Source organism: Dama dama, chromosome 17 (assembly GCF_033118175.1).
Source record: "Dama dama isolate Ldn47 chromosome 17, ASM3311817v1, whole genome shotgun sequence".
NCBI classification, from domain to species: Eukaryota; Metazoa; Chordata; class Mammalia; order Artiodactyla; family Cervidae; genus Dama; species Dama dama.
In genome coordinates this window covers 13,245,007-13,389,185 of record NC_083697.1, presented here as the reverse complement: position 1 = coordinate 13,389,185, position 144,179 = coordinate 13,245,007, and positions in this window count along the sequence as shown.

The window sequence follows — 144,179 nt, the reverse complement described above, 5'->3', positions numbered from 1 at the left end:
ACTTTTTTCTTCAATGTTCTGCAGAGGAAGTAAGCAGATTCTCACAGATTGAATGTTTAAATGTGTCTTCAAAACATGCATGGGAAAAAGAAAGTGTAACGGTCACATTTTTGGCAGCAAAATACTTAAATAGCACTTGTTGTTAAGCCCACTAAGAGACACCCCCATCCTAAATTACTCAAGATAAAACTATATTCTTATGAAAAAAGAACAAAACAGGAAGGTAAGATAAGTGTCTCTGAGACATGTCAGGTCCTGATGTGTATTCACAAATATCAATCAGTTTATGATTTAGACTTTTAAATTACAGAAGGAAATTTGTTTGAGAGCTTTCTTTGTTATATTTGGAATACTTAAGAGTAGTTTTAGAATATAGTTAGAATAGGTTTATGTTGTTTGGGAAAAATAAATGGTAATGGTCTGCAAAGCTGCCCTGTCACCAGCTGGGTCTCAGAAACAGTGCTCTGCCTTCACCAAGCTTTCTGTACTTTGTGCTAAGTAGGCACTAAGGGTGGACAGTGAGAGACGGAAGGAAGAGAATGCACCAACTTCTCTTATTTCAGTCCTCTTATCACCCATCAGCCACTTCGAATTGGGAGGTTACTACATAAGCATCTATCTTCCTAATTTCTCTTGAAAAATTGGAAAATCTCACCATATTGAGCCTGAAAACCAGGAGCATCAGCTAAGTCAGCCAAGCTGAGAAGCAGTTGATCCCATAAGTAGTCCATCTGCTCTTGATTTTTTCCACAGTCCTTACCATTCCCTAATATCCCACCTGTAAAAGCAAATATTGGTTGCTCTTGATGAGTACAAATAGCGAAAATTGGAGTCACTGTGAAGTTATGATCAAAAGCCAGTAAAAATATGAGGGAATGCAGGAACCAAGAGACTTTTGTTAAAATGACAAGCATTTGATTGAGGTGGATGAAAAGGGATCTAAAACGAATGCGGATTCTAATTGATTAGCATTTATATTAATTGGTTGCTGCTGCTAAGTCACTTCAGTCATGTCTGACTCTTGTGCGACCCCATAGACAGCAACCTGCTAGGCTCCCCCGTCCCTGGGATTCTCCAGGTAAGAATACTAGAGTTGGGTTGCCGTTTCCTTCTCCAATATTAACTGGAACTGATGATATTGTTGAGAAAGTTGGCTAGAGCCAGGTTGCTAATTACAAATAGCAACTGCCCAAATCACATGATAGATATTGGTTTATGGAAAGATGTTAGCGTTAGATTGTCCCAAGCTCCATAGCTATCCTCAGATTGTGGTGAAAGAAAGTGAAACTGAGTTGCTCAGTTGTGTCTGACTCTTTGTGGCCCCATGGACTGTAGCCTGCCAGGCTCTTCTGTCCATGGAATTCTCCAGGCAAGAATACTGGATTGGGTTGCCATTCCCTTCTCCAGTGGATCTTCCTGACCCAGGGATTGAACCCCACCCAGGGATTGAACCCGGGTCTCCTGCATTGCAGGCAGATTCTTTATCATCTGAGCCACTGGGAAAGTCCAGGGAAATCACAATGTGGTATGTGCCTTTAGTTTTGTAATTACATTTTGGCTGCTTCAGATCTGTATTAGGCCAATATTCGGATTATACAGTCACAGTCAGAATCTCCCATGGTATCTATTTCTTGAAAATTAATTAGCTGGACTTCCCAGATTGCGAAGTGGTAAAGAATCTTTATGCTAGTGCAGGAGATGAAAGAGATGTGGGTTTGATCCCTGGATCAGGAAGATCCCCTAGAGTAGGAAATGGCAACCCGCTCCAGTATTCTTGCCTAGAAAATTCCATGGACAGAGGCGCCTGGCAGGCTATAGTCCAGGGGGTCGGAAAGAGTTGAAAATGACTATGAGTGTGCACGCACACACACACAATTAGCTACTTTCAGTTTAACTCTGGCTGATGAATGAGATACCCTTTATTAGGGACAGTTTGCGAAATAGGAATTCCAGTTGTCATGTTGAGTATTGTTTGATTACTCAGTGATAACTCCTACACCCCCTCCTTCTTCCCCCTAATAGGGATTTTTGTTCATATAATTTAACCTCTTTAATACAGCCATGCTGCTGCTGCATCGCTTCAGTCGTGTCTAACTCTGTGCGACCGCATAGACTGCAGCCCACCAGGCTCCCCCGTCCCTGGGATTCTCCAGGTAAGAACACTGGAGTGGGTTGCCATTTCCTTCTCCTAATACAGCCATATGCGTTCCTAATCCGACTGTGATAATCTCATTCTTCTCGGCTGTTCATATTTTAGTAATAGGTATGATGCTTTTCTGGTTAGTGCAAGGAGTGAAATCTTCTGGGGAACTTTGGGAAAATTTTTGTCACAATTAAAAAGAGACACACAAAAATGTTGTTTTCACTTGATGTTCTTTTGTCTGATTATGATATAAGGTAGTTAGCCTAAGGACAAGCCCATATCCTGAAGAATGCATTGTGGAATGATAGAAAGATCCTTAGTCCTTCATGATGTTATTGAGGCATTGAATTAAGCAATCCTGAAGCTGCCTCACCTGAGAAGGTCTTATATAAAATAATAAATTTCATAAGCCTTCAGCTAGTTAGGCCAGGATTTTCTGTTTCTTGTAGGTGAAATCTTCCTATTGAATATACTGGGGGGAATTTTCATTAGTGAGTGATTTACGGTTAGAGGGTTTGTCAGATTAAGTAGAAAGGTCTTTATCTCAGCCTGTCTTAGAAAACAGATTATCCTAGGAAGGAGAGAGAGAACTGAATGATGGGAGAAAGATAAAAGAGAGTCAATGAGGTATAAATAAAAGTATATATGAAAATGTGGCAGTAGCCTAGACCAGGAGTCAGAACATACTCTGACAAATTTAAAAATTTTAGATACAAATATTCCCTCTAAGATTGTTCAGCTAGTTCAAGTGGATTGTGCTCCTGATAAGTTTTGAGTACTTCCATGTTTCTTAAATTGCTGATCCTAAATTATTAATGTTATGTTAATTCAACCAAGTTCTCTTATCTAACCATCACTAGTGACAGGTTTTTATTGAACTTAACGTCACTAAAATTTAAACATTAATTAGAGATTTTTATGAAATAAGTTTCTTTTATGAAACTGATTTGTTTAAAATCTCAATATTTCATCAGGTTTGCATATCAAATAGTCTTGAGCCCAGACTGCATACTTATTATTAGAAATGTTTGATATGGTTGGTTCAAATTTAGGGCCAAAGAGTTCTTTATCTGATCAATTTCTTATTCCTTCAGAGGCAGGTATGCGTGTACACACACATATATAAATTCTATTGATAGATAGATAGGTAGATAGATAGAGCTGTATGTCTCTTCTTAGCTCAGCTTCTCTGTGCTATATTCTATTCTGCTTATGAAAAAAGACGTAGTACGCCATCACATCATTTGATAAAAACTTCACATCACAAGTGAGAAATTATATGGGAGGAGGAGAAATGTATTCTAGGATAAGTTAAATAAATAACAGGTAACTTCACTAAAGTCACATGTGCTGGAAAATATATATACGTATATTTAGGATCTTGGGGGAATTAGTGAGGGGAGGGGCTAAGTATTGGCTCAGCAGTAGCCTAGAACAAGACTGCAGACTGTGGCCGGTGGGCCAGACCCAGCCTGCTGCCTGTTTATGTGGTACATAAACTAAAAAAGGGTTTAATTGTGACATAAGAAAATCATATGAAATTAAAATTCCAGTTTCCGTAAATAATTTATTGGTATAGAACCATGCCCATTTGTTTACATATTGTTTACAGCTACTCTCCAACTAGGAAGGCAGAGTTGAACAAGTGCAACACAGATGCAATGCTTCAGAGATTAAGATATTTACTATTTGTATGTTTACAAAAGTCTGCCGATCTCTAGCCTCAACCAGTGCATCTCAGCCTTTAATGTGCATTGAATCACTTGGGGATCCTGTGTAAATATAGAGATTCTGATTCACAAGGTGTGGGGATCCTGAGTGTCCACATATCTGATGTGCCAAGAATCATACTTGAAGTTACAAAGACCTGGTGCAGAATCAGCAAATTTGTTCTTTAAAGGGCCAGATAATAACTATTTCAGGATCTGAAATAGTTTTTCCTTTTTTCTTTTTTTACAACTACTAAATCTTCAGGGGAAAGTACACGTAGACTACATGCAAAAGATCAGGGGTGACTATGTTCCAATAAATGATTATTTACAAAAGCAAGCTTTGGATTGTACTTGGACAACAAGCTCATTTTGCCAATTACTGGCCTAGAGTGTTAATATCTGGTGTCCATTAAGAAATAGGCATTGCCCTACTCTTAACTTGCTTCCTAGTTCCATTACACACACCAGTAATAATGCTGATGAAGATAACAGTTAACTTTTATTGGGTGATTATTATATGCCAGGCTCTATATTAAGGACTCTGAACTTTCTCTTATTTAACCCTCACAACAAATCCTAGGAAGCAGAGACTCATTATTTTGGCTTACAAATGAAGAAACTGAGCTTCAGAAAAAAAAGTAATTTGCTCAAAGCTGCCACAGCAAACTAATAGTGGGCCTGGGATAAAACGTAACCCATGATTATTACATGGCTGTTGGATTATTGGATTACTGAATGGAACATGTATGCTCATAGAAGTTCTGCAGGCCAACAAACTGGACTGTCAGTACACTGGCATCTTTCTTTGGGGATCTTGTGCTCATAGACCTGAATAATAAAAAGATTAGACATCTCTTCCGAGTCAGCAGTAAAGGTAGGTGTCAGAAACCTGGGTGTTTGGCTCAGGGAGGGCAGAACTTTCTGTTTTATGACAGACGTAGCACCTTCACTGCACGGTCTTGAAGTTAAGGCTGAGAGGCCTCAGAAACCACACTTCCATAGTCTTGGGTTTTTGATGCTCTAAAAATTAAATTAATTTACTTTATAATAATGTGTTATTTTAGGTACCACATAGCATGGCCTTCTGTCATCTTTGTGTACTTTGGAATTTTCAATTATACAGTGAATGTTCTTTCTAATGACTGTGACTTAAATTACAGTTCACTTTCCAAATTCCTCTAGACTTTTTTCCTTTTTCTTAGCTACAGTTTCTAAAGTAGAGAAGTACACCTTGATTCTGGTCTAGAATTTAAGATTAGTTTTATCTGTCTGTATAATGTTATACTCATTTGAAAAGACCCTGATGCTGAGACAGATTGAAGGTGGGAGCAGAAGGGAATGACAGAGGATGAGATGGTTGGATGGCATCACTGACTCAATGGACATGAGTTTGAGTAAGTTCTAGGAGTTGGTGATGGACAGGGAAGCCTGGCGTGCTGTGGTCCATGGGGTCACAAAGAGTCGGACACAACTGAGCGACTGAACTGAACTGAACTGAATACCGTTATTTCTGTGTAAATTAGTATTTTAGGCATAGGGTGCATATCAGCATAACACTATAGTAGATTAATAGACCACTGAGAGCAAATGTATTGTAAATAAAAATGCTTTGAGGAAAATTTTCTGGAGTCCCAGACACAATATTTTTACATTACAGATAACATGTAAAGATGAATAATTGTGTCAGTTTTGTGAATCATCTATTGAAAAACTTTATATCACTGCCATGATGATTAGTAATTATTTGTACTTTATGAGCAGTTAATGTGGGTTACAGGGCAAGGAGGAATGTAGCTAAGTTTTCAAAATCCTAAGAATCTATCATCTTAAATTTTTATGTGGGGAAGGGAAGGAAATATGGCACTAAACTATGAAATCACACAGAATCATAGATTCTTAGAGCTAGAACTTTTGATGATCTAATATAGCCATCTACATACCCTTACTTTTCTATGTAAGTCCAAACTGATTAAGTGAAATTCTTAAAGGCATTTGTTTCTCCAACACAAATATATTGGACTTTCTTCCCTGCATCTGGGAATATGTGTTATTTTCCTAGATCTGTCATAACAAACTACCACAAACTGGGTGGCTTAAAATAGCAGATACTTATTGTCTCACAGTTCTGGAGGCTAGAAATCTGAGATCAGAGTGTTGGCTAGCTGAAGGCCCTTAGGAGGAATCCTTCCCTGTCTTTCCTAGCTTCTGGTGAAGGCCAGCAATCCTTGTCATTCTTTGCCTATTGATGTATCACCCCAGTCTCTGCTTCCACCTTCACTTGGTGTGTTCTTTTTCTTTTCTTTAAAAAAATGTGTTTATTTATTTGGCTTAGTTGTAGCACACGGGGTCTTCATTGTGGCATGCGTGATCTGTCGTTGTGGCATGGGCCTAGTTGCCCTGTGGCATGTGTAAATTAATATTTTAGGTGTAGGGCACATATCAGCATAACACTATTTATATTAATATGTCACTAAGAGCAAATGTGTTGTAAATAAAAAATGCTTTGAGAAAACATTTTCTGGAATCTCAGACACAATATCCTCAGATTATAGATAACATGTAAAGATGAATAATTGTGTCATTTTTATGAATCATCTGTTGAAAAACTTTATATCACTGCCTTGATGATTAATAATAATTATCACTTTATGAGCAAGCAGTGTAAGTTACAGTGCTAGAAGTCCCCATATGTTATTTTCTCTGTCTCTTTGTCTTCACATTGCTGCCTTCTTCTAAGAACACCAGTCATACTGGATTGGAGCTAATCATACTCCAGTATGACTTCATCTTAACTAATTATATTTACAATAACCCTATTTCCAAATAAAGCCACCTTTTGAGGTACTGGGTATTAAGACTTAAATATATCTTTTTGTGGGGGACACAGTTCAACCATTAATACAAAGATGCAAAATTATTATTGTTCTTTCCCATGCAGATCTTACAGTGTGGGGAAGAAGGTATATATAGATCAAGAGGATGCATGTTTTAATAGGGCGGTATGCACAAAATGTTGTAAGATTACCACAGTGGGAGCAACTACCTTTTTCTAAGTGAAACGGTAGAGGAAGGCTTTCAAAGAGAGTTGCCATTTGAATCAGGCTTTGAGGGACAGCTAGGAATTCACTGACAAAAAGATGCCAGGTGGGAGGGACACATCAGGCAAATACATGGCTTTGAGTAAAGGCATGGAAATGAGAGTGAGTAAAGTGTGTGTTTGCTGTGGTTAGTACTAGCTACTCTTTATTGAGTAATTGTGTTGTTGAATATTAACAACAGTCCCTTAATACTCATTTTGCAGATGGGAAAACTGAAATTTAGAGAAAGTAAGCACTTAATTTTAGTTCACATGTCTAGAAGATGTCTACTGGGATTAGAACTGGGACAGTCTCATCACACAATCTGTTTTAGCCATTGTGGTAAAAATTAAAGTTCAAGGTATTTAGGAGTGCATAAGTGATGGTAAAAGGTAAGGCTGAAGAAATAGGTTAAAGATAAATTGTGAAGAAATTGTTTCATCACTTGATTTATCTAACAGAAATTTACTTTATTTAATAGAGTTTGAACTTTAAGTACAGTAGGCAGTTGAACAATTGCCAGAGCTTTAAGGAAGGTATAAATAGCCAGATTCCTGAAGGGTAGTGGGTGGTTGGGGGAGAGGAAGATTGGAGGGCCCAGAGGCTTGAGAGGAAGCTACAGTGGCCAGCCATGTTAGAAATAATGAAGACTGAAACTAGACAGAGATAATGGGGTGAGAGTAGGTGGTAACTGACAAGAGAGACTTGACAGTTAAGACCAGTCACATGTTAATGCTAAAATACGGGTACTCAATTGCATCGCCTTTCTTGCTCTTTTGATTCTAGTGTTGGAAGTAGAAATGTTTCAACTCAACTGATTAAAGCAATAATTTCCACCCATAACCTAACATTGGAAAGAGTCTAGTATGTCTGAATGCTGTTTAATTATTAATGCTAAAGCTAATTAAACAGTTATAGAAGACATTTTTTTTTCAAATTCCAAAGACTGAGTTAATATATTTAAAAGCCAACTTCATAAAAGTGACAGAAAATATTTTGCCAGAAATGCCTTGATGCTATTTCATATATCTTTATTAAGTTATAACTCCTTTGAGTTGAATTCACCTGAGTGTTACTCTGGGTATAGCCACACTTTGATAGCTCAATTTATTCTACTAGAGCTATTATTTTTAAAGATCTGCTGTTTCTTAACAGTTTTAAAGCTGCCCAAACAATAACAACTATCCAACAGGATATTTTTGGATGTTTCAGAAGAAGAAATTTACAACAGGAAAATTTGTTAAAATAAGCTGCATTTCCCTTAGGTGAATTTCTTATATTTTGAGGAATTACTTGATGCAGGTGTCTGGTGCCACCACAAGCCACACCTGTGACTTGCCTCTCTTTAGTGATGTTTGGCCAGTCTGTGTGTACTTAGCAGCCTTCTCCTAGCACTGCCCAGGGCCACGTGATACAGCTGCCATCAGTCAGACAAAAGCAAACATAAGCAATGTTTGTGAATCTTTTTTATATTTTTAGTCCTTAACTTGAAAGTATAATACCATGTATTTGGGGGAAACTGAGACATAAGCTAACATATTCCTATACACACTATGTCTCACTAAGTGAAAGCCTAATAAGTAATGAAAAGAATGCTAAGATTCCTATTTGAATTGGTTTTATATTACACAGTGGAAACTGAAGTTACCTGAAAATGATAGGCATTATTAATCTAGTATTTTCCCAGGTGCAAAACCAAACATGCATTGTGTGGAAAGTGTATGTCTTCTTGTGATGGAATCTCAGCTTGGTATCTTGCATCATTGCTAAATAAAAAGAATTGTTGGAATGATAATTTATAATGTTGAGATTAAATTAGAATTCAGTGTTGTTAAGATTTGAAAGAAAGAGCGATTAAGCGGCTTAAAGTTTTTGTATTTCATCACTTCTGAGAGACCATTCTTTTTATAAATTAGTGTTTGGTATAACATCATCCCAAAGGACAGGGAGATGGAGAACAGGAAGAATTCTTCTTTGTTTAGTGCAAAGGCACTCCCAAAGAATAAACATTAAAGATAAATAGTACTACAAAATGCTGATGGTGCAGACTCACTTGGCTAAGCAGTGCAAGCATGTTAATATTGTGATTTTTTGACTACTGTTAAAATACATAATACAACAGGAGGAAAAACCCCTGACCTTATTCTCAGTGTCCAAGCTATGGCTGCTAACGTGAAGAAAGGCTCTGCATCATATAATGTTCCGATGGACTCACTGTAACTTAGGTCTGTGGGGGTTTCTAGAACTAACATGTCTGCATCAGAATGTAAGATCAGCTAGGAGGAGCTTCTTCCTTTGCTTAACAAAGTTCCTAGAATCTGACAGGGAACCAGCCTGGAATCAGGTGGCTAAATGGGGCCTGTGATGGTTTTTTCATAGTAAAGAGTTTAATTATGCAGAGAATGATCATATAAAGGTGTAGTCCACATGAATATGCTGCTTACCCAGAGATTCCTAGCAGTTTAACAATGGGTCTAGATAGGGAGCTGGACCTAGAGTCCAGAACTAAAGGGAGAGGAGACATAGGGTAAAGCACTTTCAGAGACCATCACCTCTCACATCCTGGAGAAAGTGACAGACAAGTTTGCTTCTGCTTGGCCCATTGAGAGATTCACTTGATTTGCTTTCAGTTTGGGCTAGATCCCCTCATACCTGGACACTCTTGGGTTTTAGTGATATAAAACAGAGCCTCAAATCATTTAGAATCAAGAGCATATGTGCAGGGAACACATTTGCGTTTCAGACCCCTGTGGTCAGCTGTCATTCACTCAGAATCCAGCCGTGGTACATGACACATGACCCTTACAGATGATTAAAAAGTGGTGGACACAGCTGGGTTCACACCAACTGGCTCATATTCTGTCCCAATGGATTCTTAAATGATTATACATTGATCAAGTTCATGAACATCACTGGTGCACAGAAAGCAGTAACATTTCTGGTATCTTGTATGCTCTAAGAAAAAGTCATTTGCCATTTATAATGTTTCAGAGTTAAAGTCATTGAAGTAATATTTGTTAAAAATTAAAGAAAATTAATAGTGTTATGGGGGCTTCTCAGGTAGCTCAGTGCTCAAGAATCTGCCTCCCAATGCAGGAGACATAGGTTCGATCCCTGAGTTAGGAAAATCCCCTAGAGTAGGAAATGACAAGCCACTCCAGTATTCTTGCCTGTAAAATCTCATGGACAGAGGAGTCTGGCAGGCTACAGTCCATGGGGTCACAAAGAATTGGACATGACTTAGCGACTAAACAACAGCAGTAGTGTTATAGTATCTATGATTTCACAATACTCAGTTTATTTTAAAAGAAATGAATTTAGAGACAATTTGTAAATAATGGCTATATGAATCAGAGGAGAGGTGAGGGTTCACTGATCTGGAGGTCTTGCCCTGCTTCACCTAGGAAGCTGTTCTTATGTGTTATGTGAAGAATAGATACCAGTGCTCTGCAGGGCTTGAGTCTGAATCTGATGCCATAAACTCAGTTCTGAGCTTAGATCATTTGTTTAAAGCAGTTATCTCAAATAAGACAAAAAGACACTAGAACAGTTGGTTAAAGTTTCTGAAAACCACAGAACAAGACAATTCATTGAGCAGAATAAATAGTGGGGATTTGGAATGATCTTTCTGCATCTGTAACAATGGGTAGGGGGAAAGAGAATTACCCATTTTCCAGCTGTTCGGGATGAAACAACATTTTCTAGGATTCACATTTCATATCAGAGTTGTTTAACCGGCAAAGTGCTGAAGTGATTAAATATGGAACCGTGAAGCTAAAGCTCAAGAAGACTGGTCAGTAACATTTCTGGAATGAGCCTTTGGCTGTAGTAGCTATTTCTGCTCTGTTGGTCAGTGATGAAATGTACCATAATCAGTGTGCTAAATTATCCAGAGGAAGGTTTACTTTGGTGGTTTTGAGGTATCTTCTTTCAGAATTTTGATGTGGCAGCATATCCCTTAACAGCTCATTTCCTGAGGGATACTGAGCAAGAGCCAAATCCAGGAAAAAAAGGAAAGTTTAAACTCTTTCACCTCCCTGTGAACCCTGTCCTTGTTTAAACATATAAGACACTCTCATAATCTGGTTTATACTGAACACTGCCGCAAAGGTGCTGAGTATTTTTTATGCAGAGATCCAGGGCCTACTTTTCAGCAGAAAAATAAGAGAAGATGCCTTGAGCAGCATTGTGCTTTCCTCAGATGTGAAGCTAAAGCCAAAATGAATAAAACAACCTTATTTTTTTCTATAAAAATTTAGTTGGAGAAAATTTAGTTTATGTGCAGACATATTTAGTATCTTTTTATTATCCATTAGGAATTTATAAGAGCTCATGTCTCAATCATTATATTATGGTGTATCTTCAGATCTCAGTTTGGTCTTTACTCCATCCAGGAAGTCCTTCCTGACTATAGCTGTCTCCAAATAATATTGGCCCTGGGAAGCTGTCTCCTCCTCTTCTCCTCAGGGCATTTTACATTTACTCCAATTTCTATTGATTTGATGGCAGTTATCCTGTGAACACACAGATCTGGACTTAGAGAGTTCACTTTAATGAAGATTTTTTTCACTCAATGTGTATTACAATACTACAAGATCCATAGTTGGTTGAATCCTTGGTTGATTGAATCTGGATGTGGAACCATGGATATGGATGGCTGATGATAAAAAGTAGTGGACACAGCTGGTTATAAATGAAGAAGTTATAAATGAATTTTTGACTGCTCAGGGGTTGGAGGGGTTTTGAAGGCCCAAACTCAGTGTTGTTCAAGGGTCAGCTGTATTGTCTTCTGACTTTTTCTCTTTCTTCGACAGAATCATGCCAAATGGCTAATAATGTAAATGCTATTTTTTTTTTTTACATACAGAGTTACTCATAAGATAAATGTATTCTGAGGAAGTCAAATTGCAGAATCAATAAATCCTCAAAACAGGGGAGGGACAGCAGGAGGGGACTGGAGATAGATCATGGAGACTCACTAACTGTTTCTGAATAAAGTGTATGTATTTCTTTGAAAGACATTACTACAAGCTTTAAAATAAATAGAATTATTTATAGGTAAGTCTGATCTACTATGATTTGATTGGCCCGTATTCTTTAAATTTTATAGTACTGATTCCTGAAATTCTAAAACAATTGGTTAAAAAAGTATAAAGTATTTTAGAGAGATCTTTGGTCAAAGCTGAATTATATAATAGGTTTTATTTTCTTTGGTATTTTATGAAAAAGAGTCAAAGAATAGCTCTGACCAGTGGTTTACTGGTAAATGTTTACTAACCAGCTCTCAGGTTTGGGGGTGCTGGGGTGAGTCCTGATTCATAGAATTTGACAATTAACATGGTGTAAATACTCCCACATGGACAATTTAAAACTACCAAGGGGCTCTCGATCGGCTCTAAAACCTCCTGCAAGTTTAATAATTGGCTTGTAAAGATAGGGTTGCCAGCTCTAGTATACTGGCTAAAGCTCAGAGCTTAAGAGGTTATCAAACTGGTTACCAAGTGTGAATATGGAATCTTAAACACTCTGCCTTATGACCCTCCAAATACTTGTAGAGGAAGGGAAAACATAATAGGGATAAGAATGGGATAGTTTCACTTGTGCACAGAGAATGTCACCTGCCATGTCAGTAAACACAGGATGTTGGGGCTCTCTGGCCATCAACCACTGCCGCCGCCCTGACTGAAGAGATTCAAGATGGAAAACAAAAAACAAAAACAGATACTGGCCCCAGATAGTGAAGGTGCACATCAAAGGAAAGATTTCAGTGAACCCAGACTCTTACATCTTCCCATATACAGGAAATTCATTGACTTGAGATGTCTGGTTTTCTTTAATTAACAGCAACCTTTTGATGTTCTGAGTTTTTGTTGCAAAAACTCCTATGTATCCTGGCTCCCTCCTTACCTCTTCAGAGCAGTCCTTTAGAGCCAAGAGGCTGACCCCTGGGCTTAAGTTTAGAAATTCCACTGAATAAAACATAATTCTCAGCCCTTGGGTTGTGCATTTTTTTCAGTTGATGCACTATATTTTCTGTATGTAGATTTTTATATCAAGTATGCCAAAAAGTATATTAACTCGAGTGAAGAGTTCCTTAAGACTTTGAAATAAATATTAAATGTGCCTTTAAAATATAAAGATTTTGGTATTACTTATAGCATGTTATTGAAAGTATAATTTCAATAAATGGCCATGGATAAGCAATTTCCTGCTAGTCACTAAACTTCTTCCTTTATTACTTTTTAATTTCTATCCCTCTGTTGTTTCCTCTTTGGCATCCTTTTCTCTTGAATCAGTCTCTCTGCATCAATGCCAATTTACTTCACCAAAACAAATACCCTTAGGAAAGCTCTTTGTCAGCTAGACATTTTATAGTGTGTAACTAAAATAGTTTTTTTTCCTCCTGCAGCACCACTCTTTAAATGAAAAGAACATTATAGGGATATTGCCAATCCTGTGCCAGAGTTTTGAAAAATAACCTCTGAATAATCTCACCCTACCTAGATGTGTTAGTCATTTAAGGAAAAGAGATTTAAATATTTAATCTGCCAGAATTGAAAGTTGTTAGTAAAAGTGTTTTAACTTTATTCATTCCTCTCAGCAGCTCAGGTCTGAGACTTTGAAGATCTATGTTGACTCAATTCACTGCCTCCTGAGTTTTTTTTCAACTGGCACCTGATAAGGAGTACCCTCACGATAAATGTACTCTAACGTGGTCCTTCTTGTTGTTGTTCAGTCGCTCAGTCGTGTCCTACTCTTTGTGACCCCATGAACTGTAGCCCGCCAGGCTCCTGTGTCCATGAAATTCTCCAGGCAAGAATATACTGGAGTGGATTGCCATTTCCTTCTCCAGAGGATCTTCCCAACCCAGGGATCAAACCTGCATGGGCAGGTGGATTCTTTAACCACTGAGCCACCAGGGAAGCCCAGTGTAAAGCTACTACTGTTCAAAAACTGTAGCCAGAAGTCCACACAAGGCCAGCTCTGATCCTGCAAGCATCTTTCTGAGCTTGGGAACTTGCTGGGAGCCCAGATTTCTAACCAAAGCCACTAATCAAAACTTATAACGCAGGACTTCCCTGGTGGTCCAGTGGTTACGAATCCACCTGCTGATGCAGGGGACATGGATTTGACCCCTGGTCCAGGAACTAGGATCCCACATGCTGTAGGGCAACTACTGAGCCTGCACACCCTAGAGCCCATGCTCTACAACAAGAGAAGCCCCTGTGATAAGCCTGTGCAGTGCAACCCTGTAGTGAAGACCCCATGCAGTCCCTCCCCCCCCATAAAAAAACTTAGAATGCAACTGTGTCAGACACAGACAATTCCATCAAAAGTGAGATATGCTTATTAAATTCTCATCAAGCCTCTTGCAAACAATTTTATGAAATCTAGCTCTGACCCATAACCTGATTTCCTATAGGAAAAAAAAAAAAAATCCACAAGGTGTATGATTAATCTTTTTTTCTCTACCAGTGTAGGGGTAGGTAGAAAGGCGGACCTTTTCAACACCAAAGAACTCTCAAGTTACTGAAAGATTGGCAATGTTTGATTAACAGACTGTTATGGTTGATCTTCAGAACTAGTTTCCAGCCCAGAGTAATTCCAAATCTTAAAAGTTCAGCAACTTAAAAAAAAATTAATATCGTGGTTAAGTGGCTGATAGTGAGATCTGCTGCTGCTGCTAAGTCGCTCAGTCGTGTCCGACTCTGTGCGACCCCAAAGACGGCAGCCCACCAGGCCACCCTGTCCCTGGGATTCTCCAGGCAAGAACACTGGAGTGGGTTGCCATTTCCTTCTCCAGTGCATGAAAGTGAAAAGTGAAAGTGAAGTGGCTCAGTAGTGTCTGACTCTTACCAACCCCTTGGACTGCAGCCTACCAGGCTCTTCTGTCTATGGGATTTTCCAGGCAAGAGTACTGGAGTGGGGTGCATTGCTTTCTCCGGTTAGTGAGATCAGGCGGAGGCTTTCAGAAAGGGCTTTCTGTAGCACCGCCAGCGAGAGTGGGAACATTAAGAAAAAAGCAAAATGAGATTGTCAGTGCATTGTCAGCTTGACATCAGTCAAGCCAAACCTTCTGATTTTTCCTGAATGCCCAAACGCTTCTACCCCACTGCTCTGAATGGCAGGTGTTCAAAGGCACTGAAGTCCCAGTCTGATGTTCACTGCCATCTTTCCACACCTGACCAGGGGACTGTGAGCATCCAGGGGCAGGGCTAGGGAACCACGTGGTACACATGTGCTCACACAGGTGCATTCATCCTTGGGGACAGGATGCTGTCACATCCCTGGGCCCAGCGGCTGTAGGAGTGCCCAGCACATCACTACTGGAGCTTCAAGTGCAGAACTGGAAACCAAACAAAAATCCACAGAAACATTTCACTCTACACTGTTTTCAGATGTTCGGTGAACTATGAGCACTTGGGTAGAATTGAGATCAGATTTTCAACTAATCAACATGAACTGAGCTATGAATCAATTTCCAACTCAGAGCTGAGAAAGGATTTCTTTGGTCCTTGAAGAGATGCCAAATGTATGACTTTGAAGAAATGATTGTTTTTATTTTAAACACACCACAGCATGTACTTAAGCAAATAAGAGTTCATTTGCCTCCTATTTGGGCTTCCCTGGTGGCTCAGAGGTTAAAGCATCTGCCTGAAATGCGGGAGACCCAGGTTCAATCCCCGGGTCAGGAAGATCCCCTGGAGAAGGAAATGGCAACCCACTCCTGTATTCTTGCCTGGAGAATCCCATGGAGGGGGGAACCTGGTAGGGTACAGTCCATGGGATCCCAAAGAGTTGGACATGACTGAGCTACTTCACTTTCACTTTTCACTTTTGCCTCCTACTTAACCAGGGACTGTGGAGCAGTAAGAAAGGGTGGAAGGAAGCCCCTCCTCCTGGCATTTCAAGGCTGTCCATCTTTTTTCCCTGAGAAGAGCCTGACTGAACCAAAAGCCATAAAGAACTACTTTGTAAGCTCTGAAACCAGGGCTGAACCAATTCCAAAACATGCTCCGAAAACGCGGAGAGGAAGAAGCACTGATTCTGCATGTGGCCAAGTAAGATCATTCACTTGGAGAAGTAAAATTCTGGGATGTTTATTCAACCCAACAGTCTCCTGATGTAAGGGACTATCTTCAGAAATACCTTTATTAACTGAAATTCATCCACGGTTGACAAGGAGGAGGAGGAGGAGGAGGAATTCACCAGCCATTTGGCCATGGATTCCACTGGAAACCCATCTGAGTGACTGAGCTGTCTCAGATGTTTCTGAATTCCCAGCCACAGGGGTTGGAGGGCTGCTGCCATGACAGCTCAGCTGCAGGAATGCTATCAGAAACCACCTTCCACTCTGACGATTCTCACAAAGCAAATGAGCCAGAGCCCAGTTATCTGCACACACACACACACACACACACACACACACACCTCTCTGGATCTATTATTTCCCAACTGCATCATTTTATTTTCTGATAATCCTCTATCAATTCCACTTCATGAAGTTCCTACACCTGTTTTTCCCTGGCACAACATGTAGGTGAACCCCTGAGCAGTTGCATGAATTCAGGATGGTGCTTTATAAACAGTTGCTAGGATCATAAGAAGAAAACTTACGAGTCCCAGCCAGTACTTTCATACTTACCCCTTCCATGTGTGTTTGCTCACTGCTTTTACGTGAAGGGTGAGTAAGAAAGTCAAAATAAGCTGCTTCGATCAGTTTCCAGTCTGAGCATGTGGAAACTGCCAGAAAACCAAGGCTATGAGGCTGGAATTTTGGAAACCAGTGTTTCTATCTTTTCCCTTTGACGGTTACCTGTTTCTTACTCTAAAATATGAATCTAAAGGCATTAGGATGGATGCTATGCCTTCTTACTAACTATTCAATCTCCGAACACATAGCTCCTCATCTCACCCAAACTGTTCCTGACAATCCACATTTTCTAGAAACCAGTGACATGCCAGGAGCAAACTCAGATTCTGAGTCTTTATGTCTATGTCCAAGGACATACCCAGCTAACTCTGGGTCACAGTGGGAGCCAGCATGTTCGGTCCTTGAGTATTAAAAAAAAAAAAAAAAAAAAAGATATGGCCAAGAAATAGATTTACAGAAGGATACATAATGAAATAAACCTGAGTCGTCTTTTGTTTTCTTTTTTAAAGTTCTTATTATTTTTAACTTGCTAAATCTTCTCTCATCTATTCTTATTTGCTCTGACACAGGAGAGGCAAAATAGTGATAATCTAGAATAGGGAAAGCTAGTTCTAAAACAATATTTTATCAGAGAAAACTTAGAAAAATGCCACTTTTCTTTAGAAAGTCTTCAAAAGGTAAAAACAAGTTGAACACACTGATTTTTAAAATTTTATTTTGTAAAGCACTAGAACTCTCCCTTCTCCAAGGAACTTAATACTGGCAGAAAGACTGCCTTTAAACACAGCATGAATGATAATTTTTCTTTTTACCTACAAGGAAATCATTATCCATGTTTTTCTTAATCTTTCTGCTTTGGCTGTTTGTCAGTTGGAAACATTGATAGCTCTCATTAGTGAGTAGGTATTAAAATAGCCCCTTTATTAAAAAGGAAAACAAGCAAATACACATTTTGCAGAGTTCAGCAATACAATGCACTGTTGGGAGTTTTCCATTCACTTATATATTTTTTTCTATGTATATTGAGAGTACTCTGATTCTTCAGGGAACTGTTTATCGTATTACTCTGTTAAACAAAATAAAGCAATTTTCAATCTATAGCCACTTCAGCAGGAAAAGAAGAAAAACAAAACTTATTTCTTGGTGGATGGTTGGAGGAGAGATCATGGTACAACATGAACTTGTTTAAAAGGAAAGAAGGTGGGTTGAGCTGATACAGTGAACCTGAACTAGTGTACACAAGGACAAGTGTTAAATGCTCAATGAGCTTTTCTTCTTTCCTTGAATTGAGAGTATCAGGTTCTTAGAACTGTACCCTCTCCACAGTCTAACCCCTCCCCACCAAAACAAACAGTAAACAAACAAACTACTCATCTAGGGAGATTACTAATCAGGTGGTTAGCAGGTTATTGATGACATATATGATTTTGTCCCTCTTAAATTTTCTTCCCAGATTTCCTTTAGTAGCATCCCTCGTTATTCTGTAAAGTCTTTTGAATTTCTCCTTCATTCTCGAGAGATATCAATTAGAGAAATATTATGTCAGTTGATAAAGGTTTGATCCTTCTCACCCATATCTGTATTATGTAACAGGATTCTTGAAGATGGAAAATCTTCCTTCCTCCCTCAGTAAAGCATCCAAAACCAAAACTACTTGTCTTCCACTTCCCAACCCCCTGCTCACCATGAATGAGATCTCATCCAGCCTTTGCACATTTTGAAAGGAAAAAGCTACTATAATTGAGAATATTCTGTTACAGAAGAGGAATATCTGTTTTCCAGGTTTATCAATAATGGATATTAAATAATAGAGGGGAAAGGTAGTTCTAAGAAGAATAGTAGGATCTTAGAAAACAAAAAAGAAAAACAAATAAATAGTTGCCTTTGTTCTCTGCATCTGCTTATTTTACAGCTCTGCACCTACTTTCATCTCTGCTGCTATTAGGGCTACACAGTTACTTCAGATTCTCTGGAGCCAAGCCTCTAGGCAGATCAGCAGTTAAGCTGTATTGAAAAACCACAGAAAGTGACATAAAAAAACCAAGCCAAACTAAAATTACCCGAACAAAAAACTATTTAATCAAGTGAAATTTTCTTGATTTCTGCTTTTCTGAGTAACTATGTCATTACTTAAACATCTTGCTGCCTTGTTTCATTGGTGTGTGTTTGCATCACCCCATCGACCTTAATCTTCAAATGTAGTGTTTCCTTTCATTTAGAAGGGTTTGAATATTCCCATCCCCTTATTTTCTAACAGATTTGCTGCTGGGAGAGATTAACTGTTGCCCTAGAAACATGCAAAACATCAATTTCCCTGGAACAGTATCTCAGTAATTCCAGCACTTAAATCACAATGTTTAGTTCCAGCTAGTTCAGTAAGTACTTTAAGGTTGATTAAATGACCATTAAAGATCCAAGAGCAACCAGAGTGAAAAATCTCCGAAGAAGCAGATCACCCATGTCGGCAGCTCCTTCCATTCAGAGAAGACCAAGACCATTATTTTTAAGACTGCCTAGAAGACATACAATTGTCATTTACTAATGGCAACTGCAGAATTAGAATTATTCACACTAATCCTATGCTTAACACAGATGTCACGTATACAGATTTTTCCAACACTTTCTAAATGTGTGCTCAGTCACTTCAGTCGTGTCTGACTCTCTGTGACCCCATGGACAACGGCCCACCAGGCTCCTTTGCCCATGGGATTCTCCAGGCAAGAATACTGGAGTGGGTTGCCATTTCCTTCTCCATTTCTAAATGTAACATGTGGTCAAAACATAGATAAGCATCCTTGTGTGTAGGTATGTGTGTGTATGTGTGCTTACTGTATAGAATCTCTCTCTGATTTTTTTTCCCTTCTTACTTTTTGGTGTAACTTGGTTCTCTTCCTTGTTTACCAACTCTCAGGGAGAGATTTGGCAATTTAGTTTATGTCTCTTGAGGAATGCAGAGAGAATAGATAAAGGATTTGAGAGATATCTCTAAACTGTTTTCTATATCTATTGAGATGATCATATGGTTTTTATTCTTCAATTTGTTGATATGGTGTATCATATTGATAGGTAGATATTGAAAAATCCTTTCATTCTTGGGATAAATCCCAGTTGATTATGGTAAATGATCCTTTTGATGTATTGCTGGTTTCAGTTTGCTAAGATTATGTTGAGGATACTTGCATCTATGTTCTTTAGTTATATTGGCCTGTAATTTTCTTTTTTTCTGATATCTGTCTAGTTTTGATATCGAAGTGATGCTGTCATCACAGAATAAATTCAGAAGGATTCCTTTCTCTACAGTTTTTTGGAACACTTTGAGAAGGATGAGTTAACTCTTCTTTGAAGGTTTGATAGAGTTCACCAATGAAGCCATTCAGTCCTGGACTTTTGTTTGTTGGGAATTTAAAAATTTTTTTTTTGTTGTTCATTCTCCAAGTTGTGTCTGACTTTTTGTGACCCCGTGGACTACAGTGTGCCAAGCTTTCCTGTCCTTGCCATCTCCTGGAGTTTGCTCAGATTCATGTCCATTGAGTCAGTGATGCCCTCAAGCCAGCTCATCCTCTCTTGCCCCTTCTCCTGCTGTCCTCAGGGTCTTTTCCAGTCAGTTGGCTCTTTTCATCAGGTGGCCAAAGTATTGGAGCTTCAGCTTCAGCATCAGTCCTTCCAACAATATTCAGGGTTGATTTCCTTTAGGATTGACTGGTTTGCTCTTCTTGCTATCCCAGGGACTCTCAGGAGTCTTCTCCAGCACCACAGTTCAAAAACATCAATTCTTTAGTATTCAGCCTTTCTTTATGTTCCAACTCTAACATCTGTACAACTAGTGGAAAAACCATAGCCCTGACTGTATGGATCTTGTTGGCAAAGTGATGTCTCTGCTTTTTAATATGCTGTTGAGGTTTGTGATACTTTTTTCTTCCAAGGATCAAGCGTCTTTTAATTTCATGGCTGCAGTCACCATTTGCAGTGAATCTAGAGCCCAAGAAAATAAAATCTGTCACTGTTTCCACTTTTCCCCCTTCTGTTTGTCATAAAGTGATGGGACCGGATGTCATGATCTTAGTTTTCTGAACATTGAGCTTTAAGCCAGCTTTCTCACTCTCCTCTTTCACTTTCATCAAGAGGCTCTTTAGTTCCTCTTTATTTTCTGCTATTAGAGTGGTGTTGTCTGCATATCTGAAGTTATTGATATTCTCCCAGCAACCTTGATTCCAGCTTGTAATTCATCCAGCCCAGCATTTCTCATGATGTACTCTGCATATAAGCTAAGTAAGCAGGGTGACAATATACAACTTTGTCACACTCCTGTTCCAATTTTGAACCAATCTGTTCCATGTCCACTTCTAACTGTTGGTTCTTGACCTGCATACAGGTTTCTCAGGAGATAGTTAAGATGGTTTGGTACTCCCATCTCTTTTAGAATTTTCCACAATTTGTTGTGATCCACACAGTCAATGGCTTTAGCATAGTCAGTGAAACAGAAGTAGATGTTTTTCTGGAATTCTCTTGCTTTTTCCATGATCCAACAAATGTTGGCTATTTGGTTTCTGGTTTTTCTGCCTTTTCTAAATCCAGCTTGTACATCTGGAAGTTCACAGTTCACGTAATGTTGAAGCCTAGCTTGAAGGATTTTGAGCATTACCTTTCTAACATGTAAAATTAGTGCAATTGTGAGGTAGTTTGAACATTCTTTGGCATTGCCTGTCTTAGGGATTGGAATGAAAACTCTTTTCAAGTCTTGTGGCCGCTGCTGAGTTTTCCAAATTTGCTGGCAGGTTGAGTGCAGCACTTTAACAGCATCATCTTTTAGGATTTGAAATAGCTCAGCTGGAATTCCATCACCTCCACTAGCTTTGTTCGTTGTAGTGCTTCTTAAGGCCTGCTTGACTTCACAGTCCAGGATGTCTGGCTCTAGGTGAGTGACCACATCATCATGGTTATTTGGGTCACTAGGACCTTTTTTGTATAGTTTGGTGCATTCTTGTCTCTTCTGCTTCTATTAGGGCCTTACTATTTCTGTCCTTTATTGTGCCCATCCTTGTGTGAAATGTTCCCTTTGCATCTCTAATTTTCTTGGAAGAGATCTCTAGTCTTTCCCATTCTATTATCTTCCTCTGTTTCTTTGCATTGTTCACTTAGCAAGGCTTTCTTATGTTTCCTTGCTCTTCTCTGGAACTGTGCATTCAGTTGGGTATATCTTTCCCTTTCTCCTTTGCCTTTTGCTTCTCTTCTTTTCTCAGGTATTCATAAAGCCTCCTTACACAACCACTCTGCTTCCCGCATTTCTTTTTCTTTGCTGTGGTTTTGGTCACTGCCTCCTGTAAAGTGTTAATGAACCTCTGTCCATAATTCTTCAGTCACTCTGTCTACAAAATCTCGTCCCTTGAATCTATTTGTCCACTGTATCATCATAAAGGATTTGACTTAGGTCATACCTGAATGGCCTAGTGGTTTTCCCTACTTTCTTAAATTTAAGCCTGAATTTTGCAATAGGAGCTCATGATCTGAGCCACAGTCAGCTGCAGATCTTGTTTTTGCTGGCTGTAGAGTTTCTCTGTCTTGCTGCAAAGAATATAATTTTTAAATTACTTATTTAATTTCATTAGTGGTAGCTGGTCTGTTCTTATTTTCTATTTTTCACTGGCTCAATCTTCAGAGATTGTACATTTCTAGGAGTTTGTTCATCATCTAGGTATACATCATTTACTGTAGTAGTCTCTTATGATCTTTTGTATTTGTATGGTATTGATTGTAACTTCTCCCTTTTCATTTCAAATTTTATTGATTTGGGCCCTCTCCTGTTCTTTTTTTTTTTCTTTGGTGAGTCTGTCTAAAGGTTTAACAATTTTATTTTTTTCTAGTTTCAGCTCTTGGTTTCCTTGATCTTATATATATAAGATATTATATATATGTATTATATATATAATATATAATTATAAGGTATAATTATATAATTATAAGGTATAATACATATAAGATCTAATGTAATATATAATGTATTATATATAATATAGATTAATATATATAAATTTATTAATATATTGGTTTATACTATATATAATATTATATATTATAAATTATATAAATTATATGTATAATATAATATATATTAATAAGTATAATAATTATTAATATATTATACACTAATGTATTATATATAATAAAATGTATATATTAATATTTGATATTATATAATAATTATATGTTTAATATTATAATTAATATTAATGTATTATATAATTATATATATAATATAATATCAATACTATATTATATAAACACAATATATTATATATTATTAAGTATATATATTAAATTTATAAATAAAATCATATTTAATAACTGAATAATATAAATAATATATAATATATATAATATATTAGAGAAGGCAATGGCAACCCATTCCAGTACTCTTGCCTGGAAAATCCCATGGGCGGAGGAGCCTGGTAGGCTGCAGTCCATGGGGTTGGTAAGAGTCTGACAGGACTGAGTGACTTCACTTTCACGCATTGGAGAAGGAAATGGCAACCCACTCCAGTGTTCTTGCCTGGAGAAACCCACGGACGGGGGAGCCTGGTGGGCTGCCGTCTATGGGGTCGCACAGAGTCAGACACAACTGAAGTGACTTAGCAGCAGCAGCAACAGCAGCATATAACATGTATAATATATATATCATAATAATGTATATTATTATGATATATAATATATCATAATATATATATGATATATATATCATAATATATATAATTAACATATTATAATATACACTATATAAAATATATATATTTATATATGGTATATATTTATTATATGTTATATGATAAATACATATTAATTTATATTTATTCACATATATGTTCTATATGAATATATATATTTATATAATATATAATATAACACATATGTTTATATACATTATATAACTATTTATAATATATAAATATATATTCATATAACATATATCAATATATATAATATAAGCTATATTATATATTAATATATTAATTTCATATACTATATTATAATTAATCAATATAGTTCATGTTAGTAATATATTAATATTATATATAATTAATATATTAATTATACAACTCACATATTTATATATAATTATATGTATAAGAAGATATATAATTATATATATAATTAGTCTCTTTCACTTGTTTCTGCTGTGATTTTTATGATTTCATTTCTTCTACGAACTTTGGATTTGTTAGTTCTTCTTTAACTCCTTTCGGTGTAAGTGTTGATTGCTTACTTGAGGTTTTCCTTGTTTCCCAGGGTAAACTGTCACTGCTCTAAACTTCCCTCTTTGAACTGCTTTTGCTGTGTCCCATAGATTTTGGATCATTGTGCTTTCATATTCATTTGTCTCCAAAAGTACACTATGCTGAGTATATGTACTTGCTTCAGTTTTCATGGGATCTGAATAATAGCAATCATATTTTTCTCGAGGGATTAAGATTACAAAATTGATAAATGGCAGAACTGTGATTAAATGCATACAGTGTTCATTCAGCTCCTTGCCTGAGCATTAAAAAAAAAAAAAAAAATACCCTTAGGAGGAGATAGTTTCCCAGGTCCAACATTATTTGGTTGCATCTGTGGTCAGGGAGGGCTTCCTGGGTAGAGTAATGTCCAGGTTGAGACCTGAAAAATACCATACTATAGTGCTTGAGAGCCTGGGTTCTAGACACAGTGCTGGGGCTGGTATCTCCTAACTTTTAGTTACTAAATCTCCCTAAATTTTAGTTTCCATGTCTGTATAATGGGGAGTATACTACTACATCTGTCTGTTGGTTTTCTGTGAGCATAGGATGAAGTAATCCACATAAAGTGTTTTACACAATGCTGGACATACTGGGCACTCAAAAAGCTTAACGAGGGCTTCCCTGGAGGCTCAGTGATAAAGAATCTGCTTGCCAATGCAAGAGACATGGGTTCAGTCCCTGATCTGGAAAGATCCCACATGCCACAGAGCAGCTAAGCCTGTGTGCCAACACCTATTGAGCTCTTACTCTAGAGCCTGGAAGCCACAACTGCTGAGCTTACGTTCTGCAGCTACTGACAACTGCACACCCTAGAGGCCCAGGCTCCCCAACAAGAGAAGCCACAACAGTGAGGAACCCGAGCATCACAGCTAGAGAGTTGCCCTCACTTGCCACAATTAGAGAAACACCAGTGCAGCAGCAAAGACCTAGTCGTCAATAATAATAATAGCAAGAAAGCTTAACTATGCATATACTTGATTGGTGACAAAGATCAAAATGGAAATCCCATTATCCATTTCTCCAAACTCCACAATATCCCATGAGAGAAGAAGACCTGAATGGTGGTCTCAGGGCTAGGGATGAGAGAGGTTTCTTTGTACTCTACTTTGAATAGCTCAGATGTCATTAAGCCTTGCTTGCCAGAAAAAAATTAGCTAGTCAGCAGGTGTTTATGATGTGATAAAAGAAGCTCAAACAAGACAGAACATAAACTGGACATGGTTCCAGCCCTCCAAAAGCCAAGGATACCAAGAATGGTGGTTCTCACATTTGTTATAGAAATGCACTGTTGGTGGTGAAGTGTGAGATTCTGGGTAGACACTAAAATGAAGTACTTTTAAGATTAAGGCATCCTGGAGATGATGAAACAGTTGTTATGCGAAGCAGACAAGAGGACCTGTTGTGAGTCAGAGAAGCTGTTCTCTGCACCTGGGACATTAAGGTAAGATTTTAGGGATGGGAATTGCAAAGTAAGAAACACAGTGAAAGTTGTTTAAAGTATAGATAGCGATGAGAATGGTCATATGGAATAGAAGTGAAGGGTGAAGAATCTTAAAGTATATGGTTTAAAGTTTATTAGAAAACTGCTAGAGACAAAGAGAAAGATTTTATGGTCTGTGTTTCTCCCCCTCTCATACACGTGCACACACACACTTCCAGGAATATCTCTCTTACCTTCCTTTCCCCACTCCCCTCCCCTTGCTCGACGAACACTTGCGGAGTCTCCAGGTCTCAGCGTTGGGTCTTCCTTCAGAAGGTCACCCCTGGCCATGGGCTGGGTTAGGGCTTTCCCTATGTGCCCTAATGTCCTCTGCTTGTGTCAAGTCTGTTTTCTTTGTCTATTGCTGTTTAACAAATTTTCTACCACAAATGTAGCAGATTGTTTCCTCACAGTTTCTGTGAGTCAGGATCTAAAGCCAAGATCAATATGTTGGCTGGCTATGTCCTCATCTAGGGAGAGTTAGTCTTCCAAGCTCCCTCATGGTGTTGACAGAATTTATTTCCTTGCAGTTGTAGGACTGATCTGTTTTCTTAATAGCTATTGAGTGAACCCACCTCAGAACAGGTACTTGTCATATGGTGCTCTCTCCAACATGACAGTTTGCTTTCTCAAGACCAGCAGGAGACTGTCTCTTCTCCATCATCTAAGACTCAGTCTTATGTAAATCACATGATCACAGGAGTGACTACCCATTGCCTTTGACATATATAATGTATAATTACATATATAATGTAACCTAATCTAGGAAAGGACTTCTCCCTCATTCTCACAAATCTTGCCTATACGTAAGGGAAAGAAATTGTACAAAGCATGCAAACCTGGGCTGGGGGGTCTTGGGGAATCTCAGAATTCTACCTACCAAAACATTCTTTATCAGACTGAATTATAATTACCAGATTACTGAAATTTCAGAGAGACTATATCATGGTGAACCTGGAGCTTCTGCTTTGTATACTGTTTGGCAAATACTGGGCTCTCAATAGATACTTGCTCAGTTATTTAATAAATCTGACAGATCAGTTTAGATAGTTGAGAGTATGAAGGCTTAAAGGGAAAAGATTCTAATAATCTATGCATTTAGTGGAATCATAAGTGAAAAGATGCTATTGAAGGGCAAGGAAGAACAGAGAAATTGTGAACTAAATCCAGAGTCTGCAGAATCTGTGAATGAAGATAGTATCATTACTGTGGTGATGGAAAAACTGGGTCCCGTATTTCTGGAGGTAGTGGTTATGTGACACTCAGCAGTGTTTGATCAGTTATATTGCATTTGGTGTCGAATAAGTAAGAATGAGCTATTCTCAGTAATTGTGCTACAATATGGAAGGCCATCATGTGATTTATTGCTTAAAAGAAAATTGGAGCTTTTCTTCTGATGAAGGCACATGGTTAAATATTAGTGGAGAATGTATCAGACTGAATCAAGTAAATATAGGGAATTTAAAGCAGAGAACTGGTTTACTTAGATGATGGAAAACTTAGAAGCCAAGAAGGGAGAGCAAGGCTAGCTGGAGATCAGTATCAGGAAGCTTCTGCCTTCGAGGTGTGCGAAGGGAGAAGGGGGGTCACAGGAGTTTGGGGGCCAGGGCTACAGAACTGAGGTCATGGAGGAGAGCTGGCTGTCTCTAGAGATGCTGGCTGATTCAGAAAACAGGAGGGATGCCCTGGCTTCTCCCTTCTGCCTACTCTTTAATTTCACCTAGTGTCTCCTGTTAATTGAACCCTGCTGGAGGCAGTTGATGAGGGAACAGAGAAATGCAGGCAGCAGGCTTCAGCCCTCTTCCTCCTGAGTCTCCTAGTTTGGAGATAAGAAAGGGATCTGAAGGCAAACAAGTTCAGAATTAGCATAGGGACAAAACGATGAGGAAAGGAGTCATATGTAGAGATCCATTACACCAACACTTTCTAGCATAAAAATTGCTGACCTTTGGTAATGGCAGTCTGGATGGTAAGATTAATTAAAAAACAACTGAAACCAAGTGAAAAACAAGATTTTTGGTACTTGAAATGGAGTTTGTATAAAGAATTAAATCGAATATTGATTAGAATTTTATTTCATACTTTAAACAGCCTAAACAATTAAATTTAACAGAAAAATTGGAATATATATATATATATGGCTAAGGTGAGATGATTTAAAGAAAGGAAACCCAGAAACTATAAGATGAACAGACGTAATTTATTATGCAAGATATTGTTAAAAGTATGGCAAAATATCATAAATCATAAAGTCAGAATACATATGCTGAATCACAAAAGAATGCCTGTAATAAATAATACAAAACAGTCATTACCTATATTATGCCTTCAAAGTAAAAAAAGCACCCAAATAGAACAGTTAGCAAAGCCATTGGCGATTCACACAGCAGAGTAAGACAGTATGACTCGATTTTTGTAAAGAAAGGTATTACTAGAAAAGAAGACCTCCTTGTCTAATAATGGAGATAAATTTGAAAGGTTGCATATCTGGCTGGTTTCTTGTGTTAGCTATTGGTCGGGAGCAGCAGAGGAGTGTGGGCTGGAGATCAGGTAATGGGGAGATAAAAGAAAAAGGAGTAAATAAGAAAAGTTTGGACAAGACATACAGCATAGATATGGTCCCATTTTCTGTAAGATGATACAAGTATATGGCTATCCCTGTGTGTGTGTATACGATTTCTACCGCCTGCACTCTGATCCGGTCACCATCAGCTCTCACCAGTTCCAGCTACAATCTTCTTTCTGTTTTCCATATTCCACACTTGCCCTCTTACAGTTCATTCTCTGAAGCAGCAGCTGGAGTGGGGTTTTGAAAAATTAGACCATGATCCTCCTCTGATCAGTACCCTCTTGCGGCTTTCCATTGCAGTCAGAGTAGAATTTGGCCCCTGTAGCTTCTCTAACCTCCTGGTGCACTGCTCTCCCCTCCCCTCGGGACAGTCCAGCTGCACTGGTCCTCTGTCTCTCCCCTCGGGACGGTCCAGCCGCACTGGTCCTCTGTCTCTCCCCTCCCCTCGGGACAGTCCAGCCGCACTGGTCCTCTGTCTCTCCCCTCGGGACGGTCCAGCCGCACTGGTCCTCTGTCTCTCCCCTCGGGACGGTCCAGCCACACTGGTCCTCTGTCTCTCCCCTCCCCTCGGGACAGTCCAGCCGCACTGGTCCTCTGTCTCTCCCCTCCCCTCGGGACAGTCCAGCCGCACTGGTCCTCTGTCCTCCCTGTTTCTCAGACACCACCTCACCTCACAGCTTTAATAGCACAGCCATCACTTCCGACCAGCTGTCTCCATCTCCCTGCTCTCACCTCCACACCTCTGTTCAAGTGTCACCATGTCAGAAAGGACTTTTCATGATGGCCTCATCTAAAACAGCATCTTCGCTCTATAAATTAGCACCCTTCTTTGTTTTTCCTCATTGCGCCTGTTACTGTCAGACATGTGACTAGAATAAAAGCACCTTGAGGACAGAGACTGTGAATCATCACATGGCACACAGTAGGCACTCAAAAATTATTTGTTGAGTGAAGGAATAAACAGATAAATGAATGCAGATATTTGGGGAAGGATAGTCAGCAAAACAGGAATAGGTTTCAGCAATAGGTTTGCAAATTAGTTGACCCTGTATTTTCTAGACATGGGCAGAAAGTTGTATATCCATAAATCTAGCTTCCGCATCATATATGTGCACCCTGAATCTGACTGTTTTTTTTTCTCCTTTATTTATTTATTTATTTATTTTTTCAGTGGGTTTTGTCATACATTGATATGAATCAGCCATAGATTTACACGTATTCCCCATCCCGATCTCCCCTCCCACCTCCCTCTCCACCCGATTCCTCTGGGTCTTCGCAGTGCACCAGGCCCGAGCACTTGTCTCATGCATCCCACCTGGGCTGGTGATCTGTTTCACCCTAGATAATATACATGCTGTTCTTTCGAAACATCCCACCCTCACCTTCTCCCACAGAGTTCAAAAGTCTGTTCTGTATTTCTGTGTCTCTTTTTCTGTTCTGCATATAGGGTTATCGTTACCATCTTTCTAAATTCCATATACATGTGTCAGTATGCTGTAATGTTCTTTATCTTTCTGGATTACTTCACTCTGTATAAGGGGCTCCAGCTTCATCCATCTCATTAGAACTGATTCAAATGAATTCTTTTTAATGGCTGAGTAATATTCCATGGTGTATATGTACCACAGCTTCCTTATCCATTCATCTGCTGATGGGCATCAAGGTTGCTTCCATGTCCTGGCTGTTATAAACAGTGCTGCGATGAACATTGGGGTGCACGTGTCTCTTTCAGATCTGGTTTCCTCAGTGTGTATGCCCAGAAGTGGGATTGCTGGGTCATATGGCAGTTCTATTTCCAGTTTTTTAAGAAATCTCCACACTGTTTTCCATAGTGTCTGTAGTAGTTTGCATTCCCACCAACAGTGTAAGAGGGTTCCCTTTTCTCCACACCCTCTCCAGCATTTATTGCTTGTAGACTTTTGGATAGCAACCATCCCGACTGGCGTGTAATGGTACCTCATTGTGGTTTTGATTTGCATTTCTCTGATAATGAGTGAATCTGACTGTTTATTGCAGTGGAGATAAATATGTTTTGTCCATGTCAAAAGACAAATCACTGATGTTTGCTGTAGAACTTAGAAAAAGTGGGCTGATGTTTCGATTTATTAAAACAAGATGGATTAATGACTGAATAGAAAGATGGGTGGTTGCTGTTGCTGTTCAGTCATTCAGTCGTGTCTGACTCTCTGTGACCCCGTGGACTGCAGCACACCAGACTTCCCCATCCCTCAACATCTCCCGGAGCTTGCTCAAACTCATGTCCATTAAATCGGTGATGCTGTCTCGTTCTTTGTCTTCCCCTTCTCCTCCTGCCTTCAGTCTTTGCCAGCATCAGGGTCTTTTCTAATGAGTCGGCTCTTTGCATCAGGTGGCCAAAGTATTGGAATTTCAGCTTCAGTATCAGTCCATCCAATGAATATTCAGGATTGATTTCCTTTAGAATTGACTGGTTTGATCTCCTTGCAGTCCAAGGAACTCTCAAGAGTCTTTCTGCAACACTACATTTCAAAAGCATCAATTCATTGGTTCTTAGCCTTCTTTATGTTCCAGCTCTCACATCACATGACCACTGGAAAAACCACAGCTTTGAACTAGATGGACCTTTGTTGGCAAAGTAATGTCTCTGCTTTTTAATATGCTGTCTAGGTTTGCCATAGCTTTTCTTTCAAGGAGCAAGCGTCTTTTAATTTCATGGCTGCAGTCAACATCTGCAGTGATTTTGGAGCCCAAGAAAATAAAGTCTGCTACTGTTTCCATTGTTTCCCCATCTATTTGCCATGAAGTGATGGGACCGGATGCCATGATCTTTGTTATTTGAATGTTGAGTTTTAAGCCAGCTTTTTCACTGTCCTCTTTCACCATCATCAAGAGACTTTTTAGTTCCTCTTCACTTCCTACCATAAGGGTGATATCATTTGCATATCTGAGATTATGGATGTTTCTCCTGGCAACCTTGATTCCAGCTTGTGCTTCATCCAGCCCAGCGTTTGACATGAAGTACTCCACATATAAGTTAAATAAACAGGGTAACAGTATACAACCTTGATGTACTCCTTTCCCAGTTTGAGCCAGTCTGTTGTTCCATGGCTGGTTCTAACTGTTGCTTCTTGACCTACATACAGATTTCTCAGGAAGTAGGTTAGGTGGCCTGGTATTCCCATCTCTTTAAGAATTTTCCACAGTTTGTCGTGATCCACATAGTCAAAGGCTTTAGAGTAGTCAATGAAGCAGAGATAGATGTTTTTCTGAAACTCTCTTGCTTTTTCTATGATCCAAAGGATGTGGGCAATTTGATCTCTGGTTCCTCTGCCTTTTCTAAATCCAGATTGAACATCTGGAAGTTCTCGGTTCACATACTGTTGAAGCTTAGCTTGGAAAATTTTCAGTATTATTTTGCTAGCATGTGAAATGAGTGCTTTTGTATGGTAGTTTGAACATTCTTTGGCATTGCCCTTCTTTGGGATTGGAATGAAAACATCTTTTAAAGTCCTGTGACCACTGCTGAGTTTTCCAAATTTCCTGGCATACTGAGTGCAGCACTTTCACAGCATCATCTTTTAGGATTTGAAATAGCTCAGCTGGAATTCCATCACCTCCACTAGCTTAGTTCGTAGTGATGCTTCCTAAAGCCCAGACATCTTTACGCTCCAGGATGTCTGGCTCTAGGTGAATGATCACACCATCATGGTTATCTGCATCGTTAAGATCTTTTTGTATGGTTTTTCTTTGTATTCTTGCCACCTCTTAATATTTTCTGCTTCTGTTAGGTCCATACCGTTTCTGTCCTTTATTGAGCCCATCTTTGCATGAAGTGTTCCCTTGGTATCTCTATTTTTCTCACAGAGATCTCTACTCTTTCCTGTTCTATCGTTTCCCCCTATTTTTTGCATTGTTTACTTAGAAAAGCTTTCTTGTCTCTCCTTGCTGTTATTTGGAACTCTGCATTCAGATGGGTGTATCTTTCTTTTTCTCCTTTGCCTTTTGCTTCTCTTCTTTTCTCAGCTATTTGTAACGCCTCCTCAAATAACCATTTTGCCTTTTTGCATTTCTTTTTCTTGGCAATTTCTTTTTTATGTAATAAAACAAGATAGTAAGGTATTAATGGTAGAATCCAGGTGGTTAGTTTATATATTTTCATTCTAACTAAGAGTCTTTCAACTTACAAATATTTGGAAAATTTCACATTAAAATTTTGAAAAATTGGATAAACAATAAATTCAAATAGTATAATATGCAAAACTAATTACTTTTCAATGAGAAAAGAAAAAGGACTTTAGATATTCTGGTGAATGCATTAACAACATTCTTAGATACAGTAAAATATTTTAGCCTTTTTAATGTCTTAGGATTTGTGGTTGTATAAATGACATTTCTCTGATTGGAAAAAAGATCTATTTTGATCATGTGATAGTATGATTTCATCAAACATCTTTTGTACTTTAAGCATTTATAGGAGACGCAATTAGAGGCTGGTCTTTTCCATTAATTAGGGCTTTCAGAAGCTTACAGAAAAACACCCTTCTGTACATGACAAGCCATTGAGAGCTGTTTTGCAGAACTACAATTAGTACTGTTAATAATAGCTTTTCCAGGAAAAGAATTTAATGACTGTGCAGAATCAAAAAATCTAAATATGGTATCATTGTATATTTCACTTCAATGTTTTCTTTGTTTTTCATGAGATAAATAAGCAGAAAAATTTGTCTCAGTGCTAAATATCATTACCTTCTAAACCACTACTCTAAAAACATGTTCATTCATTCCAGTGCCACGCTGCTCCTTACACAGAAGTTGAAGAGAGAAAGGGACAGAATTTTAACTCGTATGTAGGTCTGTCTTTCTTCCTCTTATCCACCCTGATCCTTGTTCCCATCTCCTTGTGGTTCTCAACTTTCTTCTTTCTTTCTGTTTCCCTTCCTCCTTCCCTCCTCTTTGATCTCCTCCTCCTCCTTCTCTCTATCTCTTTCTCTCTCTATCCTCTCCCTTCCTCTTGCTTTAACTGCCAGAGAGAGGGGCCAGGTCATTCCTACACGCTCATTTCGTTTCTCCCCCAAGTGAGATAATATTGTGGTTGAATGCAGGGGAATGTTAAATTCTCCACTTGAGACATATACGCTATACATTTTTATTGTTGCTTATACTTTTCAATTTCTCTCTGTCTCTCTTTTCTCTATTAGGTCTCTATCTGATTTGAAAAGAGATTTAAGTTTTCCACTATAAATGTATTTTAATCAAGTTCTCCTTCCATCATCCCAGATTTTGCTTTATATAATTAGCACCTTTTTTGATTGATGCATTCATACAGTGCATTTTTTTTCACACATTGTATCTTTTATCATGATATAACTTCCCTTCTTATCTAGTTTAGTGTTTTCCCCTGCTTATCAAGTTTAAGACAGTACCTTAAGTTCTGTATTGATATTAATATTTCTATCTCTTTTTCTTTTGCTTGCATTTATCTGATACTTTCTTTCCCATTTCCTTATTTTAAATGTTATTTAAATAAATATTTTAAATAATTTCCACTTATTTTTTATTCTTTTTTAATCCAGCATGACTAAATCTTTTAATGGAAGTGTATGGTCTACTGACATTGAGCATATCATCTGATACATTTTATTTTTGTCCTTAATTTCTCCTCTTATTTTACCTTATTATTTGCAGTTTATTCTTGTTTCTCTGTTTGTTCAGGTTACTATTCGTTCCATTCCTCTTCACCCTTTTAAGCACCACTATTCTGCTGCTCAAAGTCAGACACATATTTCTCTGCTTACTGTTCAAAAATGAGATACCTAGTTTTTTTTTTTTTCCTTCACTTACACATAAGAGGAACTATATTGACTCATAGAGTATAAAAGTCCAAAGGTATAGCAGGATGAAGAAATAAATACTTCACTGGACTCTTGTTTTCTTTCTCTCTCTTTCCTCTCTGCTTTCTCGCTTTCTCTTTTGTTAGCTTTACTGAGGTGTACTTGACAAATAAAGCTGTAATGTATTTAAAGTGTGCCGTGTAATTATTTAATATATGTATACATTGTGAAAGGAGTGTGAAAGTGTTAGTTGCTCTCCATGTCTGACTCTTTGCCACCCCATGGACTGTGGCCCGCCAGGCTCCTCTGTTCTTGGAATTCTCCAGGCAAGAATACTGGAGTGGGTAGCCATTCCCTTCTCCGGGGAATCTTTCCAACCCAGGGATTAAACCCGGGTTTCCTGCATTGCAGGCAGATTCTTTACCATCTGAACCACCAGAGAAAGGAGAGGCCAGCCTTTTTCTACCAAGACATTCCACCTCTCCTAATTATCATCTGGCTCACTCCAATAAGATATGCCTGTTAGCATACTTTCACTTGCTTATCTTCTGTGCAGCATCCCACCAGATGTTTTTATTCCTCAGTATTTTCACCTCAATCTCATCTTAACCACCATCCATAATTTCTAGGTTTTTCTGAGGTAGTTAAACACTTGTAGACTCATTAGACTTTCATTTTAAGAATTCTTATTTAGTACTTTTAAAACTCATTCCTGGACAGTCTACCATTATCTATTTAGATTTAAATACATATTTAGATTGTGTCTGTGTGCTGTACTAAAGTGCTCTTCCATTTTTGTTGTTGTTGTTCAGCTTGTCGTAAATCTCCCCAGCAGCTCTATTTCACTGGGTGCCTATATTCTTTGATATTTCTCTTCCGGGTTGTTGTTGTAACAGGTTGTTATTTTTATTGATGTGGGGCTGGGTACAGATCTTGGAGCGTCAGTGGTTTCATTAGTGATAAGCAAGGTACCCTGTGTCTAAACCACTGGAGAATTGTACAGCGGGTAGATAGCCAGACTCTATTTAGACAACAGAGACAGTCGTTCTACTCACTCTTTCCTACCCTCAGAAATAGGGAAATTTTAGCCTACTCCTTACTCATAGGCATCAGTCAGACTGAGAAATATGAGACGAGGTCAGCCATAGGTGCTGGAAGGTGTACAGAACTCTGAAGCTTTCCCAGCATTCACCAAGTGTGAACTTCTCTTGAGGGCCTCTGAGTTTAGTTTTCAGGCTTATGCTTGCCCCATGTTAGAAAGGCTCCCATATTATTTCCTCTGCGAAGACCTTTTCTGAGCTCAGTGTCTTACTTACGCTCAGTGGCTCACCATTGCCAGCTGCTGCTTGGCTTAACACAGGCAGATGGATTCAAAGTAGGAGTGAATAGAAAATAAGACATTCTGATTTGATCACTGTTTTCCCAGATCCTCTCAGAACAGAATTCTAGTTTTTAAAAAGTCATTTAATTAATTTTATAAATCATTAGAATGTCTTTAAAATGGAGAAGTAAGCAGAAATGAAAAAGAACAGGGTTTGGTCATGGTTAATATATAGATTGTGCCAGGAGTTATTTTTATTGACAGTCCAAAATTCTTCTAGTAACTACTGCCCCTCCCCCTGACTCAGCTCATGTAATTTGAGCCTTGATAAGTTGCACTGTTAGTTAGGAATATTTGTTTTGCAAGTAGCAAAAATCTAATATGACATAAAAACATGGAATTTATTTCCTATTATAATGATCCTGAAGCGAGCAGATTTGGAGGGAGGGTAAGTAGAGATATATCAAACTTCAGATAACTGGTAATTCAGTTATGTCATTAGTGAACTAGTTTTCTTCCTAAGTTCTATTCCTCTGTGGCAAAACTATTTCTTCTCAAGATTGTGAGATGCTTGCCAACAATTCCCAGTGATCCTCATTTCCTTGGTAACATCCAGAAAGATGCAGGACATGCATCTTTCCATTAGCTCTCTGAGAAGAGCATATAAATGTCTCTTCCAGAAGTCCCCAGCAAACATCAGACACACTTCATTGTCCCTATTTGAATCATATTCTACAATGAGCAAAAATCTATACTAGTCACTGGCTTGCACATAGGTGACCACGGCCATGCACTTGTTAACACAGGAGGTAAAGGTCCACCAACACTCTCCTGTCAGGGTCACTAACGATTTCCACTTTGCTAAACCCGTGATCAATTCTCTGCCCTCGTTTATTTGACTTAGTATCATTTGACTCAAATGATTGATCATCCACTCCCTCTTGAAACACTTTCTGCCCTTTGGGTCCATGACTCTACTGTCCAAGTTTTCCTCCTACTTCAGTGACTCTTCCAATTTAGTCTCCTTTGCTGTGTCTTCCTTAAGATCCTAACATCTTATAACCCTGAAACAGTCTTTATACCTATTCTCTTTTCTGTCAACCCTTATTGCTTTCACAGTCTCTTCCAGGTTCACAGCTTTAAATAAGATTTTGCAAACTATGTATAATCAGCATCGTAACCATCTAGGAAAATATACGAGATCAACATCATCATTCTTATCATTTAATGCCAGGTAAATTTTATATAATTTCTCCTGCAGAACTTAATTATAATATGTAGATTACATTATTACCTCCATTTTACAGGTGAGAAAACAGACTGAAGACAATGGAATTAGCTTGGACAATGTCCCAGCGAGAGGAAGTAGAACCAGGCCTTGAACCTGGACAAATGGATTTCAGCGCTGTTCTTAACCACCATGTGTGACCTCCATGGTGTCGACAGCTTCTTGATTTGTAGCACATCTGAAGGCATTCATTTGCTATTCATTCTAGCATGTGACTCAACTGAAGCGACTTAGCATGCACGCAAAATACTTCAAAATTTTCAGCAATGATTGTCCTGTTTCAAGGTGAATTTTAAAGGTCAACCTGCCAGTGATTTCATTTTCTTAAAAAAGGACTGAACTGACATTGAACGCATTAAAAAGAAGCCTAAAACACTTTTTGAAACTTTTCTTTCCATAGTTAGTGCCTCTTTTATTTCTGTCCTTCTTTACCATCTTACTGGAATAATACCTTTATAAAATAAAGCATAAAATTTGATCCAAGAGATGATAAGAAACTACCTTTGTTTCTTTGCCCTTAATTTACTATCTGAATTCCTACTTCCTTATTCTGCTGAATTTACCACTGTATTACTTTTCACCTCATTATTGCCAAGTCTAATGAGCATTTTTCAGTCTCTTACACTGTTTTCCTCTGGCATTTAACTGTGTTGATTATTTCCTCTTTAAAAGTATTTCCTCCCATGAGATGATGATGTCCTCTTCCTGTGACATCATGCTCTTTGGATTTCCTACTATTTCTGTGACATTTTTTTTAGAGCCACACTTATTTGAAGTATGATTAAGTTTGATTTACTTTTTAGTCCTCTTCTCATTATTGTCTCTTCATGGAAAATGTTGTCTATCTCTGTATTTAATTATTATTTAAAAGTGAATAACTCTAAACATATATCTTCAGCCAGAGGTCTAATAATTTCCTTCAGTCAACATACCCAGAATCGAGCCGTGTGTCTTCCCTTTTCCACCTTGAAACTATTGGACTTTTCTTTTCTCTGTCTACACTAGTGATATGTCACCACCACTATCTAAAGTGTAAATTAGATGATTTATCTAATTATTTGGTGCTTCCTAGTTCTCTCACTTTCAGCACCTAAGTGGTCACACATATTGTATGTCAAGTCTGCCTTCTCTAGTGTGTCTCCAGTGGTATTATGTTAGTTCAACTCTAGTCATCTCTAGCAGGTTGTTTTTTGATCCCCCTGATTTCAGACTTGCCCCTGCAGTTGTTTTTCCATACTGCTATCAGGGTGACTTTTCCACATTTTGATCTGACCTTGTCATTCACCAGATGAGTTCCTTCAGTAACTCCCTGATGCTTGGAAGAGGTAGTTCAAGCTCAGCAAAGCCCTTCCTAAATTAGTTCCAATCTATTTCTCCAGCCTCATTTTCTGTCAATTCTGTATTAACTTTTTGCATATTCTGCTTACATTTTTCTTCCATCCTCCATCTCCTCCCCTTCTTTCTTTTTTCTTCTTTTCTTCCCACACTCTTATTTTCTTTTTCTTCCTTCAGTATTAGATTGGCTGTTGTTCTCAGATGATGGTGAAGTTGTTTTATTTTCCTAGACCACCTGAAACATTTTTTCCCCATGTTGTTCATCCTTTGGACTCCTATTCATTCTACTAAGGCCAGTTCATGTACCGTTTAGTCCAATTTCTTGGCAGTGAGCCCATTACTGCCTTATTTGTACTAATTTTGTAATATATGCCTACTTTATTATACATAAAAGCTATCTAGTTACTTGTTTGGATTCTGTGGGTCTCAGAATATTGTCAGTTTCTTAAAGTTAGTAATCTGTTTTTATTATAATTTTATCCCCTCTTACAGTGTTGACCATATAATTTGTTGTTCACTTGATTAGTAGTGTCCAACTCTTTGTGATCCTATGGAGTGCAGCATGCTAGGATTCCCTGTCCTTCCCTGTCCTGTGGAGTTTGCTCAATTCATGTCCATTGAGTAGGTGATGCTATCTAACCATCTCACCCTCTGCCACCCCCTTCTCTTTTTGCCTTCAATCTTTCCCAGCATCAGGGTCTCTTCCAATGAGTCAGTTCTTTGCATCAGGTGGCCAAGTATTGGGGCTTCAGCATCAGTCTTTCCAGTGAACATTCAGGAATGATTTCCTCTAAGATTGACTGGTTTGATCTCCTTGCAGTCCAAGGGACTGTTAATAGTCTTCTCCAGCAAGACAGTTTGAAAATATCAGTTCTTTGGTTCTCAGCCTTTTTTATGGTTCAACTCTCACATCCATACATGACTACTGGAAAAACCATAGATTGGACTGTATGGACTTTGTTGGCAACATGATACCTCTATATTTTTAATACTGTCTAGTTTTGTCATGGCTTTTCTTCCAAGGAGCAAGTGTCTTTAAATTTCATGGCTGCAATCACCATCTGCAGTGGTTTTGGAGCCCAAGAAAATGAAATCTGTCACTGTTTCCATTTTTCCACTATCTATTTGCCATGAAGTGATGGGGCTGGATGCCATAATCTTAGTTTTTTGAATGTTGAGTTTTAAGCCAGCTTTTTCACTCTTCTCTTTCATGCTCATCAGGAGACTTTTTAGTTTCTCTTCATTTTTTTTGCCATTAGAGCAGTATCATCTGCATGTCTGAGGTTGTTGCTATTTCTCCCAGCAATCTTGATTCCAGCCTGACATTTCTCATGATGTACTCTGCATAGAAATTAAATAAGCAGGATGACAATACAGTTTTGTTATGCCTTTCCCAGTTTTGAGCCAGTCTGTTGTGCCATATCCAGTTCTAACTGTTGCTTCTTGACCTGCATGCACATTTCTCAGGAGACAGGTAAGATGGTCTGGTGTTCCCATCTCTTTAAGAATTTTCTAGTTTGTTGTGATCTACCCAGTCAAAGGCTTTAGCATGAAGCAGAAGTAGATGGTTTTTCTGGAATTTCCTTGCTTTCTCTATGATCCAACGAATGTTGGCCATTTGTTCTCTGGTTCCCTGCCTTTTCTAAACCCAGCTTGTACATCTGGAAATTCTAGGTTTACATACTGCTTAAGCCTAACTTGAAGTATTTTGAGCATAATCTTACTAGAATGTGAAGTGAGCACAATCGTCCAGTAGTTTGAACATTCTCCAGGATTGTCCTTCTTTGGGATTGGAAGGAAAACTAATCTTTTTCAGTCCTGTGGCCACTGCTGAGTTTTCCAAATTTGCTGACATACTGAGTGCAGCACTTTAACAGCATCATCTTTTAGATTTGAAACAGCTCAGTTGGAATTCCATCACCACCACTAGCTTGTTCATAGTAACTTGATTTCATAGTCCAGGATGTCTGGCTCTAAGTGAGTGACCACACTACCATCGCTATCTGGGTTGTTAAGACTTTTCTTATAGAGTTCTTCTGTGTATTCTTGTGACCTCTTCTTAATCTCTTCTGCTTTTGTTAGGTCCTTTTTGTTAAGTTCTGTCTTTTATCATGCCCATCCTTGCATGAAACGTTCCCTTGATATATCCAGTTTTCTTGAAGAGATTTCTAGTCTTTACTATTCTATTTTTTCCCTCTATTTCTTTGCATTGTTCATTTAAGAAGGCCTTCTTATTTCTTCTTGCTATTCTCTGGATCTCTACATTCAGTTGGGTATATCTTTCCCTTTCTCCCTTGCCTTTAGCTTCTCTTCTTTCCCTAGCTGTTTGTAAAGCCTCCTCAGACAACCACTTTGCCTTTTTTGCATTTCTTTTCCTTTGGGGTGGTTTTAGTTACACTCCCTGTACCATGGTATGAAACTCCATCCACAGTTCTTCAGGCACTCTGTCTACCATATCTAATCCCTTGAATCTATTCACCACCTCCACTGTATAATCATAAAGAATTTGATTTAGGTCATATGTGAATGGCCTAATGGTTTTCCCTGCTTCCTTCAATTTATCATGAATTTTGCAATGTGGCACTGATGATCTAAGGCACAATCAGCTGCAGGTCTTTTCTTTGCTGACTGTATAGAGTTTCTCCATCTTCAGCTGCAAAGAATATAATCAATCTGATTTCAGTATCGGCAATTTGGTGATTTCCATATATAAAGTTGTCTCTTACGTCATTGGGAAAAAGTTTGCTATGACCGGGGTGTTCTCGTGACAAAATTCTGTTAGTCTTTGCCGTGCTTCATTTTGTAGTCCAAGGCCAAAGTTGCCTGTTATTCCAGATATCTTTTGACTTCCTACTTGTTCATTCCAATCTCCTATGATGAAAATGACATCTTTTTTGTTGTTAGTTCCAGAACGTATTGTAGGTCTTCATGTGATGTATGTGTGTTAGTCCCTCAGTCATGTCTGACAGAACTGGTCAACTTCAGCATCTTCAGCATCAGTGTAAGGCATAGACTTGGATTACTGTGATATTGAATGATTTGCCTTGGAAACAAACCAAGATCATTCTGTTATTTTTGAGACTGCACCAAGTACTACATTTCAGACACTTTTTTTCTGACTGTAAGGACTACTTCATTTCTTCTAAGGGATTCTTGCCTACAGTAGTAGATGTAGTGGTGATCTGAATTAAATTTTTCCATTTTAGTTCACTGATTCCTGAGATGTCAGTGTTCACTCTTGCCATCTCCTGCTTGACCTGCTTGACCATGTACAGTTTACCTTGATTCATGGCTCTTACATTCCAGGTTCCCATACAATGTTGTTCTTACAGCATCAGAGTTTACTTTGACCACCAGACATATCCGTTACTGAGTATCATTTCCCTTCTGGCCCAGCCATTTCATTCTTTCTGGAGCTGTTGGTAATTGCCCTTTGCTCTTCCTCAATAGCTTACTGGACACCTTCTGATATGGGGGTCTTAACTGCTGGTGTCATATCTTTTTGCCTTTTCACACTGTTCATGGTATTCTTGTAGCAAGAATACTGGAATGGATTGCCATTTCGTCCTCCAGTGGACCATGTTTTGTCAGAACTCTTCACTAAGACCTCTTCATCTTGGGTGGCCCTGCATGACATGGCTCATAGCTTCATTGAGTTACTCAAGCCCCTTCACTGTGACAAGGCTGTGATCCATGAAGGGGCACCATGTAATAGAGGGTCAGTATTTGTTGAGCTTGTCTTAATTGAAACCATAAGCTTGGTAATTTCCCAGGATATTAAAAGTATTTCTAGAAATGATATCACACATTTTAATACCACATTACTGTGCATTGTGCATCCCTTTATTAAGCCTAAGTAGTTTTTACCATAAGTTAAGTATGTAAGGAATTGCATTTACTAGTCCATGTCATTAGGTACCATTTAGTATTAAAAACAAAGTATGTGTGTTATTTATGCTAAAAATTCTTAACATTTTCCATATGGAAAAATCATTTCTGTTTTCTCGTGGAAATGACAGTAAAGGCAGTGCCATATGGGATAACATTAATAGCTGAAACCAAATAAATGTGATTACATCATTCTCAAGGAATTCAAGTTTCATATTCTAGAGTCATCTATTTCTACAGTTTCAAGTTTATAGCAAATATAGAAGTAGATTATTTAATAATGACAAAAGAATTAATTCTTATTGTTTGCAGAAAGAGCTCAGCTAAATTTAGCTTTTAAAAACAAATAAGAGCTGCAGAAAAATGAACCTTGCAAATTTGTCTAATTTGTTTTTACAGTTGGGAGATACAAAAAATTAAGGGCTTTTTGATCTTCTCTTCCAGTAATTCTTTTTTGTTTTTGATCATCTCCCTCAAACCTTTAAAAATTGAAAGAAATAGATAGCTATTCTATTAATGAATAAGACATAGCACATGTTAAGTTCCCTCCCTTTAAATATTTGGTTTATGATGGGAAAGACTTATCAAATTAACCCTTATATAACTACTTCTGTCTTACTTCTAAGTGATAAGCAGTTGGCATGTGTTTTTCATTGAGGTGAAAGTGAGGTGAAATTCATGTAACATAAAATTGACCTTGTTTAAAGTGACATTTAGTACATTCATAATATTGTGCCACTGTGACTTCTGTCTGGTTCGAAAATGTTTTTTCATGCCAAAAGAAAACCCTGTGCGTTTACCCCATCCTACCCATATTCTGGTGACTGTCAGTCTGCTTTCTGTTTCTGTGTATTTGTCTATTTTAGATATTCCATTTAAATTTTATTTATTCGTTTTTATGGCTCCTCTGGGTCTTTGCTGTTGCACACAGGCTTTCTCTAGGTGCGATGAGTGGGCCTAGTCTTCACTGTGGTGCACAGGCTTCTCACTGGGGTGGCTTCTCCCATTGTGGAGCACAGGCTCTGGGCCACGCAGGCTCAGTAGCTATAGGCTTAGTTTCTCTGTGGCATGTGGGATCTTCTCAGACCAGGGGTCAAATGTATGTCCCTTCCATTGGCAGGTGAACTCTAATCCACTGTAGCACCAAGGAAGTCCCTACATATTTTTTTTAAATGGAGTTATAATATATATGATACTCTGTGTCTGGTTTCTTCCACCTAGAATGTTTATGAGGTATCTATGTTGCAGCATGTGTCAATACTTCATGCATTTTTAAGGCTGAATAATATTCCACTGAATGAATACACCACAATTTGTTTATCCATAAATCCACATTTGGGTTGTGTCCCTCTTTTAGCTATTGTGAATAGTGCTGCTATGAACATTCATGTACAAGTATTTGTCTGATTACCTATTTTCAGTGGGTTTGGTATATTTTTGACACGGATCTAACAGCAAGTCTCCTGAATTTTGGAAAGCTATTAGCAAATTTGACTGAATATAGAGTTTTCTCATCTTGGAATGTATCTAAAAAAACTGAATTTCAAGGCATTGAGTACTTTTTTTCATGAAATTGCCACTTCTGTTCCTGGAAAAAAGCATATAGTCATGGAGAATTCAGTTAAGTTGTTCATATTTATTGAAATTTGTTGAATTTCTAGAATACGAAATCAGTTTCTAATATATGTCAGTTACTGTATTCACTTGGGAGTACGCAAATAAGTTTCGCTTTCAAGAAGCTTATAGGTAGTGGAACAGATATTCAAATAGCATATAAGAACTCATGGGGATGCTGCTGTGCTCCAGAATTTGTCCAGGATGCTATGGGCGGAAAGAAGTAGCACTTAACCCTGTCTGGACGGGTCTAGTCAGACCTCCTAGAAGTGAACTCTGAACTCCTCCCAAGTATCATGAAGACGAAGTAGCAGTCTTCGAACCAGTCCTGCTTCCATCCCACTCCTTGGAGGTAGATAATGTACCCTTTTGAATGTTTGTATAATTAAAGTATACATTTGGATTGAATGCACACAGAGATAAATATATCTTGAGACAGAATTAAAGTGTACATGCTATTTCGGGACATGCTTTTTGCGTGTAACTGTTGTGGTATCTCTCCTTAGACACATGGATGAGCTTAGACTGAAGATGTATAGGTTAGCCTGGTGAGTAAAAGTGTGAGTTAGAGCAGCATGGGTAAGGCATAAAGATGGGAGAGGGCATGGCGTATTTTAAACCTCTATTTAATCCAGGTTTTCTGTGTAGGAACCTGAAATTAGCATTGAAACCTTATAATGTTGAAATAGAACTGACATGTCTGAACAATCTATAACTAGATTTGAATTAATTTAGGATTCTTTGTAAGCCTTTGCATTTTCGTTTTTATGTTTTCCTTTTATGTTCTTAGCAAAGCCTTATTTAAAAGATTTTATTCAGTTCAGTTCGGTCGCTCAGTCATATCCTACTCTTTGCAACCCCATGAATCACAGCACACCAGGCCTCCCTATCCATCACCAACTCCCGGAGTTTACTCAAAACTCATGTCCATCGAGTCGGTGATGCCATCCAACCATCTCATCCTCTGTCATCCCCTTCTCCTCCTGCTCCCAATCCCTCCCAGCATCAGGGTCTTTTCCAATGAGTCAACTCTTTGCATGAGGTGGCCAAAGTATTGGAGTTTCAGCTTAAGCATCAGTCCTTCCAATGAACACCCAGGACTGATCTCCTTTAGGATGGACTGGTTGGATCTCCTTGCAGTCCAAGGTATTCTCAAGAGTCTTCTCCAACACCACAGTTCAAAAGCATCAATTCTGTGGCGCTCAGCTTTCTTCACAGTCCAACTCTCACATTCATACATGACCACTGGAAAAAACCATAGCTTTGACTAAAAGATTTTATTAGACTGGTGCAAAAGTAACTGCAGTTTTTCACTGTTTAACTTTTCTGTTTCATATTGGAATACATTCTGAAATGTATTATGCTATGATATATGTCATTTTATTTATTTATTTATTTTTATTTAAGTTGGAAACTAATTGCTTTACAGTATTGTGGTGAGTTTTGCCATACATTGATATGAATCAGCCATGGTTTTACATGTGTTCCCCACTCTGAACACCCCTCCCACCTCCTTCTCCATCCCATCCCTCTGGGTCATCCCAGTGCACCAGCCCTGAGCACTTGTCTCGTGTATCCAACCTGGACTGGCGATTTGTTTCACATATGACAATATACATGTTTCAGTGTTACTATCTCAGATCATCCCACTCTCGCCTTCTCCCACAGAGTCCAAAAGACAGTTCTATGCATCTGTGTCTCGCATACAGGGTTATTGTTACCATCTTTCTAAATTCCATATGTATGCGTTAGTATACTGTATTGGTGTTATTCTTTCTGGCTTACTTCACTCTGTATAATAGGCTCCGGTTCATCTTCCTCATTAGAACTGATTCAAATGTATCCTTTTTAATGGCTGAGTAATATTCCGTTCTGTATATGTACCGCTGCTTTCTTATCCATTTGTCTGCTATTGGACATCTAGGTTGCTTCCATGTCCTGGCTATTATAAACAGTGCTGTGATGAACATTGGGGTACACATGTCTCTTTGAATTCTGGTTTCCTCGGTGTGTATGCCCAGCAGTGGGATTGCTGGGTCATATGGCAGTTCTGTTTCCAGTTTTTTAAGGAATCTCCACACTGTTCTCCATAGTGGCTATACTAGTTTGCATTCCCACCAACAGTGTAAGATGGTTCCCTTTTCTCCACATGCTCTCCAGCATTTATTGTTTGTAGACTTTTGGATAGAGGCCATCTGACCAGCGTGAGATGGTACCTCATTGTGGTTTTGATTTGCATTTCTCTGATAATGAGTGATGTTGAGCATCTTTTCATGTGTTTGTTAGCTATCTATACGTCTTCTTTGGAGAAATGTCTGTTTGGTTGTTTGGACCACTTTTAGATTGGGTTGTTTATTTTTCTGGAATTGAGCTGCAGGAGTTACTTGTATATTTTTGAGATTAATTGTCAGTTGCTTCATTTGCTATTATTTTCTCCCATTCTGAAGGCTGTCTTTTCACGTTGCTTATAGTTTCCTTTGTTGTGCAAAAGCTTTTAAGTTTAATTAGGTCCCATTTGTTAATTTTTACTTTTATTTCCATTACTCTGGGAGTTGGGTCATGGAGGATCCTGCTGTGATTTATGTCGAAGAGTGTTTTGCCTGTGTTTTCCTTTAGGAGTTTTATAGTTTCTGGTCATACATTTAGATCTTTAATCCATTTTGAGTTTATTTTTGTGTATGGTGTTAGAAAGTGTTCTAGTTTCATTCTTTTACAAGTGGTTGACCAGTTTTCCCAGCACCACTTGTCAAAGAGATTGTCTTTTCTCCATTGAATATTTTTGCCTCCTTTGTCAAAGATAAGGTGTCCATAGGTGCGTGGGTTTATCTCTGGGCTTTCTATTTTGTTCCATTGATCTATATTTCTGTCTTGTGCCAGTACCATACCATTTTGATGACTGTAGCTTTGTAGCAGAGCTTGAAGTCAGGCAGGTTGATTCTTCCTGTTCCATTCTTCTTTCTCAAGATTGCTTTGGCTATTCGAGGTTTTTTGTATTTCCATACAAATTGTGAAATTATTTGTTCTAGTTCTGTGAAGAATACCATTGGTAGCTTGGTAGGGAGTGCATTGAATCTATAGATTGCTTTGGATGGTATACTCACTTTCATTATATTGATTCTTCCAATCCATGAACATGGTATATTTCTCCATCTATTTGTGTCCTCTTTGATTTCTTTCATCAGTTTTTTATAGTTTTCTATATATAGGTCTTTTGTTTCTTTTGGTAAATATATTCCTAAGTATTTTATTCTTTTTGTTGCAGTGGTGAATGGTATTGTTTCCTTAATTTCTCTTTCTGTTTTTTCATTGTTAGTATATAGGAATGCAAGGGATTTCTGTGTGTGAATTTTATATCCTGCAACTTTACTATATTCATTGATTAGCTCTACTAGTTTTCTGATAGAGTCTTTAGGGTTTTCTAAAGATGATCATGTCATCAGCAAACAGTGAGAGTTTTACTTCTTCTTTTCCAATCTGGATTCCTTTTATTTCTTTTTCTGCTCTGATTGCTGTGGCCAAAACTTCCAAAACTATGTTGAATAGTAGTGGTGAGAGTGGGCACCCTTGCATTGTTCCTGACTTTAGGGGAAATGCTCTGAATTTTTTACCATTGAGGATAATGTTTGCTGTGGGCTTGTCATATATAGCTTTTATTATGTTGAGGTATGTTCCTTCTATTCTTGCTTTCTGGAGAGTTTTTATCATAAATGGATGTTGAATTTTGTCAAAGGCTTTTTCTGCATCTATTGAGATAATCGTATGGTTTTTATCTTTGAATTTGTTAATGTGGTGTATTACATTGATTTGTGGATATTAAAGAATCCTTGCATTCCTGGGATAAAGCCCACTTGATCATTATGTATGATCTTTTTAATATGTTGTTGGGTTCTGTTTGCTAGAATTTTGTTAAGGATTTTTGCATCTATATTCATCAGTGATATTGTCCTGTAGTTTTCTTTTTTTGTGGCATCTTTGTCTGGTTTTGGTATTAGGGTGATGGTGACCTCATAGAATGAGTTTGTAACTTTACCTTCTTTTGCAATTTTCTGGAAGAGTTTGAGTAAGATTGGTATTAGCTCTCCTCTTAATTTTTGGTAGAGTTCAGCTGTGAAGCCATCTGGTCCTGGGCTTTTGTTTGCTGGAAGATTTTTGATTACAGTTTCGATTTCCTTGCTTGTGATGGGTCTGTTAAGATCTTCTATTTCTTCCTGGTTCAGTTTTGGAAAGTTATACTTTTTTAAGAATTTTTCCATTTCTTCCACGTTGTCCATTTTATTGGCATAGAGCTGCTGGTAGTAGTCTCTTATGATCCTGTGTATTTCTGTGCTTTCTGTTGTGATCTCTCCATTTTCATTTCTTCATTTGTTGATTTCATTTCTTCATTTGTTGATTTCATTCTTCTCCCTTTGTTTCTTGATGCAGACAGTCTGGTTAATGGTTTGTCAATTTTATTTATGTTCTCCAGGAATCAGCTTTTAGCTTTGTTGATTTTTGCTATGGTCTCTTTTGTTTCTTTTGCATTTATTTCTGCCCTAATTTTTAAGATTTCTTTCCTTCTCCTAACCTGGGGTTCCTCATTTCTTTCTTCTCTAGTTGCTTTAGGTGTAGAGTTAGGTTATTTATTTGACTTTTTTCTTGTTTCTTGAGGTAAACCTGTATTGCTATGAACCTTCCCCTTAGCACTGCTTTTACAGTGTCCCATAGGTTTGGGGTTGTTGTGTTTTCATTTTCATTCGTTTCTATGCATATTTTGATTTCTTTTTTGATTTCTTCTATGATTTGTTGGTTATTCAGAAGCGTGTTGTTTAGCCTCCATATGTTGGAATTTTTAATAGTTTTTTTCCTGTAATTGAGATCTAATCTTAGTTCATTGTGGTCAGAAAAGATGATTGGAATGATTTCAATTTTTTTCAATTTACCAAGGCTAGATTTATGGCCCAGGATGTGATCTATTCTGGAGAAGGTTCCATGTGCACTTGAGAAAAAGGTGAAATTCATTGTTTTGGGATGAAATGTCCTATTAGATATCAATTAGGTCTAACTTGTCCATTGTATCATTTAAAGTTTGTGTTTCCTTGTTAATTTTCTGTTTAGTTGATCTATCCATAGGTGTGAATGGGGTATTAAAGTCTCCCACTACTATTGTGTTGCTGTTAATTTCCCCTTTCATACTTGTTAGCCTTTGCCTTACATATTGCAGTGCTCCTATGTTGGATGCATATATATTTATAATTGTTATATCTTCTTCTTGGATTGATCCTTTGATCATTATGTAGTGTCCTTCTTCGTCTCTTTTCTCAGCCTTTATTTTAAAATCTATTTTATCTGATATGAGTATTGCTACTCCTGCTTTTTTTGGTCTCCATTTGCATGAAATATCTTTTCCAACCCTTCCCTTTCAGTCTGTATGTGTCCCTTGTTTTGAGGTGGGTCTCTTGTAGACAGCATACATAGGGTCTTGTTTTTGTATCCATTCAGCCAGTCTTTGTCTTTGGTTGGGGCATTCAACCCATTTCCATTTAAGGTAATTATTGATATGTATGGTCCCATTGACATTTACTTTGTTGTTTTGGGTTCGAGTTTATACACCTTTTTCTGTATTTCCTGTCTAGAGAAGATCCTTTAGCATTTGTTGAAGAGCTAGTTTGGTGGTGCTGAATTCTCTCAGCTTTTGCTTGTGTGTAAAGCTTTTGATTTCTTCTTCGTATTTCAATGAGATCCTTGCTGCGTATAGTAATCTGAGTTGTAGATTTTTCCCTTTCATCACTTTAAGTATGTCCTGTCATTCCTTTCTGGCCTGAAGAGTTTCTATTGAAAGATCAGCTGTTATCCTTATGGGGATCCCCTTATGTGTTATTTGTTGTTTTTCCCTTGCTGCTTTTAGTATTTGTTCTTTGTGTTTGATCTTTGTTAATTTGATTAATATGTGTCTTGGGGTATTTCGCCTTGGGTTTATCCTGTTTGGGACTCTCTGGGTTTCCTGGACTTGTGTGACTATTTCCTTCCCCATTTTAGGGAAGTTTTCAACTATTATCTCCTTGAGTGTTTTCTCATGGCCTTTCTTTTTTGTCTTCTTCTTCTGGGACTCCTATGATTCAAATGTTGGGGTGTTTCACATTGTCCCAGAGGTCCCTGGGGTTGTCCTCATTTCTTTTAATTCTTTTTTCCTCTCTGCTTCGTTTATTTCTATTATTCTATCTTCTATCTCAATTATCATATCTTCTGCCTCCGTTATTCTACTGTTGGTTCCCTCCAGAGTGTTTTTGATCTCATTTATTCCATTATTCATTATTGATTGACTCTTTTTTATTTCTTCTAGCTCTTTATTAAACATTTCTTGCATCTTCTCAAACCTTGTTTCCAGGCTTTTTGTCTGTAACTCCATTATGTTTTCAAGATTTTGGATCATTTTTATTATCATTATTCTAAATTCTTTTTCAGGTAGACTTCCTATCTCTTCCTTTTTTGTTTGGTTTGGTGGGCATTTATCATGTTCCTTTACCTGCTGAGTATTTCTCTGCCTTTTCATCTTGTTTAGATTGCTGTGTTTGGAGTGGCTTTTCTGTATTCCGGCAGTTTGTGGTTCCTCTTTATTCTGAAAGGTTCCTCCCTGTAGGTGGGGTTGGACGAGTGGCTTGTGAAGGTTTCCTGGTTAGGGAAGCTTGCCTTAGTGTCCTGGTGGGTGGAGCTGGATTTCTTCTCTCTGGAGTGCAATGAAGTGTCCAGTCATGAGTTTTGAGATGTCTGTGGGTTTGGTGTGACGTTGGGCAGCCTGTATATTGAAGCTCAGGGCTATGTTCCTGCGTTGCTGGAGAATTTGCATGGTATGTCTTTCTCTAGAACTTGTTGGCCCTTGGGTGGTGCTTGGTTTCAGTGTAGGTATGGAGGCTTTTGAAAAGGACTATTAGCTCAGTCAGTAAAGAATCTGCCTACAGTGCAGGAGTTCCGGGTTGGATCCCTGGGTCTGGAAGATCCCTTGGAAAAGGAAATGGCAACTCACTCCAGTATCCTTGCCTGGAAAATCTCATGGACAGAAGAGCCTGGTGGGCTGCAGTCCATGGGGTCACAAAGAGTTGGGCACGACTGGGTGACTAACACTTATGGAGGCTTTTGGATGATCTCTTATCAATTAATGTTCCCTGGAGTCAGGAGTTCTCTGGTGCTCTCAGGTTTTGGGCTTAAGCCGCCTGCGTCTGGGTTTCAGTTTTATTCTTACGTTAGCCTCAAGACTTCTCTATCCATACAGCCCTGATAATAAAACTTCTAGGTTAATGGTGAAAAGATTCTCCACAGTGAGGGACACCCAGAGAGGTTCACGGAGTTACATAGAGAAGAGAAGAGGGAGGAAGGAGATAGAAGTGAGCAGGAGGAGAAAAGGGGGAATCAAAAGGAGAGAGATAGATCTAGGCAGTACTCTGTTCCCTAAGTGTTCTCTGTAGCCCAGAACACTCACAGAAATTCACAGAGTTGGGTTGAGAAGAGAAGGGGGAAGGAGGAGATAGAGGTGACCTGGAAGAGAAAAAGGAGAGTCAAAAGGGGGAGAGAGTTTATGTTGCTATCTCACATTAGCTCCCTCAGATTGCCCTCAGGGCATTCAGGTCTGGTTCTTACCCTAAGCAATGTTGCTGCTCCTCTCCATCCAGCCCCCTCTTGCTGGTGGCGGATGCTAGTGTCTGGGTTACTTTTCTGCTGGGAGTTGCCATTAGGCATGTAGCCTGTGGGTTTTATTTATTTATTTTTCCTCCTGGTTATTTTGCCCTCTGAGCTTTGAAAACTTTCCCCAGACCCGCCGGTGAGAGGTTTCCTGGTGTTTGGAAACTTCTCCTCTATTAAGGCTCCCTTCCTGGGATGGATCTCCATCCCTAATTCTTTTGTCTCTCTTTTTATCTTTTATATTTTGTCCTATCTCCTTTCAGAGACAACGGGCTGCTTTTCTGGGTGCCTGATGTCCTCTGCCAGTGTTCAGAAGTTGTTTTTTGGAGTTTGCTCAGCGTTCAACTATTCTTTTGATGAATTTGTGGGGGAGAAAGTGGTCTCTCCGTCCTATTCCTCTACCATCTTAGGACCACCCCCCATTATACATCATTTTAATGCCCATTTCTCACTTTATGTTTTGTTGCTAATGACTTATTCCTTGCTGTTTATTTTAGACTAAGGGAATTATGTTAGAGAAAATGCAAATTCAAACAATTTTTTATTCGAGTTAAAAATGGGTTGTAAAGCAGCAGTGACAACTCACAACATCAACAATGCATCTGGCCCATGAACTGCTAAGGAACATACAGTGCAGTGGTGGTTCAAGAAGTTTTGCAAAGGAGATGAGAGCCTTGAAGATGAGGATCGTAGTAGTTGACCATTGGAAATTGACAGCTGATCACTGAAGTTTATCCTTTTACAGCTACATGAAAAATTGCTGAAGAACTCAGTGTTGACCATTCTACTATCATTCTGCGTTTGAAGTAAATTGGAAAGGTGAAAAAACTCGATAAGTGCGGGCCTCCTGAGTTGATTGTAAATCAAAAAATTGTCATTTTGAAGTATTGTCATCTTTTATTCAGTGTGATGACAATGAACCATTTCTCAGTTGGATTGTGATGTGTGATAACAAGTGGATTTTGTATGACAACCAGGGATGACCAGCTCAGTGGTTGGACCAAGAAGACGCTCCAAAGCACTACCCAAAGCCAAACTGCACCAAAAAGGATCATGGTCACTGTTTGGTGATCTGCTGCCCTTCCCATCCACTACATCTTTGTGAATCCAGGCAAAACCATTACATTTGAGACATATATTCAGAAAATTGATGAGATGCGCCAAAAACTGCAATACCTGCAGCTGATGTTGGTCAACAGCGAGGGCCAAATTCTTCTTTAAGACAGTGCCTGGCTGCATGTCGCACAACCAAAGCTTCAAAAGTTGAATGAATTGGGCTATGAAGTTTTGCCTCATTTTCCATAGTCATCTGACCTCTCACCAACTGACTAACCACTTCTTCAAGCATCTCAACAAATTTTGCAGGGAAACTGCTTCCATAAGCAGCAGGAGACAGAACACGCTTTCCAAGAATTCATTGAATCCCAAAGCATGGATTTTTACACTGCAGGAGTAAACAAACTTATTTTTTGATGGCAAAAATATGTTGATTTTAATGGTTTCTATACTGATTAATAAAGATGTGTTTGAGCCTAGTTATAATGATTTAAAATTCACAGTTCAAATTTGCAATTACATTGGCACCAACCAAATAAGTTCCACCAGGAAGCAACTATTTCATCTTGTTTGTTTACCCAAGTATAGCATTGAACTGTGTGCTGTTACTCACAACTTTAGTCTTGCTCAGCATTCGTTGTGCTGTGACTATAGTGGAAGCACTGTGGTAAGATGCTGGGGATAAACAGACAAGATTTTCTTTTTATAAGACAGAATCTGTGTCCTACTGGCAATCCACAGTCTAATGGAAGACCTAGAGATATGGATATATAGATGTAGATATTGTACAGGTAATTAAGAAGTATAGGGTTCCCTGGTAAAAAATTGGCTTGCCAATGCAGGAGAGGTAGGTCTGATCCCTGAGTGGGAAAGATCCTGTGGAGAAGGAAATGGCAACCCACTCCAGTATTCTTGCCTGGGAAATATCATGGACAGAGGAGCCTGGCAGGCTACAGTCCTTGGGGTTGCAAAAGAGTTGGACACAAGTTAGTGACTAAACAACATTTAAGAATTATACATCAAGGCCCTTAGCCCTCAGACTGATGAGGTCAGGGAAGGCTTCTTGACATAAATGAATATGAATTATCTAAGATAAGAAGTGTGAGCCAAATATTTCAGGCAAAGGATCAAGCAAAATAAAAATTGCTTGCAATTTCATCATTTTGGAGCCTGATATGAAAGAGTCTCAGAGGTAATCTTCCCAACCCAGGGACTGAACCCGGGTCTCCCACACTGCAGGTGGGTTCTTTACCAGCTAAGCCACTGGGGGAGCCCTTGGAAGAGACAGGTGAGGAAATGGGAGTCCTCACATGTGGTGTCAGAGGGTTTATACTTGATCAGATGCTGGACAATGCCACTGAATGATGTTTAAAGCAGACAGATATGGTCAGGAAGTGTGGATTTGAGGGCAGGTTTACAGTTGGGGAGACCAATTAACAAGTTATTACACTAGTCCAGTCGAGAGATTGTGAAGCCTGAGCAAGAGTCATGATATGAAAGGAACAGGGAGGAGGAAGGGACTGAATTAACAGATTTCTAGAAGTAATATGAGAAGGATTTAATGATAAGAGGAAATAGTGCTGAAAGGAGAAGGAAAACAATGGATGTATGCTAGATCTTTTTCTTTTGGTAAAGGGGGAAATGCCTGTGCCACCAGCTTACAGAGCCAAGAAAAAGTAAGCAAATTTGGGAGGACAAAATGGTTAATCCATTTTTCTCACTAGGAGCATCTGGATCTGCTCCTAATGGACTTAACGGTTCAGAGATTTGAGGAAAAGTTAAAGTTGGGTAAACAGACAGAAATGATCCAAAGGGGCTGATGAAACCATCACTCAGAGAGATTATGTAGGCTAATGAAGAATGATGAGCTGAGAATGGACATATAGGGCAATAGTTAGCTTATGAAAAAGAAAATATAACTATATAGGAATTATATAGTGACTAGAATTTTCAAAATAGAAACAGGTGTGTGTCATGAGGGTCAAGAAGGAGTGTCATGGGAGTTAAGAAGAAGGGCAGTCAAGGGGTGCAAGGACATCCACTTAAAGACTGAAGACTGAAAATGTCCTTTGGAAATTCCTCAGTTGCTGAGAATGCTTATGTGCTATCCAGATAGGCTGAGGCCACCGATAATGATATGATAAAATAATAAATAAGGATAGTGAATATTTATGAGGATTTGCCATACGCCAGGTATAGTTCTAACTATTTTTTGTGATTTATCTCTAAGACTCTTCATTTCTACTTGAGTTCGTTTGAGACCTAGTTCTCCAATCATTCTATGGTCCAAAGTTCTCTATGGTTCAAAGTTACATTCTCATAGTGTTCTTCTTGGAGAAGGAAATGGCAGCCCACTCCACTATTCTTGCCTGGAGAGTTCTGTGGACAGAGGAGCCTGGTGGGCTGCTGTCCATGGGGCTGCACAGAGTCGGACATGACTGAAGCGGCTTAGCATGCATGCATGCATTGGAGAAAGAAATGGTAACCCACTCCAGTATTCTTGCCTGGAGAATCCCAGGGACAGAGGAGCCTGGTGGGCTGCTGTCTATGGGATCGCCTAGAGTTGGACACGACTGAAGCGCCTTAACAGCAGCAGCAGCAGTGTTCTTCTGCTTCTTACACTATTTTATTTCTCTTTTTGAGTTCAGGTTTAGAGGAAATCTCTGGTTCATTGAATAATAAACACACATTGCTTTAGGTTCAAGAAATACAATGATGTACTGCAATTACCTTCAAACTTGACAAGTTCTTCTTTAACTGTCAGAATTTTTACATTCTTTTCTCCAAAAACTTAAGTTCTATTCCATTTATCCCACATCATGTCATCCTAATGTAGTAGATGCTTTTGCTTGAAAATCTTTGATTGATGAGCCCATTATACTTTATATAAAAGATTTTGAGTTGAAGAGTAGTTGATTTACAATGTTGTAATTGTGCCAACATCTGCTGTACAGCAAGGTGACTCAGTTATACATATATGTGAATTCTTTTTAATATTATTTTCCATTATGGTTTACCACAGGATATTCAATATAGTTCCCTGTGCTATCATTAGGATCTTGTTGTTTACCCATTCCAAATATAATAGTTTGAATTTACCAACCTGAAGCTCCCAGTCCATCTGTCTTGCTTGCCACCACCCTGCCCACCCTTGGCAGTGACAGGCATGTTCTTTATGTCTATGAACTGCATCTGTTTTGTAGGTAGGTTCATTTGTGCCATATTTTAGATTCCACATAAAAGTGATATCATATAATGTTTTTGTCTTTCTCTTCTGATTTACTTCCCTTAGTATGATAATCTGTAGTTGCATCTATTTTGCTGCAAATGGCGTTATTTCTCTCTTTTTTTTTAATCATTCAGTAGTATTCTGTTGTATATATGTATTGCATCTTCTTTGTCCATTCATCCGTCAATGGACATTTAGGTTATTTCCACGTTTTGGCTATTGTCAACAGTGCTGCTATGTTTTTGAATTATAATTTAATCTGGATATATTTCCATGAGTGATATTGCTGGATCATACAGTGATTCTGTTTTTAGTTTTCTGTTATTGCTCAGCTGCTAAGTCATCTCTGACTCTTTGCAACCCCGTGAACTGCAGCATGCCAGGCTTCCCTGTCCTTCACTATCTCCCGGAGTTTGCTCAGATTCATGTCCATTGAGTCAGTGATACCATCCAACCACCTCATCCTCTGCTGCCCCCTTCTCCTTTTGCCTTCAATCTTTCCCAGCATCAGGGTCTTTTCCAATGAGTCAGCTCTTTGCATCAGGTGGCCAAAGTATTGGAGCTTCAGCTCCAGCATCAGTCTTTCCAATGAATATTCAGGGTTGACTTCCTTTAGAATTGACTGGTTTGATTTCCTTGCCGTCCACAGGACTGTCAAGAGTCTTCTCCAGCACCACAATTGGAAAGTATAAATTCTTTGGTGCTAAGCTTTCTTCATGGTTCAATTCTCACATCAGTACAGGACTACTGGAAAAACCATAGTTTTGACTACACAGACCTTTGTTGGCAAAGTGGTATCTCTGCATTTGGATATGCTATCTAAGTTTGTCATAGCTTTCCTTCCAAGGAGCAAGCATCTTTTAATTTTGTGGCTGCATTCACTGTCCACAGTGATTTTGGAGCCCAAGAAAATAAAATCTGCCACTGTTTCCATTTTGCCCCCATCTATTTGCCATGAAGTGATGGGACTGGATACCATGATCTTAGGTTTCTGAATGTTGAGTTTTCTAAGGAACCTCCATCCTGTTTTCCATTGTGGCTGTGCCAACTTACATTGTCACCAACAGTGTAGGAGGGTTCCTTTTTCTCCACACTCTCTCCAGCATTATTTGTAGACTTTTTAATGATGGCCATTCTTATCAGTTGGTAAAGAATCTGCCTGCAATGTAGGAGACCTGGGTTCAATTCCTGGGCTGGGAAGATCCCCTGGAGAAGGAAATGGCAACCCACTCCAGTATTCTTGCCTGGAGAATCCCATGGCAGAGGAGCCTGGTAGGCTACAGTCCATGGGGTCACACAGTCAGACATGACTTAGCAACTGAAAGAGAGAGAGATTCTTATCTGTGTGAGGTGAAACCTTATTAAAGTTTTGATTTGCATTTCCCTGATAATTGGTTATATTGAGCATCTTTTCATGTGCCTACTGGCCATCTGTGTGTCTTCTTTGAAGAAATATCTGTTAAGGTCTACTGCCCATTTTTCTATAGGTTTATTTGTTTTGTTATTGAGTTATGAGTTGTGCGTTACTTTTATATTTTGGAGGTTAAACCCTTGTCTGTTGCATCATTTGCAAATATTCTCTCCCATTCTGTAGGTTGTCTTTTCATTTTGCTTATGGTTTCCTTTACAGTAACCAAATAATACTCAAAATTCTCCAAGCTAGCCCTCAACAGTGTGTGAACCAAGAACTTCCAGATGCTCAAGCTGGCTTTAGAAAGGGCAGAGGAACCAGAGATCAAATTGCCAACATCTGCTGGATCATCGAAAAAGCAAGAGAGTTCCAGAAAAACATCTACTTCTGCTTTATTGACAATGCCAAAGCCTTTGACTGTGTGGATCATGACAAACTGTGGGAAATTCTGAAAGAGATGGGAATACCAGACCACCTAACCTGTCTCCTGAGAAATCTGTATGCAGATCAAGAAGCAACAGTTAGAACCAGACATGGAACCAATGGACTGGTTCAAAATTGGGAAAGGAGTATATCAAGGCTGTATATTGTCACCCTGTTTATTTAACTTATATGCAGAGTACATGATGAGAAATGCTGGACTGAATGGGGCACAAGCTGGAATCAAGATTGCTGGGAGAAATGTCAGTAACTTCAGATATGCAGATGACACCGCCCTTTTGGCAGAAAGCAAAGAAGAACTAAAGAACCTCTTGATGAACGTGAAATAGGGGAGTGGAACAGTTGGCTTAAAACTCAACATTCAAAAAACAAAGATCATGGCATCCAGTCCCCTCACTTCATGGCAAATAGACGGGGAAACAGTGACAAACTTTATTTTCTTGGGCTCCAAAATCACTGCAGATGGTGATTTCAGCCATGAAATTAAAAGACTCTTGCTCCTTGGAAGAAAAGCTATGACAAACCTAGACAGCACATTAAAAAGCAGAGACATTACTTTGCCAACAAAGGTCTGTCTAGTCAAGGCTATGTTTTTTTCCAGTAGTCATGTATGAGTGTGAGAGTTGGGCTATAAAGAAAGCTGAGCACCAAAGAAATGATCCTTTTGAACTGTGGTGTTGGAGAAGACTCTTGACAGTCCCTTGGACTACAAGGAGATCCAACCTATCAATCCTAAAGGAAATCTGTCCTGAAAATTCATTGGAAGGACTGATGCTGAAGCTGAAACTCCAATACTTTAGCCACCTGATGTGAAGAACTGGATCACTGGAAAAGACCCTGATGCTGGGAAAGCTTTAAGGTGGGAGGAAAGGGAACGACAGAGGATGAGAATGGTTGAATGGCATCACCGCCTCAGTGAACTTGAGTTTCAGCAAGATCTGATAGTTGATGATGGACAGGGAAGCCTGGTGTGCTACAGTCCATGGGGTCACAGGGAGTTGGACATGACTGAGCAACTGAATTGTTCCTTTACTGTGTAAAAGCTTGTAAGTCTGTTTGTATTCTTGTGCTCAGTCGTGTCTGTCTCTGCGACCACATGGATTGTAGCCTGCCAGGCTCGTCTGTCTGTGGGATTTCTCCAGACAAGAATACTGGAATGGGTTGCCATTTCCTCCTCCAGGGACCTTCCTGACCCAGGGATCGAACTCACATCTCCTGCATCTCCTGTATTGGCAGGCAGATTCTTTACCACGAACTGCGAAGCTCAAGTTTGTTTAGGTCCCATTTGCTTATTTACTTATTATTTCTATTGCCTTGAGAGACTGACCTAAGAAAACATTAATACAATTCATGTCAGAATATTTTGCCTACACTCTCTTCTAGAAGTTTCATGGTGTCATGTCTTATGTTAAAATCTTTAAATTATTTTGAATTTAGTTTTGTGCATGGTGTGAAGGTGTGTTCTAAATTCATTCATTTACATGTGTTTGTTCAACTTTCCCAGCACTACTTGCTGAAGAGACTTTTTCTCATTTTATACTCTTGTCTCCTTTGTTGAATATTAATTGACTGTAAGTGTGTGGGTTTATTTCTGGGCTATCTATTCTGTTTCATTGATCTGTGTGCCTGTTTTTGTACCAGAACCATTCTGTTTTGATTACTGTAGTTTTGTAGTATTGTCTGAAGTCTGTGAGAGGTATGCCTTCTGCTTTTTTTTCCACTTTAGGGTTGCTGTAGCAATTCTGAATCTTTGATGGTCCCATATAAATTTTTTGATTATTTATTCTCATTCTGTAAAAAATGTCATGGGTAATTTGATAGGGATCACAGATTAAATTACAGATTAAATCTGTAAATTGCTTTGGGTAGTATTGTCATTTTGACAATGTTAATTCTTCCAATTAAGAGCATGAGATCTCTTTCCACTTATTGAAATCTGTTTTTATTTTCTTTATTAATGTTTTATAGTTCTCAGCATAAAAGCCTTTCACCTTCTTGGTCAGGTTTATTCCTAGGGTATTGTGTGTGTGTGTGTCCGCAAGTTTAAGTTTTCTTTTTTTTTTAACATTCCCTTTCTAATATTTCATTGTTAGCGTAATAGAATGCAACTGATTTCTGAATGTTAATTTTATATCCTGCTACTTTGCTGAATTTATTTATTAGATCTAGAAGTTTTTGTGTGGAATCCCTAGAGTTTTCTATGGTTAGTATCATGTTGTCTGCATGCGTGGCAGTTTTACCTCTCCCTTCCAGTCTGGTTATGTTTTATACTTTCTTCTTGTCTGGTTGCTGTGACTAGGACTTTCAGTACTGTGTTGAAGAGACGTGGTGAGAGTGGGCATCTTAGTATTTTTCCATATTTTAGTGGGAAGGCTTTTAACTGTTCATTGTTGAGTATTATATTGGTGATCAGCCTATTATACTTTAAAAATATTGTGTCTGTTAAACTGAATATGAACTTTAAAAATCCCTTAGGCCATAAGGCTTGAAACAATAATATTTATGTTCTGGATTATGTTGCATTATAACTATTATTATTACACAATTGGTTAGTGCAACATAATTATATATTTTTTTGATAAGTCATACATAGAACTTGAAATTTTACATAGGTTACGTGGGAACCACTGGAGGCATGGGCAGGTAACAAAATGTGTTATATTTGTGTACTGTCCCTTACTTGCTGAACAGAGAGCATGACAGATCCTGAGACCAGCTACTACTCAATATCTGCTTGTTTGAATTTCTTAGTTTTTCCCACTTATTGGGAGTTTTCCTTAGTCCTCCTTAGGAGAGGTTTTTTTTTTTTTTTTTTTTTTTTTAAGAAAGCATTTAGCCATAATAATTTCACAATACAATGCACTTTAAACACATAGCAACAAAATAAAACAAAATAAGCACCTATAAAGCAGAAGTATCTATTATGTGGTCTACAATAGAAATTTCCTTTTCCCTTTAGGTGTCAAAAATCTTTCATTCTGTTTTGAAGCATTTATCTGGGGAAAACTGAATATTCAGCATATTTTACTAAACTTCCTGTCACTTTTAATATGGATTTAAATATTTTACTAAACATCCTCTCACTGTTAATATGGATTTAAATACTCTTTGAATTATAGGTACTGGATCCACAACATTATGTGTAAATCACTATCCTAGGCACTGTAGTAACCTTTAATCCTGATATCACAGGAGTACTTATACTTTACACTGCCAACTAGATGACTCTTTAAATTTATATTGCCCGCTAAGTTGCTTCAGTTGTGTCCAATTCTTTTTGACCCTGTGGACAGTAGTTCGCCAGGCTCCTCTGTCCATGGGATTCTCCAGGCAAGAATACTGGAGTGGGTTGCCATTTCCTCCTCCAGGGGATCTTCCTGACCTAGGGATCGAACCTGTGTCTCCTGCATTGGCAGGCAGGTTCTTTACCACTAGCACCACCTGGAAATATTTAAAATAGCTTTCAGTAAAACTGTTTAGAATAAACATTAAAACTGATGATGCTGTAGTCAAGGTTAACTCACTTATGCATATTGTGAAAGACTTTTAAAGATGGCCACTGAATATGCTAGAGCAATTAAAGTAGGAAGTTTATACTACTCTTTCCCTCATGAGTTCATTTAAATGAATCCTTACCATTAGTTTTTTCTTTTTTTTAAATAAAGTTGATTTATTGGGTGCAATGAAAAGAAGGAAAAGTAAAAGAGAGCCAGTTTTCCTAATTTTTTACCCCTGGTCCTAGGGAGGGTATTTTCATGAATTAAACTTAATTGACTGAGATAGGTAGGAATGGTGATAGATGCAATACTAGTGTTCGTAGCTGCATCTTTGCCAAAGATCCCTGTTGCAACAAAAGCCAGAAGGGTGAGGTGGATCTGCCGTGTCCCTGAGCAGGTTGGGGGGGTGGGGGGTGCTGCCGGCCATCCGTGGCTCCTTCTTTGCTTCCATAATTGAGAGTGAAGGCCCGCTGCTCCCGGATGGTCTCTCTTTTTCATGGCTGCGTCATTAAAAGAAGGATTTCCGTTTCTCTCAAAACTTACTCTTCCCATTAGTCAGGTTTCTAATACTGTGGCTCAATTGGGAAACAAAGTTTAAAAACTATTGGAATCAAGACATTCTTGCAGTGAGGTCAGCTGTCTTCAGCACAGAGTTGTTACTTTTTTTCTTAGGGGTTTATGAGCATACTTGATCCTTTTGTATACTTAGTTCCCAAAGTGAAATAATTACAAAAGAAATTTTAAGAAGTTTTCTATACACTTATTGTTTTCCTCTTAGTTGCTTTTATCCTGATAGTTATCAGTTGAAACTGCTTGAAATAACATCAGTCAGTATGTAGATCAAAACTGGTAATATCTACATTAAAAGGCAGATGTGTGACAGTATTTTCCTTTGAATTGATGCCAAGAAAGAGGGAACTTGCAAACTTTCTAAGACATCTAAAGCTCAACATTCAGAAAACTGAGATCATGGCACTTCATGGCAAATAGATGGGGAAACAGGGGAAACAGTGGCTGACTTTATTTTTCTGGGCTCCAAAATCACTGCAGATGGTGATTGCAGCCATGAAATTAAAAGATGCTTACTCCTTGGAAGGAAAGTTATGGCCAACCTAGACAGCATATTAAAAGCAGAGACATTATTTTGTCAACAAAGTTCTGTCTAGTCAAGGCTGTGGTTTTTCCAGTAGTCATGAATGTATGTGAGAGTTGGACTATGAAGAAAGCTGAACACTAATATATTGATGCTTTTGAAGTGTGGTGTTGGAGAAGACTCTTGAGAGTCCCTTGGACTGCAAGGAGATCCAACCAGTCCATCCTAAAGGAGATCAGTCCTGGGTGTTCATTGGAAGGACTGATGTTGAAGCTGAAACTCCAATACTTTGACCACCTGATGCTAAGAGCTGACTTATTTGAAAAGACCCTGATGCTGGGAAAGATTGAAGGCAGGAGGAGAAGGGGACAACAGAGGATGAGATAGTCAGATGGCATCACCGACTCAATAGACTTGAGTTTGGGTGAACTCTGGGAGTTGGTGATGGGCAGGGAGGCCTGGCGTGCCACGGTTCATGGGGTTGCAAAGGGTCAGACATGACTGGGGACTGAACTCACCTGAACTGAAAGAGTGTAGTGTATATGAATAAGTTCTAGCTGATGAGATAAAATGGCTTTACAAAAGCCATCTTTACAAGAATCTGGGGCCTGAAACAAATACAGTAAATGACCTTCTACCATGCAGTATATTCATCCACATGAAATCTGGAGTTAAAGCAAAATATAAGAAAAATGAAGAGAGATACTTTAAAGAATATTAACAAATAGCCTGAAGAAGTATCTAAGCTGGTAATTGGATCCAGTCCTGTCAATGCTGATGTTTGCTATGTTTGTGTCTCAGTTCACTTTTGACATCAGCTGGTGAAATCACCTGTTGTTGGTCTTTCCTATTAGCTCCCTCAGTTTCTGATTCTTGGATTCTACTTCCTTCTAATCGCAACAGATCCTTCAGATTATGGGACAGAACAATTTCTCATCTGCACTCTCCTGGAGGTGTGGCCATGGGGTTTAGTTTGTTGCTCCCATAATTTAAATCCCGCAAGAAGGCAGGCAGTCTTGTTCTCTGTAGTTGAATGTTTGGTCTCTTCTGTGGTCTCATCTTGTATGTGACTGATGAGTAGATTGTCCCCATAGATCCAGGATCAGTTAGGGACTTCTTTCCTGCATCTAGCTTGTTATTAGAGATATTCAATTCAATTCAATTTTACAAATATTTACTGAGCTAGATTCAAGACACTATATGGAGTGCCTCAGAGATCTTGAGATGAGTAAAACAAAATCATTGACATCGAAGATTTTTTGCAATTTGGAAAGTGATTTTAATGCACAGTAAAGATAGAAGGTTTAGAAGATGAAAAAAAGTTTAATGGAGTGAGAATGCTGTGTATGAGATTTGTCTACATGAAGAAAGGAGGTAGGGACAGTAATACGTACTTTTGAGTTCCAGTTCCTTTGCTGAATTATCTCATTTAAAGCTAAAACTGTAGCTGTGAAGTAGGAAATATGCACATTTTACAGATTACAAAACAAAGGATTTGAAAAATAATTTTTCTACAATTACACAACTAATGAGTAGAGATTTGAATACCGTGACTCCAAAGCTCACAGATGTTCTTTCTACCATTTTGTTCTGTCTGAAAGTGTCAGGAAGGAAAGAAAACCTTTAAAGGAAGAAGGCACAGGTCTTCTTTGGAGAGGCCACCAGGTTTGACTGGAATATGTAGAAGTTGAGGGAAAGTAGTAGGAAATAAGACTGGAAATATATGTCGGGCCTGTATATTTAGAGGGATCTTAAGTACCAGGGTAAGAGTGCTAATTTGATGGACAGTGATGAGCCACTGAAGGTTTTGGAGCCAGAAGATGAGTTGAGAGCTGAGGGTAAGAAGGAATGGTCTAACAGCAGTGCCAGGGTAGATGGGAGAAGATGCTCTTCCACTCTGTCCCCTGTTATAGAGCTCCAGTTAAAAACAAGAAAGGTATAAACAAAGCAGAGGAAGTGAGGATTGAAGAGAGAGAATGCAAAGCATAGTTTGGAGATAGAATCTACGTGACTTGATGACTTGCCAGAATTTAAGGAGTAAAGTAGAAAGAAGAGCTGAAAATGACTCAGTTATTATAAACTTGAAGGTATGAAGGGGAAAAAAAAAAAAAAAGAATTCCTATTACCTGAAAACCAGAGAAGGATCTCCTCTAAGGGAGAGAGTTGTTAAATTGGTTTAGGATAAATTAAATTTATGGTTCAGATAGGTGAGCTCAGGGATTATAGCTAATAAACAGCTAAGAATGTGAGTCTGAAGCTCCAGAAAGAGGCTCAGGATAGGGAAGTATGTTTAGTCTCTATATGGAAATGATGATCTAGGCTGGAAAGTGGGAGAAGATACTTAGAAAACAGAGAGGAACCTGAAAACTAATGACAACTAGGAAGAAAATGACTGGTAACACCTCAAACAGTAGACATTTTATCAGAATTTTTTTCTTTTAATTTGGTAACACCATGTGACAAGTAGGATTTTAGTTTCCCTGCCTAGGGATCAAACCCATGTGCCCTGATTTGAAAAGTATGAAATCTTAACCACTGGATGGCCAGGGATCCCGGACTTATTACTCCTCATCTAGATCCTGCAAATGTAAAATTTTTCTTTCACACTTATGTATGTCAGCCATTTGATAAAATTATAGATTTCAAAGTATACATTTCAGTTGATACCTCTGCTTCACTATTTAGTCATATTCTGAACCTAATCTTTTGCTATCTGCTTTAATAAAAATTTGTGATGATAAGCATAAAAATGAATCCTTTTGAGAGTAAAGCATGGTTAATATATATTTAATACTGAAGTTCATCAGAGATAATTAGACATATGATTTGATTCCTATCTATTGATTTCAAAGAACTTTAAACTTGTTTCAGCTTCTTCTTAGTTCAGCTCAGTCGCTCAGTCACGTCCGACTCTTTGCGACCCCATGAATCGCAGCACACCAGGCCTCCCTGTCCATCACCAACTCCCAGAGTTTACTTAAACTCACGCCCATCGAGTTGGTGATGCCATCCCGCCATCTCATTCTCTATCATCCCCTTCTCCTCCTGCCCCCAATCCTTCCCAGCATCAGGGTCTTTTCCAATGAGTCAGCTCTTCGCATGAGGTGGCCAAAGTATTGGAGTTTCAGTTTCAGCATCAGTCCTTCCAATGAACACCCAGGACTGATCTCCTTTAGGATGGACTGGTTGGATCTCCTTGCAGTCCAAGGGACTCTCAAGAGTCTTCTCCAACACAACAGCTCAAGAGCATCAATTCTTCGGCGCTCAGCTTTCTTCACAGTCCAACTCTCACAGCCATACATGACCACTAGAAAAACCATAGCCTTAACTAGATGGACCTTTGTTGGCAAAGTAATGTCTCTGCTTTTTAACATGCTGTCTAGGTTGGTCATAACTTTCCTTCCAAGGAGTAAGCATCTTTTAATTTCATGGCTGCAGTCACCATCTGCAGTGATTTTGGATTAGGCTTGAAAAAATTTGTATATATATTTTTTACTCACTAACAGTTGTGAACAAAGTATGGGAAAGAAAGATTTAAAAAGGGAACACTAGGGAGTCATGGTAAAAATGTCATAAGAATAGTAAAAATATAGTTTTTCTGTTTCTCCTTTTCACCCCTTCTTTTAAACATGTATTCTTCTAAATATTAGGACTCAATGACATGTGTTTTAAGAAGCACATGTAAACATCAATTAAACATGTAATTTAGAAATTCTGATTTATATTAAAAGAGGAGTATTTGTTTTATAAGTATGTTTAGCATTGCTAACTCGGTGCGTTTAAGCATTTGTTCACAGATGTTAAATTACTTTATAGAGAGAGACAGGGTGGAGGCTCTTCTGGTCTGCTGGTACAGAGCCTCGTGTTTCTGAAACTGTGCTAACTGTGCCCCGTTAGCCTGTGCATTGTGCGTTTATTGACACGGGAACACCCAGCAATGAGCGGCTTGGAGAGATGGTTAGAACTTGGGCTGAAATAACATTTCAACAAAAGAAGGATACACTTTTAGAGAAGTGTCAAGATAAAGGAAGAGGACATTGAACTTCTTGGGGCAGTTAATTGTGGGAAGGGAAATATATGGGGAAGCTAATGGTAGATTAAGGCTAGTCTTAGCAAGATTTGTTAGGCATGTTCCTCTGGTGCCATCTCTAGGCTGATAAGGGTCAAGAATTGTCTCCAGCGATTAATTGCTCTCCTTTCTAGTAGAGAAAATTTACATTCTGATTTTAGACAAAGGGAGTTGGGGGAGAGAACTTCTCTTGTATCTGCTTTTTCTCTATTGCTTTTAGCTCAAATCTATGCCAAAGTGGCATATTTTGGGAGTGGATATATTCTGCTGCCCTTCACAAGCTTTCAGCTGGAACTTAAAAGTTACTGCTCTGTGTGCGTGCTAAGTTGCTTCAGTTGTGTCTGACTCTTTGAGACCACATGGAATATAGCCCGCCAGGCTCCCCTGTCCATGAGATTCTCCAGGCAAGAATACTGGAGTGGGTTACTGCTAGCTAAACATAAATCATAAAATAAAATGTATCTACAAGTGCATATAGGTTAATGGAAAGTTCAGATTCAATCACATTATTTTTATTTACATTCAGATTCAAGATTACAAAGATTCGTTGTCTTGAGAAGAATCTCCTGGGGTGCTTGGTCATGTAACCCAGATCTCTCCTTGCAGAATCTGACTCAGTGGTCTGGAATGGGATCTTTCATTTTATGTTTTTAACTGGAAGCCCACATCCTTGGTACTCAATTTGGGCCAAGTACCAACAGTATTGGCAGCATAGGGTTTGTTAGAGATATAGACTTTGGGAACCCGTGCTAGGCTTGTTAAATCAGAATTTTCATTTAGTAAGAATTCCAAGCATTCATAGAAGCCTGAGAGATGTCCCTCTGAATCAGTGGTTCTCAAAGAGTAGTTCCAGACCAGCGGCAGCAGCAGCATCAGGGAACTTGTTGAAACTGCAAATTCTCAGGCCCTAACCTAGACCTACGGAATGAGAAACTGGGGGGCTGGAGCCTAGCAATCTGTGAGCCCACCAGGTGATTCTAATGCATGCCAAAGTTTGAGAGTCACTTCTGTACATGATTCTTGTCATTGAGAAAATGAGGACATGTAATCTAATCCTACAAGGCTTGTTTAAGCCAGGAGTCCCAACTTTAAACATTAGAGTTTAAAAAAAACGTCAAGCCACGTGACCACAATTTAGTTAGAATACCTGTGATGTGGATTTTTTAAATGTTCTGATTTTAAGAACAGCTTGGGTTGAGAGATGACTAATTTAATTCATCAACAAATCCAGTAGTCAGTTCTAGAAATAGGCAGGTTGCCAGCATCCTTTCACTTTGTACTGTCTTAGATTTGGAAGTTTTGTCTGATGTGGAGTACCTGTTGAGAGATACATTTCATGACTTTCTCATGCTCCTACACATCAGAAATACAAGGCCATGAGGACTGTTTACCTGGGCCATTTCTTAGGGTTTTATTTTCACGGAGTAATCTTGAGGAATAAAGTAATGTTCCTCTGAAACAAAGAGTAGCATTCCTTAACTCTTGCTATGAAAGGGTGGTTTCTCCAACTGGCTTGCTTAAGGCTCCATCTGAGCCCTCCTCCACATTGCTCTACTGAGACTGGCAAAGCAAGGCAAATGGATGCTTGTGTTGCTTCCTGTGCTATGTGTAGTAAAGTCTTTTATTCCTGACTCAGAAATCCTGTATCTCTACCAATATTTATGAAATCCTTTCAGGTGAACTTACTAACTTGTAACTAGGGTAATATTCCAATCCCAGACCTGAAGTATGCTATATCAATCTATTTCTATTACTCTAGCCTCTTTCAATTAGATCTTGTTCTTTAGACCGTAATCGAGTATTTCTGTCCCAATGAGTCATAGATTTCATTCTAGCCTGTATTTGGGTTTCTTCATCTTGTTATTATTCAGCTTTATCCCACTCAGGATAGTGCCCCTCTTTTGGCAACCTTACTCCAGGTCAACATCTCCCTGGGATACAACTAAGCCTATCTAAGCTCCAGAAGAGGACCAGATTTTAATATGTTAAAGCACGTACATCTCTGTAATAGTAATAATAGCATCATGCATTTGTATAACATGTCATCACTGTCAATGTGCTTTTATAAAAATCATTTTACATAATTTATTTTTATTTTTTATTTAATAACTAGACTAGTACATTGCATGTAGTAGGCATTCATTATTTATTTCTTTAAACAAATGAGTGGACATACTCATAAACTTAAAATAGATGAAGAGAAGAAAACATCCTGTTTGTAGATGTAGGTGATGTACCTTACCTTTCTGATAAAAGTGCCTGAATCATGTTAACCATTCTGATCATCATCTTCCTTGTGATTATCAACATCATCATTTGTATTAAGTAAACTCACACATTGTTTTGGTTTGATAGAATGGTTTATTTTCTTCTCCTTAAAGAACCTTGGTACTAAAAAGACAAATGTATTAGTATATTATCAAGTCAGTTAACAGTCTTTATTGACTTTCTAGTCTAATTCATGTATGGCTTGTTGTCTCATCCTTGTAGAGTGTCTTCTCAGCCTTTTAATTTGGATAGTTAATCTGTCCTATAACTTACTGTGCTGTGCTGTGTCGCTTAGTCATGTCCTACTCTTTTTGGCCCCATGGACTGTAGCCCTCCAGGCTCCTCTGTCCATGGAATTTTCCAGGCAAGAATACTGGAGTGAGTTGTCTTTTCCTACTCCAGGGAATCTTTCTGACCCAGGGATCAAACCCTGTCATGGGCTACCTGGGAAGCCTAAGTATGTTAGAAAAATGTACAAAAAGTGCATTTTGGGAACACGAATTCCATACTGTGAAGGTGAAGGGACAGGATGAAAAAGTATTGTCCACATTACAATGAGCATAAAATAATTTCAGTGGTTGGAAGGGATATTTTATTTATGAGAATATCATGGAATCTTAATTTATTACTTATAGGGTTTGGGGAGACTCTGTTTTATGTTAAACACTTAGGAAAACAGTCTCACTAGAAATATAAGAGTTTGTATAATCTTTCTCCATTATGCAGTACAGGAGCAGATAACAAGATGAGTGGCTTCCAAAAACAAACAGAAAGATTGCATTAGCTCTTTTTTTTTTTTTAATTTTTTTTTATTTTTTTTTTCCAGTGGGTTTTGTCATACATTGATATGAATCAGCCATGGATTTACATGTATTCCCAATCCCGATCCCCCCTCCCACCTCCCTCTCCACCCAATTCCTCTGGGTCTTCCCAGTGCACCAGGCTGGAGCACTTGTCTCGTGCATCCCACCTGGGCTGGTGATCTGTTTCACCATAGATAGTATACATGCTGTTCTTTTGAAATATCCCACCCTCACATTCTCCCACAAAGTTCAAAAGTCTGTTCTGTATTTCTGTGTCTCTTTTTCTGTTCTGCATATAGGGTTATCGTTATCACCTTTCTAAATTCCATATACATGTGTCAGTATGCTGTAATGTTCTTTATCTTTCTGGCTTACTTCACTTTGTATAAGGGGCTCCAGCTTCATCCATCTCATTAGGACTGGTTCAAATGAATTCTTTTTAATGGCTGAGTAATATTCCATGGTGTATGTGTACCACAGCTTCCTTATCCATTCATCTGCTGATGGGCATCTAGGTTGCTTCCATGTCCTGGCTATTATAAACAGTGCTGCGATGAACATTGGGGTGCATGTGTCTCTTTCAGATCTGGTTTTCTCAGTGTGTATGCCCAGAAGTGGGATTGCTGGGTCATATGGCAGTTCTATTTCCAGTTTTTTAAGAAATCTCCACACTGTTTTCCATAGTGGCTGTACTAGTTTGCATTCCCACCAACAGTGTAAGAGGGTTCCCTTTTCTCCACACCCTCTCCAGCATTTATTGCTTGTAGACTTTTGGATAGCAGCCATCCTGACTGGTGTGTAATGGTACCTCATTGTGGTTTTGATTTGCATTTCTCTAATAATGAGTGATGTTGAGCATCTTTTCATGTGTTTGTTAGCCATCTGTATGTCTTCTTTGGAGAAATGTCTGTTTAGTTCTTTGGCCCATTTTTTGATTGGGTCATTTATTTTTCTGGAATTGAGCTGCAGGAGTTGCTTGTATATTTTTGAGATTAATCCTTTGTCTGTTTCTTCATTTGCTATTATTTTCTCCCAATCTGAGGGCTGTCTTTTCACCTTACTTATAGTTTCCTTTGTAGTGCAAAAGCTTTTAAGTTTCATTAGGTCCCATTTGTTTAGTTTTGCTTTTATTTCCAATATTCTGGGAGGTGGGTCATAGAGGATCTTGCTGTGGTTTATGTCGGAGAGTGTTTTGCCTATGTTCTCCTCTAGGAGTTTTATAGTTCTTATAGAGAAACACAGAGCACCTACAGGTAGAACAAAAAGAGGAACTGAAAGTTGTGTACCTCACTGATAGAGGCAGCCTTTCTTACATGTGAGCAGCTGCCGCAAGAATTTACCACACACTCAGGGTGGGATCAGCAGAGAAATAACTGCAGAAAGAATGAAGAGATGGAGCCAAAGCAGCAACACCACACAGTTGTGGATGTGACTGGTGATGGAAGCAAGGTCCGATGCTGTAAAGAGCAATATTGCATAGGAACCTGGAATGTTAAGTCCATGAATCAAGGCAAATTGGAAGTGGTCAAACAGGAGATGGCAAGACTGAATGTCGACATTCTAGGAATCAGTGAACTAAAATGGACTGGAATGGGTGAATTTAACTCAAATGACCATTATATCAGCTACTGTGGGCAAGAATCCCTTAGAAGAAATGGAGTAGCCATCATAGTCCACAAAAGAGTCTGAAATGCAGTACTTGGATGCAGTCTCAAAAATGACAGAATGATCTCTGCTCATTTCTAAGGCAAACCATTCAATATCTCAGTAATCCAAGCCTATGCCCCAACCAGTAATGCTGAAGAAGCTGAACAGTTCTATGAAGACCCACAAGACCTTCTAGAACTAACACCCAAAAAAGATGTCCTTTCATTATAGGGGACTGGAATGCAAAAGTAGGAAGTCAAGAAATACCTGGAGTAACAGGCAAATTTAGCCTTGGAGTACAGAATGAAGCAGGGTAAAGGCTAATAGAGTTTTCCAAGAGAGCACACTGGTCGTAGCAAACACCCTCTTCCAACAACTCAAGAGAAGACTCTACACATGGACATCACCAGATGGTCAACACTGAAATCTGATTGATTATACTCTTTGCAGCCAAAGATGGAGAAGCTCTATACAGTCAGCAAAAACAAGACCAGGAGCTGACTGTGGCTCAGATCATGAAGTCCTTGTTGCCACATTCAGACTTAAATTGAAGAAAGTTGGTAAAACCATTGGACCATTCAGGTATGACCTAAGTCAAATACCTTATGATTATACAGTGAAAGTGACAAGTAGACTCAAAGGGTTAGAGCATCAGCTATCAAGACAGAGTGCCTGAAGAATTATGGATGGAGGTTCATGACATTGTACAGGAGGCAGGAATCAAAACTATCCCCCCAAAAAAAGGAATGTAAAAAGGCAAAAGAGTTGTCTAAGGAGGCCTTACAAATAGCTGTGAAAAGAAGAAAAACAAAAGGCAAAGGAGAAAAGGAAAGATATACTCATTTGAATGCAGAGTTCCAAAGAATAGCAAGGAGAGAGAAGAAAGACTTCCTCAGCGATCAATAAAGAAATAGAGGAAAACAATAGAAAGGGAGAGTAGAGATAGCTTCAAGAAGATTAGAGATACCAAGGGAACATTTCCTGCAAAGATGGGCACAATAAAGGACAGAAAAGGTATGAACCTAACAGAAGCAGAAGATATTAAGAAGAGGTGGCAAGAATACACAGAAGAACTATAGAAAAAAGATCTGCATGACTCAGATAACCACGGTGGTGTGATCACTCACCTAGAGCCAGACATCCTGGAATGCAAAGTCAAGTGGGCCTTAGGAAGCATTACTATGAACAAAGCTAGTGGAGGTGATAGAATTCCAGTTGAGCTATTTCAAATCCTAAAAGATGACGCTGTGAAAGTGCTATGCTCAGTATGCCAACAAATATGGGAAACTCAGCAGTGGCCATAGGACTGGAAAAGGTGAGTTTTCATTCCAATCCAAAAGAAAGGCAATGTCAAGAAATGCTCAAAGTACCACACAATTGCACTCATCTCACACGCTAGCAAAGGAATGCTCAAAATTCTCCAAGCTAGGCTTCAATAGTACATGAACCGTGGACTTCCAGAGGTTCAAGCCAGATTTAGAAAAGGCAGAACAACCAGAGATTATGCTGCCAACATCCTTTGGATCATTGAAAAAGCAAGAGAGTTTCAGGAAAAACATCTACTTCTGCTTTATTGACTATGCCAAAGCCTTTGACTATGTGGATCACAACAAACTGTGGAAAATTCTTAAAGAGATGGGAATTCTAGACCACCTGACCTGCCTCCTGAGAAATCTGTATGCAGGTCAGGAAGCAACAGTTAGAACCGGACATGAAACAATGGGCTGGTTCTAAATTGGGGAAGGAGTACATCAAGGCTGTTTATTGTCACCCTGTTTATTTAACTTATATGCAGAGTCCATCATGAGAAATGCTAGACTACATGAAGCACAAGCTGGAATCAGGATTGCCAGGAGAAATGCCAATAATCTCAGATAAGCAAATGACACCACCCTTATGGCAGAAAGCGAAGAGCTAAAGAGCCTCTTGATGAAAGTGAAAGAGGAGAGTGGAACAGTTGACTTAAAACTCAACATTCAGAAAACTAAGATCATGGCATCTGGTCCCATCACTTCATGGCAAATGGTTGGCAAAACAATGGAAACTGTGACAGAGCTTGTTTTTGGGTGCTCCAAAATCACTGCAAATGGTGACTGCAGCCATTAAATTAAAAGACGCTTGCTCCTTGGAAGAAAAGCTGTGACCAACCTAGATAGCATATTAAAAAGCAGAGACATTACTTTGCCAACAAAGGTCCATCTAGTCAAAGCTATTGTTTTTCCAGTAGTCATGTATGGATGTGAGAGTTGAACTATAAAGAAAGCTGAACACTGATGTATTGATGCTTTGCTTTTGAACTGTGGTGCTGGAGAAGACTCTTGAGAGTCCCTTGGACTGCAAGGAGATCCAACCAGTCAATCCTAAAGGAAATAAGTCCTGAATATTCATTGGAAGGACTGATGCTAAAGCTGAAACTCCAATACTTTGGCCACATGATGCGAAGAACTGACTCATTTGAAAAGACCCTGATCCTGGGAAAGATTGAAGGTGGGAGGAAAAGGGGACGGCAGAGGATGCAATGATAATATGGTATCACCAACTCAATGGACATGAGTTTGAGTAAACTCTGGTAGCTGGTGATGGATAGGGAGGCCTGGCGTGCTGTCCTCCATGGGTTCGCAGAGTTGGACACGCCTGAGCAACTGAACTGAACTGATAGGATAGGAGGGAAGCTCTTTAACTTCTATACAGTTAAGAACAGATTTCAAAAGCTACGGAATTGTTTATGGTAAACCTTAACCTAAGGATTTTTGGTTCTTATTTCAATTCGTGATTTAAATAAAAATTGCAGTTTAGGAAGTCTTTTATTAGATAACAAATGGTGTGTAATGCAGAGGAAGTTGTTTATAGTAAAATCCCTGGGCAGTTAAATAAAAATTTACTTTTAAAACAATTTCTTAGCCCCTGTCTGAGATTAGATGTAAAACCTCTTCCTTAGGTTGAATTCAGGGAAAAATGGAAGAGTCACACACATAATATTCATTGTAAGATTTTGGCCTATTCATAATCATTCAATAGCTTGGATTCAGTCAGTATGGATGTTTCAGCTTGGGATTTTTACAAAGGATAGGCAGAATTCCTTTGAGTATTTCAGATAAATTGAGTAAAACCAGTTCAATCAAGATTTGTACCCAGAGTTGTCAGAAATAGTAAGTCTTCCCCTCAGTCTTCTCCTGAAAGTTGGGAGGGGCTTGACTGTCCATTCCTGTAAGACTGTGCTGCTTCTTTGCCTAACTTTTCTCAAAACAAGTTGTATTTGCCTGTGTTTAAAAGGCTCTTTTCAGTCTTCAAATTCTTCATATCTCATATAATTACAGTTTTTTTTTCTATTTAAAAAAAATTATTTATTTATTTATTTATTTCATTTATTTTTATTAGTTGGAGGCTAATTACTTCACAACATTGCAGTGGGTTTTGTCATACACTGACATGAATCAGCCATGGAGTTACGTGTATTCCTCATCTGTCAGGGAATGTTTGACGGGAGGATTCCTACATGCTGTCTCTCATGAGTCCTTTGTCCCTCTTCAAGCGGAACAGCACGCTGCTCCCAGGGACTGAGGTCATTGTGTGAGGCAAGCGTGAGTCTCCTTTAGTAAACATTCTCCTTAGGACAAAACAGCTTAATCTCCTTCCCCTTTCTTGAGATACGGATTGTCTCCCGACTTTGTGACTAACATTACCCCTTGTTCCCTTGGTAACGGTTGCTGCACATTTGGTTTTCTGATCTCTATCATTCCCGAAAGAAGTTTCTTGTACTGCAGCCTATATATACTCATAGAAAAATCATTAAAGCACCTTTGCTCCATCAGAGCTTAGGTCCCTGGGTCTTTTTTGTCTCTTTCTCTCTCTCTCTTTCTCTCTCTTTCTGGCTGACTCTCTGGAGCGTGGAGACCCGTCGTGCTCACTTTTCTGCCCGGGCTTCTAAGACCCCCTCGAGAGGGCGCCTGGTGCCTTCGTGAGCAATGCAAGTCTTGTATCAAGGACTTTATTGGTCCTCTGTGTAAACCAAGGGATATCAGCCTCTTTCTCTCTTTCACTTTCTTATTGTCGACTCCGTACCACAAGGTTCCGGTCCATTAAAGGACCCCAACACCCATCCCGATCCCCCCTCCCACCTCCCTCTCCACCTGATTCCTCTGGGTCTTCCCAGTGCACCAGGCCTGAGCACTTGTCTCATACATCCCACCTGGGCTGGTGATCTGTTTCACTTTAGATAATATACATGCTGTTCTCTCGAACCATCCCACCCTCGCCTTCTCCCACAGAGTCCAAAAGTCTGTTCTGTACATCTCTGTCTTTTTTTCTGTTTTGCATATAGGGTTATCATTACCATCTTTCTAAATTCCATATATATGTGTTAGTATGCTGTAATGTTCTTTATCTTTCTGGCTTACTTCACTCTGTATAATGGGCTCCAGTTTCATCCATCTCATTAGAACTGATTCAAATGAATTCTTTTTAATGGCTGAGTAATATTCCATGGTGCATATGTACCACAGCTTCCTTATCCATTCATCTGCTGATGGGCATCTAGGTTGCTTCCATGTCCTGGCTATTATAAACAGTGCTGCGATGAACATTGGGGTGCACGTGTCTCTTTCAGATCTGGTTTTCTCAGTGTGTATGCCCAGAAGTGGGATTGCTGGGTCATATGGCAGTTCTATTTCCAGTTTTTTAAGAAATCTCCACACTGTTTTCCGTAGCGGCTGTACTAGTTTGCATTCCCACCAACAGTGTAAGAGGGTTCCCTTTTCTCCACACCCTCTCTAGCATTTATTGCTTGTAGACTTTTGGATAGCAGCCATCCTGACTGGTGTGTAATGGTACCTCATTGTGGTTTTGATTTGCATTTCTCTAATAATGAGTGATGTTGAGCATCTTTTCATGTGTTTGTTAGCCATCTGTATGTCTTCTTTGGAGAAATGTCTGTTTAGTTCTTTGGCCCATTTTTTGATTGAGTCATTGATTTTTCTGGAATTGAGCTGCAGGAGTTGCTTGTATATTTTTGAGATTAATCCTTTGTTACTTCATTTGCTATTATTTTCTCCCAATCTGAGGGCTGTCTTTTCACCTTACTTATAGTTTCCTTTGTAGTGCAAAAGCTTTTACGTTTCATTAGGTCCCATTTGTTTAGTTTTGCTTTTATTTCCAATATTCTGGGAGGTGGGTCATAGAGGATCTTGCTGTGATTTATGTCGGAGAGTGTTTTGCCTATGTTTTCCTCTAGGAGTTTTATAGTTTCTGGTCTTACATTTAGATCTTTAATCCATTTTGAGTTTATTTTTGTGTATGGTGTTAGAAAGTGTTCTAGTTTCATTCTTTTACAAGTGGTTGACCAGTTTTCCCAGCACCACTTGTTAAAGAGGTTGTCTTTTTTCCATTGTATATCCTTGCCTCCTTTGTCAAAGATAAGGTGTCCATAGGTGTGTGTATTTATCTCTGGGCTTTCTATTCTGTTCCATTGATCTATATTTCTGTCTTTGTGCCAGTACCATACTGTCTTGATGACTGTGGCTTTGTAGTAGAGTCTGAAGTCAGGCAGGTTGATTCCTCCAGTTCCATTCTTCTTTCTCAAGATTACTTTGGCTATTTGAGGTTTTTTGTATTTCCATACAAATTGTGAAATTATTTGTTCTAGTTCTATATGTTCTTACAGTTTTAAGCCATCAGTTTCCAATTTCACATGATGCTGTGTTATAAGGATATCTTTCACATACTTTAAATACTTCTTGTGTCTTCAGTGAATAATTAAACATAATTTCCTGTTCAGTTTTGATTGTTGCTGGTATATTTTCATTAGAACTAAGTGGTTGTAATAGTTTTTCTTAAAATTTTTGTTTAAAAATCTGTAACTTTTATAGATTAAAAAGCTGTTCAGAATATGATGCTCCATGGTTAAGTGTGCCAACTTAAAAGAAATGAGTTGTCCTCAAAGATACAAATTTTCAGGGCATCAAGATCATACTAACCATATAAAGGTGCTGTTGTATTTTACTTTCAAAAAAGTGACAGACTAGCATTTTAGAATAAGAATTGGTAAGAAACTGATATCTGAAGAAGAAGATACATGGTATCTTATTGTAACTGGATGTTAGGAAGAAACTTAGAGATGGTGTGGGACCAACACTTGACGTTTTCAGGTTACATACAGGAAAGTAAATTCTAACAAATATGAAAACTGTCTTTTAAAATCTTTGTTTTTGAAGCAAAGACATATATTCTTTAATACAATCTCTACTAATAATAGAAAGAAACCAAATGATATTTGGTGTAAGCTTATACCTGAAGATTTATATTTGAATTAAATGTTTTATTATTTAATTTTAATAAGTAAAGTTTGAAACTGTATCCTCCATTAATACCTGTTTCATTTTAATCACATCTCCTATTTATACTTTGTTTTTTAGCGTACCTTTATTGAGTATCTATTATGCATGGTTACGGAGAAGGCAATGGCACCCCACTCCAGTACTCTTGCCTGGAAAATCCCATGGACGGAGGAGCCTGGTAGGCTGCAGTCCATGGGGTCGCGAAGAGTCAGACATGACTGAGTGACTTCACTTTCACTTTTCACTTTTATGCATTGGAGAAGGAAATGGCAACCCACTCCAGTGTTCTTGCCTGGAGAATCCCAGGGATGGGATCGCACAGAGTCGGGCACGACTGAAGGGACTTAGCAGCAGCAGTATACATGGTTAATGCTAGTTTTTCAGGGGTCCAAAAATAAGCATGATTCCTGTCCTCCGAAGAGATAGAAAGGGACTTCCTGCCTGTCTAGTGGTTAAGACTCCATCTTTCAGTGCAGCAAGTGAGGATTCAGTACTTGGCTGTGAGGCTAAGATCCCACATATCTCAGAGCCAAAAAACCAAAGCATAAAACAGAAGCAATATTGTAACAAATTTGATAAAGACATAAAAATGTTTAAAAAAAAAGAGAGACAGGAAAATATATGAACATTCAATTGAGCTAATTAAGTAAATTTCTCAATTTTTAAAAATTATCAGGACTCCTTTTGACTCTTAAAAAATTGTTGAGGATCCCAAAGAACTTCTGTTTATATAGCTAATATTAGTATTTACCACATTGGAAATTAAAAATTAAAAGTGAATAAACTTAAAATACAAACATACAATAATAATACCTTTCTTTAGCTATCAGGATGATAATCTTATCTCATGTTGTTTAGCCTGTGGAAAACTCTACTGTCTGTACACTTGAAAGAAAATGAGAATGAAAAGGGCAAATAATGTCTTAGCAATATTGAGAAAATGTTCTGACTTTATGAAGCCTCTAAAATCAGGGTCTTGAGGACCCCCAAAATGCCAAACAGATAAAGAGAGGAAGAGCAATTTATGTCAACTAGTGCTGAAAACCATTAACTAACACATTAACTTGAGTCTTCATTATTTAATATTGAGTGTAAATTTTAGTAAAAAAGCAAACTAGTAGCACTGATTTTTCCAGTAAGCTTGGTTCAGAAATGAAGGCACTCCTCTGCCCCTGGTGGCAGTGTATCCCTGTTAGGGGCTGAGAGGGTTTGAGTGGTGCACAGTCACAGTGTGTCTTAGCTGGGATTGTGAGGCTCTGAATGTGGACTCTGCCTTTCAGACACTAAGGTGCTATACTTGGAACCTCTGAAACATGCTAACTTATACCCTAAACATTTCCACAATGAAATAAAAGCAACTAAGTTAAAATCCATCTGTGTTTTAAAAAACCAGTAACCATACATTGAATACAGTTGATGCTCAATATTTCAGTTGGGCAGAAAAAGGAGCTTTCTTTGTTTTTCTTGACTGCATGGTCTTATTACCTAGGGTAAATAAAGAGACAACAAGACAGGTGTACAACCCCTACCACATTCAGTTATGCATGCCGCAGCCCCCCCTCCCATTTTAGTTTAGAACATTGTTTTTCAGCAGGAAGATTAAGAATAGATTTTATCCTTTTACTGAGGTAGTTCTGAGCTTTTGTGAATCAATAACCTAATAACGCAAGATTTTTCATTAGCTTTTAGCCTCCCTCCCAGTATTTAGAAGTAGAGTATATCATGGTGTAGCGGTCATCTCCCTGGGAGAATGAGAAGACTTTCCAAGGTACCTAAGCTTGAATGGTCTTAAAGCAATAAATTTTCTGACGCTTTATTTTCATGTGAAGTTTAGCCTCAAAACTGATGTCAGAAAACACTCCTACTTCATAAGAGCCTAAGTCTTTATAGAGAATATGAAATTTCCTCAGTCACCTTATTTCTTACCTGAGTGTATTGCCTGAAGAGTAAACCTCTCTGGGTATCTAACAAAGGTGAAGCCTCTGGCAATGACTAATCACAACACTATGAACCTACAGGGCTTTGAGCCTTTCCTAAATTTGCACATATTTCTCTTAAGGAGAAAGCCTAATGATAGAAACTTCTATTTCTGCCACTTAAAAATGAGGTGAATTCACACATGTGGTATAGAGGGTAAGAAACTAACACCAATTTTTATTTACTCAACTTTGCTTTTTTCATTTCCAAAGAATTCATGGCTTCCGTGAAAGAGTCCATTGAGGAAAAAATATTACTAACAAATATTAAATGCTTAAAAATGATCTTTTCTGCATACTTCAATTATGGAAACCCTTTTCCGATTGTCTCAATATCATTCTTTGGTATCTGAAATCAAGTAAGAACAGTCAAAATATGGAGAAGGAAGCTTTTTAAGCAATGCAATTGTATGTTTTCTGGACATATGAAAATTTTCAAAACATATTGGAAACATTTAAAAAAAAACTTTAATGTGATTTCTTTTAGATTTAATATATATCATCAACTAAAGTAATTAAAATCTATTTTTTCTAAGTCATGTCATATAAAGTGAAAGTGAAAGTCGTTCAATCCTGTCTGACTCTTTGTGACCCCATGGAATACACAGCCCGTGGAATTCTCCAGGCCAGAATACTGGAGTGGGTAGCCGTTCCCTTCTCCAGGGGATCGTCCCAACCCAGGAATCGAACCCAGGTTTTCCACATTGCAGGCGGATTCTTTACCAGCTGAGCTACCAGGGAAGCCCATGTCATGTAAATTTATTCTAATTACCAGTACTCCTCACCTTGTTTGAATAAAAAATTAAATGCTTTCTATGTCCTATGACAGAAGATAACATTGTAGACTAGCTGTTACATCAGTTACCACCTGAGAGAAGCCAATAGTATGACACAGCAGAGAGGGGACAGGGAAGAAATTACTCTGACCTAAATCCCCTCCCTCAGACCTGAAGATGTGCCTCTCATTGGCTGAACATACTTGGATGTAAAAGGATCTTATGGGTCAAGCTCCCAGAGAATAGAAGAAAGTGAAAAATGGTTAAGTGAGAATGCAGAAGAAGATTTGGGAAACACCTAGAATTGCAGAAAATGAATGACTCTAATGAACAACTGAACAACAACAGAAAATGATTGTATATCTTAGCTGGGTCCTTTAAAAAATGAATCTGAAGGCAGAGAGTAAAAGACTGCTTTTTTGGCAGCTAATCATCCATGGTGTTTCTACACAACTGTGACAGCTTTTGTCCAAGATTATGTTTTGAAGGATGTTTGTGTAGCAGACAACCTTGGAAGATAGGAATAATGTCATGATAGTAAAGATAATTTTTAACTTATATGTTTACTTAACTTCTATGCAGAGTACATCATGAGAAATGCTGGACTGGATGAAGCACTAGCTGGAATCAAGATTGCTGGGAGAAATACCAATAACTTCAGATATGCAAATGACACCACCCTTATGGCAGAAAGCAAAGAACTAAAGAGCCTCTTGATGAAAGTGAAAGAGGAGAGTGAAAAAGCTGACTTAAAGCTCAACAATCAGAAAACTAAGATCATGGCATCTGGTCCCATCACTTCATCGCAAATACATGGGGAAACAGTGACAGACTTTATTTTTTTGGTCTCCAAAATCACTGCAGATGGTGACTGCAGCCATGAAATTAAAAGATGCTTGTTCCTTGGGAGAAAAGCTATGACCAACCTAGACAGCATATTAAAAAGCAGAGACATTACTTTGCCAACAAAGGTCTGTCTGGTCAAGGCTATGGATTTTCCACTGGTCATGTACGGGTGTGAGAGTTGGACTATAAAGAAAGCTGAGCACTGAAGAATTGATGCTTTTGAACTGTGGTGTTGGAGAAGACTCTTGAGAATACCTTGGACTGCAAGGAGATCCAACCAGTCCATCCTAAAGGAGATCAGTCCTGGGTGTTCATTGCAAGGACTCAGGTTGAAACTGAAACTCCAATACTTTGGCCACCTGATGCAAAGAACTGAGTCATTTGAAAAGACGCTGATGCTGGGAAAGATTGAAGGCAGGAGGAGAAGGGGGCTACAGAGGGTACGATGGTTGGATGGCATCACTGACTCAATGGACATGAGTTTGAGTAAACTCTGGGAGTTTGTGATGGACAGGGAAGCCTGGCGTGCTGCAGTCCTTGGGATCGCAAAGAGTCAGACATGACTGAGCAACTTGCTTTTTCTCAGCTGTGCCACGGATATACTGTGTGCAAGGTGTCTGCATATGGCTTGGTTGACAAGGGGAGCATATAACCATAGAGCCCATGTTGCCTGCTGTGATAATAAAGTCCTTTGTGTCCCACCAAGGCCCTCATGCCTTCCCTCAGCATCTGTGTAACCATGGCAGGTTCACTTGTTAGCTCACAAGCAAGGTAAGACCCTTCGCAGTTCTTCGGGCTAATACTGTGTTTGGGAAGTACAAGCCTAAGACAGTGGAGGTAAGGGAAAAGGAGCAGTGAGGCAAAGACATGTGTGTTGCCTTGCTCTTTACTATAAAGAACCACAAAGGAGACATTATTAGTCACTGTTCACTCAGTGTTGTAGACTTTTCTAAAAGGATTGAAAGAAGGAACTTCCACTCAAAGTAGACCATAAGAAAAAGTGAAAGGAGGGGGACAATTTCTCCTTGACCTCTTCCCATATCCTCTTCCCCTTGGTCAAGGTTTACCTGGATTATGATCTCACTTCTTGGTTGCATCTCAGTGGCTGCTCAGAAAACCAGGTTCCATGCCTTGAAGTGTAGTATTTCATCCAAATACGAAAGTGAAGGACTGACTTTATGTAAGTGAAGTGTTGACCAAGGCATGAAAAGGAGGAAGTAGACAAGAGAATTTGAGACGGTACATATGATTTATATTTTAGTATAATGGGTAAAAGTGTATTTGCATATCAAACAGTTCCTAACGTTTTGCTTTCCATAAAACTGAAGGGGAACCTAATTGAGCTTTTAGCTTATTGCTTAAAAAAAGAGGACCCTTTAGTAATAGATTATGTGATTTTTTTTTTGATCATGAAGTTAGAAGTAGTTCAAAGAAATATGAGCCAATATTCTAACAGAACTTCTATTTTTATCTACTTGTGTTGTTTTTTAAAAAATAATTTTATGTATTTTCAGTTGTGCCAAGTCTTCCTTGCTGTGCATAGGCTTCCTCTAGTTGCTGTGCTAGCAGGTGCTCCTTTTGTTTCCATGCACAGGCTTCTCACTGTGCTGGCTTCTTTTGTTGCAGAGCACAGACTGTGGCGTATGGGCTTCAGTAGTTGCAACATGTGGGTTCAGTAGTTGTGGCCCACAGGCTTTGTAGTTCCTGATCTAGCGACTGAACCAGCGTCCCCTGTGGCCCTTGCACTGGCAGGCACATTTTTTTTTTTTAACCTCTGAGCCACCTGGGAAGCCGCAGCTAAGGTACTTCTTATATGTCCACCTCCTGTTGACTAAAAGGCATTTGTAAGAGAATGAAGAAGAGACGTGACAAATGGGTTAAAGTCACAAACTTGGGAATAATGTGATTCTTTTTTACAAGCTTACTGTGGTAAAGACACGTAACATGAGATCGTAACAGTGTTAAGGGCACAGTACACAGCACTGCTGACTACGGGCACTGTGTTGTACAGCGGTTCCCCAGAACCTATTCATGCAGCACAACTCAAACTTTATCTCCCCTGAACAGTTCCCTGTTTCTGCCTCCTCCCAGCCCCTAACAACTGACATTCTGCTCTCTGCTTCAATCACTTTAATTATTTTGGATCTCTTTTATAAATGCAACCATGAATTGTCCTTCTCTGTCTAGCTTATATAATAATATATAACTAGTATTAGTATAATATTCTCTAGGTTTGTCCACATTGTTGGATATGGCAGAATTTTCTCCTTTTTTCAGGATGAATAATATTTCATTGTATGTGTGTATATGTGTATAAACATACATACATACCACTTTTCTTTATCCATTTATCTGTTGATAGACATTTAAATTGGGCTTTTCCAGTGGCTCAGCAGTAGGGAATCAACCTGCAATGCAGGAGACACAAGTTCGATCCCTGGGCCAAGAAGATCCCCTGGAGGAGAGCATGGCAACCCACTCTGGTGTTCTTGCCTGGAGAATCTCATGGACAGAGGAGCCTGACAGGCTATAGTCCATGAGGTTGCAAGGAGTCAGATGTGAATGAAGCAACCGAGCACATACACACCCCCACATAATAGATATTTAAGTTACTTCCATCTCCTGGCTGTTATGAATAATGCTGCAGAGGACATGGGAATGTAAGTATCTCTTTAGGATGCTGATTTCAGTTCTTTTGAGTATATACCTAAAAGTGAGATTGCTGGATTGTATGGTAGTTCTATTTCTAGTTTTTTTTTAGCAGCCTCTATACCATTTTACCTTCCATGATAGCTCAGTTGGTAAAGAATCTGCCTGCAATGTGGGAGACCTGGGTTCAATCCCCTGGAGAAGATCTTCCCCTGCTGGGAAGATCCCCTGGAGAAGGGAAAGGTTACCCATTCTAGTATTCCGGCCCAGAGAACTCCATGCACTGTATAGTCCATGGGGTCATAAAGCCTGAGCGACTTTCACTTTCACTTTCATACCAATTTACCTAGTGCTTGTACCATTTTACATTTCCACCAATAGTGAACAAGGGTGCCTGTGCCTCCCCACGCTCTCTGGCACTTGGTATTTTTTTGTATTTTTGATAATAGTCATCCTAACAGGTATGAAGTGGTAACTCATTTGGTTTTGGTTTGTGTTTCCCTAATGATCAGTGATTTTGAGCATGTTTTCACACATCTGTTCATAATTTGTCTGTTTTGTTTTTAAAGTTGTTCAAGTCCTTTGTCCGTTCTTCATTCAGGTTACACTCACATGTAAGAGCTAGGGAAAAGAGAATTCAGTGAAGTACAGAGAGGCATTTCCCGCAACGGGGAAAGTGTTTTAATTTGAAATCCAGCATGGAGACAGTATTGGAATCGAGGAGTTGACTTAAAGTTATTTTTTCCAGTATTTCACATGTGTTTACCCCTTACAGGTAGTAGATAAAATATTCTCCGTTTTCCTGATTCCAAGTTAGAAGGTAAAATTCATTTAAGATATGCATAACTGGTTGTTTTGTGGAAGGTCTTTTATGTTTTGGGTTTTTGTTTAAATCTTTATGTCTCTATCTACCAAGGAAGGTTGTTATTTCCTCCCTTGCTTCTGAATCTGTATTTCATAACTGGATGTCTATAAATAGTACCAGCAGTACAGTAATTATACAATTACTAAAGGTCACTGTTAGTATGAACATATTTCATTTAGATGCAAACTTTTACTGCTGTATCACAGACATTTGAGAAATACACTGATTCACACTAGAAATGGCACTACCGACTCAATGAGTTTGAGCAAAATCCAGGAGTTGGTGATGGACAGGGAAGCCTGGCATGCTGCAGTCCATGGGGTCAAAAAGAATTGGACATGACTGAGCAACTGAGGTGAACTGAACACTAGAAGTTAGCATGGATTTACCACAGATTGATACCAGAGGTTTACAATTTGTCTGAAAATATTTCTTTGTCATTTGTTGCCAAGGGGACAATAATTGCAATCTCCGTTTCAAGAAAGACTGTGTAGTATAATCCTATACTGCATAGATGTGTTTATGTTTGGATGTAACAGAGCAGTGGACACAACAAGTTAAAGCCCTTCTTCTTCTGTTTCTTAAATATTATACTTGGGCAGGTTGATTCAGTTTATTTCAACAAATTCTTTACTGAATTCCTGCTATTACCAAGTACCAGAGAAACAAAGCTCAATGAAATACGGTCCCAGAGAAATATAGATGTACATAGAATATTTTGAAATAATGTGAGAGAAGTCTTAATATATACAGGGTACTGTGAGTTTGAAAGAGATTCTCCTTATTTGGCTTGAGCAATAAAGGGTGGGCACGACTTCTGAAGGAGGAGATGTCTAAGATGTTCCTTAAGGGAGGAACATGTGTGGCCAGGTTTGGGTGGAGAGAAGGTAATGACTGGTCAGAAGATGGTTCCTGCCATAGAGAGCATAAAGGTAGTGCTGAATGAACAACAGGGTGAGTGGGGGGAACCCTATATTATCCTGTATTAATAGTAAAATATGAGGTGTTAGGTTTCTGGGAGCTTGAGCAGGGCTAGCTCTGGAGGGCTTCATAGCTGCTGTATTTGAAGACTTGAAGTATGCAGAGAACAGCATTCATAGTCCAATTGACACTCATGTAACTCTGGTGGCAGTGTGGAGGGTGTATTTAAAGGAAGCAAATCCAGAGGCATTTTTAATGCTTCAGTCAGGCATGACTGGAACTTGGCGGTGATAGAGTTAGGGAGAGGGAGGGCACAATTAGGAGAGAGTAAGGAGGCATCTATTTATGACAGTGCTTTTGTTGAACCAGAAAAAGTACAGCTTGAAGGGTGAGAAAGACCTGAATTTGAACTCCAGCTTCATCACTTCAGGATTTGAGCTGTTTACAAGTTATAATATTCTGTATTTCTGAAAGTGAGGGTGACACTTCCTCATGTTATCATGGGGATTAGACTTGACCTGAAATACCTGAAACAGTGCTTGAATAGCATGTCAGTAAATGTTACTAGTGTTACTGTTAAAATCTTCAAGACTTAGTCTCCTCTCCTGCATTATAGATTTGTTGTGATGTTATAGCAAGACAATGTGTGTTAAAGGTGCCTAATCTTTTGGATAAAGAATTTTTTCAGGAAAAATTTTATGTGTTACTTTTCCCCAATTGAAAGAAAAATAGATTTGAATCTCATTTAAAAATACTATTTTTGTAGCCAGTGCAATTTACTGTTTTATGAATGAAAGCAAACCAGTGAGACCTTTGGCCACGGAAATGCTAGTAAGGATCAACCCTGAGAATTAGCTGTATCATTGCATCATCGTGATTGAGAACATAAGAGCAACGATCAGACTGACGGCTGATTGTGTGTCTTTAAGCAAATTAGCTTGCCTCTCTGTGCCTCAGTTTCCTGATTTCTAAATGTCTATAGACCCTAAAATATGTACGAGGGTTAAGTGAGATCATCACTCATGTAAACTGCTCAGCTGTATGCTGGGTACATGCTAAAGACCTCCCAAATAATGACTATTATTTTTTGGAGGGCAGTGTTCAAAAGAATGACTTTACATGCACTGGCTCTTTGTGGATGTTACTAGCGGGCCCCACTGGCAGACGGGGAATGCAGACTGAGAGCTGAGTTATGCTGCCGCAGGTCACACAGCAGGGAGGCACTAGAGCTGAGGCTAGAATTACTTCGTCCTCTTCAGTGTTGCATTTCCCGAGTCTGTTGTGTCTCCTACTAGGGCTTAGTTGGTGACCCTCTCTTGCCACTCCAATCCAAACTAGGTCTTCCTCTCTCCAAGGTTGAAGGATAACCTCTGCTTTATCAGAATGCAACAGGAGCTCTATAACATGGGCTCTGGTTTTCTGGAAGGGTGACCACTGCTTCACGCTGCACTGACGCTGGAGGGCCCAGCCTACGGAGGGTCTCAGCTGCTGTTTGGCTCCTCCTCCTATGGGCGAGGGATACTCTTAGCGAGTCCCCGGCTTCCCACTTGCACCAGGACCTGCTAAACTTGAGTGCACCTTCCCAGAGTCAAGGAATTTTAGTGATGCTCCTCTCAGGATCCCTAGGTCTCTCCTTCCTTCCACCCGAATAGCCTCCTTCTCTGTTTTGTGTGAACGGATAGGCTAGACTTAATTGCCATTTGAGTAGCGGCATGGGTTTCTTATTGGTGGTCACTGTGAAAACATTTTCAAGCCAAGATATTGATATATTTGTTATAAACTATGATAGTTGGGAATTCCCTGTTGTACAGTGGTTAGGATCCTGTGAGTTCCCTTTTGAGGGTGTGGTTTTGATCCCTGATTGGGAGACTAAGATCCCACAAGCTACTCAATGTGGCCAAAACAAGCAAAACATACGTAATAACAATTAAGAAGCGGTCTGGTGGGCCCAGGTGGCACTCGTGGTAAAGAACTCGCCTACCAATGCAGGAGACATCAGAAACAGGTTTGATCCCTGGGTCAGGAAGATCCCCTGGAGAAGGAGATAGCAACCCACCCCAGTATTCTTGCCTGGAGAATCCCATGGACAGAGGAGCCTGGTGGGCTACAGTCCATAGGGTTGTAGAGTCGGATGCAGCTGAAGCAACTTGGCACACACCACACACAAGCAGTCTGGAAGATAACACCTGGAAGAATCTCATCTGTGAGTGGATATGCTCACTTAAGGGCAGACTCTACTTTTAAAGGTGTCAACTTTTCCCTTTGACAGATAAGGACAGGTAGAGAAAAACATGGAATTTGATTACATACATTTGAATACATACCCACCTCATATTCAAAAATAAAACTTAGGAGAGTTGTTGAGGGCTTCATTAGAAGTAACAATTTCCCGATCTCAACTTCTCCAGTGCATTTGAGCTCCTTCCTTATGTTCCATGATTTTTTTAACAGGCCTGTAGTCCAGTGATCAATGCAAAGAAATAGAGGAAAACAACAGAATGGGAAAGACTAGAGATCTCTTCAAGAAAATTAGAGATACCAAGGGAACATTTCATGCAAAGATGGGTTTGATAAAGGACAGAAATGGTATGGACCTAAGAGAAGCAGAAGATATTAAGAAAAGGTGGCAGGAGTACACAGAAGAACTGTACAAAAAAGATCTTCATGACCCAGATAATCACGATGGTGTGATCACTCACCTAGAGCCAGACATCCTGGAATGTGAAGTCAGGGGGGCCTTAGAAAGCACCACTATGAACAAAGCTAGTGGAGGTGATGGAATTCCAGTTGAGCTATTTCAAGTCCTGAAAGATGATGCTGTGAAAGTGCTGCACTCAATATGCCAGCAAATTTGGAAAACTCAGCAGTGGCCACAGGACTGGAAAAGGTCAGTTTTCATTCCAATCCCAAAGAAAGGCAGTCCCAAAGAATGCTCAAACTAAAGCACAATTGCACTCATCTCACACGCTAGTAAAGTAATGTTCAAAATTCTCCAAGCCAGGCTTTAGCAATATGTGAACCATGAACTTCCAGATGTTCAAGCTGGATTTAGAAAAGGCAGAGGAACCAGAGATCAAATTGCCAACATCCGCTGTATCATCGAAAGAGCAAGAGAGTTCCAGAAAAACATCTACTTCTGCTTTATTCATTATGCCAAAGCATTTGACTGTGTGGATCACAATAAACTGTGGAAAATTCTGAAAGAGATGGGAATACCAGACCATCTGACCTGCCTCTTGAGAAACCTGTATGCAGGTGAGGAAGCAACAGTTAGAACTGGACATGGAACACCAGACTGGTTCCAAATAGGAAAAGGAGTACGTCAAGGCTGTATATTGTCACCCTGCTTACTTAACTTATATGCAGAGTACATCATGAGAAATGCTGGACTGGAAGAAGCACAAGCTGGAATCAAGATTGCCGAGAGAAATGTCAATAACCTCAGATACGCAGATGACACCACCCTTATGGCAGAAAGTGGAGAAGAACTAAAGAGCCTCTTGATGAAAGTGAAAGAGGAGAGTGAAAAAGTTGGCTTAAAGCTTAACATTCAGAGAACTAAGTGCGCGGAGCCGGCCTGACTGCTCAGGCCCCTACTCGGCCCTGAGAGAGATCAAGAGGTCCCTCTCTGTCCCGCCACCCCTGATTTATTAAAGTGCAAATTGGCCTTTCTCACCTCCCTCAAGGAAATCGCTGCAGCCACCATTTGCCCATTTTCCTGACTCTGATAAGATTATCGGGCTCCTGTGAATGGCTTATGTCTAGGTAGTCTTTACCTGATTGTAAGACGCTGGTGCCATGCTCTGCTGGAGTTAAGATAAAACTCCTGAGCTAAAACTAGTGTCTGCAGTTCTGCACGTATGCAAGTCTTTGATCTAAAATTTGGTGAATCCTGTTAGCATATATATGTATGTTACCCCTCAGTAAAGTCGTCGGAATCAGTCACAAGCTGACTCCGTCCCTCTCAACCCCATCTTTCCTAGTCTTTTATTTCTCAGGTGCTCTGGTGATTGCGTCCTCGACCTGTTCGTTTTGCCGGCAGGCCCGGCAACTAAGATCATGGCATCTGGTCCCATCACTTCATTGGAAATAGGTGGGGAGACAGTGGAAACAGTGTCAGACTTTATTTTTTTGGGGCTCCAAAATCACTGCAGATGGTGATTGCAGCCATGAAATTAAAAGACACTTACTCCTTGGAAGGGAAGTTATGACCAACCTAGAGAGCATATTAAAAAGCAGAGACATTACTTCGTCAACAAATGTCCATCTAGTCAAGGTTATGGTTTTTCCAGGGGTCATGTATGGATGTGAGAGTTGGACTGTGAAGAAAGCTGAGCGCCGAAGAACTGATGCTTTTGAACTGTGGTGTTGGAGAATACTTTTGAGAGTCCCTTGGACTGCAAGAAGATCCAATCAGTCCATCCTAAAGGAGATGAGTCCTGGGTGTTCATTGGAAGGACTGATGCTGAAGGTGAGTTTACTCAAACTCATGCCCATCGAGTCAGTGATGCCATCCAGCCATCTCATCCTCTGTTGTCCCCTTCTCCTCCTGCCCCCAATCCCTCCCAGCATCAGGTCTTTTCCAGAGTCAACTCTTTGCATGAGGTGGCCAAAGTATTGGAGTTTCAGCTATTTCCCCACCTATTTCCAATGAAGTGATGGGACCAAATTCCATGATCTTAGTTTTCTGAATGTTAAGCTTTAAGCCAACTTTTTCACTCTCCTCTTTCACTTTCATCAATAGGCTTTTCAGTTCCTCTTCACTCTCTGCCATAAGGGTGGTGTCATTTACATATCTGAGGTTATTGATATTTCTCCCGGCAATCTTGATTCCAGCTTGTGCTTCTTCCAGCCCAGCATTTCTCATGAACTGTCAGTATGGTTTTATCTCCTTTTTCCTGCTCATTTTTATGAAGATATTTTGGTGAGACAAGTGTTTGTAATTGAAACAAACAAACAAAAAGTTAAATTGGCCCTGTAAGAGAATTGTTCTGTATATCCATATCTACCTTCACTTTTGGGGCTTCCCAGTTGGTGCAAGTGGTAAAGAACCTGCCTGCCAGTGCAGGAGACTTAAGAGACACGGGTTTGATCCCTGGGTCTGGAAGATCCTCTGAAGGAAGAAATAGCAACCCACCCCAGTATTATTGCCTGGAGAATCCCATGGACAGAGGAGCCTAGTGGGCTACAGTCCATGGCGTCTCACAGAGTCAGACACGACAGAAGCAACATAGCACCTTCATTTTTGGTGCAAGAGAGGTTGCTTATAGAGTTCAGATACCTCAGTGATGTTCATTATAGAAGTCACTCATCAGTTGGAATATAAAGGGAAGTAGCTTTAAATCCAATTTAAAGGGAACTCCTTTAAATCCAATTCAGAACTGCACCAACTTATGAATAAAAATGCTTCTTGCAGAAACTATCATGTCCATAAGTGTTTTTCTGAAGGCTTTTGTATGGTGATTTTGGTTGTTATCTCAAAATCAGTTGCTATATTTTATCAAGTAACTGCCACAGGCTCCTGTCTAAGTATAGCATTTTGGGTTACTGTATTACCAATAAGCAAGAATTAAAAACAAAACACAACAACAAACTAGCCATCGGTCAAAAGTTTGTCATTAGTCTCCTCTTTGAAGGGGCAGCAAATGAGTTGCAGATGGACTGCTATTTACATACAGTTCCTCAGTGTACCCTGAGGGCTTGGCAGATGTTTCCTGCAGTGTCACCACCATGCAGTATTTAAAATTTACACTTAAAAGAGCCCTTGCTTAAGAGAGAATAGGCAAAAAGTGAATTATTCCTAGGTGGGCGGTCCGCAGAGTTGCAGGACTGTGGGTGGTGTGTTATACTTTTCTCTGGGCCAAGGTCATCGATCGTTGTTGTAAAGGTTGGATGCAGAGGAAGGAAAAGGTCTGTGCATTTATGTTCAGGAGTGTTGCTGGGCAGCCAGACTGGTTCACTTTCTTTTTCTCCTTCTCCTCCCCAGAGCCCTGTCCTGCTATTGATATGCGGAGAATGAATCTTTAGATGGGGTCCACCATCTTCCCATTTCATTGGACTTGGTCCCCATGTCACTTTCTTAGAGACAGTTTTCCTGACCATCCTCTCCAAGCAAGTTTCCCTAACTGCTCTTGTTTTTTTCCCTTAAATATTTGCTTATTTGGCTGCACTGGGTATTAGTTGCATCGCACAGGATCTTTGCTCTTTGCTGTCACTTGCGGGATCTCTCAGTTGTGGCAAGTGAACTCTTACTTGCAGCATATGGAATCTACTATAGTTCCCTGACTAGGGATCGAACCTGGGCCATCTGCACTGGGAGTATGGAATTTTAGCCATTGGACCACCAGAGAAGTCCCTCCCTAATTGCTCTTTACTGTCACACTCAGTCATTTTCTTCGTATCATCTACCACAGGTTTTGTTCATGTGTTCTGAAAAAAAAGATCTGTCACCCATTTTGGGCTATAACCTCCAGAGTTTACGTATTTGTCTCATCACTGTTCTTCCACAATAGAATATTGAAAAGAGAAGGCACTCGATAGAAGTAAGGGTTTTATAGAACTAACATCCCTTAGGTTAGAACTAATAAGACCCTTAGGTCTTTATTTGCCTTATTAATGTTTGTGATAACTTCTCAAAACTGATGAAATTTAACAATAATACTATGTTACTTTAGTGGGAAAAACTCTTTTCTCAGCGTCTTCTTTTTTTTTTTTTTTTTTAAACAGCTAGCATAGAGTTCCTTTAGGAAAGAAAAATTTTCCTCTAGAAAGATGGCCATGTAGTCCACTATGGGGGGGTGGAAACATCAGGGCATGGTTTACGATAGTAAAGTGAAACAAATCGCTGGATAAAATACTTTGCATAAGATGTTAATAGTAATCTGAAGTTGGAGAAGGGAGTCATGCAACATGGTGCAAATCAGGTCTCTTTAAAAAAGTGTTTAACAAGTTAAGGAGGTGTAATAGTTTCTTGTTGCAGGACTGCTAAAGTCTTTAGAGAACACAGTTGTCTAATATCTGGTGTTAAGACACTTGTTCTGACATAAATCACTTTTATAGCTTCAAACTTTGGAAAAGTCAGCTGCACTCACACATTTTGGGGAGAAGTTTGGGAAGCCCAAACTTCACACATGTATCCATGTGTGATTACTGTGGAACTGGGAGCTGCAGCAACTGCAGAAGTGACAGGTGGGTATAACTGAAGTCTCAGTGGCCTCATCCTATCACTTTAAGTTGTACCTTAAGTTCACATCTTGAAAACATTCTTGACTGGTTACTTTGGGGCTTCCAGAAATATCTATCTTGCATTGAATGCTGCAGAAAGTTTCAGACGCATAATGCATACATAGAATGTAATCACTGGTTAAAAATAAAGTGTTTGGTATTTTTAGTGACATGTTAAAAAAAAGCAAATGTGTGAGTATTTCTGATTTCTGTTTTTAATGGTGGGAAATCTTGTGTTTTCTATTTCAACTATCTGTTTCTAGTTACCACAGTCAGTTTCCCAGGGTAAGGCTCAGGACTCTGTGCATCCTGTGAGAGAAACTGGTTTCGGCCGGGGTGGGAGGAGAAGGTGAAGCCGTGAGAAGCTGAGCTGGGTCCCTCCTGTAGCCGGTCTCCTACTCAGGATTCCTGGAGGAAGAGGGCTCCTAGGTGATTCCGGGGGCTCTCTTTTGGGACCTTAATCTCTGGAGTATTGTTTCTTTATTTTTGTTATCACTGAGAGTGTGACTCAGATCTGTACCTTTTTCAAAGCCAGTCAAGTTCGGGGAGACACCTGCTAAGTATAGTATCCACACACCTGAAGGCAATTACTTTCACTATGCCAGACATGCAATTAAGGAGTGAATGTTGTGTGAATCATTAATCTTCCTTCCTTGAGATGTAAAAATGAGCAGTGACAACTCAAACTCTTTAACCTTTTTGGTTTAAAAATTATAGGATGTTAATACATTGTTAAAATATATAAATCCATAAATTACCAGTTACTGCCAAACCACAAGTGAAATTATGCTCTTGCTTATACAAAATGAATCTGATTGTACTTTTAGAGTTTTGTGGGCTTGATGACTTGCTCTCTTAAACCTTAGAGGGAAGAAAATTCCACTCTACAGTTTTGCAGAAAGTCTTGTTCTTTGAGATGCCTTTGGTACATGGCTGGGGTATAGATTCAGGGAGACCTTTCCAAATGGATTTAGAGCAGGTTCATATCTGGTTCTTCAGCTGAGCTTATATCTTTTTGTAGCTTCTCTTAAATTACCCAGTATTGCTTTGGTTGCCCCGTGTCCTAAAACGTGTTTATGCACCAGAGTCATTTCTGCTCAGTTGACCTTCAAAAAAAAAAAAAAAGTACAGGAAGGTAGCAATGTTAGAGGTAAAGAACACAGGCTTCATGCTTTGGAATCAGACACAGTTGCCTTATTATGTTGCTTAATAACTATGAAGATCACTTTGCACAACAGGAGAAACTTATATTTAGGATGACTTCTACATTAGCCCCTGTGGCTTAAATGGCAATTATGGATACATTTTGGAAGTTGAATAGTTACAGTAGGCAATTTAGCTTTTAGGATATTAGTTTACTACTATTTCTTTATCTGCAGCTCTGTCTACAATGGCAACCCACTCCAGTGTTCTTGGCTGGAGAATCCCAGGGGCGGGGGAGCCTGGTGGGCTGCCATCTATGGGGTTGCACAGAGTCGGACACGACTGAAGCGACTTAGCAGCAGCAGCAGCAGCTGTCTACATAAAACATCTTTCTCTTTCTAGTTTATTTGCCTAGATCATCTCTCATTCCTTCAAGCTGCATTTTAACATGCTGGTTTGCAAGGAGCTTTTCCTGACTTTCTGGTCTCTACTATACGCCTGTTTTATCATGCCTAGTTTCATGCCCTAACATATGGTGCTGCAATTGTTTCTTGACTTGCAACTTCCTCCAGTTATCTCTGAACTTGTGAGCACAGAGATTATTATTATCATTTTATTTTTATCATTGCATCCTCCATGTCAATCACAGGCGGCATTCTGGTCTTCTGGTACAGAGTCAGCTCTTGATAAGTATTGATTTAATAAAATTACTTATTGGTTCTTCAGGTAGCATTTACATTTCCAAGGGGAATAATCACCCTTTATTTAAGCAACTTACCAGTGCAAATCACATCTTTACTTCCAGCTTTATGATATGCTTTTAATAGAGGAATTATGAATGTTAGATAAGAAAGAGGATTTGGAATTCATGTAATTCAGTAAAGGAATTTTACATAGAAAGAGACCAAGGTCCAGAGAAATCAATCAATTTATCTGACATCATAGAGTTTGTTAATGGAAGAACCAGTATTTTAGAGAGGGAGGCAGTGTTCAAAGGTGAATGCTTATGGCTTTGAGGTCACACCTGTGTTGAACTCTGTTTTAGCTCCTTTACATTGTTGGCACTGTTGGCATTGGCTAAGATACTGACTTGCAAACCTTGGTTTCTTCACCTCTGATTTGAAGAGGGTGTTTAGGAAAGAGAGTGAGGACAGAAAACTTCTTATGGGGATTATATGAGTTAACATATGAGAATGTGTTGCACAAATTGTGTAGAACTATATAGTAATAGCCATGACTACTTAGACTTAGGATTCTTTAACAATCATTGATGCTGCCTCTGACTCTGAGGGAAACACTTCAAGTCTTTGAACTACTGTTTATTTCACAGTAAATAGGTGTGAAGAGCCTTTCTTGATTTAATAAAGACCTTTGCTGTTAAGTTAGAAGTGCTCCTTACAAACACCTAATAAGGAAACAGCTACCAGTTTAACTTGTATCGAGTCTCTCTCTCCTTCCCATCAGTTTAATTTTCTGACCTCCACATTGTTAAATAGTATGTGCTGTCTCGATTCTGACCTGTAAATAACAAGCTGTCATTTATGAATTCCTTCCTAAATTAAGGATAATTACAAATACTCAGTTTCTTGTGTTTACTGTTTACAAGTAACTGGAACATAGATTATTTTTGGACTATTACTTTGCCATACTAAAATAAAGCTGACATTTGATTATCATGCTAAGCTGTTCTGAACACTGCTTAGCCATCAGACCTCTCATGCGTGGGAGCTGTGCTAATACATAAATATTGAGGACTGACATTCCAAGTTAAGGCCCATATTTGCTCCGTGGTAGATGTGATAATAAGGGGAGGAAAAAAGGAAGGCATAAATGGAGTGGAGAGTCTGGCCTGAGGCAAAGCTGTAAAGCAGGTCAGGTTAATCTTCACATGTTTCTCAGCTCTCTTTACCCTTCTATCCCTTGAACACCCTCTCTGAAGAATTTTTTCTCCTAGATTCCTGTAGCCACGCTGCCCTGGTTACTCAAAGCTTGTTACAGCTCTTTAAAAAAGCAGCTGGTTCTTTTCTGCCCGGCAAATGGAAGACTGCTCCCCCTCTGCTCTGGGCTCACCTTCACTTTTCAGGCAAGGTATTGATTGTAACAGTGTTCTTTCTGCATACATGCTGCTACTTTTGCTATCAAGTACAAAGCAAAGCAGAAGTATTAACAGTTCAGAACTCTTCTGGTCCTTTACTCCCCAGAAGGTTCAGGATTGTTTTTTAATTAATGTATTTAATGTTATGGAAACTCTAGAGAATATAAATCTGCTTCCTTTTAGTTGATACTTTTCGTTTTAATTCTTTACTACAGAGGCAAAAATTTAGCCTAATCTTTCTGCCAATTGATGAAAGTGTGAAAGTGTGAGTTGCTCAGTTGTGACCAACTCTGTGTGACCCCATGGACTGTAGCCCGCCAGGCTTCTCTGTCCATGGGATTCTCCAGGGAAGAATACTGGAGTGGGCTGCCATTTCCTCCCACAGGGGATCTTCTCAACTCAGGGATGGAACCTGTCTCCCGCATTGCAGGCAGATTTTGTACAGTCTGAGCCACTAGGGAAGCCGATTAATGTATCTGATGTTAAGGAAACTCACGAGAATATAAAGCTGCTTCCTTTTAGTTGATACTTTAGTTTTAATTCGTTACTCCAGAGGCAAAAAATTAAGCCTAATCTCTCTGCCAATTGATGAATGTTCATTTATTTGCAGGAGGAGGTGGCTACAGTCTTTCATAAGGCTTCTTAGCTCATTTTTAAATATCAACTTGTTTTTCCTTAGCCAGTAAGGAATAACTGGCTAGCAGTTCCTTAGCTAGCCTGTTTCTTTCCTTTTGGAGGGTTTCCTCAATGTGTTTCTAGTAATACAATGGCTAGAGGCACATTTATTTTTGAAGCCCTTGCACTTGAATTATTTGTACAAGAAGCTGATGTTTCTCTTTCACTTTTGCTGACTCTCTGTGTGTCCTTATCTCTTTTTTGCCTTCTCCATTGCTTTCTTTTCCTACTGAATCTTCTTTTTGTTTATTTTTAGTCATTCTCAGAGAGCCAAGCAAAATTTCCCTTAAATAATTTTCTTCACATGTACTTTTTTGTTCTTTCTGTTCATTGTTAATTATACTTTCATAAAAGCAATGCAACTCTATTGAATAAATAAATTAAAAATATATGAACATTATAAAAGTTTCTAAGAGATAAGTAAAAAATCTTAATGTCTCCTATTGACTTCCTATTATAACTCCCTAAGATAAACTCTGTTGACTGTTTCTTGTGTGTCCTGCCAGACCTTTATTATATCAATCAAGTAATACATACTGAATCCAAATTCAAATAAAAACCTCTGGTTGTGAAAATATCTCACTTGAACTTTTGTACCTCAGTTTAACTTCTTCGTGGAGCTCCCATTGTCCTGCTTATCCCTGAGTTCTGGGAGGCTGAATAGTGTTAAGGGCATTTCATCTGGATCACAGTCATCTTTCTATACTGGTCCCTACCTTTTCATTCTTTTTATTTCTTTGGTTATCAGCATGGCTCTATCGGGTCATTTCTTCTCATAAAATTTTTGCCTTATACTTGGGCTTTTGCATTGAATACAAAAAGCCAAAAAATTGACATTTTTTTATTCCTGTAGATTCTTCTGCATTATCCTCTTGTGGAGACATAGAACACTCCAGCTGCTGCCTAAAGGGGGATAAATGTCAGAGAGTAAAAGCAAATATAAGGAAAAAATATTACCTAATAAGTGTAAATATGTTCACTGACCATTCAATGGGAATTTTCCTGATGCTTTCTCAGTATATTGAGAAAGATTAGGATAATAAACCATGATGTAATGGCACATTCCACTAGCCTGTGGACCTCCCTGTCAGCATCCAGTCCACATAAGCAAAATGCCGAAATTCACAGGAGAATTTATTGAAGAAAGGAAATTTATAAGAATAACAAGTACTTTGGCTTCTGTAGGGAATATATATTTGTTCTCTGGATTCTTTCAAGATTTTTTCTTTGTTTTTTTGTCTTTGGCTTTCTATACTTTGAATATGTTGTGCCTGGGAGGAGATTTTTTTTTTTTAGCATTTATTCTGCTTGGTGTTCTCTGAGCTTCATGTGTGTGTTCTTTAGTGTATGCCATTAGTTTGGGAACATTCTCAGCCATTATTACTTCAAATATTTCTTGTTTCTTTTCATGTAAGTATCATGTACAGGACTTCATATCATGTACAATTTACATCTCTTGTTAATTATCACATAGTTCCTGGATATACTATTCTGTTCTTTTTCCATTAATTTTTATGTTTGCATTTCTGTTTGGGAAGCTTCTGTTGACATGTCTTTTAGGTGACTGGTTCTATCACTATTCTACTAATGAGCAAAGACATTCTTTTGTCGTTGTTCATCTTCAGTCCCTCAGTTGTGTCCAACTCTGTGACCCCATGGACTGTAGCACTCCAGGCTTCCCTGTCTTTCACCATCCCCCGGAGTTTACTTAAACTCACATGCATTGAGTCAGTGATGCCATCCAACCATCTCATCCTCTGTCGTCCCCTTCTCCTCCTGCTTTCAGTCTTGCCCAGCATCAGGGTCTTTTCCAATGACTTGGCTCTTCATATTGGGTAGCCAAAATATTGGAGTATTAGCTTCAACATCAGTACTTCCAGTAAATATTCAGGGTTGATTTCCTTTAGGATTGACTGGTTTGATCTCCTTGTTTCCAAGGGACTCTCAAGAGTTTTCTCCAACACCACAGTTCAAAAGCATCAGTTCTTCAGCACTCAGCCTGCTCTATTGCCCAACTCTCACATCCGTACATGATTACTGGAAACACCATAATTTTGACTAGACGGACCTTTGTCAGCAAAGTAATGTCTCTGCTGTTTAATATGCTGTCTAGGTTTGTCATAGCTTTTCTTCCAAGGAGCGAGTGTCTTTTAATTTCACGGCTGCAGTCACCATCTGCAGTAATTTTGGAGCCCAAGAAAATGAAGTCTGTCACTGTTCCCATTGTGCCCCATCTACTTGCCATGAAGTGATGGGACCAGATGCCATGATCTTAGTTTTTTGAATGTTGAGTTATTTCTTTGATAATATTTTTGGTTTCCAGCATTTTCTTAGAGTTCTTATCTCTCTGCTTTTATTAACTATCCTTACATGTTGTCTACTTTCACCTTTAGGGCCCTTAGCATATTAATCATAGTTACTTTAAATCCTCCGTCTAATAATTACAAAATAGCTGATCCTTATTCTGATGCCTGCTGAGTCTCTTCAGACTGTTTTCTCTTGCCTTAGCATTCCTTGTAATTTTTTGTTGAAAACTGGACATGGTCTAGCAAGTATTAGGATCTAACGGGTAACGAGGCGTTTAGTGTTAGGTTTTGTGTTAATCTGGCTAGGTGCTGACTGTGTTTAATTTTTCTTAGCTCTAAGTGCCAGAGGTTTCAGTTTCCTTTAGTTTCTTTGTCCTTCACCCCCCACCTAGTTCTCTTTGGATTTCCCCAAGAATTCCTTTTTAAATGTAGTCTGTGTCCTGCAGCTCTCTCGGTTGTAATTCCGTTTTATTGTACTGAAATCCTGTTGATGCACTGACAGGTTTTGGAGAGGGGCAGCGGTTACGCTTGTGGCTCAGCTGGTGAAGAATCGGCCTGCAACGCAGGAGACCTGGGTTTGATGCCTGGTTTGGGAAGACCCCCTGAAGAAGGGAAAAGCTACCCTCTCCAGTACTCTGTTCTGGAGAATTCCATGGACTGTATGTATAGTCCAGTTCATTTTAGTTCAGTCACTCAGTTGTATCTGACTCTTTGTGACCTTAGGGACTGCAGCACGCCAGGCCTCCCTGTCCATTACCAACCCCGGAGTTTACTCAAACTCATGTCCATTGAGTCGGTGATGCCATCCAACCATCTCATCCTCTGTCGTCCCCTTCTCCTCCTGCCTTCAATCTTTCCCAGCATCAGGGTCTTTTCAAATGAGTCAGTTCTTCGCATCAGGTGGCCAAAGTGTTGGAGTTTCAGTTTTAGCATCAGTCCTTCCAATGAATGTTCAGGACTGATTTCCTTGAGGATGGACTAGTTGGATCTCCTTGCAGTCCAAGGGACTCTCAAGAGTCTTGTCCAATACAACAGGTCGACAACATTTCTTCTGTGCTCAGCTTTCTTTATAGTCCGACTCTCACAGCCATACACAACTACTGGAAAAACCATATCTTTGATTACCTGGACCTTTGTCAGCAAAGTAATGTCTCTGCTTTGTAATATGCCATCTAGATTTGTCATAGCTTTTCTCCCAAGGAGGAAGTGTCTTCTAATTTCATGACTGCAGTCACCATCTGCAGTGATTTTGGAGCCCAAGAAAATAAATTCTGTCACTGTTTCCCTTGTTTCCCCACGTGTTTGCCACGAAGTGATGGGACTGGATGCCATGATCTTTGTTTTCTGAATGTTGACTTTTAAGCCAACTTTTTCACTCTCCTCTTTCACTTTCGTCCAGAGGCTCTTTAGTTCTTCACTTTCTGCCATAAAGGTGGTGTCATCTGCGTATCTGAGTTATTGGTATTTCTCCCCGCAATCTTGGTTCCAGCTTGTGCTTCATCCAGCCTGGCATTTCTCATGATATACTCTGCATATAATTTAAATAAGCAGGGTGACACTATGCAACCTTAACGCACTCCTTTCCTGATTTGGAACCAGTCTATTGTTCCATGTCTGGTTCTAACTGTTGGTTCTTGACCAGAATACAGATTTCTCAGGAGGCAAGTCAAGTGGTCTGGAATTCCCATCTCTTGAAGAATGTTCCAGTTTGTTTTGATCCACAGAGTCAAAGGCTTTGGCATAGTCAATAAAGCAGAAGTAGGTGTTTTTCTGGAACTCTCTTGCTTTTTTGATACTCCAGAGGATGTTGGCAATTTGATCTCTAGTTCCTCTGTCATTTCTAAATCCAGCTTGAACCTCTGGAAGTTCACGGTTCACGTACTGTTGAAGCCTGGCTTGGAGAATTTTGATCATTCCTTTGCTCTCGTGTGAGATAAGTGCAATTTTGCAGTAGTTTGAACATTCTTTTTTTTTTTTTCTTCTCTGACTTGCAGTTCTTTTTATTTTCCCATCGACTCAGGTTAAAACAGAAACCACTTATACGCATGAACTTTGTCTGATAGTGATACCATTGAGCTTTCTTATAAATTGTCCAGGAGTGAGCATATTGTCAGAAAAGCCAAATGTGCCTATTTCAGCCCTCACTGTGGTGAGGCTTATAAGATGATTTGGGGTCACCTTTCTCCTGGTTAGGTTTTTGTCCAGTTTCATTTTCTTTTTTTTTTTTTTCTCTTTAATTTATTATTTTTTTTTATTAGTTGGAGGCCAATCACTTCACAACATTTCAGTGGGTTTTGTCATACATTGATATGAATCAGCCATGGATTTACACGTATTCCCCATGCCGATCCCCGCTCCCACCTCCCTCTCCACCCGATTCCCCCGGGTCCTCCCAGTGCACCAGGCTGGAGCACTTGTCTCATGCATCCCACCTGGGCTGGTGATCTGTTTCACCATAGATAGTATACATGCTGTTCTTTTGAAATATCCCACCCTCACATTCTCCCACAGAGTTCAAAAGTCTGTTCTGTATTTCTGTGTCTCTTTTTCTGTTTTGCGTATAGGGTTATCGTTACCATCTTTCTAAATTCCATATATATGTGTTAGTATGCTGTAATGTTCTTTATCTTTCTGGCTTACTTCACTCTGTATAAGGGGCTCCAGCTTCATCCATCTCATTAGGACTGGTTCAAATGAATTCTTTTTAATGGCTGAGTAATATTCCATGGTGTATATGTACCACAGCTTCCTTATCCATTCATCTGCTGATGGGCATCTAGGTTACTTCCATGTCCTGGCTATTATAAACAGTGCTGCGATGAACATTGGGGTGCACGTGTCTCTTTCAGATCTGGTTTCCTCAGTGTGTATGCCCAGAAGTGGGATTGCTGGGTCATATGGCAGTTCTATTTCCAGTTTTTTAAGAAATCTCCACACTGTTTTCCATAGTGGCTGTACTAGTTTGCATTCCCACCAACAGTGTAAGAGGGTTCCCTTTTCTCCACACCCTCTCCAGCATTTATTGCTTGTAGACTTTTGGATAGCAGCCATCCTGACTGGTGTGTAATGGTACCTCATTGTGGTTTTGATTTGCATTTCTCTAATAATGAGTGATGTTGAGCATCTTTTCATGTGTTTGTTAGCCATCTGTATGTCTTCTTTGGAGAAATGTCTGTTTAGTTCTTTGGCCCATTTTTTGATTGGGTCATTTATTTTTCTGGAATTGAGCTGCAGGAGTTGCTTGTATATTTTTGAGATTAATCCTTTGTCTGTTTCTTCATTTGCTATTATTTTCTCCCAATCTGAGGGCTGTCTTTTCACCTTACTTATAGTTTCCTTTGTAGTGCAAAAGCTTTTAAGTTTCATTAGGTCCCATTTGTTTAGTTTTGCTTTTATTTCCAATATTCTGGGAGGTGGGTCATAGAGGATCTTGCTGTGGTTTATGTCGGAGAGTGTTTTGCCTATGTTTTCCTCTAGGAGTTTTATAGTTTCTGGTCTTACATTTAGATCTTTAATCCATTTTGAGTTTATTATTGTGTATGGTGTTAGAAAGTGTTCTAGTTTCATTCTTTTACAAGTGGTTGACCAGTTTTCCCAGCACCACTTGTTAAAGAGGTTGTCTTTTTTCCATTGTATATCCTTGCCTCCTTTGTCAAAGATAAGGTGTCCATAGGTTCGTGGATTTATCTCTGGGCTTTCTATTCTGTTCCATTGATCTATATTTCTGTCTTTGTGCCAGTACCATACTGTCTTGATGACTGTGGCTTTGTAGTAGAGTCTGAAGTCAGGCAGGTTGATTCCTCCAGTTCCATTCTTCTTTCTCAAGATTACTTTGGCTATTCGAGGGTTTTTGTATTTCCATACAAATTGTGAAATTCTTTGGTCTAGTTCTGTGAAAAATACCGTTGGTAGCTTGATAGGGATTGCATTGAATCTATAGACTGCTTTGGGTAGAATAGCCATTTTGACAATATTGATTCTTCCCATCCATGAACACGGTATGTTTCTCCATCTGTTTGTGTCCTCTTTGATTTCTTTCATCAGTGTTTTATAGTTTTCTATGTATAGGTCTTTTGTTTCTTTAGGTAGATATACTCCTAAGTATTTTATTCTTTTTGTTGCAATGGTGAATGGTATTGTTTCCTTAATTTCTCTTTCTGTTTTTTCATTGTTAGTATATAGGAATGCAAGGGATTTCTGTGTGTTAATTTTATATCCTGCAACTTTACTATATTCATTGATTAGCTCTAGTAATTTTCTGGAAGAGTCTTTAGGGTTTTCTATGTAGAGGATCATGTCATCTGCAAACAGTGAGAGTTTCACTTCTTCTTTTCCTATCTGGATTCCTTTTACTTCTTTTTCTGCTCTGATTGCTGTGGCCAAAACTTCCAACACTATGTTGAATAGTAGTGGTGAGAGTGGGCACCCTTGTCTTGTTCCTGACTTTAGGGGAAATGCTTTCAATTTTTCACCATTGAGGGTGATACTTGCTGTGGGTTTGTCATATATAGCTTTTATTATGTTGAGGTATGTTCCTTCTATTCCTGCTTTTTGGAGAGTTTTAATCATAAATGAGTGTTGAATTTTGTCAAAGGCTTTCTCTGCATCTATTGAAATAATCATATGGTTTTTATCTTTCAATTTGTTAATGTGGTGTATTACATTGATTGATTTGCGGATATTAAAGAATCCTTGCATTCCTGGGATAAAGCCCACTTGGTCGTGGTGTATGATTTTTTTAATATGTTGTTGGATTCTGTTTGCTAGAATTTTGTTAAGGATTTTTGCATCTATGTTCATCAGTGATATTGGCCTGTAGTTTTCTTTTTTTGTGGCATCTTTGTCTGGTTTTGGAATTAGGGTGATGGTGGCCTCATAGAATGAGTTTGGAAGCTTACCTTCCTCTGCAATTTTCTGGAAGAGTTTGAGTAAGATAGGTGTTAGCTCTTCTCTAAATTTTTGGTAGAATTCAGCTGTGAAGCCATCTGGTCCTGGGCTTTTGTTTGCTGGAAGATTTTTGATTACAGTTTCGATTTCCTTGCTTGTGATGGGTCTGTTAAGATCTTCTATTTCTTCCTGGTTCAATTTTGGAAAGTTATACTTTTCTAAGAATTTGTCCATTTCATCCAAGTTGTCCATTTTATTGGCATAGAGCTGCTGGTAGTAGTCTCTTATGATCCTTTGTATTTCAGTGTTGTCTGTTGTGATCTCTCCATTTTCATTTCTAATTTTGTTAATTTGGTTCTTCTCTCTTTGTTTCTTAATGAGTCTTGCTAATGGTTTGTCAATTTTGTTTATTTTTTCAAAAAACCAGCTTTTAGCTTTGTTGATTTTTGCTATGGTCTCTTTAGTTTCTTTTGCGTTTATTTCTGCCCTGATTTTTAAGATTTCTTTCCTTCTGCTAACCCTGGGGTTCTTCATTTCTTCCTTCTCTAGTTGCTTTAGGTGTAGAGTTAGGTTATTTATTTGGTTTTTTTCTTGTTTCTTGATGTAAGCTTGTAATGCTATGAACCTTCCCCTTAGCACTGCTTTTACAGTGTCCCATAGGTTTTTCTTTGTGATTGGAATGAAAACTCACCTTTTCCAGTCTTGTAGCCACTGCTGAGTTTTCCAAGTTTGCTGGCATATTGAGCACAGCACTTTCACAGCATCATCTTTTAAGTTTTGAAATAGCTCAACTGGAATTCCATCACCTCCACCAGCTTTGTGCGTAGTGATGCTTCTTAAGGCCCACTTCACTTCACATTCCAGGATATCTGGCTCTAGGTGAGCGACCACATCATCATGGTTATCTGGGTCATGAAGATCTCTTTTGTATAGTTCTTCTGTGTATTCTTGCCACCTCTTCTTAATATCTTCTGCTTCTGTTAGGTCCATACCATTTCTGTCCTTTATCGAACCCATCTTTGCCTGAAATGTTCCCTTGGTACCTGTAATTTTCTTGAAGAGATCTCTAGTCTTTCCCAGTCTATTGTTTCCTATTTGTCTGCATTGATCACTGAGGAAGGATTTCTTATCTCTCCTTGCTATTCTTTGGAACTCTGCATTCAGCTAGGTACATCTTTCCTTTTCCCCTTTGCCTTTCACTTCTCTTCTTTTATCAGCTATTTGTAAGGCCTCCTCAGACAACCTTTTGTCTTTCTGCATTTCTTTTTCTTGAGTATAGTCATAATCACTGCCTGCTATACAGTGTCCCAAACCTCAGTCCATAGTTCTTCAGGCATTCAGTTCTATTAGATATAATCCCTTAAATCTATTTTTACTTCCACTGTATAATCGTAAGGGATTTTATTTAGGTCATACCTGGATGGTCTAGTGATTTTCCCTGCTTTCTTCCATTTAAATATGAAGTTAAGACTGGGTGCTGACTGTGGCTCAGATCATGAACTCCTTATTGCCTAGTCTCTTAGCAACTTTCAAATATAAATACAATATTGTTAACTATAGTCAACATGCTGTACATTGCATCCCCATGACTTATTTCTTTTGCAACTGGAATTTGTGCCTTTTGACTCCCTCCTCCCAGTTTTGCCCCCTCCCAAACCCTGTCTCTGGCAACCGCCATCTGTTTCTCTGTTCATTTATTTTGGCCACATCGAGTGACATGTGGAACTTCCCCAACCAGGGATGAAGCTGTCCCTCTTGCAGTGAAAGTGATGATTCTTAACCACTGGGCCACCGGGGAAATTCTAATCTATTTTTTTTAATCTGGGACTCTGAGGCATACCTCTGACATCTGGGGATCCCTGGTTATCTACTAATTTATTATAATTAAGCAATAAAATGTGCTGATGGGACTTCTGTTCATTTTGTAAGAAATTTGTCCACAGCATGGGCTTGGCTTAGGGTGTAGATGGTCAGGCAGGAAGGCTGGTATTAAATGAAACCTCTAAATTACAATTGACAGATTTAGCAAATAAAAATATGGGACATGCAGTTGTTTGAATTTTAGTTTATATAACCAATAAAAGAAAAAACCACAGGCCTAATACAGTATCACTTGTTCTACCTTCACCGTAAGTGTAATCTTTTTTTTTTAAATATTTGTTCATTTATTTGGCTGTGCTGAGCCCCCATTTCAGCACCCAGGGTCTTCAGCTGTGCTGTGTGTGACCCTTAGCTGCACCATGCAGACTCTCAGTTCTGGCATGTAGGATCTAGTTCCCTGATCAGGGGTTGAGTCTGGGGCTACTGCATTGGGAGCATGGGGTCTTAGTCAGTGGACCACCAGGGAAATCTCTAGAATTGTAACCTTAACCAGTTTGGAATTTTCTGGTCAACACTAATGTGATGATCTGTCACATGGGTGCTTTTCCATCTCAGAGGAAGAAGAGGCCATCTGCATGATAAAACCCTGCTGGTTCTTTCCCCCTAATAATATGTCCTGGCCTAAAAATAACTCTTTCTTTTATTTCCCTAGTAGCTCCTTTACCCTACCCTTCTTCCTATATAAACTTTAGATTTTGTACAACCCCTTGAGTGTCCTTCTAGTTGCTAGATGGGATGCTGCTTGATCCATGAATTGTTGAATAAAGCCAATTAGATCTTCAAATTTAATGGGTTGAATTTTATTTTTTTTAACACAATAAACGTATTTTTAGTGTAAGTATTTTTTTTACAACCCTACTCTGTCATTATGTGGAGGTATTTGCTTAGGATCAGTTCTTTGAGAGGAACCCTCTAATTCTTTGCGTGGAAACAGAAATGTAACTCTTGTATTTATGTGTCTACAAGGGGAGGAGGAGTAGAGTTGGGAGTTGATTTTTTTGTATATACAAATTTTCAGATAGTTTGCTGATATTTCACTGCCGTGTCTCACTTTCACCTTCTGCAGTACCTCACATTCCCAAATACCTTATGTTGCTGTGATTCTATGGCCTTGATAGGCTCCCATTGCAACTGAGTCCCTCTCAGTGCGTCTTGGAGGCCAAAGCTTCTGAACCAGGGTGTCATGTGGATTGCAAAGATTTAGCAACATATTGATAATTTTACACTTCTTATCATGACAAAAACTTTAAAGCATTTTTTTTTTTTTTTTTTTTGCCATCCTTTAAAAAAATTTAGGAGCCTCCTTGGTGGCTCATTGGTAAAGAATCTGCCTGCCAATGCAGGAGACATGAGTTTGATCCCTGATCTAGTAAGATCCCACATACCTCAGAGCAACAAAGTGTGTGTGCCACAATTACTGAGTCTGTGCTCTAGAGCTGCGGCTGCAATGAAGCCTGTGCGCCCTAGAGCCCATGCCCTGAAACAGGAGAAGCCCCTGCAATTAGCAGCCTGTGCACTGCAACGAAGAGTAGCCCTGACCCCCCACAACCAGAGAAAAGCCTGCGCCTCAGCAAAGACCCAGCACAGCCAAAAAGAAGTAAATGTTTCTAAAACTTACCGCAATTACATTTTTGGTTTACATTTTTGGCTTCCCAGTTTCAGTAATTATTATTTTAATGCATAGGACTCTGTGCAGAGTACATATTCTCAGAGAGCAGAAGTATGTCTCAGTTTTTCTATTCTTTTGGGATTTTTTTTTTTGTCCTCAATGATATTCAGTGTTTTGAGTGTGAGCATGAAATATTTAATGCTTCAGGAGATCACTCTGGTTAGTGTAGTGTATCATGCAGAACCTCCTGTAGACCAGGCTCAGCTTTTTCCTTCCTGAGTCAGCTGGGCCTGGAGAAATCCCTGGGAGTCTGTAAGTGGTATCACTGAGAGGAGAAGTAACAGTCCAGCAGGAACAGGCAGGGCCCACATGTTCCTACAGTCTGCTGCTGCTGCTGCTAAGTCTCGTCAGTCGTGTCCGACTCTGTGCGACCCCATAGACGGCAGCCCACCAGGCTCCCCCGTCCCTGGGATTCTCAGGGCAAGAACACTGGAGTGGGTTGCCATTTCCTTCTCCAGTGCATCAAAGTGAAAAGTGAAAGTGAAGTCGCTTACTTGTGCCTTTAGTTTCTGCCAGTCCAATCTGTACATGTCATTTTCGCATGCCAGCTTTATGGCTTCCTGGATTAGGTAACACCCAGTTCTTGATGAACAGTCACATCTCCTGTTACTTGGTATCCCAGAGTTAAGTCTCAGCCTCCACCAAGGAGCCAAGTGGCAAGAGAACATCTGTTTTGTAAAAGGAGAATGTTTATCCTCTTAAAGTGCGCTGGCATGTCTCCTAAATCCTAGAGGTTTGTCTGTAAATCTTCAATCAGGGCTTGCTGTTGGGTCCTTGCAACAGTTTGTTTGCTACAGATGTTTTGATCAACAGTCATTCTTCCAGATTCCCACTTCAATTGGTCGGTTATGAAATTGCTCATGCTGCAGAGTGGGTTAGCTGCAATATCTTATTGTATTCTGGCATCTACTTAAGATTGTAGATTGGCAAATTATTTATTTAGTAAGTTGGTGGAGGAAGCATATAGAAAATACCCCTGAAATGTTACATCTCTGCCTTAGTGATAAGCAAGCAAAATCCAGCACCTTGTCTTTCATTTGGAGGAGAGAGTCATATACTGATATGTCATGGACTCTGGACTCCCTAAAACTTCAAAGAGTTGGAAGGATGCTGACTTTCCTAGGAATCATCTCCCTATATGTCTAAAGTCCCTGTTTACACTCCTGCTAACCAGATTCTGTCAGAATTATGTCATCAATATGTGGGATCAGCAAGATGGCCTTTGGAATGGTGTGATGATATGAGTGTTTGCAGACTAAACTGTGGCACAGAGCCAAGCGTTGAGGAGAAACAACTATGATCCTAACCTCCTGCCCTTGCTGGCTGAAGGAGAATACTTCTGTACCTCTGTGTGTGTGTGTGTGTGTGTGTGTGTAAAAGAGAGAGAGAGAGACTTGGAGTATACAGGGTACCAGGGGTCATATTGCTTTGTTCTAGTGAAGAATCTTCATGAAGATCAGCAACCATGGTTAGATGAACAACAGTCTTTTTTGATTTTTTCTAAGGAGTCAGTCTGTTATATACATGGGACAAATGGGCCAGTTAAATAGGAATGGAAGATTTACAATCTCAGTATTTTTCAAGTATTCAATGGAGGTAGTACTGTGAAATTTCCTCAGGAGTACAGAACTGATACTAACTTACTACTTTGGGAGAAAGGCTTTGTCCCTGAGACTTACACTTTGCTGTTTCTGTCACTATATCCTTTACTTCATAGTTCAGGATTCCAGTGTTATAACCCTGTCAGTTGCTGAGTATGCCTGTTCCAACTGAGCTTTCACAACTGAGGAAATGACCACAGGCATGTTCTCAGATGTACTAGGCCTATGCTGAGATGGAGTTGAGCCAAAGATCCAATTTAAAATCATCTCCTAAGTAAATCCTTTCTAACTCCTAGAAAACAGTGGCATCCTGGATCCGTGGGGGGTTTATGTCATCTCAGAGGCACTATCCAGATATTATTGGTAGGTATGTGTAGCTTCTTTCTTAGCACATTGTAACCCTGTGTGTTAGGGTTCTCCAGAGAAACAAAGGAAATCTATCCTGAATATCCATGATGATGAAGCTGAAGCTCCAATACTTTGACCACCTTATGCAGAGAGCTGACTCATTTGAAAAGATGCTGGGAAGTTCAGTTCAGTTCAGTCCCTCAGTCATGTCCGACTCTTTGCGACCCCATGGACTGCAGCATGCCAAACTTCCCTGTCTGTCACCAACTCTTGGAGCTTACTCAGACTCCTGTCCATCCCATCGGTGATGCCATCCAACCATCTCATCCTCTGTCATCCCTTTCTCCTCCCGCCTTCAATCTTTCCCAGAATCAGGGTCTTTTCAAATGAGTCGGTTCTTTACACCAGGTGGCCAAAGTATTGGAGTTTCAGCTTCAACATCAGTCCTTCCAAATAATATTGAGGACTGATTTCCTTTAGGATGGCCTGGTTGGATCTCCTTGCAGTCCAAGGGACTCTCAAGAGTCTTCTCCAACACCACAGTTCAAAAGCATCAATTCTTTGGCACTCAACTTTCTTTATAGTCCAGCTCTCACATCCATACATGACTACTGGAAAAACCGTAACTTTGATTAGATGGACCATCATTGGCAAAGTAGTATCTGTATTTTTTAATATGCTGTCTAGGTTGGTCAAAGCTTTTCTTCCAAGCTTTCTTCTTTCCAAGGAACAAGTTTCTTTTAATCTCATGGCTGCCATCACCATCAGCAATGATTTTGGAGCCCCCCGAAATAAAATCTGTTACTGGTTCCATTGTTTCCCCATCTATTTGCCATGAAGTGATGGGACCGGATGCCATGCTCTTAGTTTTCTAAATGTTGAGCTTTAAGCCAACTTTTTCACTCTCTACTTTCACTTTCATCAAGAGGCTCTTTAGTTCTTCTTCACTTTCTGCCATAAGGGTGGTGTCATCTGCATATCTGAGGTTATTGATATTTCTCCTGGCAATCTTGATTCCAGCTTGTGCTTCATCTAGCCTGGCATTTCTCATTATATACTCTGCATATAAGTTAAATAAGCAGGGTGACAGTATACAACCTTGATGTACTCCTTTCCTGATTTGGAACCAGTCTGTCATTCCATGTCCAGTTCTAACTGTTGCTTCTTGATCTGCATGCAGATTTCTCAGGAGGCAGGTCAGGTGGTCTGGCATTCCCATCTCTTTCAGAATGTTCTAAAACAACAGTTTGTTGTGACCCACACAGTCAAAGGCTTTGGCATAGTCAATAAAGCAAAAGTAGGTGTTTTTCTGTAACTCTCTTGCTTTTTTGATGATCCAGCAGATGTTGATAATTTGATCTCTGGTTCCTCTGTCATTTCTAAATCCAGCTTGAACCTCTGGAAGTTCACGGTTCACGTACTGTTGAAGCCTGGCTTGGAGAATTTTGAGCATTCTTTTGCTCAAATGTGACATGAGTGTAATTTTGCAGTAGGTTGAACATTCTTTGATATTACCTTTCTTTGGAATTGGAATAAAATTGACCTTTTCCAGTCCTGTGGCCACTGCTGAGTTTTCCAAATGTGCTGGCATATTGAGTGCAGCACTTTCATAGCATCATCTTTCAGGATTTGAAATAGCTCAACTGACATTCCATCACCTCCACTAGCTTTGTTCATAGTGATGCTGGGAAAGATTGAAGCAAAAAGAGAAGATTGTGGCAGAGGATAAGATGGTTAGATAGCATCACCGACTCAATGGACATGAATTTGAGAAAACTCTGGAAGATGGTGAAGGACAGGGGAGCCTGGCATGCTGTAGTCCATGGGGTCACAAAGAGTCGGACATGACTAAGTGACTGAACAATGACAGCAACTGCAAAAGAAACAGAACCAATACGAGGTACAGAAATAGGTGTATACAATGAGGTTTATTATGGGAATTGGCTCACATGGTTATGGGCCTGAGATACGCCACAGTCTGCCATCTGCAAGCTGGAGCGCCAGGGAAGTCAGTAGTATATCTCTGTGTCCAGAGATCCTGGCTAACGGCTTGAGAACCAGTAATACACTGGCATTCAGTCCTGGAGTCTGAAAGCCTGAAAAACAAGAACTGCAGTGTCCAAGGGCAGGAGAAGATAGATGTCACAGCTCAAGAAGAAAGAGAATTAACCCTCTCTTGACGTTTTTGTTTCTGTTTGGTCTTTCAACAGACTGGATGATGCCAGCCCTCATTGCTTAGGGCAGATCTTTTTTACTCAGTCTGTATGATTCAAATGCTTAACTCTTCTGGAAATATCCTCACAGAAACACGTGGAAAAATAATATTTTATCAGGTATCTGGGGATTCCTTAGCCCAGTCATCTTTAGATGTAAAATTAACCATCACATCCTAACAAATGGTCCTATTCCCTTGGGAGTAGGCTCCTAGGAATCTTCTAAGAACATTTATACTTGTGGAATTATTCCAGGAAAGTGAAAGTGAAGTCGCTCAGTCATGTCCGACTCTTTGCGGCTCCATGGATTATAGCCCATGGAATTTTCCAGGCAAGAGTACTGGAGTGGGTTGCCATTTCCTTCTCCAGGGGATCTTCCTGACCTAGGGATCAAACCCAGGTCTCCTGCATTGTAGGCAGAGGCTTTACCTCTGAGCCACCAGGGAAGCCCCATTATTCCAGGGTCCCTCCTGAAATATACCTGGTCTCACCTTCATTCAGGGGCTGTGGTTGTGTTTGCTGACTCAGGCCTAAAATTGGATGAAAGACCTTAAGTCTTTTATGTTGACTCAAGTCAGGTCTCTGTTTGCCAGATGTCGGTTTTGTATTAATGTCACATAAATCAAGCAGAACCTTACTAAAACTAGCCATTTATCTCAGTTCTTCACTCATTAGCCTATACCAAAGGTCCTTGGAGGTCAAACCATTTTGATAGTCACCCTGGCCCTGCTGTCCATCATGTCATCTTGCCCATCTTGCTTTTCCTGGTTAAGTGACATGCTTTATCAGCTCATTGAAATCAGAAAGACTAAATAGCAGCATCTTTTTATCTAGAAGGACAACTACTACAGAACTACAGATGTTTTTAGGGAAGATGGTGCTTCAGTCTTGACTGAATATTGTCTAAAGCAGTATATTTCTCAATAGTTTGGTATGGGCCTTATACTCTGAGCCATCTCAGGGGATTTAATTAGGAGTTGGTTGTACTTAATTAGCCTATCTCTTCCAACATTTCTGTCTTCTTAATCTTTGGATTTCTTGCTGAACAGTGTCTCAAGGATATTTCTTGCACACCAAGTTCATTTAATGAAAGTGTGACCTTATCTATAAATTCATCCTGGTCTATAATTTTGTTCCTCTCTCCATGGTCTAACACTTGTAGAATCTATTTCCCCAGATTAACCACAATGTAGAATTAATAACAACATATTTTAATTATTTTGGTGTGTAACTTGTTCACTTTCTGAATTAGATTTTGTACCATCCTCACCATGACGTGCTTGAATTTAATTTTAGCTAACAATCTTGAGACAATGAAAGATGCAAAGAGTGGAACACGAGGAAATTTGTCATTCTTTTGAAAGGTTTTCTGCTCAGATGAAGCCATAGAGGATCGTAGGTCTGGTAGCTCTCTACTCATCAGACAGGGAAGAAGGAATTGCTTCCACTGACCAGGGTAGCTCCCCAGGAGTTAGGGATCTGGCATATGCAGAGTTATCTGAGTCTGTCCAAGTGTCTCCCTTCGAATTACCAAGCTACCACTCTGTCCCAGACAATGTCCTGAATTTTCCAGAACACTCAATGAGGTTAAAATTTGACATATATTCACCATAACTTCAACTGGGAACTTAAAATCCTGCACTGGTTATTTTCTTTTTTATTAGCCTCAGCAGTGTAGTTAGAAGACATTATTGATGGTCCCCATGAACTTCACATTCGTAATTTTTGCCATCCTATTTTATTATAGCAGCCACTTGGGGCTTCCCTGGTGGCTCAGAGGTAAAGCGTCTGCCTGCAATGCGGGAGATCTGGGTTCGATCCCTGGGTTGGGAAGATCCCCTGGAGAAGGAAATGGCAACCCACTTCAGTATTCTTACCTGGAAAGTCCCATGGACGGAGGAGCCTGGTAGGCCACAGCCCATGGGGTCGCAAAGAGTCCGACACGACTGAGCGACTTTGCTTGCTTGCTTGCTTGCTTGGTTTGTCCAAGCATTGACTCCAAAATGTGCCTCATTCTGAGTGATCACAGGTGATAATCTAAATAATTATTTTACCTCTGCATATCATGGATTTTCCTATGAAAGTCGCTCAGTCATGTCTAAATCTTTGTGACCCCATGGACTATACAGTCCATGGAATTCTCCAGGCCAGAATACTGGAGTGGGTAGCTATTCCCTTCTCCAGGGGATCTTCCCAACCCAGGGATTGAACCTAGGTCTCCCGCATTGCGGGTGGATTCTTTACCAGCTGAGCCACAAGGGAAGCCAGATTTCCCTAGATTCCACCATTTAGTTCTTGTAGGATATTTTCTCTGTTGAGATCTATTTAGATCATATAGCCCTGGATTTTCATTTCTTTGATACTATGTTGTGGCGATACATAGTTGTAGAGGGCTGAATGTAGCCTGATTAATAAAGAGATGTATGTATAACGTATGTATATACGACAGGACTCAAGTGACTTAGCATGCACACACATACGTGGATTACAGAAATATTGGAGGGGTTGAAGAAGCAAGTTTCAGGATGAACTTCCAGAAACAATTCCCAAAGCCACAGAATGCAAATGGTTGCCAGTATAGTTGGCTGTTGTTTAGTCAGTAAGTTGTGTTGAACTCTTCTGTGACTCTGTGGACTTAGCCTGCCTGGCTCCTCAGTCCGTGTGATTTCTCAGGCAAGAATACTGGAGTGGGTTGTCATTTCCTTCTCCAGAAGATCTTCCTGATCCAGGGATTGAAGCCATGTCTCCTGTGTCAGCATATTCTTGTTGAAATGAGGATGCTGGGAAACTGTTGCTATGGTTGCTCGCTCCAGAGCCATGCTGCAGCTGGTATGACCCACACCAGCAGAAGATGTGCTTCATTCTGTGATTCTCTTCTCACTTCCTCAGTTCTGAATTCATTTCTCACACACACACACACACACACACACACACACTCACACTCACACACACACAAATGCCTCAGCTGGTGGAACCTAAATCATACTGGAACTTCCTCTGTAAGTTCATCTGGGAAGTATAGCTCTTATTTTTCCAGACTCTGTTGTACACTAGAGAAAGATCCAAATAGAGGTTGAGTGGATCAATCTACTATTAGTATATTTTTCAATGGAGTTTTAATTGCCACACACTTTTCTTTCTCCTACTTTTTCTCTTTTTTGTTGTTGTTTGTATCTGTAATTAGATATTGTTATGGTTTCTATTTGGCTGTTACTCTGTTTTGAATGTATAAGCTGTTTACTAAGAAAATCTGTGGAGACACGCGGGTAGCATGAGCTAGGGCAGCTGCCAGGGTCAGTCTGTGAGCATCATCCTGAGACATTTCTCACACAGTCCCTGCCTGCTCCTGGGGCACGCTCTCCTTCACTTGGACAAACAAGACAGAGAAATGCTATATCTATATCTATATATATCTCAGTGGCTTTCCAAATCGTGAATTTGTCTTTAGTTCTCTTATTAGCTGACTCTGTTATCTGCTGTAAATATGATTATACTTTTTGCTTCATCCCCACTCTAACTTCTGAGTTAGGAGGCTATATCTCAGGAAATATATGTGGCAAGTATTAATGGTTTCTCCTTTGGTCCCTTCAATTCTATGGTTCTATGTGCGTAGAACTGGGTGCCTGTAGAACTTTTTAAAGCAAGTAGACAATTGTTGATGAGGCTTCCTGGGCTCTGTCACTTACATTTCAAGAACTCCTTTTCCTGCAGGAACTCTGGAGAGGTGTAAGTTAGCTGTACATCCTCTCTGGATTTGGCAAATAGCCTTCACAATTTATGGCTTGGGATTATGACCATTCCTAGTTTTATCAGATTTTTCTATTCTGCGTTTTGTTCTTTGTTGTTTTGTAGGCTTAGCTAGCATAGTGTAATAAAAATAGCTTTATCATGACATGTCTTGGCAGAAGTTTGGAATTAGGAGAGAGAATGGAAGGAATATTTTAGATTTTTCTCTCTTGTAGGGTAGTGATAATAAAAGTCAAGTTCCTTTTTTAAATTGGACTGACTGTGCTGTGCAGCCTGCAGGCTCCCAGTGCCCAGAGCAGGAGCTGAGCCCAGGCCACGGCAGTGAAAGGGCTGGTCCCAACCATGAGGCCTCCGGGAACTCCCCTCAGGTTCATTTTTCCTAATGTGCTTTTGACTCCTTTTGCACGTTAGTGCAAATAACATTTGCCTAATAACAACAACATAAAGAGAACAAATTTGGTAACTAAACGGATGATGATCTAGTTTGGGATCTAATTAATGGAAAATGGCATTAAGTTGCAACTGACAACTTAAACCACTTTGTATAATTCTCCTGAAGAAACTTCTTATCTGGGGATCCATTGAAAACGGTGAAATTTTGCTTCTTTGTTGACCAATCTTCCCTTCAAAACACCTTTGGATACTTAGAGACTCAACAGTATATTAAGAATAATTGGGTTCCCCCGGGCTGTGGAAGGGAAACAAAAGTATTATGGGTATTAAGCCAGAGTAAAACTAGTAATATTTAGGTCGTAAATGGAAATGTCACAGTGTTCTGGCAAGGTTTGCTTTGCATATTTATGATTTTAGTTATTTATACCCTACTTTGTTTTGAAAAGGATTTCAGGCAACTTACAAAAACACACAAAATAAAAACAAGTAAGTGGGGAAATTGAGATAAAGGGAAAATATTTTGGAAAAACAAGATGAAGCACAGGGGGAAAGAATTTAACAAATGCTTGCTGCAGAATTCTGTCTACTTGCTTAAAGAGGGCTAGCTATTTGGCTCAGAGATTTTCTAGTAGCCAGTGGAAAGAAGCAAATGTAATTAGCTGCAAGATTCACAAACTTATTAAGATATAAACAAAGCCACTGCTCAGGAGACCTGTATAATATTCCTGGTACTAGAAAAACCTGATTAAAATGTAATGACTTGTTTTCCTAACAGCATTTGTAATGTAAGTAAAATAATTTTCACAGAGAAAATTTTGTGTAGCTTCTTTGAATAAAATTCTGTGGCATAACACCAAAAAGTAATCATATAAAATTTATTCCAGCAGGGGCTAGAATGAAGCAGTTCAGGTGCAGGCTCTTACTGGTTTGTAAAATTTGAGTATTCAGATAAATAGTATTTGTTGCAAAATATATTTCTTTCCATTTTAATAATTGTTTTAAATTTATATATGATATATGTATATAAAAAATTCAAGTAGTAAATTAAAACAAAACCCACTTCCTCTTTCCAGGAGGACTCATTGTTAAAAATTTGGATTTTTAAAATATAGAGTCAAATGTATCAATGTACTTGTAGTATGTTCATACACACACTTACAGACACATGAACAGAGTTACATCCTGATATCCACCACTCATAAATCCAGGTTTGTTACTTTTAAGTCATATGCTTTGGTGTAGGGTCCAGCTGATGGTCCATGTGGACTAATGGAATAATTTCATTTGGGAGGAGTGCTCTTCATGGTGCCAGGAACAGAAGCCAGGAGCAGATGTGTTCTGAAGGATATCTGCCAGGCCAGTTACCCAGGGATGTGCTGTGGAGTGGCCATGCAGGCAAGCTTTGGGTCTCTGCCTCCCACCACCCATTCCCTCTAGCCAGGCAGTGAACATCACATATCTTCTTCCAGGTCAGAGAAGTGTAAGTGAAAACTCAAGTAGAAAAGAAAAGCTCTTATCCTCAGTTCCTGCAGATGTCCTGGTGACAAAGAGCCAGTCAGGTCCCACAGACCACTGGTTACATGAAAGGGAGGTTGCAAACTCAAAGGGAAAGAGATTTAATAGAAATACTAGTTCAGGGAACTAAAATAATACCACATATGTCCTAAGAGTGATAAACAAAGCTATCACAGCCAAAGAATATGATTAGGGATTTACTGAAACAAGAGTAGATGGTAACAATAATGTTATATGTCAATTACATATCAATAAAAAAGAATAAATAGTAATGGCAAAATCAGAAAATATGACTTAAGGAGTATGGTATAATTATTAACATTAAAATCTCTTTACTTCCGGAAGATCACAAAATCAAGCGAAGAAGAAATTAATGAGCTGGAAATGTGAGAAATGACATAAAATGGCACACAGCTAAAAGGGTTAAAGAAGCAAAAATGTAAGAGAAAAGTTGAGATAGGGATGATATTAAATATTCCAGGATCTATCAAAATGAGTGCCAGATGGAGAAAATAAAATAGACATGATATTTAGGGGAAGGGAAAGAGAATTTCCAGACAGAAAGATATGGTTATTGAAATAAAGAAAAACCCCAACCAATACAATGTTGTAAAGTAAAATAAATAAATAATTTTTAAAAATTAAATTAAAAAATATATATACTGACAGGGCCTACATGGGGGCTCATTGTTAAAATGACTTATTATGCTGACCTCTCAAACAAAGAATAAAATCACAGTGATCCTTGAGATTGAAAAAAAAAAGAATTATTGTGAGGAGTAAATGAAATAATACATGGAACGCATTCTACACAGTGCTGAGCACACAGTAAACACTCAGTAAATGTTAGCTGTACACATGTAAAAAGAAAGAAAAAACCCAAATCCTAAGCAGGATGTATTCAAAACACACACACACACACACACACACACGGCTACATGGTAGAGAGGGTTTAGTACATGAGGAATGAAAAACCCTAAAACTTTCTGTAAGGAAAACAGATGATTTACAAGGAAATGAGGGTCTGATTGATACGAACCTTCTTACTAGCCACATAAGGCTGTTAAAAGGTTGATAAAATCAGAGGTGAAGAATGGAGACTGGAAAAAAAAGTTGGGGGGTAAAAATAAATAGATACCAAATTGTAGGTATAAAATGTTTTCAAAGTAAACTAGCAAGAAAATCGGAGAAGGCAGTGGCACCCTACTCCAGTGCTGTTGCCTGGAAAATCCCATGGACGGAGGAGCCTGGTGGGCTGCAGTCCATGGGGTCGCTAAGAGTCGGACACGACTGAGCAACTTTCACCTTTCACTTTCATGCACTGGAGAAGGAAATGGCAACCCACTCCAGTGTTCTTGCCTGGAGAATCCCAGGGATGGGGGAGCCTGGTGGGCTGCCGTCTGTGGGGTCGCACAGAGTCGGACATGACTGAAGTGACTTAGCAGCAGCAGCAAGAAAATAAAGATTAAATAGGTAAACTAATAACTTTTTAGCTAAACAATCTTGAGTTATGGAAAGCAAAACAGAAACAAAACTGAATTTTTTTATTGGATGGAAAATATCTTCAGTCAGGAAAGAAAAGGGAAAGAGCGAAGGAGAGGACAGACAGACAGATGATTATATGTAGGGAATTCATGTCTTAACAAAATTTTGAGGTGGCTCTCCTGTTAGCGCTCCTGTGGAAGGAGACAGGATTGCCGACTCTTGCGTGATGGCCTTATGCTGTAGCCCTTTCCTTTAAACCTGCAGGAAACATGTCTTTATTCATAATCTCAGTGGTAGTGTGGCTTTTGCTCTTTTAAATTTTTTTCAGACATGTGCTAGTCAGGTGTGGTGTCTTGCATGACCTGTGCAGCTGTTAACATCACCTCTAACACTTCCACACAACTTGAGTATCAGCGTATTATAGGAAGTTAAAGAAAATCACAAGTATCCTTAGAACTTTGTAATTCAGGACAGAGGATTTCAATTCACCAGTGAGTGTAACAATGTATTAATTGGAGTTGTCGCTAAAGTGAACACTAGGGCAATCTGATTTGAATTTCTTACTTTAAAAATGGTTATCACTTTTTCTATATGTTAAAAAATTAAAAATTAAAAAAATTAAAATTTTTACTATATTATATTTTAATGTATAGAAGAAAGATAAGAATGAAAGGAAAGGAAATGAAGAGAGGAAAGGAAGTATTGGGCAATATCTCTTTAAGGCTTTGGTTCAAATCTATACATCTCTGTAGATAGTAAATTCCAATTTTTCTTCATGATATTCAGATTTGGAGACAACATTCTTGGGGTTATAATTATAATAGTATGCTGATGTTACTGCAAAATTCAGTAAACAACTGAAACCCCTATCTATGCTTGCTTCTATGAGTATCTGCTTCTTTTTCTTAAGAATTGTACGAAATAACACGAGAGAGTATGACACAAAAACCACTTCTTCTGGACTTGAATGCTGTAAAACTGGATAAGCTGCTTCAGTGAAATTTGTCGTTAAGTTGGGCAAACCTAAGTAACTTACATCTGCAATTAAAAATGACACTTGATCATGCATGTTTGTGGAGCTCCCACCTGGGTATGATCATGTTTTATGATCATTTGTACTTTTAGCAACAAATGTTATATCTACTTTCCCATAGCTTTCCCTTCCTGTTAATGGAGTGAGAAATGAAATATGCTTTCTTAACTTCCCTTGGGCTTTAAGCAAAGTTAGACCATGACTAGGCAACCAGCAATGGGAAACAATGAGAAATAAAGGACAAATTCTCACAAATCAAATCCTTTCTTAAGGTCAGCTATGCACATGTGTTGCACTGCAGCTAATAATAATACAGAAGAAATAAACAGACTTGTAACCTTATTGCTGTTTTCTCCTTCTTCTCCTTTCCGCACCCCAAACCTAATCTCTCGCGTGTAGGTGACTGTCAGTGTCAACCTTATTTCATGGGTAGAAACATGAAAACTAACATCAACATAAACTAATTTACTTAATTGTGAGTTCTTTAAGGACAGAAATTGTATCCTAATGGTACTTTGAATGCACAGATAGAGAACAATGCCTAGCTTATGTCTGTTGCCCAAGAACAACATAATGTCACTTCACACATGTTTATGGCACACACAAAGGCAGTTCTGCCAGCGTCTGTCATGGAAAAGATAAAAATAGTGCCGTGAATACAGAACTCTGGACCCTTCATAAAACATATAGCTCTGCCAAGATGGTCTTAATTATTCGGGTTTATCTTTTTCACTTTATCGCTAGGGTGCGGAAACGTCTTGATTTTCAAGTGGCATAAGAAACCAGAAAGGTTTGTATGGAAACCGTGACATGGGACCATAAAATATCGAGTCAGGACATTTTGTTCTTATTATTTTATCTTTAACAGTATTTTGAGAATTAATGAGAACAATTTTTTTCAGTGCAGTTAATGGTCCATGAAAGGCAATGTAGAGAGTGAAAAAAGTTGGGAGTCATCTAATCAATTGATATTTACTGGATTGTCTATTGTATGTCAGATCTTTGCTAAACTTTCACTGTCTCAAAGGAGTTAGACAGGTATGGTTCCCTGTTCTCATTGAGCTGACATTTTAGAGAAAGTGTTAGGCAGAAAACTAACCAGCTAAACAAACGGCCGAGTGAACAAGTGTGCACTGGAGTGTGGGATGCCGGGGGAGCTGACTTCCCATTGGAGAGGGCACCAGTTAGGCAACACTGGCTGAGGTCACGAGGAGAGCCCAGACCCGGAAGAGGGGTCTTTCAGACCGATAAACCACGGAAGCAAAACTCTGATTTGGGAAAGAATCTGCACGTGAGATCTAGGCTTGAATACACACACACTGATCTCTAAGCACAAGTGGGTAAACCGTTTTACCTAATTTCACATTCATAAAATCAAAATAACAATGTGTGTGTTGAAAGTCAGGGCTTCCCAGGTGGCTCCAGTGGTAAAGAACCCTCCCGCCAATGCAAGAAATGTGGGTTTGATCCTGGATTGGGAAGAGCCCCTGGAGGAGGGCATGGCAACCGACTCCAGTATTCTTTCCTGGAGAGTCCCCATGGAGAGAGGAGCCTGGTGGGCTACAGGTCACAGGTTGCCTACCTATGAGTTAGACATGACTGGAGCAACTTAGCATGCACTCATGCAAGCTGAAACCCGGTGTGAAAGTTAAAACTCTTCATGGCAAAGCACTCTAGACATTGTAGACCTTCAGAAAAGGCTGCTTCCCTTTTCTACCAACATTTTATAGCTTTAGCTGAATTACTTACAGAAGTCACAACAACAACAAAATGTTAACATTTCTGAAGAATAAGTGTCATTTTGTTCCAAGCAGCACTTACTGGAAAAAAATTAAAAAAACTCTTTTGGAAGCTTTAAACAAGATCCAGCAGTACCCTAACAACTGTGACGGTCACAGATTACCATACATACTTTTGATCCAAGTGTATTTCAGTGACTGCAAAAAAATCACTATTGAAATGTAACAGACTGAAGTTCTTACTTGTTGAGTTTTCAGTGATAGATTAGTGTGTATTTAATCACCTTTTCAGCATGAGTTAATTTAATCTCTTTTACATTAAACAGACTCTTAAACAAGACTTTGAAATGCTGCTGTATTACACTAGGATTATTTTACTATATATAGACATTTTGGAGTTTTAAAAGCCCTACCCCAAAAAGTATCTGTTTAGATGACCTTTCGTAACCAATTCCAGTTGACTGATACAATTTTATCAGCCAATTGTAATGCTTGCTTTCTTAATAGACAAGTAACCTTCCCTTTCTTGGAGCAAGAATACTTGATACACTAAATGACTAGAGAAATTTAAGTCCTTAGTAAACTCTACTCACTAAAATATGTCCCTTTGAGACCAAACCACACCCATAAAATGAGTCACAATAAAATAATCCCTGGGATTAATATCTGATCTGTATAACCTATGTGTTCTGATGAAGAACAAGTTGATGTAGTTGTTCAGTTGTTATGTCCAACTCTTTGTGACCTTGTGGACTGCAGCATGCCAGGTTTCCCTGTCCTTCACTATCTCCCTGAGTTTGCTCAAACTCACACCCATTGTGTCGGTGATGCCATCCAACCATCTCATTCTCTGTTGCCCCCTTTTCCTCCTTCCCTTAGTCTTCCCCAGCATCAGGGTCTTTTCCAGTGGATTGGCTCTTCACATCAGGTGGACAAAGTATTGGAGCTTTAGCATCAGTCCTTCCAGTGAATATTCAAGGTTGATTTCCTTCAGGATTGACTAGTTTGATCTCCATGCTGTCTAAGGGATTTTCAAGAGTCTTCACCACCACCAATTTGAAAGCATCAACTCTTTGGCGCTCAGCCTTCTTTATGGTCCAGACCTCACATCCGTACATGACTACTGGAAAAACCATAACTTAGACTATATGGACCTTTGTCAGCAAAGTGATGTCTCTACTTTTTAATATACTATCTAAGTTTGTCATAGCTTTTCTTCCAAGGAGCAAGCATTTTTTCTTTTCATGGCTGCAGTCAGCTTTCACAGTGACTTTGAAGCCTAAGAAAATAAAATCTGTCACTGCTTCCACTTTTTCTCTGTTTGCCATGAAGCGATGAGATGCTATGATCTTCGTTTTTCAAATATTGAGTTTTAAGACAACTTTTTCATTCTCCTCTTTCATTTTCATCAAGAAGCTCTCTAGTTCCACTTTGTTTTCTGCCATTTGAGTGATGTCATCTGCATATATGAGGTTGTTGATATTTCTTCCAGCAATCTTGATTCCATCTTGTGATTCATCCAGCCTGGTATTTCACATGATTCATTCTGTATAGATGTTAGGTAAGCATTGTGACAATATACAGCCTTGAGGTACTCCTTGCCCAATTTTGAACCAGTCCATTGTTCCATGTCAGGTTCTAATTGTTGCTTTTGGGCCTTCATACAGGTTTCTCAGGAGGCAGGAAAAGTGGTCTGGTATTCCCATCTCTTTAAGAATATTCCAGTTTGTTGTGATCCACACAGTCAAAGGTTTTTAGCATACTCAATGAAGCCAAAGTAGAGGTTTTTCTGGAATTCCCTTGCTTTCTCTATGATCCAATGGATGTTGGCAATTTGATCTCTGGTTTGTCTGCCTTTTCTAAATCCAGCTTATATATCTGAAAGTTCTCAGTTCACATACTGTTGGAGCCTAGCTTGAAGGATTTAGAACACTACCTTGCTAGCATGTGAAATCTGGAACATTTCCTTCATCTCTCTTCAGGTGGCATAGACCTCTTCAGGTTCCATTTCCCTCTCTTCTGGTGGCATAGACCTCAACCTGTTCGGTGGCTGTCATGATTGCATCAAGGATGCAATTCCATCAAGGATGGAAACCAGGTCTGAATTTGCAGTGGCTTGGATCCTTGGGCATTTACTCTAGCTTGTACAAGTAACCTGAGATGTGGCGAAAGACAGGTTTCTTCCCAGATATGGTCCACCTGCCTTGAGTGTGAATAGCAGGTGACTTGTTTGTCCTGCTGCCACTGAGACCTCTAGTAGCAAGACAAGTGGCTAGGAAGAGCTAATGCGGGGTGGGGGGGGGGGGGGCGGGGGCGCGGGAATTTTCTACTCCATACAGGTTTTCAGAGAGGTGGAAAGAGCCATGTGGAGCTTATGATAGTGCTCATAAGGAAAAAAAAGAAAAACAAGTTTTCCTGAGGGAGGGCATAGAAACTCATCAGAAAAAAAATTGTGGCATAGGTGAATTGAAGCAAAGTGAAGTTATTATTGTAGAGAAAACTGCTGTGAGTCATCTGGGTTAAAAATTAAACCAACCAACCAACAAACAAAAAAATTCTAATTGTAAGAGAATGAGACAGGAATATTTTTTAGTTTTTTAATCTAAATTATTCCCAGGAGTGTAGACTTTCTTTCTGAGAATAAAAGCAGTGAAAGGAGATTTCTGTGGGTTGAGTTAATTTCTTCTACTGAATACCCCTGAAAAATCATAACAACTGACTGAAATGAATCTTACCTTTGCCTTTGTTCAGCCAAATTCATGTCTCTCTTTTCTCTTTATTAGTGGCCTAGAATACCTCCCATCTCTCCATTTACTTAAATCCCACAATATCTTATTAAAATCATATCTTTTTTGTTAAGTTTCTCTCTCTGACTGACCTTTTTTTCAGTAAGCTCTCCCTTCTCTGACTTTCCTGAACTACTCTTTTTAGCTTAACCCGAATAGGGCTTCTCCAATGGCTCAGTGGTAAAGAATCTGCCTGCAGTGTGGAACCCTTGGGTTTAATCCCTGGGTTGGGAAGATCTCTTGGAGAAGGAAATGGCAACCCACTCCAGTATTCTTGCCTGGGAAATCCCATGGACACAGGAGCCTGGCAGGCTACAGCCCGTGGGGTCGCAAAGTCGGACACAACAGAGCAACAGAAACACACACACAGAGAAGGGGAAATAGAGTGAGGCTGTTTGTGGAACTGGTAGACTGATGATCATTTCAGGGTCTATATGCAGGAATTGAATTGTCAGTCTTTTTTGGAGGTGGCGAGGGGTAAGAAGGAGGCAAGTGTTTGTGGAACTTGGATAGTAAAAATATGATGCCAGTGTAGGGGATGAGGTTGAATTTTTTCTTTATTAGCTTTTAGGGTAGGTTTTGAGCTCCAGGGAGAGAGAGGTGAAGGCTGGAGGAATCATAGTTATAAAAGACTCAGTAAGACATTGAATAGAAGCAGTGCTGCTTCAGGACCCATGAGAATGCTAGCACAGATCTGATGAGAAGAACGTCCCCAGCCCTACGTCTTCCCCCTCCCTTTTCACCCTAAGATTCGGGAGGCCATTGCTGTGAAACTTTTGAGCATGGCAGGCTGTGTTCCCACACATGGTTCCAGAAACAGAATCAATGAAGACGTACCTAGATGAAGAGGCCAGAGAGGAGGGGCACAAACAGAGTGATCACAGGAAAATGCAAGATAACACTCAAGACTCAGAGATATATCAGGGAGATTGTGAGACGGAGAAGGGGGTTAGGGAGGGGCTTAATTTCTGCATGAGCCGATGTAGGTCAGTATTCCTAACAGTCTGGCATAAGTGTCAATATGGTTTTATTCCTACTCATAACATAGCATAGTCCCTTCCAGCTAGCTTCAAGTGGGTGGTTGTCCGTCTTTGGCATTGTTTGGTTTGTAGGTCTCTGCCCTCATATTCACATGGTGTTCTTCCTGTGTGTATGTCTGTCCAGATATCCCTTTTTATAAGTTTATCAGTCATATTGGAGTAGAGACTCACTCTAGTAAATTGGGGTATATAGTCCCTTTGCCGGGCTTCCCAGGTGGTGCTAGTAGTAAAGAACCTGCCTGCCAATGCAGGAGATGGAAGAGACATGGATTTGATCCCTGGGTTTGGAATATTCCCTAGAGAAGGGCATGGCAACCCACTCCAGTATTCTTGCCTGAAAGTTCCATGGACAGAGGAGCCTGGCGGGCTACAGTCCATAGGATCGAAAAGAGTCGAATATGACTGAAGTGACTAAGCACAGTCCCTACACCAATTCCCTGGTGGCTCAGATCCGGTGAAGCGTCTGCCTACAGTGCGGGAGACCCGGGTTCAATCCCTGGGTTGGGAAGATCTCCTGGAGAAGAAAATGGCAACCCACTCCAGTATTGTTGCCTGGAAAATCCTAGGAATGGTGGAACCTGGTAGACTACAGTCCATGGGGTGGCAGAGAGTCGGACACGACTGAGCAACTTCACTTCTATGCCAATTATGACCTCATCCTAACTAATCACACTTACAGTGACCCTATTTGCAAGTAAGACCACATAATGAGGGACTGGGAATTAGGACTTCAGCATAAGAACTTTGTAGGACACAATTCAATCCATAACAGTTGGACATGTTTAAGACCTAGAGATGAATTAGAATTCTTGGTCTGAGAATCTGGGGCTATGGTGGGGGTAGTACAGCGCTGTCTTTGAAGATGAAGTGCTCTAGGATAATTAAGTTTTTGTCTCTTAATTAACTCTGCTCTAGATATTCCTTTAACTAGTGGTGAGGGGAAAGAGTGATCACGAAGTGAACAGGTGCTCCCCAGTTATAGTCATCATATATGTGTGTGTGTGTGTGTGTGTGTGTATATATATATATATATATATATTTGTGTGTGTGTGTATATATATATATATGTGTGTGTGTGTGTGTGTGTGTGTGTGTGTGTGTATATTAATCCAAATGAGAGCACATGGTTTATAACAGACTAAGTGATGATTGATAAAGTATCTTGGCCTCATTTGTGGTAGGCTATTCATGTGAAAGGATTGCTTTTGATCCATGGTATGGTAGGTGATCAGTACCTCAAAACATCTAACAACCTAAGTTTGTGAATGTATTTCACAGCAAAATGAATATTTCAGATGTAATTAGGATTAGGGACCTTAAAATAAGGAGATTATGCTGGATTATCCATGTGACCCAGATGAGAACTTTATCTCAGTTCAGTTCAGTTCAGTCGCTAAGTCTTGTCTGACTCTTTGCGACCCCATGGACCACAGTACGCCAGGACTGCGGCACGCCAGGCTTCCCTGTCCATCAACTCCCGGAGCCTACTCAAACTCATGTCCATCGTGTCAGTGATGCGATCAACCATCTCATCCTCTGTCATCCCCTTCTCCTCCCACCTTCAATCTTTCCCAGCATCTGGGTTTTTTCAGATGAGTGGGTTCTTTTCATCAGGTGGCCAATGTATTGGAGTTTCAGCTTCAGCATCAGTCCTTCCAATGAATATTAAGGACTGATTTCCTTTAGGATTGTCAGGTTGGATCTCCTTGCAGTCCAAGGGACTCTCAAGAGTCTTTTCCAACACCACAGTTCAAAGGCATCAATTCTTCAGCGCTCAGCTTTCTTTATAGTCCAAGTCTCACATCCATATATGACTACTGGAAAACCATAGCTTTGACTAGACAGACCTTTGTTGGTAAAGTAATGTATCTACTTTTTAATATGCTGTCTAGGTTGGTCATAGCTATTCTTCCAAGAAGCAAGAGTCTTTTAATTTCATGGCTGCAGTCACCATCTGCAGTGATTTTGGAGCCCAAGAAAATAAAGTCATTGTTTTCATTGTTTCCCCATCTATTTGCCATGAAGTGATGGGACCAGATGCCATGATCTTCGTTTTCTGAATGTTGAGTTTTAAGCCAACTTTTTCACTCTCCTCTTTCACTTTCATCAAGAGGCTCTTTAATTCTTCTTCACTTTCTGCCATAAGGGTGGTGTCATCTGCGTATCTGAGGTTATTGATATTTCTCCCAGCAATCTTGATTCCAGCTTGTGCTTCATTCAGCCCGGCATTTCGCATGATGTACTCTGCATATAAGATAAATAAACAGGGAGACAATATACAGCCTTGACATACTCCTTTTCTGATTTGGAACTGTCTGTTGTTCCATGTCCAATTCTAACTGTTACTTCCTGACCTGCATACAGGTTTCTCAAGAAGCAGGTCAGGTGGTCTGGTATTCCCATCTCTTTAAGAATATTCTACAGTTTGTTGTGATCCACACAGTCAAAGGCTTTGGTGTAGTCAATAAAGCAAAAGCAGATGTTTCTCTGGGGCTCTTTGGCTTTTTCAGTGACCCAGCGAATGTTGGCCATTTGATCTCTGGTTCTTCTGCCTTTTCTAAATCCAGTTTGAACATCTGGAAGTTCACAAGAACTTTATCTAGCTGGAGGTAGTAGAGGTAAACCAAAGGATAAGGTCAGAGAAACTCAGATAATGGGAAGGACTCAATCCACTGTAGCTCACTTTGAAGATGAAGGAAGGTAGGTGGCCTCTGGATAGTGAAAGTAACTGCTAGCCAACAGAGCAAAGACCTTAGTCTTAAAGCCACGAGGAACTCGATTCTGCTAATAACCTGAATGACCTTGGAAAGGAACATTTCCTAGAGCAACCTAGAAACTAGCTAGTCAGCACTTTGATTTTGACCTTGTGAAACCAGAACAGAGGAACCAGTAGGACCAACCAGACTTCTGACCTACAGAACTGTGAGATAATATCTTTGTGTTGTTAAATTGTTGTTAAGCTCCTAAACTCGTGGCAATTTGTTATAGCAGCAACAGAAAACTAATACAGTAGGTGTTAGCTGGAATTTCTCTGCCTTTAAGGTCAAGATAAGCCTGGAGTCCTCTTGTTTATGGTGACAAGGACAAATCAAAAATTGTCAGGTTTATAAGGACAGATCTCTTGTCCTCACCAAGATTTCTGCAGGGCCTCAGGTCACGGAGGATAATGTATACTGTCGTGATTTTCTCTTGTTCAGACTTCCTGTTTCTACTGGAGAGTCTTGTAAAATTCTTGTGCAGTTGAGCTTGGTCACCTGCCTTCTTCTGTTGTGAAGAAAAGAACATGCTGGTCTGGTCTGCTGGAAAATGCAATGTTAGCTTACTTTAGCTGCGGCAGCCAAGGTCATTGTATATCAGGTGACAGCCAGCCTATCCTCAGATACCTTGTGAGCACGACTAGGAAAGATCAGTAGAACTGCCTGATTCCCACTTGTGCAAATAGTAAAGTACTTATCTTATGTCACTGAGGTTTTGTGATTATTTGTTACATATTATTATTATGTTTTTATTAGATACCTCACACTTACCTGAGGGAGTTTTGTTCCCTTGGTAGTACATCCTTTTTTACTCTTTCTCCTCCTCCTATGCCTGAACCATACCATTTCCAGCCTCATTTTGGTATGTTTTATCTCTGTCTGTCTCCCATTTTTTCCTGTTGATATAAATTTCTTAGTTTTAAAATAATAGCTTCTTTCAACAGTCTGTTTATCAGAGGCACACTTCTTGTGTGGTAGTCTTCTAGGGAGTTAGATAAGAGGATTCTTTCATAAGGAGTGAATCATAGCAGAAGATTAATTCTGTGGATGTCCTGAATGATGTCCTTGGGGGTCTGAGTGACCACAGAATTGTCAGGGAACCAGAACAGTGTCCAAAAGGGAAGAGTAATATCTCTGATCATGGTTTCTTAGATTAGAGAACATGATTCAAGTTCAAGGGTATTCAAGGGGTCTTAACACCTGTCTTTCTGACATCCAGCCCCAAATTACCTTGTATTGTTATCTTAAATCTGTATGTCACATATCCTCAACAAAATTGTAAAGCTTTTGAATGTAGGCTTTGCTTTCTGTGTTTTTGAAATCATGACATGTTGTCCACTGTGCCCTGCATATAGTGGGCCTTAAGTCAGTGTACATTACTAATGATAAAGAAAAATTAGACGCTAAAAGAAGAAGAGAGACTTTGTGAGGAATATCTCTGATTAGTTTCACCATCTCTAAATTTTTAAAAATCTTAGTCTGGGAAGATATTCTAGATTTAAGGAAAAAAAAGTCAAGTTTAAAATTTAATTCTTAGAAGAGAGAAATAAGTGTTAAATTGAATCACAGATTACAAAGAGGAGGTTTTGAAATTACCAAAATCAAGAAGTGCAGATCCAACAGCTATCTATTGATTACTAAGTTGCTGAAGATTATAATTCATTGACATAAGCACTGGCTCCATATGTCTAAGACAGGAAGCGTTTGGAAGGCAGCTGCTGATGTGAAAATCATTGCTTAATGTTAAATTTTCTTGTAATAACTCCTTGGCAGAATCCTACTAGCAATTACAATACAAAGCAAAATATGTTGCAACAATATGTGTGAAAATATCAAATCCAAAATTCATTTTATATAGAACACTCATCCTTTGCCTTATACTTGAAATTTCCACTGATTCTTATATTCATTTAAAATTTACATCATTTCCCCAGAGTATTAATAAAGATTAGCTATAGATTGAGAAAGTAGTGTTAGTTGCTCAGTCATGTCCCACTCTTTGCGACCCCATGGACTGTAGCCCACCAGGCTCCTCTGTCCTTGGGATTCTCCAGGCAAGAATACTGGAGTGGGTACCCATTCCCTTCTGCAGGGGATCTTCCTGACCCAGGGATTGAACTCTGATCTCCTGCATTCTAGGCAGATTCATTCCCACCTTAGCCATAGGAGAAGCCCTATAGATTCAGCCCTACTTTAAAAAAATGACGCTTTTCCTTAATACAAAAGTAATATATACTGAAAATAGTGGTCCAGATACTCTGCTTTAAATTCCTAACACCTACATACACAAGTTTGATGTTTGCCATTTTTAGATGATAAGCATAACACCGTGACCTTGGATGGCATCACTGACTCAATGGACATGTGAAAGTGAAAGTTGCTCAGTCGTGTCCGACTCTTTGCAACCCCAAGGACTGTATAGTCCATGGAATTCTCTAGGCCAGAATACTGGAGTGGGTAGCCTTTCCCTTCTCCAGGGGATTTTCCCAACCCAGGGATCGAACCCAAGTCTCCTGCATTGCAGGCTGATTCTTCACCAGCTGAGCCACAAGGGAAGAGTTTGAGCAAACTAGGGGAGATAGTGAAGGACAGGGAAGCCTGGGTGCTGCAGTCTATGGGATTGCAAATAGTTGGACATGACAGCAACAATTGACCTTAATCAAATGGCAATATAATGGCCTCTGAATAGATAAACAAAACATTTGATTGAGAGTCCAAATAGCTATTGAGGTGTGTGTCTAAACCAAAAAATAAAGAAGAGGGATGCACACTTGCCTTTAAACTCTCAATCTTATCAGCTTAACTTGTTTGTGTTCATGTATGGTTCTTGTGATACCAACTATGAAAGATTCAACATGGTTGCAAATTGATTTCAACTCTTCCCGTTGAGGAAAGTTCCTCTCTGGGAATTTTAGATAGCTTTATTGACTTGCTTAACTGATAGAACATGATAAAGAATACTTTCTGGGACTTTTGAGGCTAGATCCTAAGAAGCTCTGTAACTGTTATGCAGTCCTACAGAGCACCCTCTGGAACCTCAGAGCTGCCACCTAAGAAGTTTGCCTCAGCCGAGTCTGCCATGCTGCAGGAGTGCTCCAGCTGACAGTCCCAGCTACCCCTGCTTCCAGCCATAGCTTCCAGGATGTCAGACACCTAAGTGAAGCTGGCTTGAACTCTCCAAAGCAGAGTATTAGCTAGCTGACTATCACTGAGTACCTCAGTCAACCCTATGAGGAGTAGAACCCTCACCTGACTGAAGTCGTCTTAAATTCTTGGTCCATAAAATTGACAGTTATATGTAAGTGACTGTGTTCTTAAGTCACCTAGTTTGGGAAAGTGTCTCACTTCTCTATTCCTGAATAGCAAATAATCCCTGTACTTAGTGACTTAAAATGACAGCAACCATTATCTTTCTGTGTCTGTTTGGGTGAGGAAGTTGAAAGGCCACAGCTGGACTGACTTCTCACTGCTCTACAATGTCTGAACTGGGAATACTTGAAAGCCAGGAGTGACTTGATGGCTGAGGGCTTGAGTCATATGAAAACTTATGCTTTTGGTGGTTGATTTGGACTGTTAGCCAGGACCTCAGCTGATCTGTTGACTGGCATCTGTGTAGCTTTGTGATCTTTCCATGAGGTCTCTTCACGTGGGCTGGTTTGGGCTTCCTCAGAGCTTGGTACCAGGTTCCAAGTGAGTGAATGCTCTGTTGTCTCTATGTCTTAGTTTTGTAAATCACGCATGTTCTTTTTGATGTAGTCATAGGCTGTCTAGATCAAGGGGAGGAAAGACAAATCTCAGGTGACCAAGGCCTCAGGTTTGTTTTTGTTTGTCTGTTTGTTTTGCATGGGTTAAAGGATTTCTTGGGCACAAGGCTTTCAGTGGTAAAACCAGAAAAATTCCAGGCAAACCAGGATGAATTGGTCACCCTACTAAACCTCCTGTTCTGGAGGAGTATCAGAGTCACATTTTATTAAAAGTGGGAGACAGCGTTGGGGCCATCTTTGAAAAATAAATCCTCTCACAGGTGTTTTATTTATTCCAGAATGTATAGTTGGAACACCAGTTGATATTGCTAGGGGAATGAACCATTCATCAGAGTACAAATTCTGTGAGAACAGAGATTTTTCTTCTGTTGTCTATCAGTAAGTTTCAGGATTTAGTATAGTGATTGGCACAGAGTCATTGTCAATAAATTTTTATGGAATGACTGAATGGATAAATGTTAAGTTCTTTAACATTCCATTGCATAAAATCCAGGTAATATATGACTTTACTACACTTTTCTTGCTTGCTAGTAACCAGAGGAGAAATTATTTGAATTTTTTTTTTTAATGAAATAACAACCTTTCAGGGCAGTAGAAAGTAGAAAGCTAATCAAAACCAATGGACTTTAGAGACTATCACTTCATCCTATGAGACCAGCCTCTGAGTTCTCTCCCTTAAGTATGCTTCACAGGCAGAATCTTGGATGACTGTAGCAGGGATGTAGCAAGATGAAAAGGTGCAAAGGTTCCTTATATTTGTCTGACACGCAGGGCATTTCTGTTGTGATAGGGTCCTTTTCGTCAAAAGTCATACCCTTTCTCTCATTTAAGCAAGTGGTGGTTAAGAATATTACTTTTGCTTTGGAAAACCCGTAAGTTGGAGAAGGGTGAATAGGGAAGATTCTATAGTAAGAACCTAAGGCTTTGGGAGAGGAAGAGATGTTAAGAAAAATTAAGGGAGAAGGTCCATACTTTAAATCAGATTCCTTTAAAGGATGTAACATGAACCGATGTAGAAAATTGGAAGACCATTTTGGCAGCTGGCTATGCTCTGTGTTCATTTTCTCATCCTTCACATCAAGGGATTTGTTAATACTTTCCAGAGTTTAAACATGGGGTTACATTATTTAACAACTCCAAAATTTTAATAAATTGTTTTTCATTTATTTTTATTAGTTGGAGGCTAATTACTTGACATTATTGTAGTGGTTTTTGCCGTACATTGACATGAGTCAACCATGGTTTTACATGTGTTCCCCATCCTGATAAATAGCATGTTTCTGACAGAAGGACATTGATCTCAAAGAATGAAGACCTCTTTTGGGAAAAAATGGGAAATGTGATGGGATGATAGGATCCATGTAGAGAATGGAAGAGTTCAGATGTCAGACAAAGGGAATTTTTTTCATACTGCAGAAGAGTGACTTTTCCTTTTCCTGTTTTCGCCTTGACATGTCATTGCCCTAAATTATTTCCACACATTCTCCATAATTGTAAGTTTCTTAATCTTAAAGTTTGTAAAATAGATTTTAAAGATTTATCATTCTTCACATTGATGATAAAATAAAAGACTAGATATTATATTTATAAACAAGATTAATTTCCATAGAGAAATTCTGTAATATGTCACATCATTCCATAAAAACCATACAATTTACTGAGACAACTTGTTACAGTATCAAATAACTTTGGTATAAATTATTGATAAATGACACAAATGATTCTGATTTAGTTACCAAAATGAATTACATACACTTGAAAATAAGCCTCTTTATTAATTCCTTGCTATTTAAAAACTATTTTAAATTTGGAGTTGTTATAATGTAACCTCCTGCTTCACCTTTGGACACTATTAATAAATTCCCTGTTCTGAAAGATGAGGAAATGAACACATAATGTAGCCAGCTGCCAACATGGCCTCCAATGATTCTCACTCCCTTGCATTTCCACACTTGTTTAGTTCCCTCTCTCACTGAATAAGACGTATGTGACTCATAGAAATTGTGTGAGGTAATGGATGTTAGCTTTTTTCAGCAGTTAAGTTTTGAGGTAATTTAATACATAGCAGTAGGTAACTGGTTTACATATATAATTCCCACTTTCCCACTCATCTGTTTCCACTTTCTTCAGCGTCCGTTATTTGCATGACTTCAGTTTTCTTGTTCGCTTGGCCAGAAAGAGCTAAATTCTGTCCGCTGGCACCTGTCCTGTTATGAGATGCTAAGATAGCTTCTTGATAACAGACCAGAAAAGTGGAAATTTTCTGGGTGTAGCTCCTCTCTCCTCCTTCGGGTGTTTATATAGCACAAGAGTCTCTCTCCTGTTCGTTCTCAGTGCCTTCAGATAATTGCTTTCTGTAGGGTTTTACAGTTGTTTTCAGAGGAGATTGCCTGCTAGGGTCTTACTCTATTAATAAGAGAATCAGAAATTCCTCCCTTATTTTTAAAAAATTTGTTCTTTGTTTCAACTGGGCTTTGAATCAAATAATTGTTGATAGCTGCTTTTTCATCCAACCTTTCTAACCAGAAGTTCTTCCAATTTGGTTTCTTTTAGTAAAAGACAAAAACATACTTGGTTTACAATTCTGTCTTACTCTTTGTAACTCTCTGATAGCAAACCCAGGCACTGAAATATAGGGTAGATTTTGTTGAACCCTTATTTAAAAGCACAGACTTTCTATTATCATGTATTTCAAACTCTATCTCCAGGAACCAGTGAGAAGTTTAATAATCAGGGAGAACTAGGCAACTTGACAACTGGGTGACATTGGGTAAGTTGTTGGGTCACTGTGTGCCTCAGTTTGTGAATTTGGGACAAAAGTATCTATCAAAAGTATGGTGTCAAGGATTAAATGTGGTGATAAATATAAAGTTCCAATAAAGAGTAGGTAGTAAGAAAATGTTGATGGTTTGTTTAACTCTTCATTTTACATTTTTCTCACTCCTAAATTAAATTAGGACTCTTAATTATTTTTAATCTTTCCCTATTTTTTTTTCTAATATGCCATTTTATTTATAAGTTTCTACCCTGGTGGCTCAGAGGTTAAAGTGTCTGCCTGCAATGCAGAAGACCTGGGTTCAATCCCTGGGTCGAGAAGATCCCCTGGAGAAGGAAATGGAAACCCACTCCAGTATTCTTGCCTGGAGAATCCCATGGATGGAGGAGCCTGGTGGGCTACAGTCTATGGGATCGCAGAGTCGGACACGACTGAGCGACTTCACTTTCACTTTCATGATTATTTGAGACTCTAGTTTATACTTCTCATTATGTTTTAAGTGTTTCAAGAGACAGATTTTGCTTATTTGTAGTGCCTTGTATAGATTAAAAGTATTCAGTGAGAATCTGCAGAATTTATTTTCTTGAGTTGCCATTTCATCATCATTATAGCAGTTTCCTTGTGAGATATTATAAAACCCAATATCCGTTCTTAAAATGCATGAAACACTCTTAGTAACACTGATATTCCCTTTTTTTTCAGTGTTTAAAAATAAACCTAAAGATTTGACTTAAAATTTTCAAGTTCAAAAGCACACACTAATCAGTTTGATCCAGGATCCATAATGGCAAATGTTTCTCCATCTTAACTTCAGATGTTTAGGGAGATTTATAATCAAGGATTAAAGATGTCAACAAAACACTTTTCTGTCTTTAGTCAAGTATTTTTAACAGTTGACTAGATGGTATGACGATATATCCACGTTTTGCTTTTGTTTTTTTTTCGGATACACTTGAATTTGTGTACAAGCATGTTGTCTTTCTCTCCCTTCAGTACGTGGGTGGGAGCTCTTGTTTTTGCTTGCCTAGCATAAAACATGCCCCACCATCACATCATAGGAATGGATAAATGATCTCATCAATGCTGACAAAATGATTCTTCACTTTAAAAATATGAATCTCTAGTGGATACGCACAAGAAAGAAAGTAGCTAAAATGGAGTAATTTATGACAGTGTGACTCTGATTAAGACTTCATAAACACCTTCTACTAAGGTCCCCTCTTATTTTTTTTCAAGATTTCCTTTTTGATGTGGACCATTTTTTAAAGTCTTTATTGTTACAATATTATTTCTGTTTTATGTTTTGGTTTTTTGACTTTGCATCGTGTGGGATCTTAGCTCCCCAACCAGAGACTGAACCCATACCCCCCTGCATTGGAAGACAAAGTCTTAACCATTGTACCACCAGGAAAATCCCCCCTCTTCTTGAAGTTTGTTGAGCTCTACCTCTGGTATAGTGAGATAAGATTCTTTCCTTTTCTTTTGTTGTGTGGGAGGGGGAGCATAAGTTAATCAGAATTTTTTTTTTCTTTTGAACGATAAAAAAGTACAGAATATATCTTTTTGGAATTGCTTCATATACTCTTGGACACAAAGAAAATATCATAATAGTAATTATTTTTGATTCTCTACTTGAAGCAAAGTCCTGTTCTTCTTTTCCCCTTTTCCATTTCATGTTCCTGTGAGAGAACTTAAACCAATTGCTCAAAGACCATTGTAGAAAAGGCTTTAACTATCACTGCTCTAAAACAGAAACCCAAAGAAAGAAGAGGACTGGAGAGAAATCACAGTCTGTATATTAGGTGATACTGGTGCTTGAAGGAAAATGTTCAGGTACTGTGTCGGGAAGCAGAATGCTCAGTGTAGGCCTTCTATGACTAAATGCTCTGTAAACAGCTGTGACTAAACACATAGTATGGATTTCTGAAAGCTAAATGACTTCAGGAAAATTGTGCTTGCTTTTGAGGGCATCAATATACAGTCTTTTTGTGATTTGTCAAGCTATTTATAAGTTATTAATTGCCTATAGTATAAGGGAAAGTGTTTCTATGTAGGTATTCTATCCTTAACTTAAAACCCATTTGTGGATTTCGAACAGTCTATAATGCATAGATCTGTTGCTCTCCTTTACTCCTTTCACTGTCCCCTCCTATATTGTGCGTGATGTCTTCATTCATAGTTTATGTGCAAAATTAAGGCTACGGAGGCCCCTGAACTCCCACTTAACATGTTGTCTTTACTGCTGAAAACCTTTACACCTTCATAAGTAGTGCTTAGTTGCTAGAGCCTCTCTATGTGTTAGTTCGTAGCTTCTCATAGAAGCTTAAGAAGTGAGTCTTATGAAAGCTTCCACTGCTGGAACTATATTGATGCAAACAGAATTGACAGAGTTCAGTTATTAAGTCTCCTTTAGAACACATTGATAACTGTCAGAAAGTTTTTGGTGAAGTGACGTTCAGCTTTTTCCCCCTGACCTCATTACTGAATTTGGAGAAGGCAATGGCACCCCACTCCAGTACTCTTGCCTGGAAATCCCCATGGACGGAGGAGCCTGGTAGGCTGCAATCCATGGGGTCGCTACGAGTCGGACAGGACTGAGTGACTTCACTTTCACTCCAGTGTTCTTGCCTGGAGAATCCCAGGGACAGGGGAGCCTGGTGGGCTGCCGTCTATGGGGTCCCACAGAGTCGGACATGACTGAAGCCACTTAGCAGCAGCAGCATTACTGAATTATAGTGAATGCAAATCTTAAACCAAATTATTGAACAGATATAGATTACCACGTGTGAACAAAACTGTATATACAGCATTTTCTGTCAGTTTGATTATGTTCCTGCTCTCTTTTTTAGGTGTCCTAATGGCAACCCACTCCAGTATTCTTGCCTGGAGAGTTCCATGGACAGAGGAGCCTGGTAGGCTGCAGCCCATGGGGTCACGACTGAGTGACTAACACTCTCACTTTCAAGACCATCTTCAATAAAGCATTTCAGTTCACTTCAGCTCAGTTGCTCAGTCGTGTCCGACTCTTTGCGACCAGGGACTGCAGCACACCTGGCTTCCCTCCATCACCAACTCCTGGAGCTTACTCAAACTCATGTCCATCGAGTTGGTGATGCCATCCAACCATCTCATCCCCTGTTATCCCCTTCTCCTCCTGCCTTCAATCTTTCCCATCATCAGGGTCTTTTCAAATGAGTCATTTGTTTAAAACAGTTGCAAGAATGTGCTGAAGGTAGGATTTGGCTGATTTTATATCTGATGAAAGGAAAACAGAATTCTCCACTCTAGGGTCTGGATCCCAGAGCAATTAATAACTAAGCCTTAAGCTCTGTATCCCAAGATTCAGGTATTAGGGCTTCCTAGATTACTATACTTTTATGCAAGTGCAGGAGTGTCTTAAAACTTTAGGTAACCCACATGTCTGGAATACCACTATTGTTACCATTGAAAACACATTTTTAATATCTATCATGCTGACAACACAAGGATTCATTTCACAAATGAGACTCTGCTTTGTTACTCATTATTTTAATCATTAAAAATCTAGTATTGGTCACAAAGAAAGAAAGCTGAAGTTTGTAGAATAGCTGTCTCTAAAGTGTGATCTTTCTCATATAATGCTAGGTGACTATCCCTGGAATGTGAATTTTCAGTTAGATAATTGATTAAATTTAAGGTGTAATTGGGCTTCCCTCATAGCTCAGTTGGTAAATCATCTGCCTGCAAAGCAGGAGACCTGGGTTCGATTCCTGGGTTGGGAAGATCCCCTGGAGAAGGAAATGGCAACCCACTCCAGTATTCTTGCCTGGAGAATCCCATGGACAGAGGAGCCTGGCAGGCTACAGGCCACGGAATCACAAGAGTTGGATATGACTTAGTGGCTAAACCACCACCAAGGTATAATTTAAGCTAAATAACACATATTATATAATATATTATTTCTGTTTAAATACTTTAATGCAAATTTAAGGTGTTTTGTTATTCTGAAATTTTCAGGGATTATAAATGTTCATGGTTTTAGAAGTTCAGGCTCAGGAATTCTGTGATTCAAATATTAGTTAAGTTTAAGCCATATCAATAATTAAATATAGTTTTGTATCAGAGTTGGAAAGCAAAACGACTGTGAAATAGTAGCTCCAGAATTTCTGAGTCTATTTGGTCTTACTGTTTGGTCTGAGTATATTTGAAAGGAGAGTCTAGTAATGAATTTACTAGACTTCGTATTTACATAACAAGGTCACTGTTTTTACTTGGATTTTATGTTTATTTGGATGGCTTTGAATCTGAGATTATGTAGGACCCTGCTTGGATATTTTCACTGGGCAGACTTATGCAATATAATTTTCAAAAGTTGAGATGGCATATATTTTTAATAATTCATTTGTAATGTATGTGAGGCATTTATGCTTAAGTTTTAAAATTTCAAATGTTTGATTATTCTGATCTATAAGAGAGACAAAATTATCTAGTGGATGGGAAGCTTTACTGCAGAATTTGATTTGAGTTTCACAAATGACAATAAAATAGTAGAAGTTCCTTTTCTATAACATTAAGCATTAGTATATACTTCCAGGGTCTAAACATAATGGCAGGTCTAACAAGAAACAGGTTTATGGTCTAAAAAAAGGTACCATTTTATCTTCATTATACTTGTTTTCCTAAGAAATAATTATTGTATTATACTCCAATTTACTAAATCTGTGTTGCATCATGCATATAGTTTCATGGACCAATTGCAATTTTTAATGTGATTCTTGAAAATTATTCACAAAGGTGCTTTAACCACTCTAAGACCTCACTTTTTCATTTGTAAAACTATGATTCTCTCCTTAAAAGGAAATTATATTTCTAAATCATATGATGATTAAGGAATCTGTATAAAATTTGTGAGTGATTCCTTATAATAAAAATTATGGTGAAATTTTTAAAGAGATGATTTTCAATTAGTATGAACTATTTTTTCCTCTGCCCTAAAATCTTACTCTTTACAGTTCTTCAGAAACTGGAGTCATTTATTCTGTGGTCTTTGAAGTCTCTAATCTGAAAAGCTATTCTGTGTTTCAGAAAGGCTTAAAGCTATTATGTGGTCCCTCAACTTAGGCAGAGAATGGCTTTTGGGATCACGAATGGATGAGAGTCAATAAGATCATTCTGAGAGAGAAAAGATAATGAGAAAAGGATAGGGTAGAAGAAAGAGCCCTGAGGAATAACAACACTAGGGAAAGTGAAAAGTACGGGCAAAGGAAAATTTGAATATTTTCATCAATTGACATCGTATGTGCTAGGAAAGATGAATAAGTGGTCAAGTGTATCAAACACTGTTTTACATTTCTGGTGAGGCTGTAGAGGGTTTAAAAGACCACTGATTTCACCATATAGGTGAGAATGGATAAACTAAAAATTAGTGTTTGTATTTTAAGCTATCAAAAAGTTGTAGAGTCAAGTAAGTCTAAATAAATTCCAAACATAGACAGACCTTCTCTGTCTTTCACAAGTCAGTGCCAGCTTGCATTTCTGGGTTAGTCTGTGAATTGCTAGCAAATGTAATAGGCTTGTCATAGTCAAAGAAAAACTGTGAGGACAAGGGTAAAACAGCCACACTGGGGCGGACATGTTACATCTGAATCTGAAGGAGAATTCCACTCTCCCCGGTTCTCCTCTGTGGGAATTTTACTGAATAAGCTCAGTTTTGCTGTGAACTTAAAACTGCCCTAGAAAACAAAGTTTATTAATTTAAGAGAAGTGACATGCAGAATTAATTGGATTGGATTTATACCAGGGTAACTGAAACAGAAGAAAGCATTAGTAACAGATCAATAGAAATAATCTAAAGCATGTAGGATAAGACAACTAAAAAATTACTGAATAGAAAAGCAAGATCTGGGAGGAAAATATAACCTGGCCTAGTGTGCATGTAATTTATGTCCCAAGAAAGAAGGAGAATGGGCAGGAAAATAAAATATAAAGAGAAAATAGCCTGGGCATTTTCAAAGCTGATTAAAGTCTCACACCCCAGAATTAAGAAACCTGCTGAATACCAGGCAGGATAAACACAAAGAAAATCTTGCCAAGGTAAATCATAGTCAAGCTGTTGAAAACTAAAGATAAAGAGAAAAACCCTAGAAATAGTCCTGATTAAGAAAGATGGATAATTGACTAAGTACACAGAAGCTAGAGAAATGGAATAACATCTTTTAAATGCTAAAAGGATGTCAATTCACAATTCTTTACCTAATAAAAATATCTACCACAATTAAAATGAAGTAAAAATGGCTTCAGAAAAATTACGAGGTTATTCTTCAATAGCAGACATGCCTGAACAGTAGGTTAAAGAAGTTTTTTTTAGAATGAAGAGAATTTTCCCAGTTGGAAAGTTGGATATTTAGTAAGAAAACAAAGAACACAGAAAAGGATGAACACGTGGATAAATATAAAAATGAAAGTCATAAATCAGTTATATCAATAATTATATAAATATTGATAGATTATAATTATAATTTTATAATTATATAAATATCGAGGCTTAGTTTCTCCATAGCATGTGGAATCTTCTTAGACCAGGGATCAAACTGCTGTCCCCTGCATTGGCAGGTGCATCCTTATCAACTGCGCTACCAGGGAAGTCCTCTGCATCCTAATTTTTAATGGCTTAATGTCAGGTTGCTTATAAAACAAGACCCAATTATAAATTGTATTACTGGGTCTTACTTTTAAGTCCAAGCTGACATTTTCTGCATTTTGCAGTTTATTCCATCAATAAACTGACTGAGTGACTGAACTGAACTGTAATGTTTAAACATACACATACCTTTGACTTGTTAGTTCCCTTTGTGACTCAGACAGTAAAGCGTCTGCCTACAGTGCCTACAATGCAGGAGACCCGGGTTTAATCCCTGGGTCGGGAAGACCTCCTGGAGAAGGAAATGGCAATCCACTCCAGTATTCTTGCCTGGAAAATCCCATGGATGGTGGAACCTGGTAGGCACCAGGCCATGGGGTCGCAAAGAGTCAAACACGACTGAGCGACTTCACTTTCACCTTTGACTTTGCAAGTGTACATCTAGGTATATCCCCACCCCATCCCCCAAATTAGTTCACAAGTTCACAAAAAGTTTTGTATAAAAAGGACACTTACATTAGTTTTGTTCCAGTAGAGCATCAGGCAAAGCACGGAAGTTGAGAATATAATGATTTCAGTAGAAAGGGTGATTAAATTGACGCTAGCTGTAAAGAGTCCTGACAATGCAGGAGATGGAGGAGACGCAGGTTTGATCTTTGGGTCAGGAAGATCCCCTGGAGGAGGGCATGGCAACCCATTCCAGTATTGTTGCCCAGAGAATCCCATGGACAGAGAATCCTAGTGGGCTAAAGTCCATGGGGTCACAAAGAGTTGGACATGACTGAAGTGACTTAGCATGCCATCTGAGAAAGAAGCGCCCTTGGAACTGAAGTTTGTCCACCTTTGGCCCGACAGTGGAACCACTTCCTTTAACAATGTGAACTGCAAGTACAGCTCAGATAGCCCTCTGGTCTTGAAGGGTCTGAGAGCAAGCACTGACTCAAGAGAAAAGGTTGGCATTGTGGGAAGAACAGGAACTGGAAAAAGTTCCCTCACCCCTGCCTCTTCTAGATAGTCAGAACACAGTGGTACAATTCTGATTGATAACAATTCAACAACCCAAATCGGACTTCACAATTTAAGGAAGAAAATGTCAGACTACAAACAACTCATAAAAGACTGGAAATAACCCAAAAGTTCATCAACAGGAAATGTGAAAACAAATTGTAGTTAATTTCATATAATGAGACACTGTGGGCATAGTGAAAGTAGTAATAAACCACAGACACAATCACATTAGCGAATCTTTGAAATATTATTTGTGTGAAAAAAGCTAAACACAAAGAATACATACCATATGACTTCATTAAAAAAAAATTATTGGAGTATCAGTTCAGTTCGGTCGCTGAGTTGTGTCTGATTCTTTGCAGCCCCATGGACTGCAGCGTGCCAGTTTCCCTGTCCATCACCAACTCTCAGAGCTTACTCATACTCATGTGCATTGAGCTGGTGACGTCATCCAACCATCTCATCCTCTGTCATCCTCTTCTCCTCTCACCCTCAATCTTTCCCAGCATCAGGATATTTTCAAATGAGTTCTTTGCATCACATGGCCAAAGTATTGGAGCTTCAGCTTCAGCATCAGTCCTTCCAATGAATATTCAGGACTGATCTCCTTTAGGATGGACTGGTTGGATCTCCTTACAGTCCAAGGGAGTCTTAAGAGTCTTCTCCAACACCACAGTTTCAAAAGCATCAGTTCTTTGGCACTCAGCTTTCTTTTTTTTTTTTTAAACCCCAAACAGGGACTCTTATTTATTCTGGTTTCTTAAAAATAAAACCTCAAGGGCAAAAATACTACCTTAAGAAGCATAAATATTCAGTGATTTAAGACTTTTGTAGACTTGATTATTTTAATAGTATCCACACAATCTCTTTTCATATCATTTACATATCCGGTATGACCCATAAAAATATTACATATTCCCATGTGTTCTATAAGCAACTCTATCAGTCTAATTTGAAAATAGATTTATGTACACCAATAAGATATGCAGGCATTCCTTGGGTGATATATACACAATAATCACATAAAACTGATTCTGATTTCCCAATACACTGTTGTCAATGTGTAACTAGGGAAAAGCAAAACTGGTTATCAGGTCCAAATGAAGAAGACACCTCAACTCCTCTAGCACATTTCATTATTTACACATTTCACTGGGCAACTGCCATCCTTGACCAACCATGTAAGCTTCTTTCCATCAGAGGAAACTTTACAATTCTGCTAATATTGTGGAAAATCTTCTGTGGCTAGCTACTCAGATATCACAAGCAGGAGGAGCTTCAGTGGGACATTCATGGCTATATATGAATTACTACAAGATTTACCAAAGCCTATATTTTTTGCCATTAATATTACCAAGTTGTAGTGGAGAAAGTCATTATCTTCTATGCTATAGCTTAGATGATGGTGTTGATCTTTCAAGCCTAACCAAATAATACTTTTATAAATCAAGTATCGTCTAGAAATGACATCAACTATTGAATTATAGATGTTCACCAGTTCACCAGTTACTCAGTCATGGCCAACTCTTTGCGACCCCATGGACTGCAACATGCCAGGCTTCCCTGTCCATCACCAACTCCAGGAGCCTACTCAAACTCATGTCCATTGAGTTGGTGATGCCATCCAACCATCTCATCCTCTGCCGTCCCCCTCTCCTCCCACCTTCAGTCTTTCCCAGCATCAGGGTCCCCTCCAGTGAGTCGGCTCTTTGCATCAGGTGGCCAAAGTACCGGAGTTTCAGCTTCAGCATTAGTCCTTCCAATGAACATTCAGGACTGATTTCCTTTAGGATTGACAGGTTGGATCTCCTCACAGTCCAAGAGACTCTCAAGAGTCCTCTCCAACACCACAGTTCAAAAGCATCAATTCTTTGGTGCCCAGCTTTCTTTATAGTCCAACTCTCCCATCCATACATGACTACTGGAAAAACCATAGCTTTGACTAGACGGACCTTTGTTGGCAAAGTCATGTCACTGCTTTTTATGCTTTATGTGCTGTCTAGGTTGGTCATAGCTTGTCTTCCAAGAAGCAGGGTGCTTTCCATTTCATGGCTGCAGTCACCATCTGCAGTGATTTTGGAGCCCCAAAATGAAGTATGTCACTGTTCCCACTGTTTCCCCATCTATTTGCCATGAAGTGATGGGACCAGATGCCATGATCTTCATTTCCTGAATGCTGAGTCTTTTTTTTTTTTTTCTTTTTTTTACATTGGTTCCCTTGTGCAATCCTTTACAATAACCCTTCAAGGAAGGCACAGTCATTGCATTTATAGATAAGGAACCTGTGGCATGTAATAGGAGAGTAATCAAGGCCAAGGTTTCACAGGATTAAATGGCAGTATTGGGATTTGAACTGGGATCGGTCTGATTTTTGAGCCTGAACTCTTACCACTTTTCAAGAATATTAAGTCAAGGTTCTGGCAAGTTTGCATGTCGAGCTGTTCGGTCTGGATATTATCTTCTAGGCAGACCTTTTTCAAAACTTGTTCATTAAGATCAAATTGAGATTTTTTTTTTTTTTGAGGTCATCAATTTGTGATAGTTTATTTATTTATTTTATTTATTTATTTTTTTTTATTTTTTATTTTTATTAGTTGGAGGCTAATTACTTCACAACATTTCAGTATGTTTTGTCATACATTGATATGAATCAGCCATAGATTTACACGTATTCCCCATCCCGACCCCCTCTCCCACCTCCCTCTCCACCCGATTCCTCTGGGTCTTCCCAGTGCACCAGGCCCGAGCACTTGTCTCATGCATCCCACCTGGGCTGGTGAT